The sequence below is a fragment of the Corylus avellana genome, chromosome ca3, assembly GCF_901000735.1.
Source record: "Corylus avellana chromosome ca3, CavTom2PMs-1.0".
Taxonomy (NCBI): domain Eukaryota; kingdom Viridiplantae; phylum Streptophyta; class Magnoliopsida; order Fagales; family Betulaceae; genus Corylus; species Corylus avellana.
In genome coordinates, this window is record NC_081543.1 from 12,488,508 (window position 1) to 12,631,094 (window position 142,587).

At 36.1% G+C, this 142,587-nt stretch overlaps 15 protein-coding genes and 1 pseudogene across 19 annotated transcripts in view; 6 read left to right on the plus strand and 10 right to left on the minus strand.

Annotated features, from left to right (window-relative positions):
* The first annotated feature begins 10,555 nt into the window (after positions 1-10,555).
* On the plus strand, positions 10,556-13,272 carry LOC132176357 (protein WHAT'S THIS FACTOR 9, mitochondrial). Its single transcript, XM_059588540.1, has 2 exons — positions 10,556-11,302; positions 11,630-13,272. Exon 2 carries the CDS (start codon positions 11,717-11,719, stop codon positions 12,962-12,964), a length of 1,248 nt encoding a protein of 415 aa, XP_059444523.1. The 5' UTR covers positions 10,556-11,302; positions 11,630-11,716; the 3' UTR covers positions 12,965-13,272.
* Positions 13,273-20,919: 7,647 nt separating this feature from the next.
* Positions 20,920-24,625, plus strand: LOC132176117 (uncharacterized membrane protein At4g09580). The gene is made up of 4 exons (XM_059588245.1): positions 20,920-21,372; positions 23,152-23,422; positions 23,507-23,677; positions 24,035-24,625. The coding sequence occupies exons 1-4, from the start codon at positions 21,167-21,169 to the stop codon at positions 24,158-24,160; spliced, it is 774 nt and encodes a 257-aa protein (XP_059444228.1). The 5' UTR covers positions 20,920-21,166; the 3' UTR covers positions 24,161-24,625.
* Positions 24,626-25,643: 1,018 nt separating this feature from the next.
* LOC132175727 (uncharacterized) lies at positions 25,644-29,500 on the minus strand. The gene is made up of 6 exons (XM_059587754.1): positions 28,495-29,500; positions 28,309-28,367; positions 27,785-27,854; positions 27,537-27,662; positions 27,310-27,438; positions 25,644-26,298 (listed from the first exon to the last, which is right to left on the minus strand). The coding sequence occupies exons 1-6, from the start codon at positions 29,413-29,415 to the stop codon at positions 25,807-25,809; spliced, it is 1,797 nt and encodes a 598-aa protein (XP_059443737.1). The 5' UTR covers positions 29,416-29,500; the 3' UTR covers positions 25,644-25,806.
* A 4,958-nt stretch (positions 29,501-34,458) lies between these two features.
* LOC132176671 (putative glucan endo-1,3-beta-glucosidase GVI) lies at positions 34,459-35,585 on the plus strand. Its single transcript, XM_059588942.1, has 2 exons — positions 34,459-34,528; positions 34,633-35,585. Exons 1-2 carry the CDS (start codon positions 34,459-34,461, stop codon positions 35,583-35,585), a joined length of 1,023 nt encoding a protein of 340 aa, XP_059444925.1.
* A 1,451-nt stretch (positions 35,586-37,036) lies between these two features.
* Positions 37,037-37,483, minus strand: LOC132174109 (RING-H2 finger protein ATL14-like). The gene has a single exon (XM_059585810.1). The coding sequence runs from the start codon at positions 37,481-37,483 to the stop codon at positions 37,037-37,039; it is 447 nt and encodes a 148-aa protein (XP_059441793.1).
* Positions 37,484-39,126: 1,643 nt separating this feature from the next.
* Positions 39,127-40,267, minus strand: LOC132174110 (putative glucan endo-1,3-beta-glucosidase GVI; annotated as a pseudogene).
* A 1,839-nt stretch (positions 40,268-42,106) lies between these two features.
* Positions 42,107-61,632, plus strand: LOC132176423 (phenylalanine ammonia-lyase-like). Its single transcript, XM_059588620.1, has 2 exons — positions 42,107-42,495; positions 61,346-61,632. Exons 1-2 carry the CDS (start codon positions 42,266-42,268, stop codon positions 61,503-61,505), a joined length of 390 nt encoding a protein of 129 aa, XP_059444603.1. The 5' UTR covers positions 42,107-42,265; the 3' UTR covers positions 61,506-61,632.
* Positions 61,633-67,822: 6,190 nt separating this feature from the next.
* On the minus strand, positions 67,823-70,252 carry LOC132174111 (uncharacterized). The gene has a single exon (XM_059585811.1). The coding sequence runs from the start codon at positions 70,250-70,252 to the stop codon at positions 67,823-67,825; it is 2,430 nt and encodes an 809-aa protein (XP_059441794.1).
* A 5,522-nt stretch (positions 70,253-75,774) lies between these two features.
* LOC132175404 (uncharacterized) lies at positions 75,775-77,430 on the minus strand. Its single transcript, XM_059587352.1, has 3 exons — positions 76,811-77,430; positions 76,529-76,701; positions 75,775-76,251 (listed from the first exon to the last, which is right to left on the minus strand). Exons 1-3 carry the CDS (start codon positions 77,351-77,353, stop codon positions 76,137-76,139), a joined length of 831 nt encoding a protein of 276 aa, XP_059443335.1. The 5' UTR covers positions 77,354-77,430; the 3' UTR covers positions 75,775-76,136.
* A 7,517-nt stretch (positions 77,431-84,947) lies between these two features.
* On the minus strand, positions 84,948-91,965 carry LOC132173361 (uncharacterized). Its single transcript, XM_059584834.1, has 4 exons — positions 91,292-91,965; positions 90,322-90,460; positions 85,420-85,505; positions 84,948-85,265 (listed from the first exon to the last, which is right to left on the minus strand). Exons 1-4 carry the CDS (start codon positions 91,553-91,555, stop codon positions 85,137-85,139), a joined length of 618 nt encoding a protein of 205 aa, XP_059440817.1. The 5' UTR covers positions 91,556-91,965; the 3' UTR covers positions 84,948-85,136.
* A 6,491-nt stretch (positions 91,966-98,456) lies between these two features.
* On the plus strand, positions 98,457-101,948 carry LOC132174999 (cinnamoyl-CoA reductase-like SNL6). Its single transcript, XM_059586787.1, has 5 exons — positions 98,457-98,699; positions 98,811-98,968; positions 99,648-99,839; positions 100,903-101,237; positions 101,532-101,948. The coding sequence occupies exons 1-5, from the start codon at positions 98,567-98,569 to the stop codon at positions 101,641-101,643; spliced, it is 930 nt and encodes a 309-aa protein (XP_059442770.1). The 5' UTR covers positions 98,457-98,566; the 3' UTR covers positions 101,644-101,948.
* A 3,643-nt stretch (positions 101,949-105,591) lies between these two features.
* LOC132176349 (zinc finger CCCH domain-containing protein 12) lies at positions 105,592-109,754 on the plus strand. Its single transcript, XM_059588529.1, has 2 exons — positions 105,592-107,026; positions 109,120-109,754. The coding sequence occupies exons 1-2, from the start codon at positions 106,210-106,212 to the stop codon at positions 109,395-109,397; spliced, it is 1,095 nt and encodes a 364-aa protein (XP_059444512.1). The 5' UTR covers positions 105,592-106,209; the 3' UTR covers positions 109,398-109,754.
* Positions 109,755-110,232: 478 nt separating this feature from the next.
* Positions 110,233-113,677, minus strand: LOC132174113 (ankyrin repeat-containing protein BDA1-like). The gene is made up of 3 exons (XM_059585812.1): positions 113,081-113,677; positions 112,401-112,787; positions 110,233-110,544 (listed from the first exon to the last, which is right to left on the minus strand). The coding sequence occupies exons 1-3, from the start codon at positions 113,675-113,677 to the stop codon at positions 110,233-110,235; spliced, it is 1,296 nt and encodes a 431-aa protein (XP_059441795.1).
* A 20,677-nt stretch (positions 113,678-134,354) lies between these two features.
* LOC132174114 (ankyrin repeat-containing protein BDA1-like) lies at positions 134,355-137,214 on the minus strand. Its single transcript, XM_059585813.1, has 2 exons — positions 137,172-137,214; positions 134,355-134,911 (listed from the first exon to the last, which is right to left on the minus strand). The coding sequence occupies exons 1-2, from the start codon at positions 137,212-137,214 to the stop codon at positions 134,355-134,357; spliced, it is 600 nt and encodes a 199-aa protein (XP_059441796.1).
* Positions 136,912-139,489, minus strand: LOC132176019 (ankyrin repeat-containing protein BDA1-like). Of its 5 annotated transcripts, XM_059588127.1 has the most exons (4): positions 138,807-139,489; positions 137,830-137,987; positions 137,511-137,690; positions 136,912-137,297 (listed from the first exon to the last, which is right to left on the minus strand). In XM_059588127.1, exons 1-3 carry the CDS (start codon positions 139,405-139,407, stop codon positions 137,544-137,546), a joined length of 906 nt encoding a protein of 301 aa, XP_059444110.1. In that variant the 5' UTR covers positions 139,408-139,489; the 3' UTR covers positions 136,912-137,297; positions 137,511-137,543. The 5 variants fall into 5 exon arrangements, with proteins under 5 accessions (XP_059444110.1, XP_059444109.1, XP_059444106.1 ...); XM_059588126.1 differs by having other exon boundaries at positions 136,912-137,690; XM_059588123.1 differs by having other exon boundaries at positions 136,912-137,754.
* A 1,529-nt stretch (positions 139,490-141,018) lies between these two features.
* Positions 141,019-142,587, minus strand: part of LOC132174115 (ankyrin repeat-containing protein BDA1-like) — a 5,159-nt gene continuing 3,590 nt past the window's right edge. The window contains exons 4-5 of the mRNA XM_059585814.1: positions 141,374-141,445; positions 141,019-141,312 (exon numbers count right to left, since the gene is read on the minus strand). Coding sequence (XP_059441797.1) covers positions 141,019-141,312; positions 141,374-141,445 — 366 coding nt within the window. The remainder of the gene's footprint in view (positions 141,313-141,373; positions 141,446-142,587) is intronic.

Below are 142,587 nucleotides of genomic sequence, written 5' to 3' on the forward strand. Positions count from 1 at the left end.
TGTTGACTCAAGAATGCACTAATGCTGTTTGAAGCTTTGGACTCTTGAGTCATGTCCCCATCACCTAGAAGGTTGCTTTTCTCTTATCCCTTTTTCAAAATTTTCCTATTCTGCTACAAGATTTTTCTGTTCTATGGTTACCATGGTTCCAAACATTATAACAAAAAATGTTTGGGTATTATATTTTTTTATAAATACTACTTGAACTCTCGCATCGGTTAATAAACGTGACAAGTACCATATAAACTATTATCTGACAATCTACATTCGAATGATTGACGTGATAATTAGACTGTCATGCCAATTTGTAATCAACTAATAACAAAAACTATAACACAGCGAGAAGCACTGTATAATTAAGAGTAATGCTACTCTTCATACTCATTTATTATATTCATTTTCTACCGGCTGATGTAACAAGTTTTAACTGGCTACAGAGAAATGACATAAATTTCTTCCAAATTGAGTTTGACGAATTTCATATAACCCAATATATAAAATTATCATGTCTAGTTTAACATGTGAGAAATATATAATTTCATATAACCCAATATATAATTTTTATTAAATGGTTAGGGTTGAAGAGTTTGACTTGTTTAATTAAATTGGTCGGGTTAAGGTTGACCTATATAGTCTAACTTATACCCATGTTTTGACACTACCCAAACCCGACCCGCGACATAATGAATGGCAATTTTTAAAATGACCCGCGAAACTCAACACGAAGCCAATACAAAATTAGAGGGTTATGGTTGAAGGGTTTTGCCTATTCAATTAAATAGGTCACGTAATGATTGACCTATATAATTTTAAAACCATATATTGATACGATCCAAACTCGATACGAGAACATAATTACCTTTTCATGAGACTAAGTATGTTAATCAATATAAAATAAATATAATAAATAATTGTGAGGAGTATCATTGCTTTATAATTAAAGGTTAGCACTCGCCGATATTGGAAGAGCAAATTTGACTTGTGTATGCATTACCGATTATTTGTTTATGAGTTTGACGTTGAAAGCAACCAAATTTACATGGCGTATCTAAAAAGAGTGTTGGACAGATCAAAGTGATAATTACGTTTGACCAAATCAGGGTTAATGTGACAATATAGACAAATGAAATGATCTCAACTTTTGTATTTACCAGTTCAGACAAATACCACTCACCCCTTTCTTCTTTCAAAAGGGATTTATCTGTTAGTGTCGGTATGGAACAATCCCAAGCAAGGATGGATTTTAGGGCTCTGTTTGGTAATAGCCTTATGACTTCATTTTTTTTTTTTTTTTTGTGCTTTTTAATGTAGTAAAAATTAATTAATGTGGATATAAAAAAAGTAAAAAAAAAAATTATTTAGTAGTGATTTTTTTTTTTAATAAGAGAACATCAAAGTTTATATATAGAGAGAGAAAGAGAAAGCTGTAATAATTTTTTTTTGTTTTTTTTGGTGAGAGGAGAGGGCCCCAAAGAGGTCGTGGCTGCTACCCATCCCTTCTTGACTTCTTCTGTGATCTAAAGATTAGATATTGTTGCTAAGGAAAAATAAAGATGAAAACAATCAAAGTAAACAATTCTCTCAAAAAACCAAAAACAAGAAGCAAGTAAATAATCCTAGAAAGTAGGACTAGTTATTGGTTAAGAGAAATGCTAAAGGCCAACTTTTTTGCCCAACAAAAGTCCAACTTTTACCCTTTATTTTTTTTCTAAAAAAAACAAAATGAAAAATGAAAAAAATGTCTGAAGCAACCCTATCTATTTTTTGCCTTTCTTTTATTTAGTATTTTTTTTAAAATGAAAAATAGTATTTTTCTTCATAATAATGACATTTTCTTGAAAAAAATGACATTATTATGAAAAAAATACCATTTTTCATTTTTTAAAAAATACCAAATATAAGAAAGACAAAAAATAGATAGGGTTGCTTCAAACATTTTTTCCATTTTTTATTTTATTTTATTTTTAAAAAATAAATAAGGCAAAAGTTGGACTTTTGTTGGGCAAAAAAGTTGGGTTCCTATCATTCCTCATTGGTTAAATCAGTGACGTTACGAGTATTTTCGCCACCAACTTGAAGAAGTCGATTAATTAACTAACTTCATATCGATAGAAATAAATGTTACTATTTCGATTAAGTCGGCTAACTCGGTGAAGTTGGTCAGTTAGTCGTGGCTTTTTATATTGGGCCAAAATGAATTGTTTTTTGAGCTATACAAGTGTTTATTGGACATGTTTTTTTGGCCAAAAAAGTGATGTCAAAACTAATAAGGGACAAAGGTGGTTAAGTCAGTCCAGTTAACCGGCGAAATAAAAATTCTATCGCCTAATGAATTGAACAAACATCGAAACTGATTTTTAATTTTGACTACTGATAGCCGAAAGTTAGTAAATATTCGATAGCGTCTCGTTGACGGTTACTAGGTGACAATCAGATATAAAAGAGTTTTCACCCCTAATAGAAAGTAGATATCACTGGAGAAGACAATAATCATATTGAAAATGAACAAATAAGAATGCATTCACTTAATATGAGTAGATGCAGACACTAAAAAAAAAAAAAAAAAGGGAAAAAAGAAAAATTCCTACCCTTAGAAGAATCACACAATTTTCACAACCACTCCATGGTTGTACAGAATGAGTGGGTATGTGGGGCCCAAGGGACCTTTTTGACAAGGAGACTTTTGTATTCTTGTGTTAGAGTTGTTAACCTTTTGCTGTGCTCCCCCTGCTGGCAAACGACCTCCACAAGGAACACATGCATTTTTATTTATTTTTTTAATATTATTACATAAAGGGAAAAGATGAAGGACCCCAAATTGACCTTTTGTTGTGACAATGAATATAAATCAACCAATAAAATTAATTTTATTTTCTTAGATAAACGTATCAAAAAAAAAAAAAAAAAACAGAATAAGATAGAAATATAATAGAAAAAAATGAAAAATGAGATTAACAAGAGTTTTTAAGCAAAGAATTTTGTTTTGTTTTCGTTTGCTAAAAATATATATATATATTGACGAACAATCTAAACACAAAATACTTCTAAAAACACAAGTAGTTTTCATTTTTATGTCATATTATAACATTTTTTCAAATTAAAAAAAAAAAAAAAAAAAAAAATCCTCCAAAGCACGATAACAAACAAAAACAAACTTATTTTCTTAATCTTAATTGCTTGAACTTAAAGCATGATCTTAAACAAAGTTTAGCCATGTACATTTCATCAGCACATATTTGGATGAATTAAACAACAATATCCCAATTGGCAATAGAAAAGTTCCCAATCTATTATTGTTGAGGGACAAAAGCTATTGCATTTTTAGACTAAATTTAATAGATTTAATGGTGGGTATATTATTACCGCATGGTAAATATGATGCAGCCTCATTGAAAGATTTTAAATGATATGAATGTATATAAATAAATATAATAACACAAAATTTTGGACCATAAAATAATTTATTTTCATTTAACTTGAAATTAATTTCAGGTACTCATAGTAGTTGATGAATTGTGAAGACTGGAGCAAACCAATTATGAGCTAGTTTTACCAAGTGTGGACAGCATTTGAATGGTTTAATTAGAAAGATCTTTTGAAATTTTAGGAATGATGAAATGTTAATACTACTTTATTTTATTTTTTTTCACAAAATATTTGTATCTTTATAAATCTTACACTTAATGTGGGTTAACCCTTAAACTTACTTGTTTTATTATTCAAAGGGTAAAAAGGGCCAAAAAGAAAATTACAAGGTTGGTCATTTTCAAGGGTTTGTTTAGAACTGCAATTTCAAAAAATGCCATTAAAAATATTAATTTTAAAATTTGCGATTTGAAAATGAGATTTTTAAATATGCAATTAAAGCCTTTAGCAAAATCTCAGTTTAGCTTTTAAAATTGTACCCTTTTTTATAAATTAAAAATTTTTTTTAAAAAAAACACACATATTTAGCTACGATTTGAAAACACAGATTTTATGAGTTCTCAAATCGTAATTTTTTTTAAAAACGTAATATCAAATAATCTATTTTATGTGATTTTGTGAGATATGTTACACATCATTCTCTCAATCATTTTTTTTTTGAAAATATAATGGATCCACTATTGATTTGTGGACTCATGTGGTTCTTACAAAAATTCAATAGTAAATTCACTCATTCATTATAGGGAGATGGTTGATAAAATAATTTTTATCATTTCTCACGATTTAGTTTAAAATTGAATTTTTTATCTATTAAATCGCAATCACAAACACCCGTTAAGGCAAACAATGGCTAAGAAATGACTAATAATGAAAATGCTACAAAAAATCCTATGGGTAGTGGTCAAAAAACGAGCTGATATGCTATAAAAAAAAAAATAATAATAATAATAACAACAATAATAATAACAAAGGCCTTTAATATATATATATATATATATGTGAGGGCCAGCTTGGCAATTAATATAGACTGAAATTGTGTCCAAGAACCAAAAAAATAGGTCAATTTTTATTAATGTATCTTGTCATCAGTCTCTATCTTGTCCTTAATATAATAAGTTAATAACATGAATGTCATTAGTCCTTTATTTTATTTTATTTTTAAAAATATAATAATAATTAGGAGTATGCAGTACTTTAAGAAACATTTCTGTGTGCCAGGGTACTGAAAAATATGTGTATCTAAAGTGTACTTTCCTTAGAGCCACCAAACCTGCTTTGCGTTAGAAAAAAGAAAGAAGAAATGCACCAATTAGGTGAGAGATTCATTGTTGATAATGTATTTTAGTATAAACAACTTGCCTATTTTTTTTATTAATTAAATAAAGTGGCCTTTTTTTAATTAATTATATATATATGTGTGTATATATATATATATATATAATGGGTGGTTGAGCACAAAGAGGACATTCAATGGGATAAACTCTTCCAAAGGGCATCATGAAAATGTGGAGAATAGAGAGCGGTTGCTACCTTGCTATGGCTAATTAAAATATCAACGAACATCATTAAATATTAATAATAATTCCAAATTAATTGAGGGTCATTCCAAATGACTGAAAAACTAGGGGGTTGCCCAAAGTGATTGCATATATTAAGGCATGAGTTTGAATGACGGAATGAATTAGTATAAATTATTTTGGTTTTTATTGATGTTTTGATGGAGTTGGGCTAGGCTATGACTCAGTCAGACTTAAAAGAACGCCTGCGATTTTTATTATCTAGGCTCCTCTAGTATGACTCTTACTAGGTAAGTGCTACTATGGTCACGCTCTAGTAGAATAGTAACAATTAGTCTCCCCCCGCTTGCCTTTTTGAATAGAAGAAAACAAATTAAAAAAAAAAAATTGAAAAGAGTATTGTTAGAATATTAGAGTGTTTTGCATTGCAATTTCAAAAGCTAAAAGTATGATTTTAAATCAAATTGCAAATGACGAAATCAATCATTTCTTATTATTGAAGTTTTTGTGATAGCGGATAATTTAATATGGTATTATAATCCTAATTCTATATTTTATCACCCATTTTCATAAGTGGTGGATTAAAATATTAATTATAAATGATTGAATTGATCATTTTCTATTTGCTTATTCCTTTCAAGATAAGTGATAAATTTAACAAATATTATATATTCATATTCTTGTTGATGACCAACCAGCCTCCAACGATGTAAAATTTAATTCTACTTTATCTTCATTTCTCATAGAAAACTTAGAATGGACTGTTGAAAAAACTACACAACACCTAGACCAAATCCTCCTAATAGGCTATAATCGCACGCCTAGTCTTAGGTTCTTTAATAAATTGTTTGCAAATATTTTTATTTTTAAAATATGTTTTTTTTTTTAAAAAAAAAAAAAATTAAAAGGGAAGAAGGTAAATAATCAAAGCAATATGCTTGCAACTCCATCAATATTATATATGGATGCTTGTAGTTGTAGGTACTCTCGGTTGCTTTCCCTTTAAATTGGATTAGAGGTATAATATTGGGGAACTTAGGGTTTAGGTTTAACTACTTTTGATATCAATCCCAGAATATGGAGTGGGAAAAGAATTACTAGTGAAGCAACCTACAAATGCTTGTTGATAAGGATTCATACAATTTATTCTCATTCCCACTATAATATTGGTAGGTTGCTGATCTGACATTATTATTATTATTATTTCTTTAATTTTTTTTTTATCAAATTGTAATTTTAAAAATTACATTAATTTTGAGAGGATACAAAGAATACTCGGTATTCCTTTTAATATTACTCCATTAGTAAACAACAAACGCCCCACCCCCCCCCCAAAAAAAAATTATACCAATCAAAGGAGAATGCCCCATATCAGTCCAATAAAATAGATGTGAGATGAAGATGTAATATTTAGTATTAAATCTAACTTCAGACTTAAAAGGTGATAATTAGAAATAAAACTATAATGTTTATACTTTATATGATACAAATTTTCTACACACCAGTTTGTATGAAAGTCTTACAAACTAACGTCTACAAGCAACATATATCTCTTAACATGTGAAAAACACATATTTTTAGTTTTTTAACATGGGAGCTAGTGTTGGATATTGACATGCAAGTAGAACCTAAATATCCCATATATTATGAATAGATGTTTCTTTTTGTTAAATATCATATAGTATTGTATATATAAACATTAGATAACCAAGTAGAGAAGGGTTGGAATGGACTTTAGATTTGATCCTATCCAAATCTTTTTTAAACCAACGGATATTCTAATATCTTGAAATGTGTCACAAAAGAAAAGGGTTGCTTTAAGGACCATAATTTGCTCAAAGTATTTTTCTTTCTCTCTTTTTCTTATTTTCAAAACAAAAATATTAACAAACAACCTAAAAAAAAAAATTAAAATTATTTTCACATTTATATCACATTATAATTTTTTTCAAAAAAAAAAAAACACTTCTTAAAAAGTACTAACAAATGATGAACTTGACCTAATTTTCCCCTTGACATGAGACCAAAAACTAGTTTGGAATGTACATGTGGCCCAATCGACTCCCGTAGAGCCCACATGCATGCAACCCCCACTGGCCTAGTACTAGCTTGTCCAAACACGACTTCGAGGGGCAAGCAAGCCTGCCAAAACCCAAACTTGCGTGAAGTGCACTTCTAGGACGGGAAATTCGGTATTAGGCAACCATTCTCTATGAAAAGTGACATGTACACCTGCATAAGAAAGGTAGCCCACTAAAGGAAAAATGCCCGAACAAACTTTTTCAAAAGGCAGGTTTGTTGAGCCTCTAATAAAGGTAAAGCTACCAAACCCCCAAAAGGAAGGCGAATCACAATTTCCAATATAATTGAAACCTAAAATCAATGACTGATTAACGACAATTGTCTTAATCAAGCACACAACCAAAGCAGGACCAAGCTTATGTAAGGTTAGAAGGAAACTAGGTGCAAGTATGCCCTAATCTCTATTTATCTATTTCATTCTTCTATCAAGTTAGTTTATTGACTTATGCATCAAAGATGGTGCCCTCACCACCAACAACACACCACTCTAACTAATAGGTTTTGGGTAGTCACTATAATAATATAGTTCTTGATATGGACACTTCTACAATTGATTTAGTGCATAATTTTGTTAAGATGGTGTTCATTTAGGATATGCTTCAATGCAACATAGATTTATTTGATAATAATAATGTCAATTAGCTCTTTTATTTTACAATATGTGCTTCGCTGCAATGAGGAAGAACCTAATTAGTATCAAAACCTCAAAAGTCCAACAAAAAGATTGTGGAAAAAATAGTACATATATTACCAAATGACGACAAAAATCCTTGTAGGAATTACTTTTTATTTTCATTCCTTTTTATTTTTAATTAAAAAAAAAAAAACCATTTTAAATTATCAGCCTGTTGTCGAACTTCCTTTATAAAGAGATAATTCAAGTAGGGGGTCCCTCCCTAGGGGGGTCCCTATACTAGGGGGAATCGTTGAATTCTAGTAGTATGCTTATTAGCTATTATTCCCCGATGCTTTTTAGTTCTTAGTTTTGGTGGAATATTCTAGTTAAGATGTTTTTGTGCCTTTTTGATCCGTTATATATATATATATATATATATATATATATAAAGAAAATAATTAGAATATATTTTGATTTTATGTCTATTTATGTTTATTGTATAAATCAATTTAAGTCTACAACTATAAATAGAGTTTTATGTATTGTAAATAATCAAGTTAATGGACATAATGTAGCCTTAAGGGCAATTCAGATAATTAGAGTGATGGACATTAGTGTCTGACACCGAACCACTTATAATTTATTGCCTATATTTTGGCTCTCTTACTTCCGTTTTATATTTTTCCACAAACTTCATATGGTATCAGAATTTTTTCATAATTACTTTATAAAAGCCTTTTCTTTAAGAGAAACCAAAATGAATTTCCCAAAACTGTTTCTCTCTTTTGAGTTTGGGATAAATGAAACCAATAAAAGTAGCATGTTTGTAAAGTTTTCCTTTTGTTCCTTGAAAGCAGTTTTTTTTTTTCTTTTTTCTTCCTTAAGAAAAACCTATGTTTATTAGATTGTTTTTTTGATTGGTAGCTGATATTTAAAAACATGTTCTTGTTAGATATGGTCATCAAAGCATGTTCCTTTCTAATTCCCAAGTGGGGGAACAAGGAATTTTCCCTATTCCCTAATCCCCAAACCTAGGCAACAAAAAGAAGAAATTTTAAAAGACAAAAAAGCATATTGAAAGTTGTCAGAGACAAGTGTCTATACAAATATACCTTTTCCTTTATCCTTACTACTTTAATAGAGGACATTTCACCACTAAGCACTTATTTAATCCCTTCATGCACAAAGTTGCAATATCAAAGGCCCATTATGTAACCTAGCCATTCAACCAACAAAAAATAAATTAGAAAAAGGGCTAAGACTTATGCATGGAGGTATCAAATAGCTAGTTAAGCTGTTGAAATTTTTTAATTCAACATTATCAATATTTTTGTATGTATCTTAGACTATCTAGAAAATCTAGAAAATAGTTGAAATATCTAGAAAATATCTAGAAAATATAGATTAGCTCTATCAACTACCAAGTGTGACATATGACCCCGTCAACTACCAGCAAAAAGAAAAAAAAAATTATATTAGCCAAACACGTTAAATTATACCAAAAAACATGACACGGAAGTTCCAATTTTTATGGAAAAGTATGAAAATAATCTGACCAAATTACCCTTAGGTGATTCAGGGCGGCTGAGTCACCCCCAAACACTTTTTTGTGGCCATCCCCCATTTATTACGTTTTAAAAATAAACCTGAGTATTACTGCTATGTTTTTGAGTGTAACTGCAACAAAATTTTTATCTATAATTTTTTTTTTTAAAAAAAAAATCATTTCTATCACCACAAGTAAACACAACCAAAGCATGTAACATTAATGCACACATTCAAATGAGCATCATAGTCTAGCTCCATCCTAAGTACATACTCATCCAAATGAGTCTTAATACAAACCATCAAAGTTTGACTCGAATTACGACTAGGTACATGTAGCCAAATATTGTTCATAAGCATTGTGTATTTCTAAATATAATATTATAAGTCATGTAAGCAAAATATTGCATGAAATAATATTTTTCAATATAAGAAGGCATAAAGTCATGTTAATGTGCTCAAGTCTTCCCTAGAAGACCCAGTTGTAGCGGGCGTTGCGCATAGCGAGCTATTACCTAGTTGATCAACCAAATCAGACTTTGGATGACTCACTCAACTAGTGATAGCCGTACCTTTTTAATCAATTATACGTTTCTACTCATTCTAAGACCATGTATTGCTCAAGTTAATAGACTAATGATGGATCAAATATAAAGACTCATTTTGATACACCTAAACTAGTGAGTAAGACCCATCAACATCATGATCATTCGAATTCCCTTCAACCAAAATAATGGAGGATATGATCATTAACTATTACAATATAAATTAAATGATTAAATTAATCTCTTTTTCAGTGTTTAAACTTTTAGGATAAAAAGTAATTTAAAATTTACCTCTTTCTAACTCCACATTCAATAATAATCACCATTAACAAATGACTTGATATTCAAATGATTTGGCAACATCATTGCATTAATGTTTGCAAGTTCAACAATCCGAGCAAATAAAAAACCAGGTATATAGCCTGAGGAATTTATGAGAATGCACATGCAATTAATCTGTTTTTGGTAATCACGTAATTCATACATATTTTGAACAAAATCATATTTGACAAAACCCAAAAAAAAAAAATCCATATATTCTGAGTGAAGAAGTTGATGGGGATCGGGCCGGTTCAAATGCAATTACAGTTGAAAATACCCAACTATTTATACATTAGAAATCAGCCCAAACATCTCTAACTAACACAATCCATTCAGTTGGGCAGTTGGGCCCAAAACTCACGTGATCCACGTGTCCAACAAAGCCCAAGAATCTATCTAATCAGCCCATGCCGTTTCATGAGAGTCCTGCTATACGGCAGACCGGATCCTTTTTTTTTTAAAAAAAAAAAAAATTAATTAACAAATTTTTTTTTTTGGAAAAAACGAGCTCCTCTCTCTCTCACTTTTTCTCTTGCCACATTTTCAGACGAAGCTTTCTCTCTCTCTTTTCTCTTCCATCTCCATCTCCACTCACCGACGGTAGGCCACCGGAGACCATGAACGTCGAGAATCGCTGACGTCCCACCTACATCTCCGGTGACGATCAACCACCGTCAAAATCCCCAAAATCCCCAAATCTCGAAATCCCCAACCCACCGTCAAAATCGATCTTACCTCTCCCCCATCGACGGCCGCCCACCACCGAGCGCCGGTGACGACCAACCACCCACACGCACAGGTTTTCTCTCTCTCTCTCTCCCCCTCTCTCTCATTCCCACACTGCTCGGCGTCGTGGTCTCCGGTGGCTGTCCGTCGGTGAGGGCAGGGGGCAGAGGTACACACTGCTCGGCGTTCGTAGTTTCCGATGCCGGCCGTCGGTGAAGGGAGAGAGAAGAGGAAAGAGTGAGAAAGAGGGAGAGATTTGATTGATAACCTAATTTTTATTTTTATTTTTTTAGTCTGGACGTGGCCTTGGGCAGACGTTGGGACTACCGGCGTCTGCCGTATGATTCTACTTGTTTCGATTCATTACGGCTCATTTCCTTATTTCATTTCACGCTTCCCTTTATTTGCCCTTACGGTCTTACCCTCTCTTTCTCTTCTAACGCCTCTTCCACAACGTCTCTTTCGCTCTTTTTTAAATTAATCTTGGCTCAAGGAAGTAATCTTAGGTCCGGATTGGGAAACAGGTAATTCCTGGTCATTTAGCCCACTTTTTTTTTTTTGATTTGCTTGGTTATGTTATTTTTGGTGTATAATATTTCGTAATTTAGTAGGATGATTTGTTCTTATTCATCTTTTCACCATCTTAATTTAGGCAATGCTGATTTGTTCTTATTCATCTTTTCACCATCTTAATTCAGGCAATATTTATTTGCTTGGTTATGTTGTTTTTGGTGTATATTATTTGATTTTAATTAGGCGTTGTATTGCCTGTCTGTTTCGGTTTGTTGCTGTGTTTGATTACTATATATATGGTTGAAGATTTATTGTATTCCATCTTGAATTGTTTTTAGGATTTCGTGTTGAGATTTTTGACTGACGGATTCCGGCACCCAACATTAACCAATCTATCTAAACCAGCAGCCTCTAAAGCCCTCTACATGTTCATCACCAACTCCACCTCCAAAACCCTCAAAAAGCTACTCTCTTCCTCTCAAAAATCAGTATTTTCCTTCCTATGCCAGCCTCAAAACCCTCCCTATACACACACCCAAAAATGCCACTATGTAGATGTGTACATGAAGTGGAAGAAAGACTCGTACTATGACTCTATAGAGCACATCCACAGGTCCATAGAACTCAAACCGATTGTTTCCTTGAAAAACTGCATAGCCCAAGACCCTAATGGTTGCATCCCAATCTCTGAAGTCTCGAAGAGGGGACTAGAGTTGGGTGTGCCCATGAAGGTTGCAAGGTTCTTGAGGCAATACCCAGCAATCTTTGAGGAATTTACGGGTCCCCAATATAACCTGCCTTGGTTTAGGCTGACCCCAGAAGCTGCTGAGATTGATAGAGAGGAGAAAAGGGTCTTTGAGGAACGCAGGGATGATTTGAAGGATAGGCTGAAGAGGTTGATTTTGATGAGTAAAGGGAAAGTTTTGCCTTTGAAAATTATTCAGGGAATGCAGTGGTATTTGGGTTTGCCTGAGGATTTTTTAAGATACTTAGAAGTGAATCATGATGAGTCTTTTACTCTTGTGGAGATTGAAGATGGGTTGAAAGGTTTGGTTGTTGAGGATGAGGAGAAGGTATTGTCCGTGGTGCAGAGAAATGCTATGAAAAGAGGGGCGTATTTCGGGGGGACAATGGAGGCAATTGAGTTTTCACTTTTCCCTTCAAAGGGTTTGAGGGTGAGGAGGAAGATTGAAGATTGGTTAAAGGAGTTTCAAAAGCTTCCTTATGTTTCACCCTATGAGGATTTTTCACATTTGGACCCAGATAGTGAGATAGCGGAGAAGCGGGTTGTGGGGTTTCTTCATGAGTTGCTTAGTCTCTTTGTTGACCATTCGGCAGAGAGGAAGAAGCTTCTATGCCTTAAGAAATATTTTGGGTTGCCTCAAAAAGTTCACAAGGCATTTGAGAGGCATCTCCATATGTTTTATTTGTCTTTGAGGAACAAGACTTGTACTGCAATACTTAAGGAGGCTTACAATGATAAGTCCGCTATAGAGAAGCATCCACTGCTGAAGGTGAGAAAAAAGTATATCAGGTTGATGAAGGAATCGGAGTTGATTTTGAAGAAAAGAAGATTCAGCAATTGGTTTGTCAATCGTGAGAATATGAAGTTGGATTTGGATTTGGATGCCGCGGATGAAGAGAGAAGAGAGATGCCAGATTGTTCTTTGTAAATGAATTTTTCCCTTAACATTTAAATTAGGTATTATATGGTCTAAGATAAAAAAGAGCTTCCGGAGTAGGACTATTGCAGACCCTAATTACAGGCTAATTAGCAGCAGATTGGCAATTCAAGGTGGCGCTTTTCAGCACGTCCTTGGTCCGGTCCTAGAGGTATTTCTTTGATTTGTAGCTTTTGTGTTTGGTTCTTCTAGTCAGGACTTACTATCAACTAATTATTCCCATCGATGTATATGATAAGTTTAGATTAACTTGTAAGACATGACCTTAGCAAATTCAATGGATATACAGTCTTTTGACATCTTGTGGCAAATTTTACTGTTAATTCTAGCTGCCATCCTGTTTCTTGATTAGAAGCATTTTGTTGTATTTCATGGTAGATTACCTTTGGCACATTTTCTTTATGAGTGATAAAAATGTTAGAAATTACATTTTTATCTTACAATTATTTTATCATGTTATGACGATGTTAATTCGTCTTTAGATTGGTCATTATTAAAAATAAAATTTAAAAAGTTGATTGGCACCAACAAGTCAACAAATAAAATAATAGCGAAATAAAAATGTGGTCCTTATTCGATCAGTCCTCCCGTAATGATATTGATTTGACAAGAAAAAATCATTTATTATATATGTTTAAGATCTATATTATCAAGCACAAAGCAAAGGCTCGATCGTGAAGACAGTTGTGTATTCCAATACATGCACAACTTGTGACCGTCCGTCCAGTGTATATGAAATCGATGCAAACGAGAGGCTCGCGAACCCTCCCACCAACCCTCGGATCAAAAATCATAACTTAATTGACGGTCTAAAACTTGAATGAAAGTTCCTTTAAGAACTGGTCCAAATCCCTCATCGGAGGATCAAGTTGTTTCTTCATTTCCGACTTACTTTCTCAGTTTGATGGCGCGCTTCATCGGATGTCTCGCTCTTCCCTCTTTTAATATGAACAGAAGGCCGAATGGTATTTTGGATCAAGGAATTAACCTCAACTTAAAAATGGATGGTTTCGGGAAAAAGGTATTTCTTATTTTACCTTGATTATTATCTATATAAAACAAATTATAAGAACTTAATATCCGAGAATTTGTTAAAACCTTTTATTTTATTTTTTTCTAAGCAATAGTCAAAGAATCCTCCAAAGTAAGTATTTAATGGAGTTTTCGAGTTTGGAAGTCATCCATAATAAGTTGGAAATTTTCAAACTAGTTTGACCTTTAAAAACTAATCACCATCTGTTATGCTAACTAAATTACAAAATTAGTTGGTCAAATTTATCTATCAGATACAGTGTCGGTGTGGAACAATCCAAAGGTTAAATGCCGTTGCTCTTTTCGGACATTTGGTAATCATTTGTGTTAGTTTGAATTGATGAAAGTTTAGAAACCATATAGTTTTTGTCAAACAATTAGAAACCAAAAAGTAAATAGTTATTTAGAAGTTTGATCTTTTTTCTATTTGGCCAAGTTATTACGTTAAAGCTTACTTAAAATAAACGACTTGAATGGGTGATGACTCAATTAGACATATAACCTTAAACATCCATCACTGGTTCCTTTCTTATGACAACGGCAGTGGACCAACACGCAATTATGGTAGCTTTGAACGGAATGCAAAGGCTGCGGTAAATTGTAATTGTATGTATATATATATATATATATATACATATAATCTTATAAATGGGTCGTATAATCTTATAAATGGGTCGAGTTATGATTGACATATACAGTCTTATACACATACCTCCATATGTGACATTTAAAGGTTGACAATTTTTGACATAATTCACAAAATTAGTGAGTTAGAATTTAGTTGTCTTAATTTAATGAATTGAGTTAAAGTTGAATAATATAGTTTTATATCCTTATGTCGACACGCGAACATGAATTATCATCCCGACTTTCTGCTATATATGTGAATATTTGTTGATTGATGAAATTTTATATACAATAATTTCCTTACAGCTTGTAAAGGATAATAACAAGAAGGTTGATTATACCCTACAGAAGCCTACACAGGAAGTTGATACAAAGTTTAAACTGAGATAAACTCAAAGTTTAAACTTAGATAAACTTGTTATCTTAGATAAGGCTTGCTATCTTAGATAAGGTTGTTACATTAGATTAGGTCTCTCATCTCTTCAATAATTGTAAATTCTTATCTTCTTAGATAAGTTGTAATATTTCAAATGTAAATTGTATACATTCTATAAATACAAACAATCAATGCTCAATTGAGTAAGGTAGAATATTCAAATATATTATTATTATAACATGGTATCAGAGCCAATTGTGACTCACGTTTCTCACATGGCTTCCTCTTCAATCAACTCCTCGATCCGCTGCCCTCCATAGCTTGCAAAACAAACTGCTTTCAACACAAATTGAAATCCGATAGCTATCGCCTCTGAAAAATACTGGTTGTCCTTCAATTGAAGGGAGTTGATGTGTATGGTTATGTGGATGGCGCCACCACCACCGTAGAAGTTCTCCACCACCTTTGCAGCCGGCACAATCACTATCATTTGAATTGCATTGGCAGCTTCAGGACCAATCGATCCTCGGAGTACATTCAAATGGGCAATGGTGATGGAGTACCCCTTGCACACATTGGGGACACCCACCTATCCTCATCCTTCATCTCTTTTCTTTTACATAATATCCTTCACCTGCCCTCCATAACCAAAAACCTTCTCCCAGTTCATAAACTTACTCTTGATACTAACTCTTACATTGAATTTCACCTTTGATATTTTCTTGTGAATGAAGAGGGGTCCGGAAAAATCCTCCTCTGCTGGCTGAATGAAAAGGGGATATATAAACTTCCCTCATCCGTGTGTCTTCGTCCACCGGCCCTACTGGGCTTCGATGATCAATTGGTCCTGAAGCTGCCAATGCGTATATGTTGAGTTGGCAGTGATAGTAATTGTACCAGCTGCAGAGGTGGTGGAGAACTTCTATGGAGCAGTTACGAAGCCATCCACATAACTTCAACTCCCTTCAATTGAGGGACAACCTGTGTTTTCCAGAGCCGATAGTTATTGGCTTTTAATTTGTGTTGAAAGCAGTTTTGCAACCTATGCGGGGCAGGGAAAGCCATGTGAGAGATGTGAGTCACTTTAATACCATGTAAGAATAGCAATATGTTTGAATATTCTGCCTTACTTAAATTGAGCATTGGCCGTTTGTATTTATAGAATGTATACAATTTATATTTGAAATAATGTAACAAAGATAACAAGCCTAATTAACACAGATGTTTAAGCCAAATCCAAAAAACTATCATCCACCTTGAAATTGTCGATACGTCCTTATCAACAATTATTAATTAATCAAAGATTCAAAATTGGGACCATATTATAATATCAAAGGCAATTGAGACTTGAGAGACAGCGATTAAAGGCAATTGCCGCAAGGACAAGTAATAACCAACGACTAATTCAATCCCTCTCTCTCTCTCTCTCTCTATAATAATAATAATAATAATCAATCTATAAAGTGCGCTCATAATCAGGAGCCTCTAATTTCGTAAAAGCAAGAACAAAGAGGAGTAATTAATGAAAATCCCTGATAATAATTTGTTATTTTTTTTAAAAAAATCTTTGACTAATTTTCTTATTCAATGGAAGCTAGCGGGGCTGTAAAAGGCTATTTTTCTTATCACATATTAATATATTATCAGGACAATGAAACCTATTTTTCTTATAAAATATTAGAATTCCATGTCATAATTTTGTGATTTATTTTTGTCATTAATTTACTTATTGTATGCTCATATGGCCTATAAATAAATTTCCATACTCTACAGTCTACAATAAAGTAAATTGAATAAAAGATGTAACTCTATGAGGTATTATTACCCTAAAGTAAAAGTAAATTTCTAAGCCGAATTATTTTTATTTTTTTGTTCCCTCTCTTCCTCTCTTCTCTAAATATCCTTCTATTATTTTATTTTAATTTATATTTTATCAGATCGTCTATTGGCTATTGAAAACTGTTTTCTAAAAAAAAAAAAAAAAATTTTTTAGAAATGCTAGGGGTCAATAGGTTTCCCATATTTGACCCATATTTTCATACAAATTCAATAGATCACCCGTTAAATTTGTGAGATTCACTATTGACTTATGTGGGATCCACATAAGTCCACAAATTTAATGGTTGATTTGTAAGATGAGATGAGCCAAATATGAGGAAAATATGACCTCTAGCATTTCTCAAAAAAATTAGCTATATATGTTTCATTTTGAGTTTTTTTTTTTCCAACTTTGTTGGCCTTGTATTAAAACTTCCTTTTAAATTGTTTTAGTCAGTAATTAAATCGTGTTATTAAGATTGATGTCAAGATATGGTTGGCCATGCAGAGTAGGGGGAGGAAGTCGTAACTCCCTCCTCTCCCCATTCCTCTTTTCCCCTCATTCTCTTGCCTTCATCGTAGATCAATTAGGAAGCGTGTGTTAATAGTCCTCGAGATGCGTTCTAGCAATAGACTAGTAGGTTGGCCGCCACCTCTCTTGGATTAGGTAGGTTAGGTGAGGGTGTATTTTTTTATTATTATTATTTTTTTTGTTATTGTATTTTCGGTGTTTTTAAATAAGATTGTCTTCTCTCTATATCTACTTTCAGTAGTAATCTATGGGGTGAGGTCTTAGCCGTTTTCACCCCGTCTTTTATTTATTTATTTATTTTTCTGTTCCTCATATCACTCGGTGAATGGTAATTTAACCTCTTTACCTGGATCAATATACTATAAAGCCTAAGAGGACATGAAGGTTGATTTCCTTTATATAGAATAATACAAGTCAATTTATTCAAGTGTCAACATCGGAGTTCACGTTTAGGGCCACATTCTTAAAAATATTTCTCTTTAGCCACACCACAAAAACATGGTTTACTTTTTTTTAATTTTAATGAAAAATTTACAAGTGGACCAAGTGGTTGACTATGACACGCATTATTAGGCATTAGCTGGAAAATGGTCTTCACTTTTTAAAATACTCGTCGTCACTTTTACGGCAAACTCCCTTTGGACCAATATCAACATCATGATGTATTGCCTCTATCACTATCAATTACTTCTTCAAATCACCGCTGACGTTAATTTCAAAAAAATATTCTCATAAAGTTGGACATATATTAATGGGTGAATTTGTTTGTTTGTTTGTTTTTTTTTTTTTTTTTTTCGCAATAAAAAATTATTCACCAAATACGTTACTTTTGGTCCCGTAATGTAATACTATTTCATTCAGGATGCCAACCATTAATTTTGAAGAAGTGCATGTGGTTTTTGCAGTCTAGGCCCTTCCTAGCAATTCTCAACTGATAGTGTTACCATAATCACGCTCGAGTTGAATAGTCACCATTGATCGTCCCTTCTGCATTTTTGCTCTGAAAAAAGAAGAAGAAAGAGTTGTCCAAATAATTTCGCTTTTTTTAGCAATGTTTTCTAAAGTTTTTTTTTTTTCAAAGACCGAAAATCTGTCATAATATAAGCTATACTATGCTAACAATAGGGACATTTTATAATGATTTTAAAATTCGGAAGTATTATGGATTTATGGTTATCTCAATTACAAGGCTAGCCTAGTGACATCCACATGATGTGCATAGCATAAGCATCAAATCGAGAGGAATATACTGGGAAGAAAAAAAAAAATTAATTATGAAATTAATTTTTATAAAAAAAAAAAATTAAATACTAATTTTTATTACTATATTATTTCAATTATATTTGGGTAAGAGTTTGATTCTGAACCAAATTCGTTGGATATGATTTTTCTCTAAACTCGTTAAAGAAAGTTTTTCCGACCCAATTTATAAAAACAGAAACAAAATTTAAATAAATTTTATTAAAAAAAATATGTACATCTCACTTACTATTTTTTTTAAAAAAGACACATTATTTTTATAAATTGGGTTGACTCCAATCGAGTTTGATAGAAATATTTATCAAGCTGTTTGCATTAAAAGAAAAAACAAAAAACAAAAAAACAAAAACTAAAAAGAAAACCAAAAAAAAAAAAGCACTGCAAAAAACGACAAAGGGCACTTTAGGTTTTTAGTATAATTGAACTAACAAATAAAACAAAATGCAGTTAATTGCGTGGGGAGTGGAGCACTGCTGTTGAGTAGGCTAAGCGCACATGCCGCTTTTAGCGTACGACAATGATTATTTCTCTATTGTCGCGCCTCTCACACTTGCACGTGTTTATCGTATCCTACGTGTCGCATAGTCAAATTCTTAAGCCAAAATTACCCTAACCTCCCGCACCGGCCAAACCAAAGTAGAGATAAATAAAAGAAATATTTTGTTTACTGCCCTAATAATAATAATAATCTAAATGCGCACTTTAATTTAACAAACATTTTAATATTAGAAAATTAGATCCCACCAAAATTGCCTAACTTTACTATTATGATAAGCTCGTATTAGTTATTTAATAATTCTTGTCATTGGTCTGATTTTTTACAAATAGTTTCATTAGAATGTGTTAGATAATAATTTTAATTTCAAAGTTGAAAAAAATATTTTAATGTGATTTAAAATCAAGAAGTGTTTTTTTAGTGCAATCCAAATTTAAAAAGTTTGTTTTGAAAAGTTTATGTTTTTGGATTTATTTATTAATAATTTTGAGAAAAATATATTTTTTAATTTTTAAAATAAAATACCAAACGAGACCTAGCTCCTTAAATGAGTCAATTAATCGTTTATCTATGTTTTTACTAGTTTTTATCTTTTTTAATGTTGGCAATCATCTTTTTCTCCTATATAACTATATTTTATCATAATATTTTTGTCATTTATACTTTTATAGTTATTCTTAAGAAATAACTATTTCTCTTGTGTATGTAATTAGTCATTTCCATTATTCTCAAGAATAAACTCCTACCGAACAAGAGAATAATTATTCCATTAGAGTCCATTTCACAAATCAAATCATTCTTTTACACTTTATAGTTATTTTACTAAAAGCCTGCACAATGACTAATAATATTTGTATGCCATCACTATCCCTCTACCTTTATTTTATTATTATTATTATTATTTTTTATTTTTTTAATATGTCCGCACAAGAGTGAGGAGAAAGATTCAAACTAGTGATTTTCGTTTCATTAGACGTAATTCCAGTCGATTAAACTACCTCTTGGAAACACTTTCATTTCATTAGATGTGATCTCAGCCGATTAAACTACATCTTGAAGACCTATCGCTCTGCCTTTTAATAGAGGATGTAGTTCGAAATTATAAAATATCAAATCAAGCAATAGTACGCATTGTAAAATTGAATAAGAGTTTGGTTAAAGTATGAAGAAAAGAATGTACCCCATAAGTCATATCTATTTAAATACAAAAGAAAAATTCATGAAATATTATAATTTATTTAAAAATTATAACTATTAAGATTTTTTTTTTTTGAATAAAACTATTAAGATTATTAAAAGTGAATCGTTGATATACTATTAATTAATTAAATTTGTACTTAAAACTTTTTTACTAATTATAAACCGTCACATAAATTTATTTAAAAATTTATAGTAAAAATTATAATACTTGTAATAATATCGTAAAATACAATATGATTTTCATGCAATGCCTTTCATGTTTGAGGATGTGTGAAGGGAGGGGAATTGAATGGAAGTTATATAGTCTGGTAAAACTTCCACCTAACCCATTGATACCGACTCTTCAATCTTCATAATTGAGAGAACAAGAAGAAAAAAAAAAAAAAAAAAAAGGAAAAAAAAACTTAACAAACTGAGAAAGAAAATCAGTATACTTTATTTTCTTTTTTTGTAGAAATTAGGCGATAATTATTTACATTAAAAATAATGATAAAAAGATTTATTATAATAAAATATTTTAAGAATTCTTATGATGATACGATAATAATTAAGAGAAGAAATTATGAAGATGAATAAGCTAAGGAAAAACGTACAAGTTCAAAAGAAATTTTCGGCGATGAGATTTCTTTTTGGTTTTAATCTCTCTAACAGAGCGGCGAATATTCTTTGTCCTTCTCTCTTTCACTCTCTCTCACCATAAGATAAAGAGAGAGAGAAAGGAAAGAAGAGGAGGAGGAAGAAGAAGCATTCAAACAACAATCTCAAGGGAAAGGAAGTGACCCAGAAGCAAGCAAAGCGATTGAGGGGTACCCATTTCCTCGCTCTCTCTCCAAAGGAAAGGAAAAGGAATTTATGGAGATGGGAAAGGGAGAGAAGAGCAGTGGGGAGGTGGAGGCTGTGGCATCGAAGTTTCCATTGAGCGTTTGGGAGGTGGCGGCGGCTTCCACCGTGGTGTTGGGCTTCGTGGTGGGTCTTCTCTGTGTGTACCTGACCATGCCAGCATCTGATTACAGCTTCCTTAAGCTCCCTCGTACCCTCGAAGATCTTCAAATCCTCCGGTAATTTTTCTTATTATCGTTTTTTCCCTTTCGTTTTTTATTTCCATTTTGGAGAAATTATAACTTTTTTGGGGGGAGTATTGTAATTTAATGATTGCATGAACCAAAATTGGTTCTATATGCAAGAAAATTTCCTTGGAGACATGGGATTGGGGTCTCGGAGAAAAAAAAAATTTGAATTTTCAAGGGATTTTATTTTCAGGAACTCGTTTTTATTGGGAGATTTGGTTTTGTGATTGAATCTGATCAAGGATCTAATTTTATGAGTTTATTATGATTTTTGGGGTCATAATGCATCACGATGGAGGTGGGGTATTGAGAATGTTAGCATTTCTGCTTGTGGGTCTGATTTGGGTTTTTTGCATGAATGAATGTTGGTCTATCACAGCTCTATTTCAGCAGAAACTGAGTAGAGAAGCATTGGTTTTAGATGTAAAGCATTTTTTTTTTTCCTTTTGCCAGATATAACTCAATTAAAAAGTTATGATTTTTTCCTAGATTTCTAAAGCATTGTAAATTTTTTCTTGATTAATTGAAAGTAGTAGAAAAAAAACTGGTTAATATGAAAAAGATAATGGGTTTGCTTTCTCACTTGGATTTGAGCAAGATTTTTTACATTTTCTTCAGTCTAGATCACGCTAGTAAACGTACTTGATTATCTGAATTGAAATTGTGGGTTGAATTGAAATTGGCTTGGAGAACTAGTCAACGTACTTGTTTATCTGATTCAGGTTATTGTAAGGTTAACACCTGTATAATGACTCTTCATTTTGGCTTATCATGGATTCCTTGGCTTGCCTCTACTCACTACCATCTAATTGGAATTAGAAATAGAAATAAAGTTCATATGGAAAGTATCCTAGTCTTCAAGTACGATCAGCAGCAGTTTGGTGGGTCAGCATGTTTGAGCTTAGTGCTGTAATTGTAGACTTGATGGTCTCCAGAAAGATTTTCTAGACAAAAATAGATTGGTTGTTGACTCGTTGTTCCTCCCCTCATATTGGTTTTTTTGTCCCCTTTATTTTCTTAAGCAACGTGTGGATGCAGAATACCAATTCATTTGCCAAAAAAAAAAAAAAGTTGTTCCTTATACCTACTAGGTTGTGCAGACAGATAAGTTACTTTCCTCTGCCTTGTGTGTTTAGGACGTTGAATTGGATTCTAGGGTAATTTGGATAGATATTTGATATTAGGTACCAAATGTTCTCCTAGATAGGACACTTGGTCAGCTTAATGTGGTACGGATGCCACTGAACGGAAGGAGGATGAGGGCAACTAAGTTGTGCATACATAAGTTTGTTGCCTGTGGTGAAATGAATGAGCATTTGACTGAAAAAGAGGTCAATTACCCAGTGCTGTTCCTTCCTAAGTGGGCTCTTAGGATGCTTGGATTTGGTCCTACCATATTTTACATGAACTGGCCACTCTCAAGATTCAATTGCACACACTTGCATTGAACAGCCTGAAACTTTACCATTACACCGCACAATGGCCCCTAGTATTTGACTGAATGTTAGAAAAATTATGGAAGTCAACCTACCTTTGGCACTTTGCTGGAGTTACAATCATCTTGTAGCTATTGACAGATGCGATCTGATATACATTGCTAGTACTTTATTTTTATGTTTCTTTTATGGATCTTAGCTTTGTTCTTGTTATCAGAAAACTTTCCCCTTGATTGGAGATGATATTTGTCCCCTGCTATTAGTGCTTGATTTATGCAGAGATTGTGGAATGCTACATTGATAATTCTTTTTGTTTCCCCTTCTTGTTCCATAGAGATCACCTAGAGAGTTACACAAGTGACTATACTGCACAAGTCCTGGTTGGGTACTGCATGGTTTATATTTTCATGCAGACATTTATGATTCCGGGGACTGTGTTCATGTCATTGCTGGCCGGAGCCCTTTTTGGAGTCTTCAAAGGTGTAGCTCTGGTTGTCTTCACTGCCACTGCTGGTGCTTCTTCATGCTATTTCTTATCAAAGATGATTGGCCGGCCTATTCTCTCCTGTCTTTGGCCTGACAAGCTAAAGTTCTTTCAAGCCCAGGTGAATCTCAATTCCCCTGGTAACTGCTTTGGCTCTATTAATTATCAGGTTGTAACAAGATTATTACTATTTTTTTACTTCCAGGTGGCTAAAAGAAAAAAGCGTCTGTTGAACTACATGCTTTTTCTAAGATTGACTCCGACATTGCCAAATACGTTTATCAATTTTGCTTCTCCAATTGTTGATGTGCCGTATCATACTTTTTTACTGGCAACCTTAGTCGGCCTCATACCTGCGGCTTTTGTCACTGTCAGGGTAATTTATCTTTTGAATATTGTAAAACCTTGAATGTTTGTGTTTAATACTGATCTAGGCAGCGAAAGTTTGTGGTCATAGCACCAACTGAATTTAGGGTTGCCTCATATGAGGTTTTGTGAACATCATTATCTTATTGTCTAGTTTGTTTTGGGGGAACCCAGTTGACTTCTATGCAAGAAGTCAGGGAGCCCAAGCCATCAAGTGAGATTTTCAGGTCTTGATTAGTTGAACAAGCTACACTACAAATAGTTTATTCTGTGTTCTTGGATTATTAGGCTCTAATATCACTCATGTAGGAATTTACGTTCTATTGGTAGTGCTTAAATATTACTGACTCTCTTGGTATATATGCAGGCTGGACTAACTCTTGGAGAGTTGCAATCCATAGGGGATCTCTATGACTTCCAATCAATTGCTACTCTATTCCTCATTGGAATTGTCTCTGTTACCCCCACCCTGGTGGGCAAGAGTACACCGTAGCAATCTACTGGCCAAATTGGCTTAACGTACAAGGGGGCCCTTGTTTTCCTGGCGGCCATTTGAGTTTCACTACATTTCTGTACAGAACAGCCTCAAATAAAAAACAATATATGGCTGCCTATCAGCTTGTGGATTTCATTGCCGATGCTGTAGCCACTGGAGATGATAATGTGGGGAAGTTGCAGGCTGAAATTGCTACGTTGTGTTATGTTTATTGTTGCGTTTCTGAGGCGAGGCGTGGCGGTTGGAAGTTAAATTCAGTTTCAATTTAAGTATCAAATCTGCAGATTTAGAGATGTATATTGTTGTTAGTGAAACATTGTGTAAAATGACAGCCTCTCTGTTGGGGTAGATTTATCATAGTTTTATGTTTTTCATCGATTGTTTCTGGGCGTCGTCTGCAAATGGGACATGTAGGTGATTTATTAGATACTTAGAAATGAATTGGTTGAAATTGGCAGATTACGACTTTGTTTGTGGCGCTGATTGGTTGCGCTTGATCCCATGTTTTGTGCTCAAGTCCTTGAAGAGAATTTGTTACCTTTTTTTTCAACTGGGGAAAGAAGATAATTTTATTTAAAATAGAGAAAATTACTTATTTAGTCCTTGGGTTGTAACTGTACCAAACCAACAGACCTAAAAGCGAGTTGAGTGGCTAATTCCATTAGATGTTCATGAATGAATAACAAACTTGGGTTGGTCGAAATATAATATCACATGCTAATTATATTTTTGGTGATTTACTAATTGGTTTCTTCGTTTCCTATATTTCTAATTTAGTTAGATTGTGGTCAACGTTATCCTCCCCTTTTGGTAATGTGTTCGTAAAGTATATTCTTCATTTCCGTAATGCACTTGTTAAAGTTTCATGGTCAATCTCATTCCTCTTCAGGCAATGTACTTGTTGTTGAGTGTACTATTCCTTCACGTTATACACTTATTAGGTGTCAATGTGTCATGTGACGTAGTATATTATCTTTAAACAACCCAATTCTATTTTTATTCAAGTGAAAAAATTAAACTAAATTAAATATTTGAATTAGAAAAGAGAGAGTATGACCTGGTATTGATGGATCAAGTAGAAAAAAAAAAAAAAAAAATGGCACCAATAACATAACAAAAACCAATTGCAAATCACATCAGAATCAACTAATCAAAGACAATAATTGTTTTCTTATACAGATATGTGAGTACGTCTATAAAGGAACAACTGGCAGCAAACAAGAGAAATGCTATTTTTTCTATTCTTTCAACTCTTATCTATAATAACAGATCTCTTAACAACATGTATGTTGTATTCCGGGAATTAGCTTTAATTTACCATTGAAGAAAAGTAGTCTGAATAGTTGAATTACTTTCGAAATCATTATCAAACATACCAATATATGATTTTAAATTGAAAAGAGGAAAAGTTTAAAAGGAATATGAACAAGGAAATACAAAGCATTAAAAAAAACAAAAAATTATTCCAATAGTTTTGTGATTCAAGCAACTTTTACTTTCCATTGCAATAAAAAGAATTTCCAAATAGTTAATTAATACACCCAAGCAGGGTGCAAGGATGACACCTAAAAAACAGGGAGTTGATACACCCATGTCTTAATCCTCTTCAACATACAACATCAACAGCATCTCTTTTCGTATTCCTACTTAAATTTCTTGGCCTTCTTGTTCCGCTGGAAGCTCTCGGGAGTTCGGCTATCTAGCTTGCGTTTCATCCCTGCTCCTCTTGAACCACCACCATCCTTGAGCACGTTTGCTTTTGCCTTTCTGGCAGCAACCGATGGTCTTTTCCCATGCCGTTCTTTTGGCTTCACCCCTTTCTGACTCTTAGAATTCAGACTGCCTGGCCTGATGAACTTTCTTTTCTCCTGATGAACTTTCTTTTGGACACCAGATTTGCTTGCACGCAAGCCCTGGTAGGACGACACGGGGGGAGGAGCCTTCATATTTGCCCTCTTACTGCTCTCTGGAGTCCTAGGATCCAGTGCCAGCCTCTTGGCAGGAGAATTGGCGGCCTGAGCAGATGATGGATTTGATCTCTTAGATGGGGTGGAACTTTTTGTTGCATGGAAGACCCTCAGCTCTCGATCCCGAAGCTTCAAGTTCCGTTTCTTAACAACCAAATTTGCAGCTTCCTACAAATACAACATGTAAATTGTGGTGTAATTACTTAATGGCTATACAATATTTTAAAAATAACAATGGAACTTTAGAAAATTTCATGAACATTCTAAATATTCAGTTACAGGTTCATCAGGTTTTCCTGCTTCTCAGTCTACATTTGCCCCTAAGTTAATCACAGTTCTTTTAACTATCTTTAACCTTTACAAAAAGCATTGCAGCCATCGTTCACAAGGAGATGAAGGCAAGCTCTCCTAGAACCCTTCTAGCAAAATCTGTATGCCTATGGAGTTTGGGAGAAGATTGGGGGAAGACTCTAGGAAACTAATCCCACCAATTAAATCTTGCCAGCTAAGAGAAAATCATGCAAGATATTGTAAAAAAAAACAGTCAAGATATTCCAACCAATTCTATCCCAAGCAATTCCCTTTACTGATAATACCCTACCTTTATCTCCAAATACGACTCCAATTGACATCACAAAACAAAGAAAATGAAGCATTTCAGATGGAAGTCTCAACCTCCAAAGATGTCCACAAACATTTAATGACACAACAAAGTTGCAAGCCTTTAGAAATACTTCCACAACTGAGTTGTTAAGAAGAATTCTGCCGAAAAAAAGACAAGTCCCTACGACCATCCCTTGCTGTGAATTATAGATCTCAACTCCAACTCTCATGGTATCCATGTTAAGGTGACATCCCGTGGTGAGTGGTAACATTAAATTATGTGTCAGACTGGATACACAATAGTAAACTTTGTATAATAGCATAAGAATACCAAAACAGAAGCAAACGCCAATAGCATTGAAATTAGAGAAGATCGCAAGCAGTTTTGAACTTTCTTCAACTCGCATAAACATTACTTCAGGAGTAACTCAATTTCAACTAAGTATGAAGGTACAAATTCCATAATTATTCTCGCTACAATGGTTTTAAGCATTTTACAAACTCATCAAGCATCCACAAATAGATAAAAGAATTTCAATGAAACTAACTGCTAAATATGAGATTAAAAGATCATACCCTTGTTTTAAACAAGACATAGGCAATACCCTTTCCGAGATGCATATGAGGATGTCTAATGACCCGAATGGCTTCAATGGAGGATCCCACATTGTCAATACCAGAAAACAACCGATAAAGTTCTTCATCCTGTAAAATAATGAAAAAGGAACATATGTCCAGACTTCAATAACAACACAAGTATAATTATGAGCACATACATACAAAAATCAATGTAAGTAAATTACCTTTACATCATATGGGAGGTTACCCACAAAAACAGTTCTCTTGTTATCATAAAGTGAATCATTCTCCCCTTTCAGCTTCTTACGAGGCGGGCATGCCCTATCAACACGGATGTGATTTCCTCCAACCTATCATCAGTTAAAGAAAACATCAACACCTAGTAACTTACACTAAAAAATTAAAATGGCATAAATATTAAATTTCACACAGAACATGATGCTGATTGCCAAGACTTGAGATAAGAACATACCACAGCCATGTTATGGGAGAGAGAAGCGTTAGTGGATTCCTCAGTTTTAAAAACAATGTAAGCATGGACACTGCAATAAGAAGCTTTGCCATAAGCAAAATGACAGATGAAGAAACAACAAAAAATTAAAAAGAACATATAATAGCATCAACAACAAATCATAGCAATCGTGTTTCAATTATCAATTAATCGATGTAAAGGAAAGACTACCTTCTTCAGCTTAAACATAAATTCTATGTAGAAGCTATCGATAAGGAAAAGCATATTGCCTCATTCATGTAAAGATAGAAAATTTATTTTCGACTGAAAAAGATGAAATTACCAAGATAAATAAAAAGAAACGAAAATTTCAATACAGTAAAGCAAAGTCAAAAAAAAATATATACAACCAACCAACCCAAAATCAATGGTCAACATAAAATGAGTACCAAAACGATAAAAAGCTTAAAATGAAAACATTCAAACAAGTTTAATCAGCCAAACTAGTAGAAAATCCAAACAACAATGAGATTCAAAATCCTCACCTGTCAGCAGTTTCATTGATTTGCTTTGTAATGATCGCTTCCTTTCTCGGCCTTTTAGTCTGCAAAACAAAAATCATTGGCATAAATCACATATCTGTTTAATATTACAACTTATTAAGGAAATAAAATATAGGGTTTCTAACATCCATTTCTCGAATTGTTTGAACACAATCATGGAACACTCACATCCAAGATGGGCACGGAGCGGATCCTCACAGACTCCACCTCCCCAAATTGTTTGAATTCCTTAACAAGAGCCTTCTTCTTCACCTTTAGCGGCAAGTTCCCAACAAACACAGTCCTCAAAAGCTTGCTCTCGTCGTCATAACCTTCAGGCGAAACCACCAAATCCTCCACATTATCCACTGTTTTCCTCTTCTCCCCCACAAGTTTCTTCTTCTCTCTCTCCTCTTCCTCCGCCGCCACGCCGTACTTCTTCGCCTCGTATTCTCTCTCAAGCTCATCTCTCTTCCTCTTCTTCTTCGCACCCAAAATAGTGTTCTCTCCGTCCGATTTGGGACCCAACTTAGAGCCGTTCCCTTCGTCTTTCTTCAATGCCCCATCGGACTCAGAACCCAAATTAGGTTCTCTATCATTTTCGTTCTCAAGATTAGGGTTTTGGGGTTTCTTCCCTTTGTCTTTCTTCGACGGCCCATTTGACCCAGAAGCCAAATTAGGGTTTCCACCCTTGTCGCCCTCAAACGCACCGTTAGATTCAGCTCCAAGATTCGGTTTTTGTGGTTTCTCTTCCTTTGCTTTCTTCGCCCTCAATGGTGCCTCCGAAGCTTCAGGGATCGTATACGAATCGAGACTAGGGTTAGGATTTTTCTCCTTGCCCCTATTCCTCTTCTTCTTCGGCTCACCGTCAAGATTAGAGTTTTCAAAGACGACGTCGTTGGGGCTTCTGAGAGACTCAGCCGGAGCAAACCCCAATGATTCTTGGGGCTTTCTCCGATAGGGGTTGCTTTCAGAGAAGATGGAAACGGCAGCGTTTCGGTCGTCCGTGGCGTCGCCGAATAGGGTATTGAAAATGCCCGACGAGGACGGAACGGCGTCGCTTTGGGGAGACTCCTTTGGTTCTTTGGCTTTAGGTTTCAGCTTTCCCATTGTTTCTTTAGGTTTTGGTTCGAAACCGATGCGAACAGAGACGTTGAATTGAATTTGAAGAGGGACGGTGTAAATTGAAATTATCAGGACCGGGCTGGTTTATACTTTATAACCTCAACGCTTTTCGTTTTCCTCTTTAATATTTTAGAATTTACAAATTACAATTTTCATCAAAATTGCAACAATAAGAAAAATTATCCTTATTTTTAACTAACATTATGGATTTAATTTTTTAGTTATTTTGATTTCTGAAACTTTTAGACCAACAAGTGAATTTAACTTTGATAATCAATTATTTTTGTATAATTTTTTCTTCACGATTACTATCTCGGACGAAAAACTATAGGATTTTGTTTTTTAGTTTATATGATAAAAACTTTGAAATACAGGAAAACTTTAATTACTCTCTCCTTCAATTACACCCACCTAATAATTTTCTTTTTTGTGCCCGCCAATAAGAAGCTGCCATCTTGAATTATTACATAAACCCAAATAATAACAAAAACACTAGATTATTTAGGTTTATTCAATTTTTTTTTTTTAAATTTTTTTTTAAGAATATGGGAAGGGCTGGGGGTGGCCCACGCGGCCACCTCCGGCAGATATGGGGTGGCCTGCGCAGCCACCCAGCCAATGTGGGTGGCTCGCCGGCCACCCCAAGTGGGCTAGGGGTGGCCGCGCGGTCACCTCCGCCAATTTGGGGTGGCTTGTCGGCCACTCCAAATGGGCTGGGGTGGTGGTGCAGCCACCACTGCCACCCCAGCCCTCTACACAATCTTTAAAAAGAAAAAAAAAAATAAAAAAATCATAATAATTTAGTGTTTTGATGCTTATTTTATTTGGTAAAATAATCTTACGTGGCCATTTTCTATTGGTGGGCACTTATAGAAGTCGCTCTTGTTAGATTAATAATAAAAATCATACCCAAAGTTTGGAAAGTTATCTAAAAGTTAATTTCATATTTCAAGAACTAAATTAATTTTTAGTTCAAGAGAGTGAGATTATAAAGAGCCGAAATAATTTTTTTAAAAAAAAACTTTAGAAAGTTTTATGAACTTTCACACGCTTTGAGGTGATTCTAAAGATAAAATTTTTTTAATTTTATTATTTGAACTTTTAATTTGATGCAATTTATTCATTTCATTAGGATTTAAAGTTAAATTATAACAAGGCTATCGAAAATTTCAACATACCCTTTGAACTTTTTTTATTTCCTGAATTATGTTTGGGTTGGACAATGCAAAATCCAATCCAATTTTTTCAATCCAAATCAATTCGCACACAAAAACTAAAGGCAGAATAGCCATCAAGCTTAATTAGAAAAGTCAAGAAAAACAATGTTCCTACGAGTGTCAAAAAGATGTTGTACACGTGTTCCATTAGTATATATCTATTTTTCTCAGGTAAAAAACATAAAAAGAAGTTGAGACAAATAAAAAAGTCAGGATATTGCTAGGAGCAAGGACCTGGGACGGCTCTAGCTCTGTCGTGATCGACCTCGTCTCAAAAAAAAAAAAAAAAAAAAAAAAGAGAGAGAGAGAGAGAGAAATTAAGAAAGAGAAATGAAATCTATATTAGGATTATCCTTTGAGCAATAATTTATAATGACTCGACCATCAAAATCTATCTCATCCAAACATGAATTGGTATGTTTGATGGTGGTTTTGAGAGTATTTTTAAGTTTTGGTTTGAAAAAAAAAATGTTTTTTTTTTTTTTTGAGTTCAAATTTGAAAAATGTTGTATTTGAATTGTTTGTTAATGATTTTATCAAAAAGTAAATTTTTTATTTTAAATTGACAAACGAAGGGTCATCTTGTTTTTTATTGATATAAACCGTTGTTAGTGATCCTCACCCTTGCTGGGCTAGCTAGGGACTGTCCGTCGGTGGCCTCCTTAAAGGAGGGACTAACCATCGGCAATGCCAATGGTAGTCCTCGGTAACCCAATTCACCGAGAAGTGAGCTTTGTTACGCCTTACGCAAATATATATTTTTTAATAAAATAAAAAAAAAGAGAAATAAATAGCCACTTTATTTAACCTTTCATTTGCACTTTTTTTTTTTTTTTTTTTTGACATGTTCATTTGCACTTATGCTTATCTTACCATTAAACAAGGACTCCATTTAAAAAAAAAAAAAAAACCATTAATGAGCAATGACATATATATTTAACATTGTTGACATGTAAGAATAAATTTGGAAAAACAAAAAAAATTCTTACGAAACAGGGATCTTCAAAGTGCAAACAACATTAGGAGGGAATTAAGTAAAAGCAACTAAATTACTAATTAATTCCCAACCAAAAAAATTCACAATCCATCTTTCAAACAAGATTATCTCCATGAACATTATGCGTTATTGCATGATTATCTTCTAGGGAACGACGGCAAACGGGGCAAGTAAGATTCCGGCGCTCCAGCCAAGCATCAATGCACGGCACATGGAACTCGTGGTTGCAGTGAGGAAACACTCGGCACCATTCCCCATCCTTGAATTCTTCCAAGCAAATCACACACTTGTCACCGCCGTATTCGTTGTCGCCGCCGTTGCTAATTTTCACCATAACAGCCGGCATAAGTTGATCAATTTGATGGGGCTTGATTCTTGGCCGAGCAAGACAATCAAATAATATAGTTAATATTAGGTATATGATCCTCTCTAGCAAACAGAAAAAAAACAACAGAAATAGAAAAAAAATGAGATCACGCCGCCAACCCCCGCCAACCCTCGTATTGGGAGTGGGAGGATCAAGAGAATATTGATGATCCATCGTTCCTAAAATTCTTGCCTCTTTTTAGTAGAAAAAAGTTTGTGGGCTCTTGTCTACGTACGTTGACCGAGTATATATAGTGGGTAAACTTTTGTTTGGAAAATACAAGTCAATTCGGATAGAAACTTTGTTTCTAGGTTAATTAGGACTGAACATCTCTTCAAACTAGGTTGTCCAAATTTGAGAGGGAAAGGGTTGGCGGGATTTGATCGAGTAGTGGTAGGAATACTTTTTATTTTTTATTTTTATTTCCAAATCAAAATTTAATAGTGATTTATTTCAAATTTAATAATGATAATTTCAAAAAGGTGAAAATACATTTAGCCCCTTAAACTATCACCCATTTACTTACACTTTTAAACTTTAAAAAGTTATATTATGGCCTTTCATATTACCACTACTTATCAAATTAGATATTTTTGCATTTTTCTTCCCAAAATATCATTAGATTTATTAAAAAATATCAATTTGAAAAAAAATTAAAATGATTTAAAAAAAAATTAAATAAAAACACCCAAAAAGGATGGCGTTTTCATATATATTAATTAACCCCCTTAATTTTTTTTTTTTTAAAAAAATTTATTTATTAATCAAAGGTATTTTGGGAAGAAAAATTAAAATGTACTGTCAAACAATTGACACACAATGAGGTAGTATATGAGGCCTCCTTTTCACTTTTTAAAGTTTGAAGACATAATTGCAAAATGAATAATAGTGTTAAGAGGGTTAAAATATATTTTTTCCTTTTAAAAGTTACAATCAACTTTGCAATAATAAAAATATAGTACTTACCATTACTCATGCGAGTCACATGCTAGAATCTAGATGGACTCCCACCCTAGACTAGTTAGAACAATGGACCCCGCAACCCACTCTAGGGTGTTATAATTTATGTGAAATTCTAATTTTAGAAAATTTCAATCCTTTTGTTTATGTTTAATGTCTTTCCTCAATTAGGACCGTAATAATTTTTAATTTTTATGTTTGGTTTCTAACTCACATTTTCATTAAAACATACTAATTAAGTTAAGAATGACAGCTCTCTTTATTCCTCAATATATAATTACATCGTTTTTCTTAAAATCAAGATCACGTAACTGATAAACTTTAGAGATGAGTTCAGACATTTCCAATTTGGAAAAGCTTTGCTTGTTTGGAGTCTATTTTGTTGTATTCGTTTTTTTTTTTTTTTTCCAAAAATTCTAAAAATAAAAAATAAAAAATAAAATATTTTGAAAATAATATTTGAATAGTTTGAAAAACTAGAAAACAAAATTCGGAAGTTTGGAAAGTTATTTAAGAGTTAATTTCATATTTCAAAAACTAAATTAATTTTTAATTCATGTTTGGATGAGATAGATTTTGATGGTCGAGTCATTAATTATTGCTCAAAGGATAATCCTAATATATATATATATATATTTCTCTTTCTTTCTTTTTTTTTTGTTGCCACGATGTCGACTAGGACTCTAGAGCCGTCGTCCCAGGTCCTGAGAAAAATAAATTCTTTATTTATTTTGTTGTCTTTGTTGTCTCAACTTCTTTTTATTTTTTTACCATAGCCTGAGAAAAATAAATATATACTAATGGAACACGTGTGCAACATATTTTTGACACTCGTAGGAACATTGTTTTTCTTGACTTTTCTAAGCTTGATGACTATTCTCTCTTTAGTTTTTGCATGTGTGAATCGTATATTTTTGCTGTGCCGAATCTTCCGATTGATTTGGATCGAAAAAAATTGGATTGGATTTTGCATTGTCCAACCCAAAGATAAATTCAGTAAATAAAAAAGTGGAGAGTATTTTAATATTTTTTTTATAGAATTCCTTAGGATTTAAGGTGGAGGGAATAGAAATTAAAAGTTATTAAAAAATTTTTAACTTTGAGGTATCATATCAAAACACGTAAAAATTGATGAAATATTGTGAAGTTTTTCTTATTTTTTATTATTATTTCGGCTGTTTATATATTCTCACTCTCTCAAACTCTGTAATGGGTGTTTTGGTGCATGTATTTTCTTGGTTTCTTTGTGTGTCTTGTATTACATGGGTTTAGTTAGCTTTAAAAAGTTGGATGAATTCTTTAATTCACCCAAGTTGGCCGGGTTTCTTTGTGTGTCTTGTATCATGAAAGGTGCTCATACGTACATATAATTATCAAATCACTTTCATACTATTTCCCCCCACTATATATACGTTTTTTTCGGAACAATATTTCATCGTCAGCTCCCAACAATCACTGTTTTGTTTAGAGCAAAAAGTAGCTGGAAAATGGGTCGACCTTTTTGCTGCATAACTGCCTTATATTTTCTGCTAATCTTCAATCTTACTATATCAACTGGTATATATATACATATATATTCGCTTTATTACATATATAGCTATAGAGTTGGAACAATTTTCCATATATGTTTGATCAATTAACGTTGTTTAATCTTGACACAGAAGCTGGAATTGTCGGAGTAAATTATGGGATGCAGGGGAACAACCTCCCGCCACCAATCCAGGTTGTTGCACTCCTGAAATCAAGGCGTATAACACGGCTTCGCCTTTTCCACCCCATTCATGACGCCCTTCAAGCTTTACAGAATTCAGGAATTGAAGTCATCCTTGGAACATTAAACCAGGATCTCCAAATGCTTGGGAGCGACCTTTCATTCGCCAAAAACTGGGTTAACACCAATGTGATTCCATATTCCAAAACGATTCGTTTTCGTTGCCTATCGGCCGGCAACGAAGTCATCCCCGGCGACTTGGCAGCCTATGTTTTTCCGGCCATGAAGAATCTAAAAGCAGCATTAGATGCCGCTGAAGTAGCCTATAATATCCCAGTAAGTACTTGCACGTCAACCGCGATTCTCGGGCTTTCATACCCTCCTTCAAAAGGGGAATTTTCGAAAGATGTGATTTCTGTGATGAGATCAATAGCAGGTTTCTTGGCAGCAAATGGAAGCCCTCTGCTTCTGAATGTGTATCCTTACTTTGCATACGTAAATAATCAGCAACAGATTCCGTTATCCTACGCGCTATTTGAGAGCACCAAAGTGGTGGTGAGAGATGGAGGGCTTAAGTATAGGAACCTCTTCGACGCTATGGCCGATGCTGTTTACTCGGCGCTGGAGAAGGTGGGCGGTGGCTCTGTTCCGATTGTTGTGTCGGAGACTGGATGGCCATCCAAAGACGAAAACGGCGGCGTTGCAACCATCGGTAATGCCAGAATGTATAATAAGAACCTGATTGCGCATGTATCAGGGGCTTCTGGTACACCAAAGAGGCCAGGGAATAGCACAGAGTCTTATATTTTTGCCATTTTTAACGAGAATCTCAAGCCTCCGGGGACTGAGCAGAACTTTGGGTTGTTCTACCCCAATATGACAGATGTGTACCCTATTTACTGATTTTACTCATTTGACAGTTGAAATGAATTCGTCTTACATTTTCCTTGTTTGAATTTGTCTTTTTTTGAAGATGAATCATATACTTTTTATACTCTCTAGAAGGGTAGAAGCTCTTGATATTCACACGTACTTTGTTCTTCATCTACAGCAATTTTTTTTTTCTTTTTCTAATCATTTGGTTGAAAGTGAGGGAGTATATGCCGCCCCTACAATCGTGATGTACTCGAAAATTGGCTGCGGCTTTCTTTGCGTGTCTTTTAGTTTTTATAGTGCCATGTGTCCTTTTAGTTTAAAGTCCAATTTTTCAGTGGGACGAAAGCCCACCGTTGGATCAACTGAGTAGTTGATCTCCATTACCATATGATGTGCTGGGCCTGCTGGCTCCTTGGCTTCCCTTGATTTACGTGAAAACAAACCATTAAAATCACACATCCAAATTATGTTTCAAAACAGATTCAGTGTTTTTTGAGAATGAAATCAACTCTACGGCCGTAGCCAACATGTTTTCTGAATTCTGTTTTATATTTTTCGAACTATCCAAATATACTTTCAAAAGCTATTTTAATTTTGAAAACATAAAATAATTACGAAAACAACAGAATAGGCTTACACCAAAAAATAAGTAATTGTGGATTCTTGAAGAAGCATTTTTGGCTTTTTAAATGATAAATGTCATTTTGTATTATCTCTTTCATCTAAAATCAATAATTGAATACGTAGGGCTGAATATTTGAAGAACTCTTTAAAAGTAAAACTATTTTGGAGTAGTCAAACTTAAAAAACTTCATCAACTATAAAAGAATTTGATTACAAATAAGACATGTATGTAACGAATAATACACTTATACGAAACAAACGATCCGTTTGTTTCTACCGCAGTAGCTTCAAAATCTTTGGGCAATTCTTTTATCGAGTTTCCTCTTATAATCTCAAAACTCTGGTGACTAAAGGCTTTTTGTAAAGAAAAACGATTTGCGTGGTTTAACCAAAAAAAAATCTAAGAGATGAGTTGCATGAATGCACGGGAAACAAAGAAACCTTTCTTAACACACTGCATTATGGCCTAAAGGTGTGTCCATGGACGTGTAATAAAAGATTTTGGCTTCGTCGATAAACTGTTAATTGTTAATTTTACCTTTGATAATAAAGTAATAGAGAGACCTATTTTAAACCTAGACAAAACCTAAAACCTTTATTGGACTAAATTCAAATCAAATAAAAACTTAACGACTAAATATAATTTTGCCTTGGAAGTATTATGAAAACTCCTAAGCACAAAACTTGTCTAAACTTAATTCAAATTACATCAAAGTGTTTTAGGCACCAAATTAGCAAACCTAGAATCCAACACATCTTTTACCATATTATCAAGCAACATGGATATTCTTCGATCTCCTACTTTAAACAAGATCACAGAGAAAAAACACATAAAAGTTTACAAAATCAACCGATCATTCAAAGAAGATCATCCCCAGTATAACATTAGCCAATATTGCATGATCATCTTCTAGGGAATTACGGCAAAGTGGGCAACTAAGATTTGGGCACTCCAGCCAAGCATCAATGCACGGCACATGAAACTTGTGGTTGCAGTGAGGAAAGAATCGGCACCATTCCTTATCCTTGAATTCTTCCAAGCAAATCACACAGTTGCGGCCGCCACCATATTCATGGTCGTCACTGCTGCTAATTTGCACCATAACAGGCGGCATAAATTGATCTATTTCATGGTTGTTGACTCTTGGCCCAGCAACAGGAAGGAAGAATGCTTTTAATATTGGGAGTACGAAAGTGTCAAGAAAGTAGGAAAGTAACAGTATAAATATAAAACAACCGATTGCTACATGAAGCTCCAAACTATCTTCGTTATAATTAGGATCAATATATAGAGGATCCATCGTTCCTATGATTCTTGGCTCTTTTTACTAGAAAAAGCTTATGGGTTCTCTTGTCTATGGTGATTATATAGCGGCTAAACCTTTTTTTTTTGGAAGAGGAATATATATAAGTTAAAAAAAAAAAAAAGAAGGTGTATTCTCTGTGAATCTGGATTTCCTTGTCTGCCCAGGAATGGAAGTCGGTCATAAAAGCTGTCACAGGAATTGGACTCGCGGAACCGTACCAGTAGCATGAAAGTGAATTCCTTGGGTCCCAGGTTACCGAGTCCGACAAGTAACTAGCATGTTTTGCTTTCGTGTTTTTGTTTTTTCTGAGCAAATTGAAAAATACACATAAAGAATGAAAATAAGAGTACATTGGGATAGTGCTATCCCTCCTGCCCAACCCTATTGGAATGTTTCTTTAGGATGAATATCCCTTTAAATTAGGCTGGCCAAATTTTAAAAAATGAGATTGTAAGGATAGAGATTTTTAGTAATTTTGCTATCTGAATTGTTTGTAATTGAGACAACAAATGTGAGAGAACCCCTATAAAACTCACATATCTGAATAAGTGATGCTGCACGACTTAGTGAGCTGCAACGAGTAACAACAAGAAAAGAACGGATAAATAATTCTAGATCTTTAGTTTATCAAAGATCTAAGAATTCTTCGTAAAACTATAAAGTCTATTTATGATTTGAAGGAAATAAAGGAATAAACTCAACCCTGAGTATTCTTATGGATAAAAAACTGATTCATAATTAAACAACTTCTTTTCTAGAAGCTATAAACATATATTTATAGACCCCCAAAACCTAATAAAACACAAAATAAAGACTCCTAAAACCCAAAACCTAATAAAACACTAATTAAAGTCGGTTATTAAAAACCTACGGCTATGCGTTCAAATGGGACATAATACCGTTTGAACGGGGCTTGACTTAAAACATAGAAAATGCGAAAATAACATAGGGCCGTTTGAACGGGGTTCGAATGGGACATCGAACGAGACTTCGAACGGACCCTTCTACCATCTTCATCTGATCTGCATCAGTAAGTCTTGGGCTACCACTTGCTTAGACAGACGGACTTCATAAGGACGCTTTCACATTTATTGTCTAAATTCCTAGAAATCGAAGTAGCAAATTGTTTGACATTCGACTCCAGGTCGTGGGATCCGCCTACTACATAGACTTGCACCCTAGAATGTCTAGGGCAGTGAGCCCTGCAACGTACTCTCTTAAACTTTCAGAATTTCAATGAAATTTGGGTAGTCTAATTTTAGGGAATTCAATCCTTTTGTTTATATCTACGTCATTATTCATTAAAACGGACCTAGCTTCTTTGTGGTAGTGTAAACTACTATATATCTGCTGTAATTTTGTTGAATTGCTAAGATTTTACCGATGGTTGTTTTTTTTTTTTTTTTCATGGCTCATAGATTTTACTAAGGGATTTTCTAACCCAAAAATTAACCACGTTTAACACAAATCTCACACAAGGCTTTGATCGCAGAAGTCTAGTTTTATCCTTGGTGCTTCATTCGGTAAGCTTTTATATTCCAATTTAACAGCCTCTCTAGGTGCAGATGCATTAGAAAAATAAGGAAAGATCATGATTCTGGATGAGACTAAATCAACGCCCTGAATAAGGCCGATAATCACTTAAAATCAATAGGGTACACCTCTGTCATATTGGGGTAGAACAACCCAAAGTTCTGCTCGATCAGTCCCCGGAGGCTTGAGATTCTCATTGAAAATGGCAAAAATATAAGCGTCAGTGCTATTCCCGGGCCTCTTTGGTGTACCAGAAGCCCCTGATACATGCGCAATCAGGTTCTTATTATACATTCTGGCATTACCGATGGTTGCAACGCCGCCGCTTTCGTCTTTGGATGGCCATCCAGTCTCCGACACAACAATCGGAACAGAGCCACCGCCCACCTTCTCCAGCGCCGAGTAAACAGCATCAGTCATAGCGTCGAAGAGGTTCCTATACTTGAGCCCTCCATCTCTCACCACCACTTTGGTGCTCTTAAATAGCGCGTAAGATAAGGGAATCTGTTGCTGATTATTTATGTACGCAAAGTAAGGATACACATTCACAAGCAGAGGGCTTCCATTTGCTGCCAAGAAACCTGCTATTGATCTCATCACTGAAATCACATCTTTCGAGAATTCCCCTTTTGAAGGCGGGTATGAAAGCCCGAGAATCGCGGTTGACGCACAAGTACTTACTGGGATATTATAGGCTGCTTCAGCGGCATCTAATGCTGCTTTTAGATTCTTCATGGCCGGAAAAACATAAGCTGCTAAGTATCAGGGGATGACTTCCTTGCCGGCCGATATGCAACGAAAACGAATCGTTTTGGAATATGGAATCACATTGGTGTTAACCCAGTTTTTGGCGAATGAAAGGTCGCTCCCAAGCATTTGGAGATCCTGGTTTAGTGTTCCAAGGATGACCTCAATTCCTGAATTCTGTAAAGCTTGAAGGGCGTCATGATCGGGGAAGAAAAGGCGAAGCCGTGTTATACTCCTTGATTTCAGGAGTGCAACAACCTGGATTGGTGGCGGGAGGTTGTTCCCCTGCATCCCATAATTTACTCCGACAATTCCTGCATCTGTGTCAATACTAAACAACGTTAATGGATCAAACATATATGGAAAATTGTTCCAACTCTCTCTCTATATATATATAGCTATATATGTAATAAATCGAATATACATACCAGTTGATATAGTAAGATTGAAGATTAGCAGAAAATATAAGGCAGTAATGCAACAAAAAGGTCGACCCATTTCCAACTACTTTTTGCTCTAAACAAAACAGTAATGATTGGAAGCTGATGATGAAAAATTGTTCCAAGAAAGAAGTATATCTTCTGGGTGAAATAGTGTGAAAGTGATTTGATATATATATATGAGCACCGTTAATGGTACGAAGACGATGACAAGGAAAATGACTTTGGAAATGGTGGGTCTTGGTTGTCAAGGAAAAGATAAAATAATCGTTTATAATGAAATAGTGCCTATTTGCAGGAATTACCCAATTATTTTTAGGGAAAATGCCTTAGAGATCCCTGAAGTATTATTTTATATTGAATTGCTCCCTAAGATTTAAACTTCACTTCTTAATATTAAATACATATGTTTAATATGGAATAGGCCTTTTTTTCTTTCTTCATACAAACAAACATGCATAGACATTTCTCTCCTTTCTCGCAACTCTTGACGCCAATTCTTCGTAACACAGAATATGTGGTTCAAAGCCCAATATGTTGCAAGGAGAGGAGAGTAGTTAGTACATTGTGGTTCCCACAGAATCGGCCCTTCTGTGGGAACCCATAATTTTCAAGCTGCCGTTAGACCTGACGCCGTCAAGTTTATCCTCAGTTCCTCACCCTCTCCCTCCTAACGTGTGCGGTGCGGTGCCGTGCCGTCAAACCCTCCCAAAACCAAACTATTCCTATCGGAGATCTTTTTTTCCTAGTCTGCTCTATCTTTTAATTGTTTTCAGGAAGCTTGCGGATAACGAAGGCTTCAAGTGTGCCATGGGCCATGGGCCATGGACCATGCCACTGACCATATTCTGGACGCTCCGAAACGAAGACAACGTACTTTACATCGTTGAGATCATCAACGTTGGCACCTAAAATTTTAGAGGTAGCATACAATTCAAATTAGTGAAAAGTGGGGGCCTTTTCCTTTTTTTTACCTAATTTAAAAGGGGAGTCCTAGGGAGCAAAACAAATAAACTTAAATTTTTTTTCAAATTAACGTGACAGATTGTGGACGGTAGACAAAGAAGAGAGAATTGTATTTTTTTTAATTTAAAAACTCTTGTCATGTCAGTTTGAAAATTTTTCTGGATTCATTTGTTTAGTTTCCGATCACTCCCCAATTTAAAAACAGTATTCTATTTTATACTTTGGCACTTAAAATCACAAAAGCAATTTTCACATTAAAAACTATATGCCTATATGTATGCTTTTTTGAAAAAAACATATATTTATATATATATATATACTCAGAACTGACGCTGATCTCTTATATATCATATATTTTGTTTAAAAGGTATATCAAGTGACGTCTCTGGTGAGTCTGGTGTCATCAGTTATCTTGTTTACCAAGCTTTAATTCCTAATTCCCTAAAAGGTTTTAAGGATAAAAATTAATTACTTTAAAGGATAAAAACTGTTTTAAAATAGTTTTTATCCTTCATCGTACACAAGAATATAATTACATCTTCCATTTTGTTTTCATCTAATTAATAATTTATTTCTTGGTTTTCAAATAAAACCATATAATTTCCCTTCATTTCTCAGGCCACGTGATATCCAACGGCCACGTACAATTAATTTCCAACTAACACATGCATCGGTCAATAAATATGAACTGACCGACCTTCTATATAAAGAACCAAATTTAATTTTGGCTGAACCATCCAAATCCAAATGAATATTTTCATTTCGCAAGTGCTCAGGAGATGTATTATTGCCTGAATTCATCGCTAAAACACAGCTGTACGCCTGTACACACGTGCCATTAAACAGCTGTATTTTTCATTTTTCATTTTCCTCTCATTTCTTTCAATTCAAATTCTCTCATTATATATATATATATATATATATGGGGTACAATTATTCTCTCTACATTTCTCTCTCTCTAGCTCTCCTTCTTTGAATTTCCTCTCCGGCTCTCTAAACCCTAGAGGAGGAGTGTTTCTTCAGATCTCTTGTAGACTGTGGTGTGGTGGTAGATCGGTGAGTGTATCTGCATTACAATTGCAAGCCAAGTATGGCGGAAGATCTGACTAAACTACGGGTGAATTTTTCGTTGTCCGAAGAAGAAAGTGTGGAGGTGGAGATCCAAGATCATGCGCTAGCTCGAAGGGAGGCGAGCTTGTTCAGGATCGGAGAGAAGTGCCAGTATTTTGGCACCGACAGCTATGGTGTCACCACTGGTTCTGGTTCCTCCTCACATAGGAGGACCAAGGGGGGAGGAGCACTTCAGAAGGAACTTATTAGGTATATAATTACTTGCTATACAAGTAATTTATCTATTTTTAGGTTAATTAATCTTGATTATCAACTTAAGACTTCCATGATTGCAGTTGGTTTCTCTGTTAATTAGCTGCTTATCTACCTTTTTCTTTTTCACTTTTCACTACTGGCCGGGTGCATGACTTTAATTTTCGCACTAAGTACAATTTATTTCCCAGAAGTAAAGCTAGGAACATTAAGAAACAAATGACTTATTAATTTATTCCGAAAGGATTAATATTTCTGTCAGACCTATTCAAATATTACCATGATAGTTTCAATCTATTTCAGAGGATATAAATTTTTCTGTCTTTCAATTTCTTAAACAAAAATTAGTTTATCAATTTTTAATTTTTATTATTTCGTTAAAATGATTACTATGGATATATGTAGGTCGTCGGCTATTAAGAAATGATTTCATTTCTTTAGGATGATGAAGGGATTTTCATTAAAATACCTACTTTGTCCTGTTAATTGACATGATCAACTTTATTTTTTCTTTTTCCCTGAGCTGACATGCTTAACTCATTAAACAAGCGTTATATATTTTAGACATATTTTCTTGGTTATTTTTTTTATTTTTTATTTTTTATTTTTTTTCTTCTCTGGTCAAATTTTTACCTGATTCAGAAGTTTTTATCTGCATTTTTACCTTGATAGTCATTCCTAACTTTCGACCCACATAATAAACACTAATAGCAAAATAAGTGCTAAACCTTAACTTGGGCCATAAAATATTTTTTTAATTAATTATTACTTGAATAGTATAATTAAAGATAGACTTAGGCCTTTCGATGATTATTACTTGAATAGTATGATTAGAAGTGAACTTGGTTAGATTAGTGTATTATGAATAACCCCAAACTTAATCAATGGGCCAATTAATGAGCTAGTGGTCAAATGAAATAAATATAAAAGAAGGTACAAGATGGATCAATTGATAGTTATAGTAAAATAAGCAAATAGAGGATAATCCTAGACTAATAAAAGAATAAACAAAGGGATTAAAAAATAAGTAGGTAAATAAATAAATAGTAATGACTATTGGAATGTTGACATAAAGACCCAATCAATGTTAAGAAAGAATCGGCTGTGAACTCCGCCTCATGAAGTGGATGTCACTAGTTCGAATCCTCTCTCCCCCTTCCCTTGTGTGAACATGTCAAAAAAATAAATAAAAAATGTTAAGAAAGAATCTATTGGAATTGTGTATTAATCTCAAATTAGTCTTAAGAGTAGCATCATGCTTAGGATCTAACCGTATCTCAAATGGCAATTAAACATGTTACAATATGAAGTTATAATCTAACCTAATTAAATTATTAAAATAACCTTTTAAGTCATTAAGAATCTATAATGTACTTACTCGAGTATCTATCTAATTGAGGGTAAAGTATTAAATGAAATGGTTAAAGATGTGAATGTCATAGGATTGTGATATGTCTCAAAATAACCTTACGGCATTAGAAGGCAATAAATGTAACTTAGTAAGGTTATAGAAATACATAAATAAGCTTCGGAGTCTACTAGGAGAGATGATGATTAAGTGATTAATGTTGGAAATGGATTAAGTATCTTAGAGCATTTCCAATGGAGGAGCCAAATTTTTATGCAAAATGGCTTCTCAAAACTCATTTTATCTAGTTTAGCTAATGAATTTTTAAAGGCCACCTACATCAGATTAGCTATATTTTTATCTATATCATTTAAATATTATTTTTTTTACTCTTTATTGATTTTATCTTTCTTTCTTTTCTTTTTTCTTTTTTTTTTTTTTTCAATGGTAATTCGTTTAGCACAATAATTTTTCAACGATTATTATTTCTCAAATAATCATTTTTGTAACTATAATATTTTTGAAACGGTTGTATTTTATAATAATTATATTTTTCAACGGTTATATTTTTCAAATGTCGTATTTGCCAACGTTAAGTTTGAAAACCATATTCTCATAGTAATGTCAATCATATTTATGAAATATCTTTTTATTAAAAATTGTGAAAGAATATTCTCATAATAATTCATTGAAAAGTGGGAAAAAGAGAAAATATGTGAGAAAAACACTAAAAAAATAAAATGACTCTCTTGAAAAGTGCTGCTACATGTAGCTTTTTTTTTTTTTTTTTTTTGGCTAATCCAATCAAATATCTATTTTGCATTTTTTTTGGCTAATTCAATGTGGGATGTTTTTTACAAATCTGATTAACCATTTTAGATAAAAGCACCATTTAGCTTCTCTATTGAGAATGCTTAAATTTAGGCTAATAAGCATTTTAGGCATATAAGGACCAAGTGTACTTAGTTAACCATAAGAGATGAAACAATAGGTGGGGAATTTAAATATTGAGTGATCCGTTGGTTGCAGAAATGTACCTTACAGTGGAATCAGTGCAGCGATATCATAATTGTGACAAACATACATTTAATTAATTAAATATCTCTCAAAATAACAAGGTTTTTTGCCTAACCCACCGAGGGTGAGGCCCACGTCGATCCGAAGGTCATAGAAAATCAGAAAATGTGTTTAGGGTTTTATGTATTGTATATATACCTTCTTAAATCAAATTAATACAAGGTATAAAATACACTACTAGCTATTGATTAAGTCCAATATATATATTTGTAAATACACACACACACACACACACACATATATATATATATATATACACATATTTTTGTATATATACCAACTTATAATCCTTGTACACCACCGACTCACACTCCTTTAAAAACATCATTGTATCTCACCATATCTTGATAACCCTCCTCTATGTCTCTCTCTCATTTTGACTATTAGCCCCATTTGTGCACTGAACAATGAATCCTAAGCACTTACGTCGTTGGGTTTCGGATAATACTGTTCTAAATGTTAAATTACCAGTTATTCCAAAAGCTTAAGCTTATAAGAAGAGATAAATTTAATCATGTAATTATTACTTTAATATTCTCCTTTACATGTGGACTCAAACATGTGGAATATTTAATTTAAATGGAGGATGAATTGACGGAGTCAAGGTTTGATCTCAGGACATTTGACTCTGATACCATGTTAAATTACCAGTTATCTCAAAATCTTAAGCTTATAGAAAGATGTAAATTTAATCACTTAATCATTATTTTAACACTAAATAGTAGAACTGAATCCTCACCATCAGACAATATTCCTAACCACCGTCGGCATTGGGCTTTGGACAATATTCCTAAGCAAGTTTGCAATGAATCCATACAAGATGGGACATACATCGTTGAAGTCAAGCATGATAGCAAGATGGTGTTGCCGAGCGTGGAGCTGGAGATTGTTGAAGTCACACGTGACAAGAAGATGGTGTTGCCTAGCGTGGAACCGGAGAAGGTGATTAATGTAGATGACGAAGGATAGAGGGGTTAGGAGAGGGTGTCGGTGTCAACGCCGACGTCAATCTGGCAGAGCTTGTCGAGCAAGCTTCAACACTTCTCCCAGGAGCTTTGAGCTGAACTAGTGTGGCTAGATCTTGTGGAGCCACGACCATGTGTCGCCTATTCTGTCGACCTCAGTAGTGGCTCAGAACAACGCCAGAGTGGAGAACAGCTACGCCTTGGAGCTAGAGGCCCATGCTCAGCAGCCGAAATTGGCTTAGATTGATCGGAATCGGTTCAGTGCTCATAAAGCCATACATGGTCCAAAATTTATAAGTACCAAAATTGATAATATTGTCGATGCATGGAACTGAGTCCAAAGCAATTTCAATGTTCTCGCCAAAGACGGCTTTCTTTACCGCGCTGATTTTGCGCGATGCATAGGTACATTCTTCATCGTGATCGAGAAATATTTTTTGTCGATTATGATTTTTGCTGTTTTTTTATTTCAGAAATGGAAAATTCCAAGGAGTTTGGTGTGGAGATCTTCAATGCCCGGAGTCGGATACGAAGGCTCAAGGTTGAGCTGTGAATTGAAATTCAAGTCGATGGGCTTGACTTGCTTTTCCTTTTACACTTGTCAACCTTGAGCCTTCGTCTCTGACTTAGGGCATTGAAGATCTCTAAAGTCTAAACCAAACTCCTTGGAATCTTTCATTTCTATAAAAAAACACAAAAATCGTAAATGTCAAAAAATACTTCTCGATCCCGATGAAGAATGTACCTATGCACCCCGCAAAGTCAGCGCGGTAGAGAAAGCCATCTTTGGCGAGGACATTTAAGTTGCTTTGGACTCGATTCCATGTATCGACGGCATCATCGGTTTTAGTACTTATAAATTTGAGACCACGTAGGGCTTTATGAGCACTGGACCGATTTTGATCAATCTGAGGCAGTTTTCGTCGCCGAGCACGAGCCTTCAGCGCCAAGGTGTAGCTATTCTCGTCTTCGGCGTTGTTCTGAGCCACTACCAAGGTCGACGAACTAGGCGATGCGTGGCCATGGCTCCACGAGAACCGCCACACCGGAGCGGCCCGGAGCTCCAAGAGAAGCTCTGGAGCTTGCTCGATGAGCTCTGCCTGATTGACGCCGGCGCTGACATTGACACCCTCTCCTGACCTCTGTCTCCTTTGCCATCTACATTAATCACCTTCTCCAACAGGACCATCTTGTTGTAACGCGTGACTTCAACGATCTTTGGCTCTACGCTCGACAGCACCATCTTACGCCGTTGGGCTTCGGATAGAACATTAGAACTAATTCCTTGCCATTAGACAATATTCCTAACCACCATTGGGGTTGCGCTTTGGACAATATTCCTAAGCAAGCTTCCAGTGAATTCATACTTGATGGGACGGAGATTGTTGAAGTCAAGCGTGATAACAGGATCATGTTGTTGAGCGTGGAGCCGGAAATCGTTGAAGCACACGTGACAAGAAGCTGGTGTTGCCGAGCGTGGAGCCGGAGAAGGTGATTAATGTAGATGACGAAGGATAGAGAGGCTAGGAGAGGGTGTCGGTGTCGGTGTCGGCGTCGGCGTCAATCAGGCAAAGCTCGTCGAGCAAGCTCCAGCACTTCTCTAGGGAGCTTCGGGCCGAACTGGTGTGATAGTTCTCGTGGAGCCACGACCATGTGTCACCTACTTTGTCGACCTCGGTAGTGGCTCAAAACAACACTAGAGTGGAGAACATCTACGCCTTGGAGCTGGAGGCTCGTGCTCAGCGGCAGAAATTGGCTCGGATTGATTAGAATCGATTTGGTGCTCATAAAGCCAAACATGGTCCAAAATTTATAAGTAGCAAAATTGATAATGTCCTCGATGCATGGAACCGAGTCCAAAGAACCTTCAATGTCCTGGCCAAAGACGGCTTTCTCTACTGCGCTGATTTTGCGCAATGCATAGGTACATTCTTCGATGTGATCGAGAAATATTTTTTGTCGATTATGATTTTTGTTGTTTTTTTTCACAGAAATGGAAAATTCCAAGGAGTTTGGTCTAGTGATCTTCGATGCCTAAAGCCAAAGATGAAGGCTCAAGGTTGACCTGTGAATTGAAATTCAAGTTGATGGGCTCGACTTGCTTTTCCTTTCACACTTGTCAACCTTGAGCATTCATCTCCGGCTCTGGTCATCGAAGATCTCCAAACCAAACTCATTGGAATCTTTCATTTCTGTAAACAAACACAAAAATCGTAAATGTCAAAAAATACTTATCAATCCCAATGAAGAATTTACCTTTGCATCGTGCAAAAACAACGCGGTAGAGAAAGCTGTCTTTGGCAAGGACATTCAAGTTGCTTTGGACTTGATTCCATGCATCGATGGCATCATTGGTTTTAGTACTTGTAAATTTGAGACCACGTAGGGCTTTTTGAGCACTGGATCGATTCCAATCAATCTGAGCCAGTTTTTGCCACCGAGCACGAGCCTCCAGCGCCAAGGCGTAGCTATTCTCATATCCGGCGCTGTTCTGAGCCACTGCCGAGGTCGATGGACTAGGTGATGCGTGGCCATGGCTCCACGAGAGCCGCCACACCAATGAGGCTTAGAGCTCCTAGGAGAAGTGTCGGAGCTTGCTCGATGAGCTTTGCCTGATGGACGTCAGTGCTGACATTGACACCGTTTCCTAACCTCTATATCCTTCGCCATCTACATTAATCACCTTCTCCGGCTCCACGCTCGGCAGCACCATCTTGTTGTCACGTGTGACTTCAAATGATCTTTGCCTCCACGCTCGATAGCACCATCTTGCTATCACTCTTGTCTCAGTCCTGCAATGTTTGCATTGTGAAGTAGTGGCAATTTCCATGGGACTTCTGAAAGGACACTTGTCACGCGTCGCTATAATGCCCAAGATTTTTGTGCTGATACCATACTAAATTATCATGTAATTCGAAAATTTAAATATATAGGAAATGATAAATTAATTAATATAATAACAATAATGAGTGATTTATCTCTCTTAAATTTGATTAATCCCTCTGGTTGCAGCTGATTTTAGATGTAAAAGTGGAGATGGTTTACCGAGTTTTGATTTTATGTGGTACTTAATTTCAGTTTTCCAAATTTTTTGATGATTGGTATGCCGTGATCTCTTATTTGTATTTTAGAACAAAAACTTGTATCTCACTGTTTTAGATGTACATATGTTCCATCCATGCCTTGGTTTTGTTTTGGTTCAAGCTTATGCGTTTAAATTCATTGGTTATATATATCTGCAATTTGTTGGAGTTCTTGATAGTTTTGTTTTGTTGCTTCAAGTTCATCATTTTGTCCTTATCTGCTGCTATCAAGATTGCTAGCTAGGGAAGTTGACCCAATAGGTATACTTAATTTCTGTACAAATAAGGAATAGAAATCTTCAAATAGAAAAAATAAGGAATACTTAATTTATTGTTTTTGTTTTGAAAAACAGAAAAATTAAAATAAAATAAAAATGTTAACAAAAACCAATCCTTTAGCAAATTGAAGAAAAACAAAATATGTTGTTTTGCCCTAGAAGTTTTTTTCTAGTTTTTGCTCACTTGGAATGGCACCACAGTTCTAGCCTGCCAGTCTAGAGAGTTGCTTTGAACAGCACACTCATGTACATCCCACGATTGCTACTTTGGGCTTCATATAGGCAATAGTTAAAGAGTACTCTTACTTTTCACGTTCATTTATCTAACTTATTCAATACTGATTTTTGTAACGCATTTTAAATAGCTTCTAATTATGTCAACCACTTAAAAAAATATAAAAGTGTTAACTACTTAAAATACGCAGCATCAACCGGTGTAAAATGAGTGTAGCTGTGGCCAAGGCAACCTATTTTAATAAGCCCAACAGATGGTGAAATATGCTGTCCAATTGACTCTGACAAATCTATTTATATCACTCTCCGAACTACAAATCTATTTATTTCGAATCAATTTAATTAGAGAATATGATATAAATGACCTCATATATGCCTATACCCATGTCATATTAATTTATGCATGTAATCTCAATTACAATCTTATTATAAGTCTTGACCTGAATCATTATTAGACTGATTTTCCATCTAATTAATACATTGCACTGTCCTATTAATTTTGATCTTCTCATGCCTCGTGTAGTCATCAACAAGTGAATGGTTTGAATAATTAGGAGATGTCTTAACCCCCTCAAACTACCACTCCAAACTATTAATTACGACAATTTACCCCTCAAACTACCAAAACAATGACAATGTACCCCCCAATGCTAGCAAAATGATGAAATTAACCCTATAAAATTTTGAATAAGACAAAAATACCCTTAAAATTTTGAATTTTTTTTTTTTTTTTTTTTTTTGTATTTTTATTTTTATTTTAGTAAAGGTAATTTCGTCATTTTTTTTAAATTAGGGGTACATTGTCATTGTTTTGGTGATTTGGAGGGTAAATTGTCGCAATTGAAAGTTTGGGGGGTAGATTGTCATTGAAGTGATAATTTGAGTGGGTTTAAGTGGACTTTACCCTATAAAGTATATATTGAGTGGTTTCACGTGGCAGCTTATGTGGCATCTTCAGGCTAATGTCAGCCCTGCCACGTGGCCCAGAAGGGGAAAAGCTAGAGCCAATGTGAGCTAAGTATGGTGACATCAAGATGACGTCACCTGCCATGTGGCACCCTTGTTGTTTTCCCTGGATGGCCGGATGGGGGGTCTTCCTTGGATCTCATTGGGCAATTTCCATGGGACTTCCAAAGGGACACTTGTCACCCATTTGATCTCTCTTGAAACCCTATACGAAGGTGGACAGAAATTAGCTATAAAATGATTTGTAGCTAATTCATACAAACCGCTTTAATAAGATGACATGTGTTTTTAAAGCACTTACTTTCATGTTAATGATATTAAAAAAAAAAAAAAAAGTTTCTCACATGCTTTATGGACACATGTCACTTTATTAGAGTGATTTGTATGAATTAGCTACAAACCAGTTTATAGTTAATTTGTGTCTTATGAGCCAACAAGCCCATGTAATTGACATACCAACCCATTGATCCAAGCTCACCAAATTATCGGCACAAAGATTTTCTTTCTGATCACTTCCACGCCATCGGCAATTTTCATAACCACCTCGTAAGCCTTCGATTTCAAGCGCAAGGCACAATGAGAAGTGGAGGAATGAGGAATAAGCCACTCCAACGACCATCATCATAACGGAATTAAAGGTAAGCAGTTGAGAACAAACCATTATAAAAAGAATCCAAAATCAGATGAGGACTTTTGTTTCCTCCCAAAACTTTGCCCTATATCAACCCATTAAAAAAAAAAAAAAAAAAAAAAATACATATAGACTTAAGCATCAGAGTTAGCCCTTGTCGGCTCACGGCTACAAACTCTTTTACATACTTCTCTCCTTTTTCAGGTGCTTTCAATTGATATTTTGACACATGAAAAACTGTTGTAACATAATCCGATGTATATATTATATATTACTAGCACATAATCCACGCTATGTGCAGGATTGTTCATTATAATTTAATTTCAAAAACTTAAACGCATCTCATCTTACTTTTCATTATAAGTTTAAATAGGTGTGTGCAAAAATCTTTTTTTTTTTTTTTTTTGACATGTCTACACAAGAGGGGGGAGGGGGATTCGAATTAGTGACAATCGCTTCATTATGCGTGATCTTAGCCGATTGAACTATCTTTTGGGGACATGCCTATTTTAATGAAAATATATACTAAATGTTATACATTAGTACATTACTGAACATGTACTTTTTCTTTTTTGAAGTGTACCAAAAATTGTACTTAATGAAAAGTTTAAAAGAAAAAAAAAATAGCAAGAAAAAAACTTGAATTCTAATTATCAAATTATTTAAAGAAAGTTAGTAGGAAACTCTGATATTGTTGATGTGATGCTTATTATATTTCAATACAAATAAAACCCATAAAGTTCTAATCATCTCAGAAAAATAGAGAGTGAAATAAACAAAATTTTACAAATCATATATATCATTCCTTCTTTTTTTTTTTAAAAAAAATAGTAATCATTTTCTCATTAAAACAAATCAACCAAAGGAATAGTATGCTCTATCGTTATAATGTTTGAGATACAATCAAAATAAAATCTTCATTCAATAAACAAAATCTTCTCTTTTCTTTTTAATACAAAATAAAACACATATTTCACTAAATATTTAATGCAATCAAATTGATCTTTTCTACACTTTCAAAAAATGCTAGAAAATCGGACGTAGACCTTAGAGGAGAAGGAATAAGTTTTTCAAGTCCTTCTGGACTGTGGAAGAAATCTCTTAAAGTTTTCTCAATCAGTTGCACACGAATCATGGAGGAAGATCTAACAAAACTGTGGCAGAATTTCTCGCTTATGGAGGATGAGGATGAAGAGATAGAGATACCGCAGCAGGCGGACTCTAGAACGGTGGATCGTGGACAAGCATGTTTGGTTGGTAAGCTACTGGTGGATCGAACGATTAGCAAGGAGCAGATCAGGTCGACTCTTGTAAAATGGTGGAAGCCGACAGGGATGATAACTTTCAAGGTGCTGGGAGACAATGTTTTTTTGATTGACTTTGAACATTTCTGGGATAAAACCAGAGTGTTAGAAGGTCGACCATGGATCTTCGAAGGAAATCTATTTTCGGTGGAGGAGTTTGACGGGCTTACACAACTTGAAAATATTGAATTCGAAAAGGCTTCTTTTTGGATTCGTATTTTCAAACTACCTTTGGCGTGTATGAACCAGCAGGTAGGTTACCAAATTGGCTCGTCGGTGGGAGAGGTTGAGGAGGTTGAAACGGATGAGGAGGGCATTGGTTGGGGTGTTTATCTCCGAGTAAGGGTTCGGATGGATCTCACGAAACCAATAGCAAGGGGTAGGAAATTGAAATTGCAGGGAGAAACGATATGGGTGGCATTTCAGTATGAGCGGCTGCCATGGATCTGCTTCCATTGTGGCCTAATCCGTCATGGCGACAAGGGTTGTGTGGGGACTCATGGATCTCGAAACCTAGGACAAAAACCCCAGTTTGGGCCTTGGTTGAGAATGATGGGAAGGGGTAGAGGAGCGGCAATTCATAATCCGGGGGCTCTGTTCATAAGCACAGGTCACCCTCTGCGGAAAGGTGGACACACAAGGCGAGCAGTTCCACTAGTGATCATCGGAGTACGGAGGAGGGAGGAACGGAAGAGATGAAGGGCGTTTCCGGCACGGAGGCGGAGGCTGGAATGGCAAGTCCGTTAATTCCGGAATCTCCTTCCCTTGAAGAAACGGCTGCTGGAAATTCGGGAGGAAACATGGGAGTTACGAACAAAGATTCTCAAGGAATTTATTATGGCACAAATCAAGCTGAGGGGATGGAAACGTTTGGGGAAAGGGAGTCTCCTATGGAAAGTAATTATATGGGAAACAAAATAACGGGCGAGGTGATCATGGGAGCATGCAAATAAGGTTCAAAGGTTTCACTTGAAATGGAAAGGGGTGGGGAGGAAGGTTTAGAACAGAAGTCATGCTCCACGTCAGGGTGGGATGTTTGTGGAAAGTGTGGCTTTACCTGGGCCGAATCCTATTCATCCTCATGTGGGGATAGGGGGAACTAGACAAAGCCCAATGAAGGAAAAAATGAAGCTCTTTGAGGTCAAGGTCCAAAATGCAACTGAAGGTGGGGACCTGGTAAGTACTCAGAAAGCAAATATAGGAACCACATGGAAAAGAAGAGAAAGGGCTGGTTTATTCCCTGAGCAAGTCAGTCAAATAGTAAAAGGAAAACGAAATATGAAAGGTAGGGGGGATGCACAAGATGGTTCTAAGGCAAATGGCCCGCGGAAAAAAGCCTCTACGAGGGGTCTTTCTTCTTCATCAACACTGGAACGGAAGTCGGATAAAGCTCTAAGGAGATCGGGATTGGCGGGGGCTGCTTCACAGCCCCGCTGACCGTCATGAAAATTCTCAGCTGGAACTGCCGAGGGCTTGGGAACCCCCGAATAGTTCGTGAACTTCGCCGTTTGGTGAAAGAAAAGAAGCCCAATATGGTTTTCTTAATGGAAACTAAGATGAATAATAAGAAGTTGGAGCCAATCCGAATAAAGCTAGGCTTCCAGAATGTTTTTAGGGTGGAGAGTATGGGCAAGAGCGGTGGTTTAGCTCTTATGTGGCAGGGAGAAGCTGATATTGCAATACAAAATTATAGTCGGCGTCATATAAACGCCATTGTCTCTTTGGGTGGAAGGACTCCGTGGCAGTGGACAGGCTTCTATGGCCATCCCGAAGTCAATAAAAGAGAGGAGGCATGGAGCCTTTTAAGGGTCCTACGTGACTTGAAATCGGAGACATGGATGTTGATGGGGGACTTTAATGAAATCATGGACTCGTCAGAGAAGCAGGGAGGTAGCAGTAGACTGAGGGGGCAGATGGAGGCATTTCAAATAGCCCTCACTGATTGTGCACTCTCTGACTTGGGCTTTCATAGCCCCAAATTCACTTGGAGCAACTGTAAAGAAGATTCAACTTTCATACTTGAGAGATTGGACAGAGGGGTAGCAAATAAGGAGTGGTGCTTACGCTTCCCCAATGCCCATATTTCTGTTGAAGCAGTGGCTCGCTCAGATCATAACTCTCTTCTACTATCTACTCAGTGGAAAGGGAGGAGACGTGTCCAGAAAAGGGGGTTCATTTATGATGCTACGTGGGGTAAGGAGTGGGCTTGCAAGGATATTATTAAAAGGGTATGGAGGAAGAAAGGGTTGGTAGGAGACACTTGGCAGAACTGTCGTGCAAAACTGGTGGAGTGTCAACATGAACTTGCGAGTTGGAAGAAGGACCATGTGGGTACTGTGGAAAGGGACATTGCTGTCAAAGCAAAGCAATTAAAAATTCTCCAAGAAAAGGCAGCTGAAAGTGACGTGCACCATATGCAGAAAATCAAAGAGGATATGTCCTCTTTGCTGGACCAAGAAGAAATAATATGGCGGCAGCGATCAAAGGCGATTTGGCTGAAAGAAGGAGACCGTAACACACGTTTTTTCCATGCGAGTGCGAAGCAGCGTCGCCACCAAAACCAGCTAGACAGTATTAAAGATGAGGAGGGACGGTTTTGGGAATCTCAGGAGGATATAGAGGTAGCATTTACAGCTTACTATACTAAGTTATTCACGTCTGAAGGGGTAGAAAACATGCATGGGTGCTTACGGGCACTTTCCAGACGTGTCTCAGACGAAATGAACAGTGCACTATTGGCTGAATTTACTACAGAAGAGGTTTGTAAAGCAATCCATCAAATGTCACCTTTGAAAAGCCTAGGCCCGGATGGATTCACAAGAAGTTTTTTTCAACAAAATTGGGCAACTGTGGGAGTTGAGGTGTGTAATTTTGTTCTTGCTATTTTAAATTATGGAATAATGGATGCAGATTGAAATTTCACTTATATTGCTCTTATTCCAAAGCTCAACAATCCCGTGTGTGTTAACGAATTCCGCCCTATAAGCCTGTGTAATGTCATGTACAAGATTGTTTCTAAGGTGTTAGCAAATAGGTTGAAGATTGTCCTCCTAGATATAATATCTCCAACCCAAAGTGGTTTTATTCCGAGCCGCTTAATTACGGACAACATCTTAGTAGCCTATGAAACATTACATACGATGCAAACTCGTATGTGGGGAAAAGAGGGTTATATGGCGGTTAAATTGGATATGAGCAAAGCCTATGACCGAGTAGAGTGGGCTTTTTTGGAAAGTGTCATGCTTAGACTAGGCTTTGCAGAAAAATGGGTAGAACTCATCATAATGTGTGTTAGGTCTACAAATTATGCTATCCTAGTGAATGGTAGTCCGACGGGACGTTTTTTTCCTCCTAGAGGTATTAGGCAAGGGGACCCTATATCTCCTTATATTTTCCTCTTGTGTGCCGAGGCGCTTAGCTCTCTCCTTGATCGAGCTGACAGGAAAGGATATCTTAGAGGTGTGCCAACCTCAAAAAAAGGTCCCCGGATTAACCACTTGTTTTTTGCAGATGACAGTTTGCTATTCTGTAGGGTAGATCTGAACCACTGGCATCAATTAACAAAAATTTTGGGCATCTATGAAAAAGCCTTTGGGCAAAAACTGAATAGAGCGAAGACATCGATATTTTTTAGCAGAAATACTGAGATGGCTGTGAAGACAAAAATTATGGAAGCCTCGGGCCTACCAATCTCCCAACGCTATGATACGTATCTCGGGCTCCCCACAATTGTTGGTAAATCCCGCACTAAGGCATTTGAAGGCATTAAAGATAGAGTTTGGAAGAGATTACAAGACTGGAAATTGAATTTTCTCTCTCAAGCTGGGAAAGAAATTTTATTAAAAGCGGTTATCCAAGCTATCCCCACTTATAGTATGAGCGTTTTCCGCCTTTCTAAAAATTTGTGCAAGGAGATTAATTCTCTTATGCAAAAGTTTTGGTGGGGGCACAAGGAAAATAATAAACGCATCCATTGGATGAGTTGGGAGAAAAATGGGGCTATCTAAGGTTGCGGGTGGTATGGGCTTTAGGGATTTGGTTTGTTTCAACAAAAACCTGCTTGCAAAACAATATTGGTGACTTTGGAAGCATCCGAAGAGTTTAACAGCAAAAATCTTGAAAGCAAAGTATTTTTCAAGTAGTTCAATTTTTGAAAGTCGGCTGGGGTCAAAACCATCGTATGCCTGGCGAAGTATCCAGAGTGCAGGAGATTTGATAAAAAAAAATGGCATGATTTGGAGGATTGGGAATGGGGCTAGTGTTAAAATATGGGGGGACAAGTGGTTGCCGTTGCCTCACACATATATGGTCCATTCGCCGCCCGTTGAGTTCTTGGCAGATGCAAAGGCGAATCAACTTATTGATCAAAATACTCACTGGTGGGACATTTCTTTATTGAACTCTCTATTTAGTTAAGAGGAGGTTAGGGCTATACTATCTCTACCAGTGAGCCTCACTGACCAAGTGGACCAATTAATTTGGAGAGGAACAGAGAAAGGGGACTTTACAGTCCGGAGTGCATACCACCTTGCTGTAGAGATGGAGAACAACAAGAAAGTGGAGGTCTCCTCAAGGAAACAAATTAGCGATTTGTGGCAGACTCTTTGGAAACTGAAGCTCCCTAATGCAGAAAAATCGTTCATGTGGCGTGCATGCCATAACCTACTCTCTACAAAAGAAAATCTTCTAAAGCGGAGAGTGGTTGATGAGCCTTCATGCCCAATCTGCAGGACTGCAGAAGAAACAGTTTATCATATTTTATGGTCTTGTCCCTCCGCTATGGATGTTTGGGGAGTGAGTAGCAGAATTTTCCAGAAGACGGTGGTGGAGGGCCCGGATTTTTTCAAGGTAGCAGAGATATTCCTACAGAAGGGTACAGATGAGGAAAAAATATTGTTTGTGCGACTAGCCCGGAAAATCTGGTTTCGCCGGAATAGCTTTGTATTTCATGGCTTATTTACTCACCCAAATGACTTATTAAAGGAGACCCATAACTCCATTAATGCATTTCAGAAAGCAAATGGGGATGCTTGCACAGGGGAACAAATAAGAGCATGACAGGTTGCTGAAAAGTGGCAAGCTCCAGCGGTGGGTTGGCACAAGGCCAACTGGGATGTAGCACGAGACACTAAGAAAGGACAGCTGGGAGTGGGCATTGTGATACGGGATCAGGTTGGAAGGGTAGTTGCCGCCAAATGTATCCCCATACAGGGCCAATTGGAACCCAACGCAATTGAGGCCTTGGCAGCGTGTCGTGCGGTTCGATTCAGCAAAGAAATTGGAGTTTCCCATCTCATCTTGGAGGGAGATGCCATGAATGTGGTTACAGTCATAAATGCAAAGGAAGTTTCAATGCTCAAACATGGTCAACTCATAGAGGATTTGAAACAGACTTTATGGCTTTTTTCTAACTGGGAATGTCGTCATGTTAGTCGAAAGCTCAACAAAGCTGCTCATGGCTTGGCCCAAGAGGCTTGTAAATAGTTCATTGGAAAGACTTGGAATAATTCTATTCCGGGAATTATCTGTGATATTGTTTTGATGGAACAAAATGTTTCCGTATGATTTTTTCATGATTAATGAGAATTTATGATATTTCTTCAAAAAAAAAAAAAAAAAGCTAAAAAATCCGAGTAAATCACAAAAATAAAAAAAAATCCAATAAAATATTTAAATGAATTAAAACATAAAATCTTGGGAAAAATATAAAAAAGCCCCCAAACTACCAGCCGTTTTCGATTTAGCTTCCTGTGGGTCAGCCATAGATTCCATTCTTAACGGTGTGGAAGAGCTGGAGAGCACAGTTGGTGGAGAGGGGTTGTTGAATTTTTCAAGTTACAATGTAAATAGTAGCTGTGAGAATTTATTAGGTTTGTGTAAATGTAGGAAAAGTAGTGTAGCTTTGAGCAATTTTAGTTTTGAGAGGGACATAGACAAGTTGTTTCTTCCTTCAATTTCAAGTTTTTAAAGTTCATAAACAAATCATCTCTCTCTCTCTCTCTCTCTCTCTCGCACACGCACCGACACAGATACGCACAAGTTTTTAAAGTTCATAAACAAATCAGCCCGATTAGGCAGACGGCACCATGCGGGGGGCTGCGTGAAGGAGAGGATCGGAGCTGCGTGAAGGAGACGATGAAGATTGAAAGAATATATACAACTATTACCCTAAGCAAAAACGGAGCCGTTTTGCTCCTGCTTAAAAAAAAAAAAAAGGGCATTTTCGTAACTTACCCTAATAAAACGGCGTCGTTTTGCAGTTTCCGTCCAGACTAACGGAGTGGCCAAAATGCAAAAGTTTGGTAGTTTGGGGGGCTACTTTATCACTTTTGGAACATCATGGGGCTAAATCGAAAACGGCTGGTAGTTTAGGGGGCTTTTTTATATTTTTCCCTAAAATCTTATTGGTGTGATACATATTATATTTCAATACAAAGAAACTTTCTAGAGAAACAAACATAAAAATAATCAATTTACTGTCGTGAAAAATTTATACATAGATGCACAGATAAATCCAAGTAAACAAAATTTTCAATTAAATAGAAACCCTAGACGGAGTCAAATACAATGTAAAAATAAACAAAATCTTTTTATTTTATGAGTACCTAATAAAACAAGATATTGCACTCAACATTTAATGCCATCAGATAAATCTTCTCAGGTTCAATGTTTAATTATCTCTTTAATGTTTTGAAAGAGTCTCTTCCTTTTTTGCACAGTCTCTTCCTTTTTTGCACAAAAATCAAATAAACACACTATAATCTTCCATTAGCCCACCAAAAATCAAACCAATTTATTATCTTAATTCAGAAGTTGCAATTTTCATCAAAGAACAAACTGAAAAAAATAAAAATAAAAATAAACAACCTACAAATACAGTTAATACTCAATTATAATTGTTTGGAGATGGTTGTGTTATTCTTATTCAGGGTTCGTTTGCAGTTTTAATAAATATGATTTTAAAAATTGATTTTTAAAAAAATTGCGTTTTCGAAAGGTTAAGAATAAGAATTAATTCGGGATTGAATTTTTAGGTTATTATTGTTGAAGAGTGGAGAGAGAGAGAGAGAGAGAGAGAGAGAGAAGTTAATTCTTGATTAAAAAACATACACATGGAAGATTGAGAACGGGAATTACTTCAGGTTGATTTTTTTAGGTCGTTATATTTGAAGAGTTGAGAGAGACACGGGAAGAAAGAAAGATAAAAGGAAAAAAAAAATGAAGAAGTTAAATCGGTGAGAGAGAGAAAGAGAGAAAAAAAAAATCCGAAATAATTGGGAGAGCTTTATTTTGTAGGCCTTTTTATTTTGTAGATAATCTATTATTAATCAAATTGTTTTTCAATGGCTTATTATTTAGAAAATAATAATAATAATAATTTTTATTTTAAAAATTATCTATTATTACATGCACAAAGTATATGTAGAAAAAAAACTCGTCTTCTCTAACCTTTTCTAAATTTGAATTAAAAATATTAAAGTGACTAAAAATATTAATACATAATAATTTGATTTGTATTATTCGTTTCCTTACTTGATTTGAACATTAATAATACTTAATATTGTGCATTAAATGTTTGAATTTAATGAAATCACATATAAGGAAAATTATTGAAATATAATTAAATGCCTTTGATTAAGATAATTTAATAACCGGTTTACTATTGAAAAATTAGTTCACTCTTAAAAAATCGGTTCAAAAATTATGCCTTAAAATCCGGTTTATCCTTAAAAACAAAATAAAATAGGTCACGCCACATGTTGCAATATTAAGGCACTTCTGAGAGTGATTCGACATATATATAACGCCATATATATGCTACTCTTTCTCTCCTATATATATATGATTCCTTGGACAATGTTATCGGGAGAGGGAGCTAATTTCTACACTGAATACATTTCAGTCTACTCTTATGGACTCTAGCTAATTGAGCACAAAAATGAAAAAAAAAAAGAAAAAAAAAAAAAAGAAAGAAAAAGTTGGTTCGAATCAAAATCTTGTCAATGATTACAATTAGTATCAATTCGTGTAGCTAAAGCGGTGCCTCTCCACTCTTAATCTGAGGGCTTAGAGAAGAAAGACTACTCTTACTGCATAGTTTACTTTAGTTACTTTTGGATTAAAAACAAAAGCCTCTCTCTCTCATTGGACAAGCTTGAGAATTGGATATCCAAATTACAAATTTAATTAATTGCCGGCCTAGAACTCTAATTACAATAGAATATGTATATGCCAAAGTGCTCCAAATACAATTGCCAAGATGCATGAAGACAAAGCCATGTGGCTGCTTAATTTCAGTATTAACATAAATTGAATGTGAATTGCCTTGCTGCCACTTGCACCAATTTCGAAACACCAAGTAATTTTCCATATTCAATGACAACTACCTCATTTTCAATTCTTATTGTTAATTAGCTGACTAGCCTCCCCAGAAGTAGTATTTAGTGTCGAGTTTAGCACAAAGTATTTAGTATACCCTAAGAGTCAAGAGGAAGAGAGGAAGAGTTCCCAAGGTTTGTTTCTTGTTTCTTCAGAAATTTCTAATCTTAATTTTCTGTACTAGATCTTCTTGAGCCAATGGAGTTTCTAATATGAGAAATGCTAAACACACTCTCACACTTCCAAGTATATTTATACTCTCCGACGTGTTAATGAAAATCATCATCATATCCAAAATTTAGTAGTGATTTATCCTAAATCTAGTGGTGATTTCCACCGCCAAGTCAGGAATTATACACTTGAGCGTGTGTACCGTTTCCCTGCTAACATTGTACTACATAGCAACCTAGCAGCGACATATGTTGATCCTTGATCCCGGAGGCATACATGTTAGTTTAATAAAGAACATTTTTACACACATACATAAATACATACATACATGCATTTTCTTATTTAATGCAGTATTTGAGTTTATGGGTGTGTTTGAACTATCTATAAACCTTACTTTTCTCTTACTTACAGAGTCTTCCCAGTATGGAAGAGAAGAAAGACAGTAAACAAAAATTACAAAATCATCAACAAGAGCAGACTGAAGAAGAAAAGCCTGATAAACAAGTGGAAGCTGATCAAGCAGAAAAAGACATTCCTGTGCTTGAGAAGAACCAGTTATCCGAGGATATAGAGAAAGAAAGGCATGAAAATAAGGTAGAAATAAGTGTTGGGGGATCTAAATTATGTGGAAAAGATGGAGAGAGGCAAACAGATTCATCAAAGAAATCAAAAGAAGGTTCAAAAAGAAACGCCAAGGAAAAGCACACGGTCCCCCAACCATTTTCTTTTGCAACTGATAAAAGGATGTCTAAGGAAAGACGAAGTTCAATGGATTTTTCTGCAGCAAATGAGGAAAGAATGTCAAAAGAAAAACGGGGTTCAATTGATTTCAAGGCCCCACAGCCCAAACTATCCAAATCTTTCGGTATAAATCACAAGTAAGTCCATAATAATTTGTAATTGATCATCCACACACACACATATATATATAATTGGACGAAAGAATTGATATTGCAAATTTTTAAGATATGATATTAATAAATTTACACTTTTTAAAAATTAAGGTTATGATTGTAAAAATAACGAAAGATTAGTGGTACTAAGTGACGTTTTTCTTAAATTTTATTCAACATTTATTTTTCTTTAACTTAACAGTAAGAGTTAATCCTTAGCTGAACGGGAGAAACCACTCTAAAATGACGGTATAGAAATTCTACCATTGCTGATAACAACAAATATTTCAAGCTTAGCACTTTACACAACTTCCAAACGTGATAAAGGGGTCAGGAGTGAGTTCCACAACAATTTTTTTTTTTTTTTTTTTTTTTGTGAAAAATCGTTTTCTGAGACTTCGAAACTTTTGTGACACGTGCCAATTATTTGCTTTTGATTTTACATATTATGCAATATATATATAGATTTTGAGGATGTTAGAATTTATTGGAAGCATTAATAGAGAAATACTAAATACTATAATTTATCTAACAAGGCTAACACTCTTAAATGCCTCCGTAATAAGGGATGAATAATTAACGAAGCTATAGATTTTGATATTATTTGATAGAATAATTCGAGAAATCCTGAGCCTTCTATTTTTAGCTTAGTTTGAGCAACCCTAAACTTCCCAAAATAACTGATAGTGTTGAATATTAAAATTCTCGTATATTTTATTGATTACTCCTAAGTTTATATAGACTATTACATGGCAAAAATAGAAATACACACGAATAAAAAATATAATTCTAATGGGAGACAAATCTCATATTTCTTACTAGAGATATTGTTTTATGAACAAGTCTCATTATTTTCCTAATAAGAATAATAATACATCATTATCTTATTTAATAATTATTATAATATGTTAGAACAGTTTTCTTCACGATGAATGCGCGTTCTTTGAGATCTGCAATTCGACGATGTGTGCTCTCCAAATGGCTGCAAAAGAATGAGAAAGCGTCAAAGAGTCCGACGGCGTATATGCCGTGGACACTCCGATGCCAAAATTAGAACCCAAAAAATATTATGCTTTGATGCACAATAATTTAGTACGCTTGATAATTTCTGATCTGAGAGAGAACGTGTCTTGTACCTTGTGTAGGAGCCAATTTATAGGCTTGAAGGTTGAAGCTGATTTGAATTGGTTTAAGAGTTTGAAGTTGAGATAATCCCAAACGATTATCTTATAAAGATAATCTTTTACGTAGAGATAATGTTGAGCTTTATCTTGGAATTATAATCGTGAATAACAATCTTGTAGAGATAAATAAGATTTCTTTATGATAATATAATCCTAATTGGAAAATATTATATAGTGATTAATTAAATAGCCCTTGCTATTTAATTAATATTTTATGGGCCTATTCTTGGCCGTTGGGCCCAAAATTTGATAGGCTTGTAGTGTGAATTTATTCTTAACAGTTACCCCCCAATTCCCTCAGTCAAAGTACTTGGATGATGGGAATTTAGCCAAAGCCTTCTGGTGGCTTGTTGTTTGACCTTGTCCAAGACTCATGTCTCCTTAATGAATGTGTTTTGAGCTTGTTAGTTGGAGCTTTTCAGCTCGGTTTTTGGCATCGTTTGAGTTTTCGGAAATACCCCCCAGTTCTATCCCTTGCTGGGGGTTACGCTCGTCATAGTTTCGAGACACCCGGGGATCATATCTGGGTCCCTCTCCGAGTCATCGAGATAATCCAAACCTGCATATAATTTGTAAATCTTTCAACTAACTTTGTTTCCCGTTTGTCTTGGGTGATTCCTTGTTTTTGTCCGAGGTTTTCTCCTTATCGTTATTTTAGAGGGTTGTCTCCCTATTCATTGTTTTTGCCAAAGGTTTTCTCCTTGTCCTTGTTTTAAAGGGTTGTCTCCCTATTCATTGTTTTTGCCAAAGGTTTTCTCCTTGTCCTTGTTTTAAAGGGTTGTCTCCCTATTCATTGTTTTTTACCCAAGGTTTTCTCCTTGTCTTCAGATATGAATCTCCTTGTTTTTGCCCAGGGTTTCCTCCCTGTCCTGTCTACCAAAAAGTAATTGTCAAAGGGTGGTCCTCGGGAGACCGAGGACCCTCCGATGCTTAAGTCAGTATTGATCAAATAATAATAAAAGCATAAACAAACCAAACCATGGGCATACTACTGGCAATACTTCTTCAAGTGCTCTGAATCTTTCTATTTCTGTCCCAGGTTTCCTTGCCTTCAGATATGAATCTCTTTGTTTTTACCCAGGGTTTTCTCCCTATCCTGTCTACCAAAAAGTAACTTGTCAAAGGGTGGTCCTCGGGAGACCGAGGACCCTCCGATGCTTAAGTCAGTATTGATCTTAAATCAAATAATAATAAAAGCATAAACAAACCAAACCATGGGCATACTACTGGCAATACTTCTTCAAGTGCTCTGAGTCTTTCTATTTCTGTCCCAGGTTTCCTTGCCTTCAGATATGAATCTCTTTGTTTTCACCCAGGGTTTTCTCCCTATCCTGTCTACCAAAAAGTAATTGTCAAAGGGTGGTCCTCGGGAGACCGAGGACCCTCCGATGCTTAAGTCAGCATCACTCTTTATTCAAATAAAATTCGATAGTGAAAGACAATCAAATGATAAAAGCATAAATAAATCAAACCCTAGGAGTACTACTGATAGTACTCCCTCAAATGTTCTGTGTTCCATTGCAGTATTAAAAGACAATCAAATAATAAGAGCATAAATAAATCGAACCCTGGGTGTACTACTGATAGTACTTTTTCAAATGTTCTGCGTTCCACGGCCTAGGTAGTGGCTTTCCATCTGTCCTCTGGAGGTGGTATGCTCCTTGTCGGTGACACTTGACAACCTGGTAAGGCCCCTCCCATGTTGGACCCAGCTTCCCTTCAGTGGGATCTCGTGTGGCGATGGTTACCTTTCGAAGAACCCAATCTCCGACTTTGAAGCCCCGATGCTTAACCCGTTTGTTGAAGTACTTAGCTGCTTTATGCTGATATGCAGCCATGGTGATCTGAGCTCTGTCCCGCTTTTCTTGTAACAAGTCCAGATGCAGCTTCATTCCTTCTTCATTCAGCCCCGGGTTATAATGCTCCACTCGATAGCTAAGAGATCCTACCTCCACGGGAATCACAGCTTCAGTTCCGTACGTCAGGGCAAAGGGTGTTTCCCCTGTAGGAGTTCGGGTGGTGGTTCTGTAAGACCATAATACCTCCGGAAGAAATTCTACCCAAGCTCCCTTACTATCTTCAAGCTTCTTCTTTAGAGTTTTCATCAAGGTCTTGTTGGTTGCTTCTACCAATCCATTTGCCTGGGGATGTCCCGGTGAAGAGTAGTAATTCTTTATATGAAGTTTTTCACACCACTTTCGGAATGGTTCACAGTCGAATTGCTTACCGTTGTCTGTTACAAAGGCGTGAGGAATTCCGTACCTACACACTACTGATCTCCACAGAAAATTCTGGATGTTTCCAGTTGTGATGGCTGCCAGTGCTTCCACTTCTGCCCATTTGGTGAAGTAATCTACTGCGACTACTATGAACTTGCATCCTCCTTTTCCCGTGGGTAATGGACCTACCAAGTCGACTCCCCATTGTGCAAAAGGCCATGGTGACGAGATTGGACTTAGCTCTTCAGGGGGATTCTTCATGATTTTAGCAAACCTCTGACACTTGTCACAATGTTTCACGATGTCACTAGAATCCTTGTTCATTCCGGGCCAATAGTATCCGGCTCTAATAGCTTTGTGAGCCAGCATTCGGCTTCCTCCGTGGCTGCCACATACCCCTTCGTGAATCTCCCGCATCACATAATCTGCCTCTGCCTTAGTAATACACTTTAAGAGAGGCAATGTGTACCCCCGCCTATAGAGAGTCCCATCAATCCAGGTGTATCGAGCGGACCTCATCCGGATTTGTCGTGCCTTCTGTCTGTCATCTGGGAGCCCTCCATCTCTCAAGTATCGGATAATATCAATAGCCCATTCCGGGGCTTCGTCTCCTTGTTCAACTTGTAGGATCTTCGTAGTTGATAATATGGAAGGTTCGGTGAGGACTTGTACTTTTTGCTTCGAGACTTTTGCTTCTTCGTCTGTTGCGGACCCGAGTCTTGCTAAGAAATCGGCCCGGCTGTTGTCTTCTCGAGGGATCCTAGTCAACACTACCAGATCAAATAAGACTTGTAGTTCTTGCACCTTGGCGAGATACTTCTTCATTTTTACCCCCCGAGCCTCGTATTCTCCTTGAATATGCCCGATTACCACTTGGGAGTCACTCTTTACCTCCAGACTCTTGGCCCCCATGTCCCGGGCTAAGCTCATTCCGGCTATGACTGCTTCGTACTCCGCTTCGTTGTTGGTCGTAATGAAGTCCAACCGGATTGAGAACTCTAGGGCTTCTCCTCCTGGGTCTATCAGCACGATCCCGGCTCCGCCTCTTTTTTGGGTGGAAGACCCGTCTACATATGCTATCCATGTTTCTCCCTTGGGTAGCTGATCTGGTTCTGGGAAATTACAGAATTCTACGAGAAAGTCGGCTAGTGCCTGCCCTTTGATTGCTGTCCTTGGATGAAACTCTACATCAAACTCTCCCAATTCTATGGCCCAATTCACCAATCTTCCTGAAACGTCTGGTTTCTGCATCACCTTCTTTAATGGGTACTCTGTCAAGACTCTGACGGTATGAGCTTGGAAGTACGGCCTTAGTCTCCGGGCTGACGTTATTAACGCGAATGCCAGTTTTTCTATCCTGGGATATCTTTCTTCTGCTCCGTGTAAGGCTCGGCTAGTGAAATACACTGGCTTCTGGGTGCCCTGGTCTTTCCGGACCAAAGCTGAACTCACGGCAGTGGGCGATACTGCCAAGTAGAGGTAGAGTACCTCTCCTTCACTGGCTCGGCTGAGTAAGGGAGGATTCCCTAAATATTGTTTTAGCTGATTGAAGGCTTCTTCGCATTCCTCATCCCATACAAACGCTTTCCGGAGAACCTTGAAGAAGGGCAAGCATTTGTCTGTTGACCGGGAAATAAATCGATTTAAGGCGGCAACCCTACCAGTGAGCTGCTGTAATTGCTTTGTGCTTCGTGGTGCTTGCATATCTATCACTGCCTTTATCTTTTCCGGGTTGGCTTCAATTCCACGCCTCGATACTACAAACCCTAAGAACTTACCCGAGGACACTCCGAAAGCACATTTAGCAGGGTTTAGCTTCATACCATAGAGCCTTAGAGCCTGGAATGCCTCGGCTAGGTCTTGGATGTGGTTTGTGGCTAGGGTGCTCTTCACTAGCATGTCGTCTACGTAGACTTCCATATTCCGCCCAATCTGACCTTGAAACATCTGGTTGACCAACCTCTGATAGGTTGCCCCTGCGTTTTTCAATCCAAATGGCATCACTTCGTAGCAATAGGTTCCCCGGTCTGTCACAAAGGATGTTTTTTCTTGGTCCGGCTCATACATGCGTATCTGGTTATACCCGGAAAAAGCATCCATGAAGCTAAGTAATTCATGCCCTGATGTCGAATCAACCAACAAATCAATCCGTGGTAAAGGAAAGCTGTCTTTTGGACAAGCTTTGTTGAGATCTGAGAAGTCCACACACATCCTCCATTTACCGTTAGACTTTTTCACTAGTACTACGTTGGATAGCCACTTTGGGTATTGCACAGTTCTGATGAATCCTGCCCTAATTAACTTCTCCACCTCTTCTGCTGCAGCCTTACTTCTTTCGGGTGCACAACCCCTTCTTTTCTGAATCACCGGCGTGTGATTTGGGCTCACATTCAACTGGTGAACTATTACTGCAGGGTCTATTCCGGGCATATCTTCGTGGCTCCAGGCGAATACGTCTTCATTCTTTCGGAGGAAGGTCACCAATTCTTCTTTCAGCTCCTGGGTCAACTGCGACCCGACCCTGACACTCCTCTCGGAGTTACCGATCGAATGTTCCTCCAAATCTTCAACCGGTTCCCCGCCCTGTAACTGCTATTTCTCACCACTGCTACACCCGGTTCCGAGAGTAGCCTTCCCGGGGACGTCTTTCATAGTCACGTTATAACACTGGCGGGCTGCTCGCTGGTCTCCTTTGACTTCTCCGACCCCGTGATCAGTAGGAAATTTCATCTTTAAATGAGGAGTTGATGTTATTGCCCTGAGCTCATTGAGTGCTGCTCTGCCGATGATGGCGTTGTATGCCGAAGGCCGGTCAATCAATAAGAATTTTACTATTATCGTCGCCTGATTAGGGATAGTGCCGGCTGTCACCGGAAGGTCGATCGTACCAACTGGTTGAATCTGCTCACCTGCGAATCCTACCAATGGGAATTTCGCTGTTCCGACCTTTTCTTGGCCTATGTTGAGCTGTTTGAAAGCTGGCCAGTACAAGATGTCAGCTGAACTTCCGTTATCTACCAAAATTCTGTGCATATTATGGTTGGCCACAGCTAAAGTAACTACCAGAGCATCCGTATGAGGGAAAGATATCCCTTCATAGTCCTCGTCTGAGAATCCGATCATTAAAGACTCTTTTTTCTGAACTTTCATTGGCCTTTCGACCGCCCATACCTCTTGACTTCCTGCTTGTCGCGCATAAGCCTTCCTTGCACGATTAGACTCTCCTCCCCCGGAAAATCCTCCAGCAATTGTTCGGATCTCTCCTATTATGATCTGGTTTTCCGGCCCTCCATGTTGTCGGCTACGACTCCTCTCTCTTTGATTGCGCTCTTGTGGGCTGTCCCCTCGTGGGTGATTCTCCCTGCCTCTCTCAGCTTGGCGCGGGCGGCCTCGAGGACGGTGTTCCCGGTCACGATTGTTGTAAGGCCGGTTGCCCCGGTTATTCCTTGGTTGATCCCTGTGATCCCCTAGGAATTGAACCAGCTTACCGTTTTTGATGAGCTTCTCAATCAATAGCCTCAGCGCTATGCATCCTTCGGTGTAGTGACCCCTAGCTTCATGAAAATCGCAGTATCGATCTTTGTTCTTCTCGGGAGGACTACCCGGTATCTTTGGTGGCCGTACAAACTCCGGATCCTTCTTGACCTCCATTAATACTTCTGAAATTCCCGCATTGAGAGGTGTGAAACCATAGTCTCGGAATTTCTTTTTTGGGAGCTTAAGTTCTTCTACTGTCTTCCGGGTTTCTTTCTTCCTTTCTTCTTTCCTCTTGACTTCAATTCTCTGTTCCGGGTTTCTTGTGCTATCAATCGCTTCTAGGACATCAGCTTCATTAATGAACTCTTCTACCTTGCTCATTAGTTCTTGGAGATTACTCGGCGGTCTTCGCGCCATCTTCTTCATTACCGGTTCTTTAGTTAAGAGCCCGTGATAGATTGCCGAATATACGAGGTCGTCTGAAGGTTCTTCAATTTCTGTCTTCTCCAGGTTGAACCGCGTTATGAACTGCTTCAAGGTTTCATCATTGCGCTGTTTCAGAGTCAGCAGATAGGACGGGGGTTTCTTCCGGGTCCGTGAAGTCATAAACTGAGTTAAAAATACCCGGCCTAGGTCTTCAAACTTGTCAATTGAGCCCGGGGATAGCTTCCTGAACCAGTTCCGAGCACTTCCTGACAAAGTGAGGGGAAAGGCCCGACAAGCCACTTCATCTGGGATGCCAAGGAGGCGCACATGTGATCGAAAATCTTCTAAGTGTTCGACTGGGTCTCCGACACCCTTATAACTCATCATAGAAGGGGCTTTGAATTTTTCAGGTAACCGATATCCTTCCACACGTGGAGAAAAGGGGGAACCAGTTCCTTGCAACATCTTCTCCACAAAGATGTCCTTCCCTTTATTCTTTCGTTCCATCTCCAAGTTAGCGATTTTTTTCTCAAACTCTGCCATCCTTCGGCTGAGTTCGTCATCCCTATCCTGGGTACTGCCGATTTTGCCATCATCCATTCGGTTTTCCTCCTTCCTGTTCGCATACTGTTCAAAATTGTCCTCTTGGTGTCCTCCTCCGGGCTGGTTGTGAGTGTTAGCTCGACTGTTGTGCTCTTCTTCATCTCGCCTACCACGAGTTTCCTCGCGACGAGATTGCTCGGACATCCGTGAGAGGAGTTCTGCGTTCAGCCGAGTTAGGGCTTCGATTTGTGCTGCCATCGCCGCAAAACGTTCAGGATCTCCCATTTCCGGTTGACGGGGAGGTTTGTTGTGTTGAGCCATTCCCTGATGAACCATGGGATCAATAGGGTTGACGTGGTTAACCGGTCCCTGATGAACTATGGGATCAACAGGGTTGACATGATTAATCGGCCCCTGATGAGCCATAGGATCAACAGGGTTGACGTGATTAACCGGCCCCTGATGAACTATGGGATCATCAGGGTTGACGTGGTTAACCGGTTTCGGATTCGGTTGTACCGAGGAACCAACTTGATTAGTTAATCCCGCTTGTGACTTTCTCTGCCGGATTGCCATACTTCCAGATCGTGTTACGGCCACCATGATGAAAAATTTTATCTAGAATAGGGTATCCCCAAAATTCAATAATTGGAAATAAGAATTATCCTATTCTTATAATCAATTAAAGCCAAAAAGTCTATTCCTAAACCAAAATAATCTATCTTTGAACTAGAATAAGAGTATAAACTTAAACCAAAATAAGAATATAAACTTAAGCTAGAGTATCCTATTCTCGAATTTGAATAAGAATATAAACCTAAACCAGAATAAGAATATAAACTTAAACTAGAATATGCTATCCCTGAATTAGAATAAGAATATAAACTTAAACCGGAATAAGAATATAAACTTAAACTAGCATATTCTATTCCTGAATTAGAGTAAGGATATAAACTTAAATCAGAATAGCCTATTCCTAAACCATAATAGGAATATAAACTGAATAAGGATAACCTGTTGCCAAACGCTCTTTCTCTTCTCCAAATTCACCCAACGTGCAGCAGATAAAAATCAGTGGCAAATCGAGGTTCCCAAAATCGGAGATGCAATCTGGGGTGGCACTTCGATCTCCGGCAGTCTGGGCCGTGAAGCAGCTCCGGCTGGGGTGAATCGGCAAACGGCAATCACGCTGGTGGAGGTTCCGGCAGTGCTGCAGTCCAGAGATCGGCGATGCTGCGGATCTCCGGTCACAGTGGGTCGGCGGTCACGGACGTGGCGTTGCAGGTCTAGGCTCCGGCAGTCCGGTTTGGAGGATCAACGGCGCTGCAGGTTTGGTCGCGGGGCAGCAATGCTGTAATCGGCGAACGGAGCTACTGCAGATTCGGCGAACGGCGGTCGCGGGTTCTGCAGGGCCGGCGAGGGCGCTGGCTGATCGGAGGCGCTGATTCCCGGAAGGCAGTGGATCTCCGGTTCCGATTGTTCAGCGGGATTCTGGCAGACACGAACCTGAACAGCAGCAAACAGCAACGTCTTGTGTCGTGGGTCTCTGGTAATGTCCAGTTATGCGGATCCGGCGAAGAGCGGTGGTGGGCGAAGACCGGCGATGTGTTGGGTCTCAGGTGAGAGTGGGTCACGCCGATGAACAGTAGCTGCAACAGTGAGATGTATGAAACTCCCGCGCACCGTGAAAAATATATTTTTTTATGAAAAACAAAATAGTCGTTTCCCACAGACGGCGCCAAACTGTTAGAACAGTTTTCTTCACGATGAATGCGCGTTCTTTGAGATCTGCAATTCGACGATGTGTGCTCTCCAAATGGCTGCAAAAGAATGAGAAAGCGTCAAAGAGTCCGACGGCGTATATGCCGTGGACACTCCGATGCCAAAATTAGAACCCAAAAAATATTATGCTTTGATGCACAATAATTTAGTACGCTTGATAATTTCTGATCTGAGAGAGAACGTGTCTTGTACCTTGTGTAGGAGCCAATTTATAGGCTTGAAGGTTGAAGCTGATTTGAATTGGTTTAAGAGTTTGAAGTTGAGATAATCCCAAACGATTATCTTATAAAGATAATCTTTTACGTAGAGATAATGTTGAGCTTTATCTTGGAATTATAATCGTGAATAACAATCTTGTAGAGATAAATAAGATTTCTTTATGATAATATAATCCTAATTGGAAAATATTATATAGTGATTAATTAAATAGCCCTTGCTATTTAATTAATATTTTATGGGCCTATTCTTGGCCGTTGGGCCCAAAATTTGATAGGCTTGTAGTGTGAATTTATTCTTAACATAATATATAAATAATTATTATATATATTCACCGGGTTATGGACCCGTAACACACACCACCTCAATCAATCTTGGAATTATTTTTTGTTAAATAAAAAGAAGTTTCAATTGTTTATTTGAAATGTCATGTCAATATTATTGGATAATTGTTATATAAAAATATAATATCGAGGACGATTAACAACCTAATTTTTTTTAAAAAAATTTAATATTTATAAAAGTGATATACATGCATGTTTCCTCATTGCCTTTCCAAATGATAGGAGGGTAAACTAAGGAAATGATACACGTGAAGGAGGTCGAAAGCAAGTATTTACAATTCAATACCATTAAATTAAGGTATGCCATGTACTCTTTCTTTTAACTTTTTTTTTTTTTTAGCGATACCAAAATATTAAGATCATCATCTATATATATATATACAGAAACAGAAGAAAGGAGAGGAATTGGAGATCAATAAACTTCGAAAGACTTCCACCCGTAAAACAGCACCATTGCAAAGCTTCTACGATCAGAAAGATCCTCCATCAAAGCCTGGATTAAAGAAGGTAACATTTATATGTCGATAAGTTTAGAAACGAGGAAAGTCAAACCGTACTATTTGATAAGGCCGAAATCCGCTCAGCTACTTCCACGTACACTTCTCTTGCAAAAGCTCACACGATAGAGGTTTAGAGGCATGTTGGAGGAGCTGACAAGAGATACCTCCAATGCCTAAGTCAATAAAACTCCTAAAAATGCTCTTCGGGGTTCAGAAGCCCTATGAATTTTGGATATATCAGAGTGCATGTGTTGGTGAGAGGTTTACCTTCAAGCCATCTTATACCTATACAGGCTATACTTACCTTTCTGAGTGGAGTGGTTTCAGTATACCCTCCTGTCATGTGTCATCTTGTGGCAAGATTGCTTGTAACAGTTATTCAAGTGGTGGCTTATCGGCTCGATGAGGATGGGTGTCCCTGCCTCCTTCTCTTACTACGGGTCAGACAGCATTCAGTGCCTTTAACTTGCCTATATGAGGGGGGTGATGGGTGCATTTAATGTGGAAAAGGAACCTCTCCATTTCACGGAATAGGATTCTTTCTAGTCCATTTTAGACTGTAGAATATCCAATTTATGGCTACAATTTTTTTTTTTAGAAATTATAGAGCCACAAATGAGACATCTGTCCTACTAACAAAAAATAATAAAAAAATGAGGGGTGGTTGGCCGCCCCATTAGGGGTTGGGGTGGCCGAAGCCACCCCATGGCCCTTGAGAGTGGCCGGACCACCCCCAAAAGCCAAATCTTAAAATTAAATTAAATTAAATTAAATTAAATTAAAAAATTAAAAAAAAAAAAATCATTTGGCTCTTGGGGGTGATTGGACCACCGTGGCCGGCCCACCCCCTGGCCCAACAGGAGTGGTCCGGTGGGCCACCCTCAAGTGCCAAACAAAAAAATAAAAAAATTTTGTTTGGCCCCGAACCACCCTCAAGGACCGAACGAATCTTTTTTTGTTTTTTAGATTTGGCCCTTGGAAGTGGTTGGACCACCTCCAAGGGCCATGGGGCGGCTTCGGCCACCCCAGCCCCCAACTAGGGTGGTCCGGCCACCCCCAATGGGGTGGTCAACCACCCCTTATTATTTTATTTTATATTTTTTTTAATATGAAATAGTATTTTATTATTATTTTTTGTTAGTGGGACAGGTGTCTCATTTGTAGTTCTAGAATTTCTTAGCAAATTCTAGCCATGAACGGGATATTCTCCCTATTCCCCATTTCACTTATGATCTATTTACATTTAGTGTATTTAGGAGGGTAATATTGTCCATTTGTTTTTTGGGCAAAATGTTTTGGACAAGTATGCCCTCTTAATTGCACTAATTGGATACTCTCTATTTCACTTGAAATGGAAAGGATCCGTTTCCATTTAATGTTGTCCTGATGATGGAGGAAGTGAGACGCACATTACTGTTAGAGTAATTCTAAAAGGCCAACTTGTGTCCTACTAAGAATGATGTGGCTATTAAAATCACATTTGATAAAAATCCAATAATGATCAATCACAAGTCCAATGGTGATTTTAATAGCCACATCATTCTTAGTAGAATACAAGTAGGCCTTCTAGCATTACTCCTAATGTTATCGTGGACTTCTAGAAATCTTGTTGATTTGACAGTCACTTTCCTCCCATTCCTAATGGGGGAAGAATTGTGCTCTACCTGGCTTTGTTGGATGCAGCCGTTGAGATGGGTTCAAAAGCTTATTTGGGTTTGGGCCAGATGCCCTCTAAAATGGGCCTCTTCTCCAGCCCAGTGGGTTTGATTTGGTCCATCAAAATTAGTATTAGAGAAAAAGGAAAAATAAAATAAAAAAGAAAGAAAACATTAATATTGCCATTTTGGAGCTTATCCCTAATACAGTGAGATTTTTGAACACCAAGCTAACACATGTTTAACGAAAACGAAGAAAATTAAGATATAAGTTAAAAATAAAAAAATGAATTAGACTTTTAACCAGATTTGTTTGGCATTTTATACAAGAAATGAATCTCATTATTGAATGATTGTGATTATAATAGCTAACCGGCCAGTAATCTGCAGATCCCTGTCACATGTTCAAAATCTCCTTTGCTTGACCAACGAAGCATGTTAACTGGTTCCCAGAGCAACAAAATAGAAGACAAGGGAAAGTCGGCTTCCAAGACGATGAGTAGCATAACCAAAATACTGATTGGTACTCGCAAGATTTCGGGTGCATGAAGACGATAATAACCTTTAACCATATATATATATATATATATATATATATATATATATATATACTGATTGGTACTCGCAAGATTTTGAATCCCGCAAAAGAGAAGGTGAAAGTTGATGTTTCGGGTGCATGAAGACGATAATAACCTTTAACCATATATATATATGCCTATGAATCCTCTATTTACATGTAATTCTTACCAGTTACCAATATATATGTTATTTGTGCTTGGCTTGCAAATTAATAAAATGTGACTACCATGATCAAAATCTGTAATTACTTGACTTCTTTTCTTTCATCTTTTACGTCAAATATATATATGACGGGAAAAATTTATCAGCCAAGAGTATTTTCAAGCTGCTTTTTTCATCACAAATTGGAGGAATCAGAGTTTATATAATACCATGTATCACATCTGGGCAATGCAATTATTACCACACACTTGAAGGAATTCTTAGCTCCTTGTCATGGAAGCTTCATTATGAAAATTAGGGCAGGACATGGGAACATGGAATTGACAAATCTCGACGACCATCTCTTCTCATATCTATACGGACATATTGATGTGCAATGTTTCCTCTTTAGAGGACGGCAGAAGGAAGGGATAGCTTTCAGAGGGGGAGAACTCTCTCTCTAGGAAACCAGACATGTATAAATTCTTGTTGAGTATAGTGTTAAGCAAGTCCATTAAAGTATATTAGTTATAATTAGATGGTAAACTCTGATACAAAATGTTCAAGTAATGAGGCCCCAAGTTTAATAAAAGCTTTCTTTGGCTCTTAATCCATGCAAAACAACTTAAACACGGACCTAGAAGGACATAGAATGAATTTTTTATATTTCTCGCTTGCCTTTTATGTCATACAATGGTGCACTTAGACATAAAGTACACACATAATTCATGGATTGTTAATCATCTATATGGTCTTATATTCATGCATTAACCCACAAACGCAACACGAATTTAATATAAAATTAAAAAATTAAAGTTGAAAAATTTGACTCATGTGTGGGTCGTGTCCCATTCATCATATTAAAAGTCAGTCACTGAACATAAAGCCAGCCAGCCAACAAACAAGTTGTAGAATTGAAGTGGGCAAGATTGCATAATGTATACACATTTATATGTACATTACAGAAGATAATATAAAGTAATGAGTTAGATCTCATCTACAATACCAAACAAAAAGAACACATTCACCCTCTCTCTTTTTCTTATCCTCTTGAGCCCTTCCCCTAGTAGCTTCCAGCTGGGTCCATACCTCATATATTCCACATAATTTATTCAAGCTCTTTTATTCTATACGTTATCGAGGTTAGTACTTAGTAGTTGTTGTAGAGCATATTATTTATTTATTACACAAAATGAACTACAGCAAAGTTCTTCAAAAGAGCTTTTCTCCAAAGAGCTTCCTCCTAAAATGCCGCCACTAGAGCCGGTGACGCTCCAGCTAGTACTGTGCTCTCTTCACTCCCATCCTCGTCCTCCTCCACTTCCCACATAAAGTTGGCATACGACCCCATCACCATGCTACAGATTTAAATAATAAATCAAACTTCCATCTTATATCTTAAAAAAAAATTAAAAAATTAAAAAATTGTGATAATTAAAAATAAATAAAGAATATGCTTACATTCTTATAACACGACACAGTTCTATTAACATCTTTAATTTTTAATGATATACCAATTTAATTATTGTTTTAACAATTTTTATTACCATCAAAATGTTAATTAAAAAATCAATTCTAGGTCATAAATTGAAGAACAAATACGATAAGTGTATTTTAGGAGGGGAAAAAAAATACCAGTCATCAGGGGAGGCATTAACGGCCTGATCGAAGTAAGACTTGGCTCTCTCTCCATCTCTGTGTGACTCCCAGATTAGCTTTCCGTACGAAGACAACAATTGTCCGTTTCCTGGACTCGCTAATATCGCTCTTCCATAATACTCTTCTGCTCTCGCTAAATCCTTCTCCACCTATCAATTCCACATTTATAGTCAATAAACTCACCATGATCAGATTTATGTTATAATATTATTTTATTGTTTGTGTGAAATTGTAGCACAAGATCTTTCCAACTACTACCTCGTGCAAGAATTTGCCGTAGTTTCCAAGCAAGAGCGGATCGCCAGGGTTTGATTTCAGCATTTCTAGATAGTACACGCCGATCTTGCTCCGATCGTCGCCGTTTCCGGCTCCGTGATCGCCTTCGACGCCTGGTTTCCTTCCTCCGCCGGAGATTCCCAGGTCCTCCAGAGGAATCCCGCTCTCCGGCCATATTCCCACGCCCTTTGATAACGATACGAATCCGTCATCTTCGCTTTCCGAGACGAACTCCTCTTCTGGTATTCTTGCAGGAAACGACAGGGATCCGGCTCCGCTCAGTTTGGAGCCCCCAGTTACGTCGCCTTCCGATAACACTCTGCGGATCCGCTTCCCTGAAGAAGAGTCTCTCCCGCGATTGGTGTCCAAATGCAGGGAGATCCTCGGGGAACCGAGGGAGCTCCTCTCGCCGGAGAAGACGCCGGATACGGAGTCGTGCCGGGAGAGGGAGACTCGAGGCGAACCAGAAACTGTCGGATGGGCCTGAACCGGGACCGAACCGGTTCTCAGAAGAACAACTCTCATGGCTGATCGGTATGAGTATGAGATTTTCGTTTCGCTTTTGATTTAGTTGTCAGGGAAAGCTTTCTAATGGCGGGTGAGTTGGGGTTTGATATATATATACGTGATTGTTCACCGTTGGATTTGCTGACGGGTTGACTTGTGGGCCAAAGAAGATGATGCCACGTTGTGAGAGTGCACGTGATGGTGGCTGACGAGTAGGCACGCCCGGTGGGGTCGGCGCTGGCTACTTTTTTGGGGGAGAGAGAAAGGCGTAGACTGACTGAGAGAAGTAGAAAAAAATCGAAGAGTCACGAGCAGAGCGTGATCATGAGCTGATCACACCATGACGCGTGGATTTCACTGGTTAGACGTATACTACTATTTTTCGCAAGCTATTTTTCATTTCAAATAATTCTCTATAATCTTTTAAATGAATTAAATTATTAAAATTTTCTCACATTTCACTTCTAAAATAGACTAAAATAATTATGACAAAATATTTTAAATATTAAGATGATAAATACTGAATAGAAAAAAATAATAAAAAATTTAGCCATTTTATTTAAAAATTTAAGAAATTGTGAATTAGACAATGATCTAGGAATTGTGGAAGATCTTGATTCTTTGTCTCTTACATTGTTATTGTCTAGATTATAGACACATGATGCTTTTTCAAATTTTGAGGAAAACAAAAAACTTTTTAAAGGTTAGAGACAAATTTCCTAGTTAATAGGAAATTCATACAAATCAACATTTAAAAGTGACATATATCATTTAAACTATTAATCATACAGGTAAGAAACTTGCCACTTGTAAGCAATATAAAACACTACTAAGATTAGTAAGTCAAAGTGATTGTTTTGATTATTAGTTCTAAATTAATTCGTAAGATCTACAAAGTTTATATTCTACGGATTCCAAACAAGAACAAAACAAACAATTAGTGTAATTAGACAATTTCTTCTCTTATTTATTTACTCTAAAATTAAAAAGATTAGAAAGAGTCCATTTATTTTCTGCTTATTTTTTATTGGAAACAGTTGAGGTTATATGTATATATATGATTAGAGATTTAGAGGCTTTGTAATATAAAACCCACGTTCCCAAAACCAGGGCCGGGGCCGCAATGGTAATCTTGCGGTGCATGTGGTTTTCGCGTTTCAGTGTTCCAAGTGGGAGTACATGGTACTCTTCTGTCTTGTTCTGTCAAATCCCTCACTTTGCTAATCAACTGTATCACAGAAACAAGACAATTTTGTCTCCATCCCCCCTGATTTTTTTATTTTATTTATTTTTAGATAAGATGAGGTCCATCCCCTCATACTCATTCTCTCATTTATGTAGAAAAACAAAAAATGTGGGCCCACGGCCCATATTGAGGTCCACCTACCACTGGCCTCTGTAAAAGTTGTCTCTTTTGTTTTTCAATAGTCACTTTCAAAAAAAAAAAATAATAATAATAATAATAATTTCTCTTTTCTCATAAAATTACGCGCATTTCGTAAACGCTTTTTAATATTCAAAATCTTTTATTTTGGTGTATTAAATTTTAATTTCCTTCTATTTTTTTTTCTTTCATTACATACTGCAGTTAAATTAAACGGTGTAATGAGTAATTTCAGTAAAGACATTTTAGTAATTTCACACTTTTTCGTTAGGATTTTTTGTTAAATCCTAACAAAAGAAAAAAAAAAAATGGAAGAAAATCAAAGTTCGATACACTAAAGTGAGAGACTTTGAATATTGTGAATATTTACAAAGGACGTGTTACTTCATGGTTCACTTACCCCAAAAAAATATCATATATTCATTCACTCGTCTAATTTTTTTCTTCTCTATTTTATTAATGCATTAAAAAATAAAAGAATTAACAAATAAATCCAAACACAAAAACACTAAAATATATATATATATATATATATATATATATGTTATATCATAACACCTTTTCAACTTAAAAAAAAAAAAAAAAGATTTATTCTCTTAAAAAATTTATCAAATGATTCTCATTTAATTTAAAAAATAAACTGTCATTTTAAAAAGGAAAAAAAAAAAAATTGATTAGTCATTTTATATAGAAATTCAAAATACATTACAATAATAAGCCATTGTAAATGGGTGAAGTCAAGTGTAGAGAAACAGCAAGGTCTCCTAAGATTGAGGTCCATCTCCTCCCTTTTGCTTCTTTGTTTCCCACAGTACAGTATCACACTTTGCTAACTTGGGTCGTGGGCTACCTGCCCCACGTGAACCGACTCGAGGACTATTCAATGCAGTCCACGTCGAATTCTGGCCCATGTGATTTCACGTGTGAATTTCTTACTTCACGCCATGTGGCATAAGTTCTTCGAATGACACGTGGGTGATGAAGTGCCTCCGAAGTCCGAAGTCCGAACATGCCTATTAATTGGTGTGTTTCCGCTTTAAATTAAAAAATAAAAAATAAAAAACTACTTGAAAATATGTTATATCAATTTTTTTTTTTTAGAAACATATCATACTCATTCATTGATAAAAGTTGTGAGCCTAAAACTCTTATAAACAGAGCAATAAGCTCTGAAGTAAATCATAGCCGAAGTTAAAGATACAGTCATCAACAACAGACCAAATCAACCAAAACACAGCATCCGCTAACCTATGACTAAATATCAGGTTGAAAACTCAGATCTGCATCAAACAGACACCATCTAATGCATAGGTAGCGCTTATTCCTCGGCCTTGAGAGCAAAACCCCTAAGCCGATACTTATTCCTCGGCCTTGAGAACAAAACTCCCATGCCGATACTTATTCCTCAACCTTAAGAGCAAAACCCCCATGCCGATACTTATTCCTCAACCTTAAGAGCAAAACCCACAAGCCGATACTCATCCTCCTCGACTCGAAAGCCAGGATAAATTTCACATCCACAACCCAAAGGTTTGGACCAGTAATATCGGGCAGCAACCGGGTGCAACAAAGCAGGAGGAGAAAGCCTTATTACAAGCATAAATAAAACCATATAGGGAAATAAAAGGGAACAATAAAACTAATGCAGGAAAAGAAATTACAACAAATAAAACCAAATACAAGGGAACTCAAAGGAAATACAAAACAGAAAAACAACAAAACAGAAAAATAAATGCAAAAATACTCAAAGCGGGTCACGGCAGTCGGAGGAGACCGATCGCGAGCTGGTCGGAAACCGCCGCGGAAGGTGGCACAAAAAGCTTGGCGCGGGAGGGGCACGTGAAAAGACCTGACAGCGAGCGGTGAGCAGCGAAGCGAGCGTGGAGGAGATCGGCGGCACACACAAACAAACAGGGAGGAGGAGAGTTTGAGTGAAAACCTCCAAAAGCAGTACCCACCGAGAGAGAACACAAGCACAACAGAACAGAAAACACCAATGACAGAAACAAACCTAAAACAAAAATCGGGAAGCAAGGAAGGGAGGAGGGATGCCCGCCTGCATCCCTCCTCCCCTGAGGCGGCGGCGCTCTGGAGGGAGGCTTAGGGTTTCACAAGGCTTAGGGTTTCTCAAGAGGGTAATTTCACTATTATATCAATTAATATAAAATAAGTATAAAAAATAACTTTATTATACACGGAATACGCTAAACATATTCTTTTACCACTTAAAATAAATGCTTTTTTTTTGACCTTCCAGCTTGTTTTATATAATTAGTAATATAAAAACCATTTGTCATTATTAGGATTTCTCGCCCATTTATATAGTTTAGACCGATCAATCTACATTGGATATAGAACTTTTAGGGGGAAAACAATCTCCCAGAGTGGGCTCCATTCTTTCTTATACTTATTTACAATATGTCATTAATCATTGAGGGACATGTAACAATTTTGGTTGGATCTTTAAATAAAATGAGAAAAGAAGAAGGAGAATAGGTCTTCTCTGGATGGGTTTTCTCTACATACACGTCTCTCTCTCTCTCTCTCTCTCTCTCTCATTTCTCGCATATCTCATTCAACACACTAGGTCATGGATGCCTTATCTAAAAATAAATATGCTAATTTAAGCACTAAAGAGTCTTCGACCTCAGCTGAAGACCCTCTGACCTTATTTTTGTTTTGCAGGAACCTCACTACTATACAGGGGATTCTCCTCAGCTTAGCGATCAAGAAAATTGTTGGGTATCAAATTTTATGACCTAAAAACGCACCAATTGAATTCAAGTTACTCAACACACATTTAGACCATATTTGGATTACGTTGTAAAGTTTTTAATATATAAAAGAATTGTGCAAAGTAAAAATTGGTTCATTTGGTAAAAAAATTATTTTGACTTTTTTTTTTTTTTTTTTCTAAAAATGAACAAAATGCAATTTAAAATGAAGCTTTTTTTTTAAAAAAAAAAGTTCTTTGTAAATATAAAAATTCTATTTTCCAACAAAATTGTACTCTTATACAATAATAATAATAACAATATCTTTCATAATTGAAATTCACACGATCTTTTATATTCTTAATCCTAACAAAATACCACACTTTCTATTCAACTAACAACAAAATACCACTCAAAAGCTCCATGGCCGAGAAGACACTCAAGCACGGGTTTCCATTGACAGAGACTCTCCACCTCCACGGCTATGAGTCTCCACCATGGTTGAGGAGACCCACGGTTGTGGGCCTTTGCCCATAAAGACCCATGAATAAGTAATATTATATTTACTATGGGCCTTTGCCCATAGTAAACTTTGCGTCTATCACTTCTCCCAAAAAAAAAAAGAAAGAAAGAACATGGAAAGCATCCACTTTATCATCTTTCTTTTTTGGTAATTTATGCTGGGGCTAATGTGACAAAGAGGCCACCCACCATGCAAAACAAGCACAGAGCTGCAGAGCACCAGGTTTAAAGAAATCTATCAACACTCATGAAAAAATAATAATAATAATCTTTCCACGATATATTTTTTTATGTTTACATCATGATTAAATTTTTTCTGTCTCATTATGATGATTTGTTTCTTTGTTTCTTTTTGATTGATGAGATAGAAGAAGCAAACAACAGAAACATACCAAACAGTCGAGGTAAATTACAGACCAAACAAACTACAACTAGGAAATAAAAAATATTTTTTTATGTAATACATCATGATTAAATTTTTTTCTGTGTCTCATTATGATGATTTGTTTTTTTCTTCTTGATTGATGAGATAGAAGCAAACAACAGAAACATACCAAGCAGTCGAGGTAAATTACAGACCAAACAAACTACAACTAGGAAATAAAAATTAAAAAAAAAAAAAAAAACTAACAACTAAGAAAACGAAGACTAGGAAGTAGACCAACAGGCTAGAATATCCCTTAAAAAAAATGACAAAGGAGGGTTTTTCGCTCTGTTGAGAAAGAAAATTTAAGTGTGAGAGCTGAATACTGAGAAAGTTAACAAGTAGAACTGGTTATAACGACCCATTAAATAATATTGTGAACACAGATGTTCATACTGATATCTATGTTAATGGCTGGTTAACTAGTAAAGGAGCCGAGAAGACCAAGAATGTTTGAAATAATGGGGGCATCCTCCAATCCGAATAGATAGCTATGCTGCAGCCTGCAGGCTGAGGATAAAGGAGTCCCTTTCAAGGACAAAATTTTGGTTATTTAAATCAAGGGCAGATTATACTGCAAAGCTCTCTATATGATGAGTCTGGATGGCAAAGCTATCTCTTATTTAAATGGAAAAATTATTCTTAAAATAACTCTTCTTGTAGTCTCTAAAAGAAAATACAAGAAAATTTGATTTGACTTTATAAACTATAATCCAAGATATTTTTCTTAAAGATCTCATCTTCTTTCATCAAATAGTTATCTTATCTTCAGAAAATCAGCAAAAGTTATTCTTAGTGACAAAAAAATCTCGGCAGATATCAACTCTCATGATACAAATTTGTCGTTATCAAGAAATAAACAAAGTTTATAAACATAGAAATGTCCATGTCAAAGCATGCCTATTTCAATAATTGGGATCACCAACTACCATTATTTTTTACTTACCACACCTTAATCCTTGTCACTTCACAGTCACCATCAGCATGACTTTAATATAGCGGGATGGATAACTAGTTCTCTTGGGACATTATAACACATTATAACACATACTCCGGTAGATTTTGCCTCCACAAAAATGGAAGGCTAAATGCTTTGTCTCACCTATAAACCATCGTCGAACCCTTTAAGGGCGGAGCCGAAATTTTTTATAAGAAAAGGTCAAAATATGAATGAGAGATCAAATCAAATTTTAATGCGAGTCAAACCTAATTTTTTAGGCCAATATATATATACACACACAAATGGGAGAGGCGAATGAGTTTTTTTAGTTCTGTCCCTAACCCTTGCTTGGAGATTGACATTTTGGGAGAAATGAAACGATGGGAATCGACCATTCCCTTGCTTGGAAGTTTTTTTTTTTTTTACAACCCCTTTAAGGCAGGGTCACTTTGTGTACACATCCCTGTTGTGTAAACTTCGAACTCGTGCAAAGCGCTCATTCCACACAGATCAGGTAATACTCCGGCTTTGCCAAAAGACTGGCTCCAATGAATTCTTTGCACCCAAAGGGATTCAAACCTTAAACTTAATGAAAATACCACTAAGACCAAGGTCCTTACTACTTTAGCCAATCCCTTGAGGATAAACCCTTGTTTGGAAGTTCTTTTATGGAAAAGGAAAGGATTAGGTTTGTGGCCGAAATAAAGCTTAGATCCCATCGGTTTTTTGCTCCCTAATGCATTCTTAGGTTTAAGCTCTTTAACAATTTAGATCTCAGTTATTGCAATCTATTGGATGGAGCAATCCCCAATGATCTTAGCTGCTTATATTTAAACCTAAGCGGGTAACCAATTCCTGATGGGAGCCATGATATTAGAAAGAACACTCCAAATTCATAAAAATAATCTAAAACTGTATTTTTCTTCTTTCAAGGACACAATTAAACCATTAGTCAACATTTTCTTTGCCTGTTTCTATCCTTTTTAAGCATGTTTCTACGTTAATTCCCATTTCCTAGTAAAGAGAAGTTAACAATTCTTCCTTATTCGCCATTTGGATCTTCTAAATATAAGGGAAGACGAGATTTTATATTCAACAAAATTTTCTTCACAACAAGACAACATTACTTGAAAAAAGTTGATTGTTTACGACATAACCTCACATAAGGCAAATATGCAGCAACCTCTTCAAACCTCAGGATCGGGCTTCAGTAACCCAGAATCATAACCCACCCATATTCAGCCCTACTCTATCCTTTTTCTTCTTCTTCTTTATTTATTTTTAGTAACGGGTTTCATACAACTGGTCACAGTTTCGACTTACATATTTTCATGTTTCCTAATCAATGCTAGAGTTCATCAAATGCAAAGATTCACTAGAAATTAGAATAGACTGAACTTAGCACTACATAAGGCTTGGCCTACTCTTCACCTGTTCTCTTTTTTCTATTCCCATTTTTTTTTTATTTTTTTTTTTAAGCAAATTCACCTACCAAAGAGAGACAAAATACAAAGGCATAGGGGCATATACCAGAAATCAAAATAATAGAGAAACTGCCTATACATTCAACTACAAGCTCAAGGAAGGAGGAATGAAAGAAGACAACACACCAGAAATAGACTCAGGGAGATGCCAAGATCAATGCAACCATATATTTTGCTGATTTCTCTGCACAGCTTGAATACCCTTGCAAATAAAGTGCTACATACCCAGACAATGTGTAAGTGACCTGTTCAACAATATTATCAAAATATCTTTATAAATGAGATCGAACACACTACACAAGAGAAGAAAAGCCCAATCCCTTAAGACCAAATCTATTGATTCTTCTTTAGTTTGGAAGCAGAAGATGATGATCTATGATCTTGATTGGAAGTTCTAATTATAAAAAGAAGTGTCTCTACAAGCATGCCACCAACCAATCCAAGAATGCCTCCAGCAGCATTCTGCCAAAAAAGATTTAGGGCAGACATGATTTCAGTACTGTGCTAGGAAAAAAGAAGATAATGCTTGAAGTAATAACTTATTATAAAAGATTGAAGGAGGACTAATAGCTAACAGAGCCAGAGATATTGTAAAAGATGGTCATTCAGAAGGTACCATGGCAGGACTGTGGTTAAATAACGCTCTGAATGCAGCATATCCAACCAAATAGCTGGTAAACATCATAACCACAACATGTAAACCTGTACAAGTTTATAAGAGACCATCCAAATGAACTTGTGATTTTTACAATAGAAAATATCTTAAAATTCATAGCTATATAAAAAATACAAACCAAAACTAAACAAGGAATAATGATCTTAAATAGGTTAAGTAAGATAGCTTTTATTTGGTTTTGTTAGATTTTTTGTTTACAACTCAAATTAGAAATTACAATTTTTTGTACTGAAGAAAGAGAGAAAAAAAGATCATAATTTCAAATTAGAAACTCTTAAGATTTGTTTTATTTCCTTTTGTCTAATAACTTCAAGTAAACTTAGGATTATGATTTTGTAGCCTATATAAAGCTTGTATTGAACCTTATTTCATGAGAGATAATTGAGTTTAATATCAAGTGATTTTTAATATTAAAAAAACAAAGGAAAGATTTGTTTCTTTGTTCTTATTCCTTCTGCATTCACATATTCTATGTTAGTTGGTATCAAAGTCTTAATATTTCTTGACTTGATGGTTAACCCATGCAGTGATGGCAACCTCCCTATCAACGACGCTCAATACAGAGAGGCTCCTACAAGGGGCAAAATCAAGGATTTCCAACCTGATACTCAGCTAGCATTGCATAATATCCAAGCAACTCTTGCTAGATTAATCGAGAATCCAAAAGAGGAGGAGAAAAATGGATAATCAATTTTTTTCGTCCATTGATGAGGAAGAGAAAAATTGGTTAGAAAGAGACTTTGAGGAACAGAAGGTTTGGGAGGTGGTAAAAGGTTTGGAGGGTGACAAGACACCGGAACCGGATGGTTTCACCATGGCATTCTTCCAATCTTGTTGGGCTGTGGTGAAACATGATGTTATGGCGGTTTTTTCTGAATTCCATCAAAGATGTCAGTTGGTGAAGAGTATGAATGTGACGTTTGTGTCCTTGGTTCCAAAGAAGGTGGCTGCGATAGAGGTGAAGGATTTTCAACCAATTAGTTTGGTGGGAGCGGTGTATAAAATTTTATCAAAGGTCTTGGCCACTAGAATGAAAACTGTTTTGGGAAAAATAATCTCTAACTCTCAAAATGCTTTTATTGGGGGGCGACAAATTTTAGATTCTGTGCTCATACTAATGAATGCTTGGATGGTCGGATGAGGTCAGGGGTGCCTGGTGTTATTTGTAAATTGGACTTGGAAAAGGCTTATGACCATGTTAACTGGGACTTTTTGTTGTACTTACTAAAAAGATGTGGGTTTGGAGAAAGATGGAGGGGCTGGATAGAGTAGTGTATTTTGACGGTCAGATTCTCCATTTTGGTAAATGGAATGCCAGAGGATTTCTTTAATAGCTCACGGGGGATTCGGCAAGGGGGCCCGATGTTGCCATTACTATTTGTGTTGGTTATGGAGGCATTGAGCAGGATGGTGAATGCAACAATAGAGCAAGGTTTATTGTCAAGATTCACTGTGGGGGAAAGGGCCTTTTCAGATTTAGTGGTTTCTCATTCTTTATTTGCTGATGATACTTTGATTTTCTGTGAAGCATCTCCTGAGCAAATCCAGTACGTATGCCTTATTCTCTTGTGCTTTGAGGCAGTTTCGGGGCTGAGAGTTAATCTTGGTAAATCAGAACTTGTTGCTATAGGGGAGGTGGACAACATTGGGGTTCTGGCTAATATTCTTGGGTGTAGTGTTGCGGCGTTGCCTATGAAGTATTTGGGTTTGCCACTAGGGGCGAAGCACAAGGATACATCTATGTGGAATGGTGTACTTGAACAAATGGAACGTCGTATGGCAGGATGGAAGAAAGTGTATCTATCAAAGGGAGGTCGCTTAACTCTTATAAAGAGTACGTTGTCTAATCTCCCAACTTATTTTTTATTGTTGTTTCTTGTTCCTATGAGTGTGGTCAAAAGGATTGAGAAACTTCAAAGAGATTTCCTGTGGGGAGGAATGGGAGATGAACAAAAATTGCATCTTGTGAATTGGAACCAAGTATGCCGTCCCCTGCGGGCCGGCGGTCTTGGCATTCGGAATATACATAAGTTTAATCAGGCTCTCTTGGGGAAAGGGTTATGGAGATATGCGACAGAGAGTGAGGCGCTTTGGTACAAAATAAAGCCAAGTATGAAGATCAGGATGGAGGGTTGTGTTCGAAGGAGGTGTCGGGTTCTTATGGTGTGGGTTTGTGGAAGCATATTAGAAGAGGTTGGGATACTTTTGCAAAAGGTGTGCGGTTTGAGGTGGGGATGGGGTCGAAAGTTCGCTTTTTGCATGATATTTGGTGTGATGATCAACCGTTGAAGCATGCTTTCCCTTCCTTGTTTGGTATTGCGAGGTATAAGGACGGGTGGGTGGAGGATAATTTTAGTTGGAGGAATGGGAGGGTTGAGTGGAATGTCCTTTTTGTGCGCTGCGCCCAAGATTGGGAATTAGATGGGGTCTCATCTTTCTTTGAATTGCTGTACTCTTGTAAGGTTTCTTATGGTAATGCGGGCCATATTCGATGGTCCTTATCTAAAAAGGGTACATTTGAGGTGAAATCGTTCTATAAGGCCTTGTCCATTCCAGATTGTGGGGGGTTTCCATGAAAGAGTATTTGGCGCTCTAAAGTGCCTTTGAGAGTGGCATTTTTTGGGTGGACTGCGGCTCTCGATAAAATTCTGACACATGACAATTTGTGAAAGCGGAGAATTGTGGTAGTGGAATGGTGTTGTATGTGTAAGAAGAATGCGGAGTCTGTAGATCATTTGTTGATTCATTGTGAAGTGGCTACTCAGTTATGGAACTATGTTTTTACTTTGTTCGGTATTGAGTGGGTCATGCCGCAACGGTTCATTGACTTGTTGTCTTGTTGGAATCAGGTGGAGGGTAGGGGTATTTCTAAAAAGTCATTTGGAGGATGGTTCCTTTATGTATCACGTGGTGTGTTTGGCGGGAGAGGAATGCTCGAACATTTGAGGATAAGGAGTGTTCAGTGGATGGGATGAGAAAGAATATGATCTCTATGCTACACTTGTGGGTGTTGGCTCATCATCGCAGTGTGGTCCCGACTTTAGATGAGTTCTTGAATATGTGCTCTTTGTATATTCCATAGGGGTTTCTATTGTATATATCTTTTGCATTAGGGTTGCGCCCCTTTATGCTTTTTTCAATAATATTCTCATTACTTATCAAAAAAAAAAAAAGAATCCAGATGAGAACCGCGAAAACAACAGTATTTGTAATGATGATAAGACTTGCGTTCAACTTGTTTGTAATCATATTCATATGCCTCCAAATAGGTAGCCATCCTATGAAGAGAATTCTAGTGTTGATGAAGATTTTGCCAAAGGCATCGTCCAAAGATTTGGTGGAAACAATTATCAAGGTCATCATGATTGAGAATCTAGATATTATCAATGAAGATTGGCTTACCAAACTTTAATAGTCATCTTCATGTCAAAGATTTCCTAGATTTGCTGAACGAGGTTGAGATATTTTTTGAATTTATGAAGTTTTCTGAGGATAAAAAGGTGAATGTGGTTGCACACAAATTGAAAGGAAGAGCTTCTACTTGGTGGGAGCAAACATAGATTTCAAGGATATGACAAAGGAATGCAAGTATAAGATCATAGACAAAGACAAAGCATCTAATGAAGAGATAATTTTTAGGCGTGGATTATGAGCAATATTTTATTAAGAATCAAAACTATATGCAAAGAGAAGATCTTGAAGCTGAGTCGCAATAGTTCTCCTTCGCCACCGTGAATATTGCACTCGGAAAAAAAAATTGAAGAGTTACCCTGATAATAATTTGGAAGCACTTGCCCTTCAAGCCAATACATATATTATTGAAAATGAAGATTTCATGGTGGTAAATGTTCTGTCATGTACTCAGGAAAGCATTCAAAATTAGGACGCATATCAAGTGTTTGATAAAGGTCCTTCTTTCAACAATAGTGTGCAACCAGTATTGTAGATGAGGATACCCCACTGGTGCTTAATAAAAGTCCACTGATGTAGATTCAGTTTGTATTAAGTTTTTGTGTATTCATCTTAATAATTTTGTAGGTAAAGATGTTCTGTGAACTGGTTTGTCATCATTTGATATATTATATCTTCAATACAATGAAGGAAGCTAGGATTAAGTTTGACAAGACTTCATTCAAAAGGAATTGATTTAGAAAAAAAAAAAAAATTGAATGATTACGAAGAGGTGATTGAGTCAAATCAAGGAGGTCAGATCTATGACATATAAGAATGGCAATATTGAATTTGCTTTCAGAACAGAATGTGCAGAATTATTGGCCATATCCAAGATTTTATATAAGTGGATTCAAACAAATAATTAATTTGTGCTTTTGCCCTGACATCATAGAAAGTAAAGTTGAAAACACTTTTTTGAGATTGTAATAGATCGTGCAGGATTGAGCTTTTTCTGTTTTTCATTGGTAAGTAAACATATCACTAGTTCTGCTCCTATTCCCTTCAAATACGTTGTCCCAAACAATATACAAAGATTTTTCCAACAATTAGTATATGTTCTAGCATTTGGTGTCTATATATAATACTGGCTAAGAGGGCAGACTGCATTATCACATTTTTACAAAAACAAAAAAGGTTACCATAAAATGTCTAACTTAATTCATCTATTCCTATATGGTAAAGGAGACCGAGTTAAAAAATAAAAAATAAAAAATATTACCCAAATTTGCCAATATAACATCAGGACTTCAAGAAAACTTAGTATTTAGAGTTTAAAATTCAATCCAATTTAAAACTCAATGTTTTTCTCCATTCAAATCTCCCGTTGAGTATATATACACTGTTCACCAGCGCAATGTTAATCCACAAGAAAAGGAAAAGAAAACTCACCAAAGCCTAGTTGATCCTTGTAAGAAGAGAAAGGCTCAGTGTCATCCTTCTTCGGTGTAATATCCTTAACAAGCTCTTGATACGCATTCCTCTCCGCCAATTCCTCAAGCTTTCTCAGCCTTGCCTTCAATTCTTCACTCTAAAATTCAAAACAAAACCTGAATCAGATAAACAAAAAAAAAAAAATGACACACAAAATTACATTATATTATTTTTCTTTCAAAAAAATGTGTGAAAAGAAGCGAGACCAAAGGTCTTTTCAATTTCAAAATTTTCATGTAAAAACTTTCTAGAGTGAACTAAATAATAATACCGGACCATATTGAACTAAGACCATATGCATATTGTTTTCTTTTTCTCATTTTTGTCAGCAACCAAACTCCTAACTCATTTTTTTTTTTTTTTTTTGTAAGTAAACGCAATTCATTATAACGCACCAAAAGGGGAAACCAAGTACACGAAGTTTACAAGAAAACCCGCTAGCTAGTAGAAGAAAAATATCAAGAAAAACATTTTTTTTGATAAGTAAAAAGATAAATTTCACTTAACCTCCCCAAACTACCATATTACGGACAATCTAAAAAATATCAAGAAAAACATGAAAGCTAGAAATGTTGAAGTCCAAGGCAGCTGTCCAGTGATAGAGAGCCTCAAAGAAAAAAAATTCTTAAGTTCCTCCACTGTCCGTTCACGGTCTTAAAGCTCCATCATTTCTCTCCCTCCAACTCATACTTTGAACAAATATGGAAACAAGCAGAAGAACTCATTCAACAATTCTTTTTCTTTCTCAGTTTTCTCAGCAACCAAGCAGACAATCATGCTTAGAAAATATGTAAACTATAACAAAAACCAAAATTCGAAATCCTACAACTTTTATCTTTTTTTCTCGTGTAATACCGTTTAAAGCCAGATAGCACGAGAATTTCCGAGCAGCCAAACAAGCTTAATCGAATATCAGTTAGACAGTTACCTTCTCTCTAGGTTTGGGGCTGGTGAAGACGAACTCGGACCCGGAGAAGAGCTGGATCAAGGCGGGTCGGGTGGAGGGCCGGGACGCGAACCAGAGAGCTCGGAGTGACTTGTACGGCACATTACATTGCGAGGAGAGATCCGACGCGATCTGTCGGAGCTCCGGCGAGAGGTGCGGATCTTCGGATGCCGTGGACAGAAATAACCGGATGCCTTCGGTGGAAGATATCACGAGCCCGGGCGGGCTTGCCGGCTCGGTCTTCATTGGCCAGATTATCTATCCACTGCCTATATCGGTTTTTTTTTTCCCCTTTATTCGCTTACAAAATAAGGTTTGCTACCAAAATTGAGTCGGCTCGAGGAATAGAATAGGAGCGGTTATTTGGGTTCGTGGTAGACAGCAAGGGGAGAAGCGGAGGTTCGATTTTTGGGAAAAAACTTTCTTGGAAAAACCTACTGTGCGGTCGGGCTGCAAAACCACACTTCTGCAGTCCCCAATCTGCCACCTAAGCTAAGTCCACAAACTTAACTTATAACCAAATACACCGGATGAAAAAAAGGAAAGAAAGAAAGAAAGAAAAGAGAGAAAGAAGGAGAAAGAAGAAATGACGTTGTTTGGCAGAGAAAGAAGAAATGGCGTTGGGTCTTCTGAAACGGTGCTCGGACTATCTGGGTCACCCTCTCTAGCACCGAGAGTCACCATCTCCAACACTGAGAGTCTTCTTCTCTGGCCTTTAAGGTGATAAAATCCTTAAAGGGTTAACCTTCTCCCTCTAAGATTTAGTATTGAATTCAAAAATAAGTTTTGAGGCTAAGTTTCGCGAAAAAATTGGCTAAAGATGGTTGGATTTGGCCGGCGATGAAGAAGGGTTTGAGGCGAGACCCACGACGTGGCTCTGGCACAACGTTGTGGGTCTCGCCAGACCCACGCCGTGGTTCTCGCCAGCCTGGGTCTCGAGGGTTTGGCATCGCCGCCGGCTACGATTCTTTTTTTTTTTTTTTATCTTTATCTTTATCTTTCTCATTTTCATTTTTTGCATTTTTCTTAAATAGATGATGTGTCACAAGAAGATTGGATGCTGCAAAACACCACTTTTAAGGTCTGACCGCATAGTAGGGACTCTGAACTTTCTTATTAACCTTTTGTGAACTTTCAAAAAACTTCAATTTAATGCATTAAATTATACAAAATTTATAATCTCACCCTTCTATTTTAAAATTTTTGGCAAGATTTATTAGAATTGTGTAATTAAAATAATTAAAAGTTTAATATCCTTAATTGAGAGTTTTTAAATTTTGAAATGTGGTATCAAAATGAGTCAAAGTTCATAAAATTTTTGTAAATTTCCCATAAAATTATAGATGAAAATGGCATATCGAAATGATATTCATCAATTAGTATCATAATTTGTTCACTTTTGAGAAGACTAGTTTGTTGGAGGATTGTCTTTTTGTTTTGCCAAAGAGATTTACAGAAGACATGAATACTCAACTCTTGAGGGATTTTATTGAGGATGAGATAAGTGGAGCTTTGAATTAAATGCAACCCCTAAAAGCACTTAGGCCAGATTGTTTTGCAGCATGTTTCTAAAATGAAAATTAGTAACATTTGGAGAAAAGGTATCGAATTATGTCCTTAGTTTTCCAAACTGAGGTCAATTAAATTATATAATAAAGTTCAATTATATTGCCTGGCCTTATACAGTTATACCAAAAGTTCAAAATCTCTCGAGTTACTGAATTTCGGTCTATTAGCTTGTGCGACATGTTGTATAAGATTATTTCAAATCACCTTGTGCCCATAATTAGAGTGCCTCATTCCTAGGAAGCTAATTACTAACAATATTCTCACAACATATAAATCTTATTAAAATTGATTTCCAAGCAATTTCGACTTATAGTATGAGCGTATTCCTTTTAGCAAGATTGTTGTGCAAGGAAATAAAGTCAATGATGCAAAATTTTAGTAGGGACATCAAGATAAAGAATCCAAGATCTATTGGAAGAGTTAGGAAAAAATAGGGTATTCAAAGGCATAAGAAATGACGAGTTTTAAGGATATAGTGTGTTTCAACAAAGCACATCTAGTTAAGCATCATTAGAAATTGTTTTAACAAAAAGATAAACATACGAAGAAAAAGATACATAGATAGTTGTGTCATAAAACATTTCTAATTTTAGCTCAAACACCTATCAAAATGGAACCCGTCGTGTTTGCATATCCCGAAAATCATCTATGATTGAATCTGTATTAAATGTCCCAGCAATTTCTTTTTCGATGTACAACATCAGAGAATCCGTCAGAAACTCATCTTCAATTTTGTTGTGAAGCCTAGTTTTGATGATATTCATGGTTGAAAATGCTCATTTTGTAATTGCAATAGAAACGAGAAGAGTAAGTAGAAGCACAACAACTCGAAAAACAAGTTGGTAGATAGTTGATTTTCCGGTTCTAACCAACCATTGGCATAATTTGGAAATATTTAATAATCCTTGGAAACTTGAATCTTGAACTATATTATGCTCATAATGGTGAAGTTCTATTTTCAACTGTTTTTTTTTTCAAGATTGGTAAAGTCTTGCGAATAAAACTTATTTACCAACCGACAAATATCATCAATTCTAAAAGACTCACTTGAGGATCAAGTGCTAAGCCGAGAATAAGCAACTCCATTGCATGCTCACTAAACCGGCGATTTAATTTTTGCAATTGATAATTTATTGCAGCACAAAAAATATTCACACGATAATGATGCTCACTTGTAAAGTCAGCTTGTTGATTGCGAGCTCGACCTCTTCTTTCAACATAATGGGCATTCATATCTAGAACATCTATGTTGCGTTTATTGCAAAACAACTTCACTTTGGTAAGTAAAACTCTCCATTTATCATCTCTATATTGTTGGATACACCTTTTAAACAAGATGCATGGTACTTAAAATGTTTTGAGATTTGGATTGTAATGCTTGACATAGATGATCGGTGATCTGCATAGTTTCTTTCATGAGATATAAGATAAATACAAATTCAAATGAAGTCATTACCTGATGAACTGAATCAGCTTCTGCTCATTGGGAAGAGGAAGTTCCCACATCAATGATTTTGACAATAACTTCACAAGTTAGACTATAAATTTTGATCAAGTTAGAAGCTGATCTTAAGAGAAAACTCCAACGCGTATATTCAAGTCGTTGTAGGATACTAATTTGATTAAGTTCTCTTCCACTCTCAATCTCATCAATTGCAATTATGTAAGCATTTTCAGCAGTTTGGGCAACCCGCAATTATTCATACCGATTGCATGAGGCACAAACAAAATTGACAACAACATTCAATTTGGTAAAAAATTGATGAGTAGAAATGACTTCTTTTGGTGCCGTCACTAATGCCAATTGCAAACAATGTGTTAAACAATGAATATAGTAGGCATATGGACAATTATTTGAAACCAAAGCTTACAACCCATTCCCCCCCCCCCCCCCCCTCGAATATTATTTGCGCCATCATATCCCTGCCCTCGAATATTTTGAATGTCTAGTTGATGTGTAGACAATACATAATATATACATTTTTTAAGGTTAATGCCCCAGTATTAGAGACATGAACAAGTCCTAAAAAGCGTTATCGCACAAAGCCATTCTTATCAACAAATCTTAAAACTATAGCCATTTGCTCCTTCATTGACTCATCACGAGCTTCATCAACAATTACGCAAAACTTTGCATCACCAATTTCATTACGAATTACTTCATTCACTTTGGTTAAAAAAACATGTAAAATTTGTTTTTGTACCGTTGGTGATGTGTAAGTGGCATTTTTTGGAGCTTTAGCGATTACTTCAGCAAGCTGTGCATTATATGAAATCGTCTAACCTAATATCTCAATAAAATTTCCATGATTTGTAGAACTCACACTTTCATCCCGACCTCTAAAAGCAACACCTTGAAATGCAAGCATTCAAACAACATCAATTGAGGCTTTCAACTGCAGTCGATTGTTTACAATTTGTTCAAAAGTGAGCTTTTCAAACACATTTTGTATATGCTGAGATTGGTTCTTCAAATCTTTATATGACTTCTCAGCAACTCTGTGAAATGAAGTGGGATCTTTTCCTATATGATTGAGAAAAGCACAATCTTTTCAATTTTTAACTTTCTTCCAATCCTTGAATCCATCTATTGTGAATACACGTTGTGTAAAATGCCTAGATGGCTTATTAAAGAGAAAACAGGGTAGACAAAAGGTTGCATTTTTCTCACGTGAATATTCAAGCCATGAAGGAAATAGATTGTACCACGAAGGTTGAAAGCTACAAAGATGACTTTTTTTTCCAGATTTAGGGTAATTTGAGACCGGAGGTCGGTACGGACCAGTATTAATGTAAGTTCTTAGAATTTCATATCGATGATTAACATCATATTCCCATATCTGACGATGCAATCCAGGATCAAACTCTAATGAACTAATATTAAATTCATTGCCATCAACTCTCCGAAGTCTTTTAGAAGAATTTTTAGAAATTGGAATATCAGAAGCTGGCGATGATGTATCACCAATGTTGACATTTGAAGTTTGTGCATTTTTTCGTTTGAAAAAGTCAAGTATCGTATTTGACTTTTCCATCATCTACAAACAAAATCGGGAGAAAGCATAAAATTTCAAAAACAACTTCTACAAAAATGCTTTAGAAAGAAAGCTATTCGAGGAACAATTAACCTCATCAAGCAAATATACGCATGCGTTACATTATTACATTTACATACATACATAAAGAAAATAACAAACAAAAAAAAAATCAGAAAAATTTCCAAATTTCATACTTAAGTCAACTAACCCAAAGTCTCACAATTTACAAATCCTCACAATTTCTTGTTTCTAAATTATAATCCCACGATTATATAACGAAATTTACAAGAAAATTGCAAGAATTTTACCTCCCACAATAGTGCCCTCTCTCTAAATTCGAAACTCTCTCTCTCTCTCTCTCAAGTTTTCAATCTTTGCATCTCACTCTTTCACTGGCGATCTCTCTTTCTGACTCTCTCAAATTCGCGTTGTGTGTGAAGCGGTGAAGGAAAGGGGTTAAGGGGACTAGGGGAGGAAGTGAGAAGAGAAGGGGTATACCATGCTGAGTGGTTCAAGAATCTTCTGTATGGGGTCGTCGTCATCATCCTCGCCGTCTCAAGCCTCCCCTCCTCCGTCTTTGCTCATAATAGTCCTTGTACACAACCTTTTGGATCTGATCTACCATGTCCGGCTGCTTATGCACTGCTTCATGGAGCAGGTTTATAATCTAATCCTTGCTGAGTGGTTCAAGAATCTTCTGTATGGGGTCGTCATCATCATCCTCGCCGTCTCAAGCTCTCCCCGAAGTCGAAGGCCACCCCTAGATCTACTCCCAATACCCCCAAAGGATGGTTGTCCAACCCTTTCATTTTTTCAATTTTTTTTAATTTTTTTTTTTAAAAAAAGTTTTTTCAGTTATATATATAAGGGAAAAATATATTATAAATCTCTAAGTCAACGTGCCAAAATTAAAAACTCCTAAGATTTTTTTTTTTTTTTAATTTTTACAATTTACTCCTTGGGTCAATTGAAACTACAATAAACTTCCTACCGTCACAATTTTTTAACAGCTATTAGGGTCACTCAAAACACACCGTTTTACCTGATTAAAATATTAGTTTCTTATTAATTTAATTAAAAAAATTAAATCTAAAAATAAATTAAAAAATTAAAAAAATTGAAGGGTGGCGAGGGGCCACCCCTCCTCCCATGGGGTGGCTCCCGACCATCGCATTGGGGGTTTTGTGTGGCCCACCAGCCACCTCTCCACCCATGGGGTGGCTCAGCCCACCTCCCGGGTGGCTCACCAACCCATGGGGTGGTTCTCCCGGCAAGCCACCCCAAACCACCAAGGGGTGGCTCGAGCCACCCCATGGGTGGGTTACGGCCACCCTATAGGGGTTGGGTTGTGGCCGCTGCCACCCTTCAATTTTATTTATTTATTTATTTAAATTTGTAGATTTAATTTTTTTAATTAAATTAATAAAAAATTAATATTTTAATAAGGTAAAACAATGCGTTTTGAGTAGCCATAATGGTTGTTAAAAAATTTTGACGGTAGATAGTTTATTGTAGTTTCGATTGACCCAGGAAGTAAATTGTCAAAAAAAAAAACCTAGAGAGTTTTTAATTTTGGTGCGTTAACTTAGAGACTTATAATATATTTTTCCTAAATTAAGAGTGGCACATGTCGCCTTTTTATTAGCGTTGATGTGGCACTTAACGGAATCTGTTAAATGTTTTAATGGAATTTGACTTGAATGACTAAATTATATTTTTTTAGCATACCCTAGGAACCTTTGAATTCATTTTGATATGATAGGTTGTAATTTAGGCCGGCCACATAGAATCATTTTGCATTTATCCCATATTTTTTTGTGCAATTCTCCCAAAGGTGTTTCCAACAGGCCTGCCATAAGCTCGGAATCTTTTCTTGATTTTCTTTTCTTTTTCATATAATCTAGAAAAAAAAAAGAGAAAAGAAAAATAATAAAGAAACACTGTTTAAAATAGAAAAAAATAAATAAAAATACTAGACATACACTTGTTTACAATTTTGACACGTAGAAGAACCTAATATATTTTTCATTTAAAAAAGTTAAAAACGTTCTATATTTCTAATTTTTTTTTTTTTTTTTTTAATTCAAGTTCTATATTTATAAGTTATAAATATAGAACTTGTTGTTCATATAGATCTTTATATTAACAAACAAGTTCTATATTTATAAGTTGTTTGTTATTATAAAGACATGCTATACATTCTCTTCTGATTCTTATCTCATTTTTTTTTTTCACTTTAAATAACTATTGAAATTGTAGAGTTCATGCGTGTAGATCGACCCAATATATTCGATGATAATTTTGAAACGTGAAAGGATTAGAGAAAAAACAGGAAAGAAAATTCTTAAGAGTAAGAAAAAAAAAAAAACTAAAATAAATATTGGCCTCTTGTAAGTAGGTGCGCTAAATTCTAATGTGTGGCTGTGCAGCCTGTGCAGCTAGGAAACACGTTCCCACCAAACTCCTTTTTATTTATTGTTGCATCTTGCGAACCATCTACTCTCCACGCTCTTTGAATGCTAGCCACCCTTCTTTACTTATGTACAGATTCACCAATCTCTCTCTCTACAAAGCTCTGTATTTTGGGCAAACACTTTAAAGCCCGAAGTTTTCTCTCTTTTCTCTGTCACACAAACACACAAACATATTAATGGCACCGGCTTCTTTCCATCACACCTCAAACGCAGTATGCGTTATGGACGCCTCCGGCCGCCTAGGCTCCACCATGGTCCTCCGCCTCCTCCAAAGAGGCTATACCGTCCACGCCGCTGTTCAACACCATGGTTGCTTCTTCTTCTTCTTCTTCTGCTTCTGCCACTGCTTCTGCCTTGTCGTGTTCTTGTTTTGTTTAATTTTTTTTCTTATATATACTTTTCATTTTGGATGATCTTCAGATGAATTGCAATTTAGTGGGCTTTCTTGTGATCATAGCAAGAAGCTAAAGATTTTCCGTTCAGATCCCTTCGACTATCAGAGCATAATCCATGCTTTGAAAGGCTGCTCTGGCTTGTTTTACACCTTTGAACCACCACAAGACCAACCCACCTATGATGTAAGTTCTTTCTCTTTCTTCAACTTACTCTTTTCACGGATTGCATATGAACTATTTTGTATCTATCTAAGATTCACATCAGATTGAGAAATGACAGTTTCCAAACACGTAAAATCGTAATCCACCATTGGAGATTCAAGCGTGAGCTTTAAATGGGGACTTTTGTGCCACCCTTCGTTTACGTCAAGTAATTTATAGTGCAGTTGCATGATTAATGTCTGTCATTTTCCAGCTTGTCTTTTTGCTGCGTTGCCAATGCAATTCCAATTTGCTCTTCACCTCTCTCTCTCTCTCTCTCTCTCTCTCTCTAGACCTTCATGACCGTTTGTTGGTGACGAAGAAAGATGTAACATTCAAGACCCACCACGTGATAACCTGACCATATGGCATATAGCGTGAAGGCTAGCAAGTAGCAGCCACTTTAATAATTTTGTTGTACAGCTAAAATTTGAACCATAATTATTAAAAATCTGACCAGATTGGATAAACCAAAAGCTCTGGTAAATTTTGAATTTAAAAAACTGTTACTTTATTTATATATTAGTGTGTATTTATATTGGTTGACTTTTATATATAAATTATTTCCGTACAATATTATGCGTAATTTAATATATAATTTTATTTTTGTTATTATTATATGGTATTAATATTAGATTTCGAATATTATTTTTGTGTGTAGGAATTTATGTTGGAAGTGGAGGTAAGGGCTGCACACAACGTTCTAGAAGCTTGTGCACAAACGGAGACAATTGACAAGGTGGTTTTCACGTCTTCGGTCACCGCCGTTGTTTGGAGAGACGATCGGAAGTCGATAGAATCGGACTTGGATGAGAGACATTGGAGTGACGTTAACTTTTGTCGTAAATTTAAGGTACTAATTAATTTTTCTCATACACAATTGATCGCCAGTTTTCAAAAAAAATTGAGAAAAAGGGTAAAATAAATTATTCTAAATTTACTTTTTTTTAAATTTTTTTTTTAAAGTCTACTTATATCCCTCAAATTATCACTGCAATGACAATTTACCCCTCAAATTATTAATTACAATAATTTACCCTCCAAATTATCAAAACAATGAAAATGTATCTCCAATGCTAACAGAATGACAAAATTACCCTTATAAAATTTTCAATAAGATAAAAATACTCTTGAAATTTTGAAAAAAAAAAAAAAAAAATCAAATTTTAGTATTTTTGTTTTTATTTTAGTTGGGGTAATTTCATCATTTTATTAAAATTGTGGATATATTGTCATTGTTTGGGTAGTTTAAAGGGTAAATTATCGTAATTGATAGTTTTGAAATAGATTGTCAGTGAGATTAGGGCTAAGCGTCGGTCGGTAATGTCGGTTTCGGTAGAAAATTTTTATTTTCGTCTTTCGAACCGACAATATCGGTAAAGTCGGTTATTTTACCGATTTATTCCGTCAAATTTTATTTTATTACGTATTTCGAACCTAATGGCGGTCGGTAAAGTCGGTGTCGGTCGGAAGTCGATAAAGTCGGTCGGTAAAGTCGGTTTGGTTAAAAAACTTCTTCCGCCTACCGAACCGAAAAATTCGGAATAAAAAAAATCATGCCGTCTATTGTCTGTCATCTAGTCGGTAATGGTCGGTGTCGGTCGAAAGTCGGTTGGAAGTCAGTTAATCGGTAATTTGCTCAGCCCTAAATGAGATGGTAGTTTAAGGAGGTTAAATAGACTTTACTTTTTTTTTTTTTAATTAAATAAGTATAGGTTACGTAATTTCTCTTCTCTCCTCTTTAGACTTAAACATTTTAGGAGGTTAAGTGTACTTTACTTTTTTTTTTTTTTTTTTTTATTTTCCATGAATTAAATAAGTAAAGGTTACCTAATTTCTCTTCTCTCCTCTTTAGACTTTGAACGTTTATTCTGATTTCCACATTAATTGTTTGACTCCAAAAATGGGGAGGACAGTTATGGTATGCTCTATCAAAGACACTGGCGGAAAAGACAGCATGGGCCTTGACAATGGACAGGGAAGTCAACATGGTCTCCATCAATGCAGGCCTGCTGATGGGTCCCGATGTGTCGATCAGTAACCCGTATCTCAAAGGAGCGGCTGAGATGTACGAAGATGGGGTGTTCGTGACCGTCGATCTTAAATTTTTGGTGGACGCCCACATCTGTGTCTTTGAAGACGTCTCATCCTACGGACGTTATTTGTGCTTCAACCATGTCGTTAATCGGCATGAAGATGCTCTCATGCTAGCACAAATGTTGACTCCTTCTGCCCCGATATCACCTCAAAGGTAAGTAAATTATGCTATTTATATAATCAATTATTATTCTATATTGATAATATTTAATAATTTTTTTATTTTATTTTTTTATTTTATAAAAATACAATTAAACGTTTAATATAATTATGATTCGGTCTTTATAAACGTCTTTTTTTTTTTTTTAATGAAAATGAAAAAAATTTCATGTGTTTAAAAACGCGTCTTTTACATGTAAAATCATGGGAACAAATGAGTATATATATATATATATATATATATATATATAAATTGCTATAAATTCTCATGCTTTATATTTCTCTACAGCTTTGAGCAGGATATGAGGATCATCCAACAGAGGATAAGCAACAAGAAATTGAACCAATTGATGGTGGATTTTGAGTGTGAATCCCAGGTGGCGGATGCACCACCAGCGTGAGATGATGGTGATTAAGGCATACCCTTCATAAGCTGTCTTTCTCACCCAAATTGAAACAAACATTTGATACAATTGCCCTTTCTTTTTTCTTTTATAAATTTGGATTATGATTCCTCTATTTAGTTATTCTAAGATCACTTACAGTAGCTTATTTATTTTAGAATTATATGTAAAATGGCTATTCAAAAGCCTAAAAAATGTATTCATCAAATTCTCTAAATAGAATACATTTTGTATTTGAGTTACGATGCTTCTTCAAATGTGAGGAAGTATTTGGTAATACATAATTATTTTATACTTTTCTCTCTCTTTTTTTCTGTTCTGTTTTTTTTTTTCTTGTTTCTCTATTAGTTTTTCTCGGATGGTAAAAATTGAAAGTTAAAATAAAAAGTAAGATCCAAGTATTTTAAAAGAGTGTGTAACTATAAAAATTAAAAAACTGTTGGCCGATTGTATATGTCAAATCCTAGTCACTAGTTGAGTATGCTCCACTCCACCAATGGGGCCTCGGTCTTTTCCCTGTTGGACGTATAGCGTAAATCACTCATTATGAAGGGATTATATGCGGTGTTAGGCTTATATGCTTTTCTCTCTCTTCCTCGATAAATAAATAATTTTTTTAAGGAAAAAGAAAAAAAAAATAAAAATATTAAAAAACTAAAAAAATAAAAGAAAAAGAAAAATCAAAGGGAGGCTGGACCACCCTCAAAATTGGCCAAGTAGCCACCCCCATGGGCGGTCTGGCGGTAGACGAACTACGCCATGGCCAAGGGAGTAGTTCGGCCACTCCCAAATGGCCAAAAGAAAAAAAAATATGCAAAAGATTTGAGTTTTAGAGGTGGCTGAACTATTCCTAAGGGCCTAGGGGTGATTTCGGCCACCCCTTACAACCAATATGGAGGTGGCCTTGACCATAGGGGTGGTTTCAGCCACCTCCAAAAACCATTTGGGGGTGGCCAAAGGCTTTGGATGTGACTCGGCTATCCCCATTTGGTTTGGGGGTGGTTTCGACCACTCCTTACGGTCGGTATGGTGGCCGAGACCACCCCCATATATATATATATATATATATATATATATTTTGCTTTTGACCTTTTGGGGGTGGCCGGACCACCACCTTAGCCATGGGGTGGTTCGTCCACCCCCCAGACCGGCCATGGGCTGGCTCCAACTATCCCTTTGATTTTTCTTTGATTTTTTTAGTAGTTTTAATTTTTTAATTTTTGATTTTTTAATATTTAATGAATTTTATATTATTTCTTTAAAAATATTATTTTTTTTATCACCCAAAACGGGATAGTTTTGGACTACCGCACCATGCGGTAGTTTTGAACTACCGCATGTAAGCCTCGCCCATTATGAATATGTTATAGTATCTTTTAATGAGATTTTCATATTTGAAAATTTTAACTATTTATTTTATTTAACGGTTAAAATAAATATAAAAGTTTGTATGTTATCATGATAATTAATTTTAAAATTTTTGTATTTATTTAGAGATGATATGAATGACTTAAATTTTAGAATATAAAAATTTCATATTTTAAAAAATATAAGGCAATCTCAATCCGTCGATATTGGTATTGATTGCTTGATGGAACTAGATAGCCGACTAGTGTAGCTGGCCAAAAATTTCTTTGTCCATTAATTGCTTCTTGAACCCTACAATTGATCATTGCAGACGGGTGAGGGGTTTCAGCTATGGCAAATTACTCCCTTCAAATTAGAGGTCTACTCAAATGTGTGAATGCATTGACAACACTTACTTTTAGCGTGACCATGGCATGTTATTCAAAAAATTTAAATAATATAGCATTATTTACATGGTTAAATACAATAATATTAAATTATGACTATATAAATTGATTTTTTTTTTTTTAATATTTTCAAGTTAAATGGTGAGGATCCTTGTTGGGTAAGGTAGGAATCACTTAAATAGACAATGAACATCAAACAAGAGCAAATGGGGCATATGCATGGGCTTTTAAAAACATCAAAGACCAAATTCAGAGGGATTGGGCCAAATAAAGGGTCAAATTCCTCTTTCAATTAAGAGCATTAGTAGTAGATACCTTATAACCCATTCTCTTTTCTATGTTTAGAGAAAAATTTTAAAAAATCACAAAAATTCACCCACATCAGTTTTCCTAAATTTAATCAACACCTTTGGGTAGGTACAGTGTTTCCGGTTTCCCAATGTGTAGGAAACCAAAAGTGATTATATATACATTATTTTGATATAAACATTTATCTTTCATCTTTCCTCTTTTATCTTTTTGTCTTTCATTGGAGATTGTGTTGAAATTTTGTGAAACATGTGAGAGTAGGTAGAGAATTTGTACTTTGTAAAGAAATAATATTTTAATGGTATAGGAAAATGTAAGGGAAGTTATTATGAACTATGTTTTGATAGGAAGATAAAAAGTAGTTTTATTCTCTAAACTTAGAAAAAATCAAAGCGAAGCTACTGCTAATACTCTAAGAAATGAAATTCTCTTAAAATTAGTGATACAATTAATCCCCACTTATAGTATGCGTGTTTTGCAACTACTCAAGACTATGCGTAAAGAAATTACTTAAAATCTAGAGGGAACACAAGGAGAACAAATCAAAGATTTACTGGATGAACTGAAAAAATTTGGATTTCTCTATGCTTTAGGGTGGTTTGGGATCATATACTTCAATATTTATTTATTTTTTAATTTTTTTAATAATTGAATAAGAAAATGGTAACAAGAAATAGTAATTTCTACTCTTGATCTGAAAGGATATTAATACTACTTATTCAAGAGGAGGCATCTACTATTAGTTAATTTACTGTCAACAAAAGGACTAACGAAAGTGAATTTATAAAAGAGAAGGATTGTTCATGATCCTCTATGCCCCATCTGCAAAATGGAAGAGGGGTTTGTTAGACACATGCTATGGAATTGCCCATCAATCAGAGATGTTTGGGGTGCTTGCAACAGAAAGTTCTAGAAAATCTCATGTGAAGGTTCAGAATTTTTACAAGTAATGGATGAAGTTACCCTTGCAATAGAAGAGTGTGAACTCATGGCGTCTGTGGCAAGGAATATCTGTAATGCCTAAGAAATAAAATAAGGATATTTGATTTAGAAAAAAATAAAATAAAAATAAATACGTCATTAAACATGTTAAGTGCTAAGTACAGCTTGACCCATTAAGTCTCAGGTCAATTGATAAATAAATTAATTTAGAAAACTTTGAAATAATTAGAGTAAAGAGTCCCATTTAGATGACGTAAAAGGCCTTGTTTGAATGTACATCGGGTAAACATAAAGAAATGAGTCATGTTCGAACAAGACACATCTCAATAAAAATGCGATGTTGAAATTTGAATTTCTTAGTTATTAAAGAAAGCTCGTCTGAACGAGCTACGCAACTTATTAAACTATAACACTTTCTTTGACTTATTTGGGAGTTCGACGGATTATCTAATAGCTGCCCGGCCATTGGAACTAAGATATCGAAGCTACGTTTGTTCAAATTATCATCGAGGAATACCGGAACCACCACATAATGAGTTAGCATGCACTAACCACATAAACAGTTTGTAAAAATAGAAAATGTTTTCAGAAACAGTTTGCAAAACACCTGTTTAACGAAAAAAAAAAACATAAAATAATTTTCTATTTTAATTATCGAACAAAACAGAAACCGATTTTAGCCGATAGTTTCTTTTCTCTTCCGATCTCCTTCAAACGGTCCACTCTGGCAACCAACCAAAGCCTAGAATCTATTTGGTCCGGGCCCCAACCAGTAGAGGCTACACGGCCCATTTGCTTGCCAGTGCAGTCGGCCCATCTTCTTTGAAATGATATTTTTGTACAAAAAAGAGAGCAACGGACCAATGCAATTCTGACAACCTCATTTAAAACGCCCAAGTCAACAATACACTAAAAATAAAGGCCAGAGAAGAAGACAAAGATAATATAAGAACAGTGAAATTAAATGGACCCCCATGTCCACGGACAAACTTCTCTCAACTTCATCCATGAACAATGATCATCATTGATGTGTGAAGCTTGGGAAAAATCTTTCTTCCTTCTTTTTGGGGCACTTTCTTTAATTTCTCGGTTCTCACTCCCTCAACCAAATCTATCTCTAAATCTCAAAAATCTTTCTCTTCTATTTATGAAGCCCACCATCCATGTTTCCACTGCTACATTCCTAAATAATCTGCCTTCTAGGTCCCTGAGTTTTTTTTTTCATATCCTGATGCTGTAGATCTAATCCCACTTCCATTTTGGTAACTCTCTCTTCATTGTTGCTGTTTGAAAGAGTTTTGACTTTTGATACCATTTTTCCTTTTCTGTGACAAATCTTATGCCTAAAACAATCTGTGTAATTTAGTGCTAGATGTGTTGAATAGCGAAGACCCATTTCTCAAATCATTGAAATTCAGCTACTATACCGTCAATTCCACTCAAATTTTGGCAATTCGCTTTGTGGGTTGTCATCTATCTATCTCTATGTGCCATTTCTGACTTCTGTCAGCACTTTAGGGTTTCAAAAAGGAAAAAACCGTACCTTCCTCCGTTGCAAATGGATTTCTCCGGCGGCAACGTGGTACAAATAATCACCGGAAGTGGCCCGGACAGCTGGTCCGGTGGCGACCACGCGATGTGGGCCACGGAGGAGGATTACCGAGCGTGGAGCAACAACAACAGCAACGGAGACGACACGCCGTCGACGAACTCGAACTACGATCAGAGGCAGTCCCAGAGTCGCTCCGGAAGCGAGCCACCCAGCAAGAAGTCTAGGAATTCCCAGGACGTGACGTCGTCGAATCGGTCCAAAGCCATCGGAAAAATGTTCTTCAAGACCAAGCTTTGTTGCAAGTTCCGCGCAGGCACGTGCCCGTACATAACAAACTGTAACTTCGCTCACAGCATTGAAGAGCTCCGCCGGCCGCCACCGAACTGGCAGGAGATCGTGGCAGCGCACGAGGATGAGAGGACGGAGCCGAGGGAGGAGTATCAGATTCCGTCGTTGGGGTCTTCTGGTTATGTGGGGGAGACCCAGAGGTCGTATAAGGGAAGGCATTGCAAGAAGTTTTACACGGAGGAGGGGTGTCCTTATGGGGACAACTGCACGTTTCTTCACGACGAGCAATCTAAGAATAGGGAGAGTGTGGCGATCAGCTTGGGCCCTGGTGGGTACGGTGGTGGTGGTGGTGGTGGTGGTGGAGGTAGTGGTGGAAGTGGCGGTGGCAGTGTCAGTGCTGGGGGTGCCGGGGGGAGTGTGGGCGGGGCGCAGAATGTGAAGCCGTCTAATTGGAAAACTAGGATTTGCAACAAGTGGGAGTTGACGGGGTATTGCCCTTTTGGGAGTAAATGCCATTTTGCGCATGGTGCGGCAGGTATGAGTGGTTTTGCTCTTTTCCATTCTTGTTAAGATTTTGTTTGTAGTTTGTTGTTTGATAGCTAGAGCACTTCTTTCTTGCTATTGAGCGATGTAGAAAGAGTGTAGTTAGAAACGTTTGCTTCAGTTTAAGAAAGAAAAGGAAAATGTAATTGTTCCATCTTCTAGGAAAATTGAATATAACCCTGTGATTGATTACAGGGTCTGCTGTAATCATATGGACTTCCGGATATGTCAGTTCCCAAATGATAATAGTTGTCTTGACCGGAAAATGCTTCAAGTGTAGGGAACTTTTACCTAAATTTTTGTTTCTTGAGACTTTTAACTTGATTTTTGTTCTTCCTAATCTGATACACGTTTGAACACAACCCTTTCAATTGCTTTTGATTTGTACTGCGTAACTTATGCGTATGTCTATAGCAGCTATAGATAATTTTATAATTTGGATTGTAGGAGTGTCTAACTTTTGCTGCTCTGTTCATATGTGTGCATTCTTTTTTCCACGCTCAAGTATCAACGACAAATGCCTATTGATTTTTTCCCACTACCTAAAACATTGGGCACAGCAAACATTTTTTTATGGCACAATTGTTTGCAGATGTATCACATTGTCTTTCATAGTGGGTCTTGGCAGGCCCAAATCCTGTATGAAGGTTGAAATTCTAAAATCATGTTTGTGTCCACAAATCTATGGTGCTATTCAACATCTAATATCTCCTTTCAAGCTGCATTAAACTTTAATTACTTTACTTGAGCAATCTTTCCTTCAACTCTCTCTCTCTCTCTCTCTCTCTCTCTCTCTCACTTTTTGAGAGGTCTGAAAGCTAGACAGATCCAAAAGATCCATCCCCGAATCCACCTTATCCCTCCTGGCTTAGCCACCTAAGTTAAGGTCTAGGGGGACTCTTAAGGATGTTTTCTTCAATAGATCATGCGATAACTTCCTAGGTAGTAAGTAAATTTACTTGTAATATTCAACTCTTGTAGTCAGTTATTATTCAAGCTAGCTATCATGTAAGGAGGGCCTCTCTCTCTCTCTCCCCCTTCTAAGGCACTTGCTAATGATCTGTTTTTTATTTTGTCCCTTCTCTCCAAAAAGTAGGGAAAAACAAGACAAAATAAGAAAAGGAGGGAAATTTCTTTGGTACATTTTGAACAAGTATTCAGAGCCAACGGCCACCAGAGTATTCAAAGTTGCAAAATCGGGCATGACGATTGCAAGATTTGTGTCTCCTATTTTGGACTAAGGAGTTAATACAATAATTAGATAGCTAGTAAAAAATTGATTTCAAGTTCCAAGTTGAGTCAAGCGAAAACAGAAACAGTAAGTTAAAGAGAAAATTGTGCTTTCACTGGCATCAGATGCTTTGGCCTATCAATTATAAATCCTTTGGTGGTGAAGAAGATTAGGTTTTTGCAAGATTTCCAAGTAATTTTCCTCCTTTTTAGAGATGCGAGAGAAAGTGACAACAGATGGTTAGATGAAACGGATGAACTAAGTCACATGACACAAAAACATGCGTCTTGTTTTAGATAATGCAACCTAACAATTTGGAGGAAGTCCCTCTAGAAGTTTGTCATTTTAAAGCCAATTGTGGCCTCCAAGCAAGATGTTATGTAAATTCTCAAGCTCTTCGAGGCAAATTCCTCTTTCTCTTATTTCACTTTGTTGTTATATCAAAGGCTTGTGATTGTCTAACCAAATCACATAATTCACCACCCACCACCCAAGCCTCTTTGCGGAAACATGAGAGACATTATTAGGTGTGTTTGTTAGGTTTATGCGTTATATTGGGCAAGTGAAGTACTTGACCTTCTGCGTTTATATATGAGAAATTGCTCTCATGTTGGCACCTATCAACTGTTTGGCTTGGAATGTTATTCCATTGAATAGTAATATATCTAATTTATAGTCGAGATAATTATTTCTTCAACTAAAGTTGGTGCTGCATGTATTTAGCTTGATTTCATATTTGAAAGAACTAAAAGAGAAACATAAGAGTCAACACATTTTTTCCTTTGTATATTATGATGGGACAGGGAAAGATTTGTTCATTCCTTGACCTTGGAAATTTATGTTTCTTACCACAGAATTACACCGATATGGTGGTGGGCTTATGGAGGGGGAAACTAGAGATTCTTCTTCTGCTCCTCCTGACTCAAAGCTGGGAGGAGTACCTTCAAAAACTCCGGCAGATATTCTGGTAGCACCAATCACTTCAGTTCCTCATTCTGATGTTTATCATATTGGAGTTCCATCGCAACGGTCATCTATTGTAATTCAGAGGCCAGGGAGAACTCATCAGAAATGGAAGGGTCCAGACAAAATCAGTAGGATATATGGTGACTGGATTGATGACATTGAATAGAAATTGGAATTCCTTGCCTGCAATTCTTGAAGATGGTCAGTAAGAAATCATTCTTGACCATGGAGTACTTTAATCTCCCTAGGGAGGACACGATGACACGATGGCAACATGTAGCTTCAGCTTTTGGGTTAAAGAACTCTTGTACCTTTGCTTCAAGTTTCAGTAGAAGCCTTGTCTTTGGGAGCCTGAGCCCCATCATTTCATTTTTCAGGTTTGGAAAATTGAAGCTTGTATTACTTTTGTAGGTTTTTACCTTATATACTTTCTAGATGGCCCTTTTCATCCTTAAGAAATGACACTGATCTTTGTACCGCATTGTTACATTTACAAGTTGAGTTCTTAGCCTCGGTTATATCCTGTCTCTCTGTCTTGCTGTTTCTCTCTCTCTCTCTCTCAACACACAGATTGTTTTTGGTTGGAGAATTTATGTTGCTTTAATTAGGAAGTGTGGAGTCTGCACCTGCCTTAATCGTCTGCCCAAAGCAACATATGAACGGTAGAGATGGGCAACCATAAAAGATTATTTTGTGCTCCTGCTACGTGTACCGTTGAATGTAAGAGCATCTACTTCTAAATTAACTTTTTAGCTAAATCTAGCTATTTTTGTGCTCCAGCAAACCTTGTAAAATATAAGGTTTTCCGACATGTGCTACGGTGAACTTTCATATTATTTGAAAGTTTACTGTAGCACTTGTTAGTCTTTGTTTTTTCATTTTTTTTTTCTTTCTCCCTTCTTTCCTCTCTTTCTCTCTCTCTCCCTCCCTCAACGCTTGTTCGTTCTCTTCCCCATTTCTGAGCTTCCTGGCGAGAAAAATGGTGGGCAAGAAAAGGAAGCTTACTTTGCAGCAGGAGCACTACCCTGTTCATTTGCAGCAGGAACCTGAGACTTCTTCTCCTGAAGTGGCGTTGGAGGTTGAGGAACAGAGGCAGCCTCTTTCATGTTTGGTGTTGCAGACAGACATGAGTTTTGGGTACTGGGCTTCCCACCATTCCCACCTCCAGGAGAGAACAAATCAGCCTCAGATCCATTACTGAGAGAGAACCCATTTTTCAGACCCATCAATGGCATCAGAGAAACCCCTCTTAACCCCAGAGACAAGGTTCTATAGAGGGCTTGGAGAATACCCATTATTCTTATCTTCCAGTTCTTTGCCAAAAAGAGAGATCACAGGTCCTGAATTTATCGCTGGGGATTCAGATCCAGGAAAATGGGTTTGATAGTTTCAAGTTTCAACAGAGGAGGGAGAGACAGAGACACTGAGAGAGAAGAGTGGGGGATGAACACTCTGAGCTTCTCAAGGTGTACTTCCACCAAAGAATGATTAATAGAAAAAAAAAAAAAAAAAGTGGGTCAAGGATGATTTCTAGAAAATGAAAAAACAGAAAAGAACAAAAAAAAAAAAAAAAAAAAAAACAAGGGAGAGAGATGATTACAGTGATTTTGGTGGAATGGCCGATGATTACAGATTTTGGTGTTGCTCTGGTTTTGGAGAGAGAGAGGAGAGAGAGGGGGAAGAAAAGGTAAGGATAAAAAACAATAAAAATATGATTAAAAAAAATAATATTTAAATAAAATAGATAGTAAAATAGAAAGTTTCATTGAGTGGCTAAAATTGCCATCGACTGCTAGAGATGCTCTAAGTGAGCCTCAACTGTGGGTTTTTCCTCAACTGTGGGTTTTTCTTAAGGAATTATTAGCTATTACTTTCAAATAGGCTGGATAGGAACTACTCGCCCAACCACATGGACGGCTTATATATAGAAAATGTCAAAATGAGGAAAGACAAACAAGGTGGTGGGAAAATCAACGCTTTCCTAAATAAACAAAAAATTTTATTTATGATCTTCTACTTCACTTGTGCTTCTAAGTAAAGTTCAATTAACTGCCAATCTCATGCTTTATCCATCGTGACATTTTCTTCAGAATAGGTCATCTACGTTTAGGATATTTAGCTCGGTCAGATGGTTTTGATCAATCTACATTGTGTGGGTTTTTTTTTTTTTGGCTTTTATTATTGTTTTTTCAATGCCTGCAAGACTTAATCTAGAAGGTTAATTTTTAATGAAGAGTCTAGATTGAAGGAATATTTGCAAGGAATCTCAATCTAAACTAAGTAGTAATATTTTGCTAAAAAGAAACAAAGTAGGGAAAATTATACTTATCCCCTTAATCTACTACACTTATTCCTCCAATCTTTCAAATTTGATTAATGTACCTTGCTCATTGACTATTAGGGTTGCAATCTCCCCCTGCCGCCCTCAAAATGAAAAACATACTTTTTATTTTATTTTTTTTAAATGTAAGGAAAAAATGTGGGTCATTTGGTGATTTTATTTTGAATTTTTACTATTTATATATATTTTTTGGATTTATTTATTTTTTATTATTATTATTTTTATTTATTTATATATATTTTTTTATTATGGCGGGTATTGTTATCATTTTAACTCGCAAAAAATAGAACATATATTGCAACCCAAATAGTAGATCAATAGGATACATTAACTAAATTGAAAGAGTAAGGGAAGCATTACAAATTGAAAGAATATGCGTCATTTCTCCAACAAAGAACAAATTAATGATACTTCTTCTTCTTCTTCTTCTTCTTCTTCTCCTCCACCAGATGTGTACTGATTTTAGGGCATCCATCCTACGTAAAAGGTGGGCCAAGGAGTTTTTTCAACATCTAAAAAAGCTGTAAAAACTCTTTGATGTTTCCAAGTGACGAAGAAATAGAAGGCAATGTTAGACAGAAGAAAGAAAGAGAAAAACAAAAAATAAGGAAGACTTGGAAGCGGAGCTGTGATTGCTATAGAGGTGCCATAGGAGAGAAAGAGGAGTGAAAGGGCTATGACCAGCAGGGAACTAGGAAGACCATCAGGGAGGACTAAGACCATTAAGAGTATTGGAATATAAACGGTTAGAGTATTAACAGCCACAAGTAGATGGAAAAAGTGTCTGGCCATGGTTACTGTCCCCACCCGGTGTGGGATTTGACTGACTTTGCTGGTGGCGGCTGCGATATTGAACTGATTATCTTGCCAAACTCCTCCAGGGGGGCTGAGTACAGCTTGGTAGGCAATTGTTACAAGCAGTACTGCAACCACCAACAACATATTGCGAAAGTCGTTTGAAAATTGCATTCTCTCACGAAAGAACCATATGAATAACTTCTCATTAATTGAGACAGGAGATCTTAAGTAATCTTCCCAAGAGGCAATCGTAGGAAGAGATGAAGCAAGTTTTGCTCCGGCACGGCATAGCATATTCCTCATCTCTTGGTTTTCCTCTTGTGTTTGCCTAGCCACCGCGATGTCCAGAGCAGTAAAACCCTCTAGATTCTTGATGTTTACAAGGAGTCCTCCACAATCCAATAACCACCTTACTACCTGTACAACTTAGAGGGGTGCACAATTATTGATCCCATCACTGTAAAATATTATATACTATTCAAACCCCCACGCCAACCAAAAAGAAAGAAAAATTAGAAGGGACAAAAATAGAAGCAAATGCCACAAATTAAAGAAAGAAAGAACGTAGCCGCTACCAAATGCTTAATAAAATGAGTTGAAGATAATTTTTAACATGTTCTTGAGATTGAATCCCCTATATATTATACCAATTAACTCTAGTTTAATTACTTGTTGATCAGTAGAAAATTAACATAGTGGAAAGAACTTGCCTGAGGTGCATTTTCGGATGCTGCAATGTGCAACACAGTGTTTCCTTCTGCATCCTTCCAATTCACAATCCTCTTCTCCCAGAATGCCGCATTTTTAAACCAGGCCCGCTGAAGCCATCCAACCAGGAGTTCAAAAGCATCTAACTTCTTGTTTCTCAATGCAATATGCAGAGCAGTCTCGCTTTGACTTGTCACGTCTTCAATAGTCTTGGGGGCGAATCTTAGAAATTCAGCCAACATATGCAGGTTTCCTGATTGAGCTGCATAATGTAAAGGATTCATACCACCCCTTCCTTTTGTACAAATAAGGTCCTTATGAACAGCAAGTAGCTCGTGCATCAATTGGGTGCGACTTTTATCCAAAGCAAGGAGCAATGGGGTGAAGCCATCTGGGTTAAGCTTCCTAGTAAATGATGGCTTTAACATTATCATCTCCATCGCAAACTGGGTTTGTCCTGCCGCTGCAGCTACGTGTAAAGGGGTCTGAACGAATGGAATCTCATCCATCTTGTCCAAAACTCTCGCGTCCATTGCAATCAACGAGTACAAGGTGTCAATGTTTCCTTGCTCGGCAGCATTCCTCAAAACCTGATCCATTCTTAGCGCGCGGTATGAAAGTTGTGTGTTATATGATAGTTGCTTTTTCTAAGGAGTCCATCTAATCTGGGTTCTGAACAAGCGGAGCTATCTAAATACTGTGAATTCGCATAAATCAATCAAAAAGGATCTAATTTATGTAAAGAAAAAGATAAAGAAAAGAAAAAAACAAAGAAGAAGAAAAATAAAACTTTAAACAAAGAATTCAACAAAGCATGCACTGCAATTATAATGTAGTAGAGTGGGCTAGGGGTGTGCAAACGGTTATAATTGGTGGTTATTGACTATAACCGCTAAACGCAACCGCCTTGTGCGATTATCAATTTTTAATAACCGCTAACCGCAACCGTCTAGGCGGTTAGCGGTTATCGGTTATTCAATCTAATAACCAGCGGTTTTATAACTTTTTTTTTTTTTTTATATGGGCTTTTGGGCTTTTTAAATGTTTTGAGCTTTTAATTGACCTATTTTTTAAGCTTATTTTAAGGATTTAAGGTCAAAATGTTCCAAAAAAGATGGAAAAAAAAGACAAATCACGTTGTTAACAAAGACAAGGCAACCATTAGTCTCCAAGTGTCCTTCATAGTGAGAGTAAAGGGGCATTTGAAAAGTGTGATGCACATCTTGGGTTGCTAGAAGAAATACTTGATTTAGAGAATATCAATGAGCCAATCAAATTTACCGCACTGAAGTTTAGGAATTATTTCATTTCTAAGCAAAGGCACTTAATTGTGTGTGTATATATATATATATATATATATATATATATATATATCTTGCTTTTTAGAAGCATAAATTGTAAGAAAACCTCTGAAATCCTATACAATAGAATCATATATATATATATATATATATATATATATATACTGTTGGGGAGAGAGAGGTTTAGGGAGTGCGCACTAATAGCTCATTTATTGTATATTTTATTACTATAAAATATTTAATATATATTTTAATATTATTATTATATATAAAAGTAAGCAGTTAGCGGTTATTAACCGCCATGCCCTACTTCTAAAATTGTTAACCGCAACCGTCTTAGGCAGTTAGCGGTTATAATCGGTTAGTGGTTGGCGGGTCGATTATAACCGCACTGTTTGCACACTCGTAAGGTGGGCAATTCGGGGTCAGATTTGGTTGGATTGTGTAATGATAGCTGTTAGTTGTGTACATCGGGGCACCGAATAGACCATATAGAAGAAAACTATGATCAAAAAGTATATTACATGACCATATGTATGTATTCACTCTTACATTTAAATATTGTTTTTTAAGAATTTATTTGTTCTCGTGAGGAGAAAGATTGTCAAACTTGTGAGGAGAGACAATATCCAAGTACTTTTAGTGTTTTTCAGATTTGGGAAGTGAAAGAGCTACCTAGTATGTATTCCCAAATTTTCGATCAAAATAAGGAGTTGGTTGGAGGGTAAAAAAATGCATTATAACATTCTGACTCACTAAACTAGGAATTTCCCCAAAATAGGAAGATGGATAAGAATGCTACTCCATTCCTTTTCCTAAATCTAGGAAAAATCCCCAAAACCACTTAATTGCTGTAGATTCTCATTTCGTTCCCTAAACTAAGGGAAAGCTATCGTGCTACCCAATATTTAGGGAAGATATTTTTAAAATAATATTTAAATGATATATGTAAATGATAAAGGACGCTATGGTAGAATGTTTTTAAATATAAAGCAAAAAGTAATTTGGTTTCCTAAATTTATGAAAAATATAAGAGAAGCTGCTAAGATTTAAAAATAAAAGTAGCAAAAAGTAGCTTGATACCATATGAGGATTTAAAAATAAAATATAAATCGAGAAATAGCGGAAGTAATAGAAATCACACCCTCAAGATGAGATAATTTTAAGGTGGTTCGGTGTTAAACATTTACATCTATCAATAGAAGTTACGTTAAGACTTACATTATGCTTTTATTTTGAATGATCTTTACAATTCAGATGGCACTTATTTATAGGAAAAATGTAGTAGATGAAGACAATATAAATAAGATAATCAAATCACTAAAATTTGATTATAATCACACTTTTGGAAAATAACCTCAAGTTGAGTTCTTAGCATCGGTTATGTTCTCGCTCTGTCTTGTTGTTTCTCTCTCTATCTCTCTCAACACACATTGATTTTGGTGGGAGAATTTATGTTGCTTTAATTAGGAAGTGTGGAGTACTCTTCACCTGAATAGAGCAAGCATTTTTCCAGCGTTCACTCATCCTTGTGTGTATATATATATTGTCCTCAAGATGGAGACCTGATGCAACGTGACGTCGTAGGTGCAAAGACAAACAACACGAATGGATAAATATTGCTTAGATCTTGAGTCTATCAAGGGTTGAAAGAAAATAATGAAGAAACGCAACTTTGAGCTTTCTTATTGAGAAAAACTAAATAATAATTAAAAGCTACGTTATGGAGGTTATAAGCATGTTGTAACGATCTGATCTCATATATGCGGAAAAACTGTAATTATCAATACAAAAGTATACTGTTAAAATACTTTTCTTTATACAAAAATACCCAAAGCTATGTCGTACAAGGCATTTATACAGATCTATCCGACAGTCTAAACTCTAGACAAAACTTAACCAACTTGGAATCTCTGTACATCTCAATATGAATCTCTAATCACAACTGCATAATTACCTTGATTTTCCATTCCTGCAAGCACTACAAAAAACTGTGAAGTAGTGAGTCAATTGATTTCCGATAATATAAATCATTGTTGAATCATATATAGCAAAATGCTAGACAAGTTATAAAACCACAAAAATCCGTATTATTGGATATCAATATCATACTCAGTAAGTAAGAATACTTACAGTGGATTACATGAATGGATCATCAAAGGTAATTACTTGAAACCCGTTCTGCTGCAGTTGGTCCATACCCATAACAATCCCTTCACTGACTTTCTCTCTCTCTCTCTCTCTCTCTCGCCTAAACTCTCTTTCTTCCTCTTCAGCTCTCTGTCTTAAATTTCCCATCTCACTCTCGGTTTCTCTTGTGTTCTTTCTTTCTTGTAGCGCTTGGTCTCGCCCTTTCTCTCTCTGTTCTGAGTAAACACTCTTAGAAAGAATAAAGACCGAGTAAAAAGCGGAAGAAGGAAGAATATATGCAAGAGATGGGAGAGGAGATGAGTGGTGAAAATTGTGAAGGAGAAGAGTTCTATTTATAGGAGAAAATCAAATACTATTTCACCAACCCTATACTATTCCACCAACCCTATACTATTCCACCAACCCTATACTATTTCACCAACCCTATACTATTCCACCAACCCTATACTATTCTACCAACCCTATACTATTTCACCAACCCTATACTATTCTACCTTCTTATTCTACCATCCTTATACCTACCATTTACTATCCTATTATATCACCAATTATTACAATCATACTCCAAATTATACCAATCAATCATCAATTATCATATCTCTTAAATCTCCCAATAAAATAATCAATATAAAATCATCATCATGATATAATAACCTCAAATCAATATTCATTCCAATAATATTCATAAGATCTAATAAGTTCCTCAAGAATAAATATTATTACCTAATATCATCAATAAATATCTCAACCTCAAAGTAAATGCCATTACCTAATATGAATATTAATATAATCATAGCATCAATTTAATATCTCTAAAATAAGACTTTAAAAATCTGGGGTGCTACAATCTTCCCTCCTTATTAGAATTTCGTCCTCGAAATTAAAGCCCATAAATTACCACCTATCTTCAAATTGAGCAACCCAAATTAAAAACAAATCATACTTGAACCATAACTTACTCAAGTTACTATAAAATTTTTTTTTTTTTTTTAAATTCAATCTGTTCATAAATAAATATCATAACATATTCCATACCCAGGCGATGTGAGACTCTACAAGCACTCTTCTTGGGCACCAGTGTCACCGTTGGCAATCCTCAGGGAATTTCTTCATTCTCGGCCCTTAACTTTTGGCCCTTATACATTTCATTGTGTCTTAACTGACACCATTATAATATAACCCACTTTTGGCATCACCAACGTGTGTCCACTAGCGACCCTCATAGGCTTGTGCAAACTCCCACCATCTCAGGCTGGGTAATGTTTTGATACCATTTGTAACATCCCAATATTTCTAGCCCAGTTTCACCTAGTAACTAGGCAATGTGAGACTTAGCACCCATGACTATCTCTATAAACTACCCACTCAATGTGGGCTTCTTCTCATCTTCCCAATATGGGACCGGGGTGTTACAAACTCCCCCTCTTAAAATGTCATGCAGTGCTTCAATACCACATGACCTGGCGTTACTAGGTGGCTCTGATACCATTTTTGTAACAATCTGATCTCATATAGCGGAAAAACTGTAATTATCAATACAAAAAAAATACTGTTAAAATACTTTTCTTTATACAAAAATACCCAAAGCTATGTCGTACAAGGCATTTATACAAATCTATCCGACAGTCTAAACTCTAGACAAAACTTAACCAACTTGGAATCTCTGTACATCTCAATATGAATCTCTAATCACAACTGCATAATTACCTTGATTTTCCATTCCTGCAAACACTACAAAAAACTGTGAAGTAGTGAGTCAATTGATTTCCGATAATATAAATCATTGTTGAATCATATATAGCAAAATGCTAGACAAGTTATAAAACCACAAAAATCCGTATTATTGGATATCAATATCATACTCAGTAAGTAAGAATACTTACAGTGGATTACATGAATGGATCATCAAAGGTAATTACTTGAAACCCGTTCTGCTGCAGTTGGTCCATACCCATAACAATCCCTTCACTGACTTTCTCTCTCTCTCTCTCTCTCTCTCGCCTAAACTCTCTTTCTTCCTCTTCAGCTCTCTGTCTTAAATTTCCATCTCACTCTCGGTTTCTCTTGTGTTCTTTCTTTCTTGTAGCGCTTGGTCTCGCCCTTTCTCTCTCTGTTCTGAGTAAACACTCTTAGAAAGAAGAAAGACCGAGTAAAAAGCGGAAGAAGGAAGAATATATGCAAGAGATGGGAGAGGAGATGAGTGGTGAAAATTGTGAAGGAGAAGAGTTCTATTTATAGGAGAAAATCAAACACTATTCTACCTTCAATTTACAATTATACCCTCATTTTACTATTTCACCAACCCTATACTATTCCACCAACCCTATACTATTCCACCAACCCTATACTATTCTACCAACTCTATACTATTTCATCAACCCTATACTATTCTACTTTCTTATTCTACCATTCTTATACCTACCATTTACTATCCTATTATATCACCAATTATTACAATCATACTCCAAATTATACCAATCAATCATCAATTATCATATCTCTTAAATCTCCCAATAAAATAATCAATATAAAATCATCATCATGATATAATAACCTCAAATCAATATTCATTCCAATAATATTCATAAGATCTAATAAGTTCCTCAAGAATAAATATTATTACCTAATATCATCAATAAATATCTCAACCTCAAGGTAAATGCCATTACCTAATATGAATATTAATATAATCATAGCATCAATTTAATATCTCTAAAATAAGACTTTAAAAATCTGGGTTGCTACACATGTATTTATAGCCCCAAACTCCTAACCCTAGTAGTAAGAAGAGATTAACTTGGTTTAGACTTCTACGCTGGCTGTCCGAATGGAACACACCTCCGTCTGATTGATCACTAAATAACTGAAATTAAAGTACGTAAAAAACATTGGCTGGCTGGACGAGGTACAGGCTTGTCCAGACGGAACTAGGTTAAAACCACTAAACCCTAGTTTTCTGGCACAACGCGTTCAGACGGCTTATAGATGAGACTTCAGACGAAGCTCTCTATAATTTGTGTAACATCCCCAGTCCGTTAAGACTGAGTTTGCCACTTTTCTTCTTTTTCAACAAAAATTCTTGCAAAGATCTATAAGGTCTATCAGAGTACTTGATTTAAAAGATACAATAAATGCGTAAAACATTTTTTTTCAAGAGATTTTATTACAAGCGAAATTAGAAAACATTAGATTTTAGTTGCGGAATATCATATCATTACAATAACTTATATGAAAAGACTTTGAAAATTAATAATTATTCCCACCCAATTCCGGCCTCCTATTCCAGCATCCTTTCTACCTGAAAACAAGAAATAAAACTGAATGAGCCCAAAGGGGGCCCAGCAAGTAAAATCCACAACCATAAATAGTTTTACTCCTTGTTCTCAGTTTTGAAAATCATTTTCGCAAATAAATATAATTCTAGCCATATTAATATCTGTATGTACGGTTGCATCTCCCGTAACATATACATACTATTACATCTAGTAATAGATCATCGTTGTAAATCATCTTTATAAATCATCATCATAATGCATCATTATAAATAATCTCTGTAAATCATCATAGCATATCATCGTTGAAAATATAGTATCATTTTCTCAGAATAAGGCCCATGTACACTATTACCCCTGTGCACGAGGGTTGCGGGTCCTTGTGACCATGGCACTGAACTGTGGCCACAGCCATGCCCGACCGTCAATTAACTCTTTCTTGGTGCACTCAACGGCCTAGTTGATGGAATACCACCTTCTGGCATAGCCTCCTTCAGTGGTTTCGCCTCCATCCGAGTATCGGTACCGAACTCTCATCTTATCTTATCTTGGGGCCAAAAATACTCTCCTCCATACATGTGTCCTCATTTCATAAACATTTATCTCATCTCTTGTACTTTTCTTTGTACTTCTTTTGATGCATCTTAGGGCAACATGTAGGAGGGTTTATCATCTTTTTTCTTTCTTATAATCATCATCATTTCTCAACTTTCTTTTCTCAAAATGGAAACCTTTTCAAATATAAACTTGTTGTACTTAGAAAGCGCTTAAATAAATAGAAACTTTCTAGATAATTCTTTTAGAAATCCTTCATGCATGCAACATAACTTCATAATACGTAAATAAAATAATCATTTACAATTAAATAAAGAATGAATAAATAGCATGACATGAAGTAATTTTAGAAGGGGTAGTGAATTTACTTACCTCTAGACTGAAGCTAAAAGTGGTATGAAGGAATCCAGTTGCTCCAATATGACTAACAACACTAGTATATCTTTTGAAACTAATTTCTAAAGTCCGCTATCTCTTGTGTTCTTTCTTTCTTGTAGCGCTTGGTCTCGCCCTTTCTCTCTCTGTTCTGAGTAAACACTCTTAGAAAGAAGAAAGACCGAATAAAAAGCGGAAGAAGGAAGAATATATGCAAGAGATGGGAGAGGAGATGAGTGGTGAAAATTGTGAAGGAGAAGAGCTCTATTTATAGGAGAAAATCAAATACTATTTCACCAACCCTATACTATTCCACCAACCCTATACTATTCCACCAACCCTATACTATTTCACCAACCCTATACTATTCCACCAACCCTATACTATTTCACCAACCCTATACTATTCTACCAACCCTATACTATTCTACCTATACTATTCTACCTTTTTATTCTACCATCCTTATACCTACCATTTACTATCCTATTATTTCACCAATTACCATTCTCTAATTACCACTCTCATAAATTTCCCAAGAATTAAAATCCTTAGCTACAATGGATATTAAAATAACATCATTATCAAAATAATCTATTTAAATTGCTTTGAATTTTTGTAACGATCTCATCTCATATGCGGAAAAACTGTAATTATCAATACAAAAAAAATACTCTTAAAATACTTTTCTTTATACAAAAATACCCAAAGCTATGTCGTACAAGGCATTTATACAAATCTATCCGACAGTCTAAACTCTAGACAAAACTTAACCAACTTGGAATCTCTGTACATCTAAATATGAATCTCTAATCACAACTGCATAATTACCTTGATTTTCCATTCCTGCAAGCACTACAAAAACTGTGAAGTAGTGAGTCAATTGATTTCCGATAATATAAATCATTGTTGAATCATATATAGTAAAATGCTAAACAAGTTATAAAACCACAAAAATCCGTATTATTGGATATCAATATCATACTCAGTAAGTAAGAATACTTACAGTGGATTACATGAATCGATCATCAAAGGTAATTACTTGAAACCCGTTCTGCTGCAGTTGGTCCATACCCATAACAATCCCTTCACTGACTTTCTCTCTCTCTCTCTCGCCTAAACTCTCTTTCTTCCTCTTCAGCTCTCTGTCTTAAATTTCCCATCTCACTCTCGGTTTCTCTTGTGTTCTTTCTTTCTTGTAGCGCTTGGTCTCGCCCTTTCTCTCTCTGTTCTCAGTAAACACTCTTAGAAAGAAGAAAGACCGAGTAAAAAGCGGAAGAAGGAAGAATATATGCAAGAGATGGGAGAGGAGATGAGTGGTGAAAATTCTGAAGGAGAAGAGCTCTATTTATAGGAGAAAATCAAATACTATTCCACCAACCCTACACTATTCCACCAACCCTTTACTATTTCACCAACCCTATACTATTCCACCAACCCTACACTATTCCACCAACCCTTTACTATTCTACCTTCAATTTACAATTATACCCTCATTCTATCTTCAATTTACAATTATACCCTCATTTTACTATTTCACCAACCCTATACTATTCCACCAACCCTATACTATTCCACCAACCCTATACTATTCTACCAACCCTATACTATTTCACCAACCCTATACTATTCTACCTTCTTATTCTACCATCCTTATACCTACCATTTACTATCCTATTATATCACCAATTATTACAATCATACTCCAAATTATACCAATCAATCATCAATTATCATATCTCTTAAATCTCCCAATAAAATAATCAATATAAAATCATCATCATGATATAATAACTTCAAATCAATATTCATTCCAATAATATTCATAAGATCTAATAAGTTCCTCAAGAATAAATATTATTACCTAATATCATCAATAAATATCTCAACCTCAAAGTAAATGCCATTACCTAATATGAATATTAATAGCATCAAATTAATATCTCTAAAATAAGACTTTAAAAATCTGGGGTGCTACAATTTGTGTGACTAATCTCATACCGACAGCTGCAGACGAAGTTACATATGAAGCTTTTAGGAAGTCACTTCAGTCTTCTCGTCCGGATGGTTTTAGACGAAGTTGCAGACGAAGCTCTCCGGAATTCAGCTCGATGCCTCGGGAATCACTATGGTGACTTGCTGGGAGTGTCCCGTTTCTCTGGAATTCAGCTTGATGCCTCAGGAATTACTATGGTTACTTGCTGGGAGTGTCTCGTTCCTCTTTATGAAACCTTTAGCTTTCTGGTCTATATCAAGACTGGAGAGTATCTTTTGTACATGTTATTTGTTTTATATTGTCTTTTTTCTCCTTAAAAGAATATAATGCTATGTATTTTTTGGTGTTCAGTGCGACGTAAAATAATAGTCAATGAAAAATATTTTTCGTTTGACCGAAAATTCTTCTTTAATTTTTGAAAAATGGTTTCCATTTTTTAAAATTGTAAACCATTTTCTGAGTTTGAGCATCTCATTCTCAAATCGACAAACCTCACCAAGACCCACCCAGGACCTACTTGGGACCACGTCGGGACTTGACTGGGACCTCGCCGAGACTTGATCAGGATTCGCCGGGACCTGGCGTTGGAAAATATTTTCGGCGGAAAACATTTTCCTAGAGAATGATTTTCTAGAAAACATTTTTCTGTATTTGGCATATACGGGAAATCAGGCGGGGTCCCGGTCGAGTCCTTTTCGGGACTTGACTTTGGAAAATGTTTTCAGCGAAAAATATTTTTAGTATTTGCCGTGTACGCAAAATCAAATCAAACTCTAAATTACGAAAATGTCCCTGTCGAGTCCCAGGCAAGTCCCAGCGGGTCCTATTAAGGTCTATGCGTGGTCTCGGTCGGGTCCGGGCAAGTCACAGTGGGTCCCGATGGGACTCGTTTATGACATATCTAAAACTTGGTTGGTACATTTTCGTAATTTAGAGTTTAATATGATTTAATGAAAATATATATATAAAAAAAAAATTGTGATTTTCTGTACAAGCCAAACACAGTAAAATATTTTCCAGAAAATCATTTTTCATTAAAATATCAATGAAAATCATTTTACATAGAAACTAACGGAGCCTAAGTATCATGCATTTGCTCCAGTCTCCCTGCACCCTTTTAATTTCTTTCGCAGTTGCTCAAGAGTCACCCAGCAGATTGAATGTGGATGCTAGTATTAAGAAGATTCTATGAGAAGCATAGGATTATGAGGGGTGTGAATAGTAGAAATTATGCTCTTGTAAATAACTAGTAGGAAAGTTGTTTGTATTTCTGTTGGCTTAATTCGGTTCTAAAATGCAAAGGCTACTGTCCACGGGCTCAAACACTGATATAGAATGCTCAGAATCCAATAGCCACCATTCATAATGTGGATTCATGCTTCATGAACGTCCATGCAAAGTTTTAGATCAATCAGAACACAAACACTCATTGATCGAAGCTGTTGATCAAGGACCGACAGAAGTTCCAGTAACTCTCATTTGCAGTGGGTGTCCATACAAGCTGCTAGGCTGTCCAAACACCAATTCCAGCAAGCCTATTTTTACTTGCTCGCAAGGCCCTGTCCGGACAGGCACTAACCCTGTTCAGACACCCCATACCTGTAACAGTTTTAAATGATTTCAAATTGTGTCCTAGGTCTAGGGATTGTGAGGCTATTATAAATACACCTCTATAGAAAGAGAGAGGTACCAATTTTCCCCCCAAAAGAGTTCGTCAGAGGTTGTACTCAGAGAGATCATATGTGGTGAGCATTAAATTGAATATCTTAGAGTTTGAGTTATTTTTTTGATAAATCTACAGTTGAGAAGTTTATCGGAAGGGTCCAGTAAAGGAGAATTACGTTGAACAAGATTGTGAGTAAGAAGACGAGTTGTTGGCTTGTTGATTTTATAGAGGCAAGGTCTTGCAAAGGGTTGTAAGTGGTCCTAGTATCTGTAATCTCTGGATAATTTTTTGATACTGATTTCCTGGGTTTGGCTGCTCCGGAGAGGTTTTACTTTTAGATTGGTTTCTAAAAGGTTTCCTCTTCGTAACCAAAATATTTGTATCTGCCTCTTTATTATTTTATATATTTTGGTGATTTAATTGTTTATTGCTTCATAGTATTAATTATGCATAAATTGTGATAAAAAAGTTTTTGGAGTCAGCATAGCGTTTTTCAATTGGTATCAGAGCGGGTTTACTCTGTTTGGATTAAATTCCTGAGTGAGATCTTTTGACTCATTGTTTGTTATGAATACTTCTCAAGGGGAATATGAACTTATAAACTTGTTCAACAATTTGTTGGAAAAATTCACGTTTTTGAGACATAAATGCACAAATTGTTTGGAGGGTTTTCAAGATCTTGAACATGTGCAAGAATCTTTAGTAACTAAATTTTCTCAATCACATGTCTTAATTGATTCCTTAAGATCTGAAAATCATGTTCTAGATTCTAAAGTTGATTTGTTAGAGAATAAATTAAAAGAGTCAGAAACTCAATTGGAAAAATTCTCTAGCAATTCCCTTGGGAAAATAATGCATACTCAGAATTCTGATGGTGATAATTCTGGGATTTCTATGACTGTTGATAATGTTGGTAGCTCTACTTCACATGCTTCTAAATCTGACAGAAATACCTTGTTTGTTAAGCTTGTGAATGTTAAAGAAGTCAATGCTAATATAGTCTGCTTGGATAAGGACAAAACTTCTTGTTTGAATAATTGTGTGAAGCGAAAATCCTAAACTTCTTCTAAGAAACAAACCCAAACTAAGTTTGTTCCTACCTGCCACCATTGTGGGATTATTGGTCATATCAGACCAAACTGTTTTCAGTTTAAATCCTAAAGACTTTGGAAAAACTCGGCTTCTCCTAAGAAAGAAAAATATGATATAGAGTCGTGTTTACCTAGATCAAAGTTTAAATATTTCCCTCCTCATAAAAGACAACCTTCTCAAAGGTTTGTTCCCACCTGTCATCATTGAGGCAAAGTTCGTCATATTCGACCAAATTGTTTTAAATTGAAACCTCATGTGCATATAAATGAAAATTTCTATTCTAGGAAAGATAGTGAGAGTTTGGTCATAATGACGAGAGAAGTGCTATCTAGGTTAGATAAGTTTGAGCAAAGTCATAAATCTAGATCTAAGATTTCTCAAGTGTGGGTTAGGAATGATGATACCATTCACCTCTTGAAGGGGAGTGGTAGTGATTTCACCTTATGATAGGTGAGTTACCCACATGCCTAGGATTGGTTGTCATGCCTTCTTATGAATATCCTAGAGCATGTTATTTTCTTTTTATTTATTTTTGTATTTTTAGTTTTTCTTTTTGCATTGATTTTTTTTAGCATGCATTTCATTTTGGAAAAATTTCAAACAGACAAAAATATTTTTCTTTGGTTTTACTGTCTCTCTTTTGTCTTATGCACCTAGATAGTCCATTAATTTCTCATGTTGCTTTCATGGATTTAATTCATTGCATCTTGGAATGTTCTTAATATGCATAAGATGAAAATCTATTTTTCAATAGACTTGTTTTTGTGGTTACCTAAAGCCTGAGCTTATGTGGTACGTTTTGCCTATGCTTAATCTCTTGTGCATATTTAAGCTTAATTTGAGGTTATTTCTTAATTTTAAATGTGATGTCTGTTAGGTAACTACATGAAGTTTGTTTTTGACTAGTCATATCTTTCAAATTAACCATATGCTAGTTGAACTTAGGGCTTAAAAATTTCTGCTTTCTCATTTGTGATAAACACCATAAGTTTAAAGACACTTTCTCATAGAGAAAAAGATACAAAATAGTGAAACAAATATAATCAAAATATCATATTCCAAAAGGAATTTATTTCACTGTGACAAACTTGTACAAATTGTTTTACAAAGAGAAATGTATAGGATGAGAGTGGCTAAGCCCTAGTATGATAATGTTTGACTTTTGATTTGATATACTTGTTAAAAACTCATGTGGTGAATGTAACATCCCCAGCCCGTTAAGGCTGAGTTTGCCACTTTTCTTCTTTTACAACAAAAGTTTTTGCAAAGATCTATAAGGTCTATCAGAGTACTTGATTTTAAAGGATACGAAAAATGTATAAAACATTATTCAAGAGATTTTATTAAAAGCGAAATTAGAAAACATTAAACTTTAGTTGCGGAATATCATATCATTACAATAACTTATATGAAAAGACTTTGAAAATTAATAATTATTCCCACCCCATTCCGGCCTCCTATTCCAGCATCCTTTCTACCTGAAAACAAGAAATAAACCTGAATGAGCCCAAAGGGGGCCCAGCAAGTAAAATCCACAACCATAAATAGTTTTACTCCTTGTTCTCAGTTTTGAAAATCATTTTCGCAAATAAATATAATTCTAGCCATAATAATATCTGTATGTACGGTTGCATCTCCCGTAACATATACATACTATTATATCTAGTAATAGATCATCGTTGTAAATCATCTTTATAAATCATCATCATAATGCATCATTATAAATAATCTTTGTAAATCATCATAGCATATCATCGTTGAAAATATAGTATCATTTTCTCATAATAGGCCCATGTACACTATTACCCCTGTGCACGAGGGTTGCGGGTCCTTGTGACCATGGCACTGAACTGTGGCCACAGCCATGCCCGACCGTCAATTAACTCTTTCTTGGTGCACTCAACGGTCTAGTTGATGGAATACCACCTTCTCGCATAGCCTCCTTCAGTGGTTTCGCCTCCATCCGAGTATCGGTACCGAACTCTCATCTTATCTTATCTTGGGGCCAAAAATACTCTCCTCCATACATATGCCCTCATTTCATAAACATTTATCTCATCTCTTGTACTTTTCTTTGTACTTCTTTTGATGCATCTTAGGGCAACATGTAGGAGGGTTTATCATCTTTTTTTTCTTTCTTATAATCATCATCATTTCTCAACTTTCTTTTCTTAAAATGGAAACTTTTCCAAATATAAACTTGTTGTGCTTAAAAAGCATTTAAAGAAATATAAACTTTCTAAATAATTCTTTTAGAAATCCTTCATGCATGCAACATATCTCCATGACAGGTAAATAAAATAATCATTTACAGCTTGATACAAGAATATATAAATAGCATGACATGAAGTAATTTTAGAAGGGGTAGTGAATTTACTTACCTCTAGACTGAAGCTAGAAGTGGTATGAAGGAATCTAGTTGCTCCAATATGACTAACAACACTAGTATAACTTTTGAAACTAATTTCTAAAGTCCGCTATCTCTTGTGTTCTTTCTTTCTTGTAGCGCTTGGTCTCGCCCTTTCTCTCTCTATTCTGAGTAAACACTCTTAGAAAGAAGAAAGACCGAGTAAAAAGCGGAAGAAGGAAGAATATATGCAAGAGATGGGAGAGGAGATGAGTGGTGAAAATTCTGAAGGAGAAGAGCTCTATTTATAGGAGAAAATCAAACACTATTCTACCGTCAATTTACAATTATACCCTCATTTTATTATTTCACCAACCCTATACTATTTCACCAACCCTATACTATTCTACCTTCAATTTACAATTATACCCTCATTCTATCTTCAATTTACAATTATACCCTCATTCTATCTTCAATTTACAATTATACCCTCATTTTACTATTTCACCAACCCTATACTATTTCACCAACCCTATACTATTTCACCAACCCTATACTATTCTACCTACCCTATACTATTCTACCTTCTTATTCTACCATCCTTATACCTACCATTTACTATCCTATTATTTCACCAATTACCATTCTCTAATTACCACTCTCATAAATTTCTCAAGAATTAAAATCCTTAGCTACAATGGATATTAAAATAACATCATTATCAAAATAATCTATTTAAATAGCTTTGAAAATTCTGGGACACTACAGTGAATCTTTCTCCTCATTTTGTAAGTTATTATTTTTCTCTTTGAATGGCGTACTCACACACTACACAAGCATGGGTTGAATGAAACATTTTTCTTTGCTTGGGTTAAGCAATATGAGTTTCTTACCATTTCTAGTTTCATGTATATTTTGCATATTTAGAGCATGTTTGGGATATTCATTGTGAAATACATGAGTTGTTGATGTGTGTATCATGTGTGTTCATTTGACTTTTAAGGGGGAGAAACCTTTTTTTTTTTTTTTTTTTTTTTTCCAGTTTCTTGTTGATCAATGAGTCATACATTAAGGGGGAGTTTTTGTTGATGTGCCTCCATGATCCGCATTAAAATTCATGCATTTTTAGGTTATATGTGATCATGAGTTTTTCTTATGTTATTCCTATTCCACATAGGCCTTGATGTATCTTGTACAGTGTTTCAGGAAACATGAAAACCTTTTGTCATTCTGTGACAAAAAGGGGGAGTAAAGATGGAGAGATGATGGGATGTCTCGGCATATTGGTTTTGTCACCGAATTGGCAAAGGAGGAGTTTGTTAGTATTTTTGTTGGCTTAATTCAGTTCCAAAATGCAAAGGCTACTGTTCACGGGCTCAAACACGGATATAGAATGCTCAGAATCCAATCTTCACCGTTCACAATGAGAATTCATGTGTCATGAACGCCTCTGCAAAGTTTCAGCTCAATTGGACCACAAACACTCATCGATCGAAGCTGTTGATCAAGGATCGACGGAAGTTCTAGTAACTCTCATTTGCAGTGGGTGTCCAGACAGGCTGCTAGGTTGTTCGGACACCAATTCCAGCAAGCCTGTTTTTGCTTGCTCGCAAGGCCTTGTCCGGACACCCTATACCTGTAACAGTTTTAAATGATTTAAAACTGTGTAATAGGTTTAGGGATTGTGGTGCTATTATAAATACACCTCTATAGAAAGAGAGAGGTACCAATTTTCACCCCAGAGAGTTCGTTAGAGGCTGTACTAAGAGAGATCATATGTGGTGAGCGTTAAATTGAATCTCTTAGAGTTTGAGTTATTCCTTTGATAAATCTACGGTTGAGAACTCTATCGGAAGGGTCCGGTAAAGGAGAATCACGTTGAAGAAGATTGTGAGTAAGGAGACGAGTTATAGGATTGTCGATCTTATAGAGCTAAGGTCTTGCAAAGGGTTATAAGTGTTCCTAGTGTCTGTAATTTTTGGATAATCTTTTGATAGTGATTTCCTAGGTTTGACTGTCATGGAGAGGTTTTACTTTTAGATCGGTTTCTAAAATGTTTCATCTTCGTAACCAAAATATCTGTGTCTGCCTCTTTATTACTTTATATATTTTGGTGATTGAATTGTTTATTACTTCATAGTATTAATTTTGCATAACTTGTGATAAACAAGTTTTTGGAGTCAGCATAGCGTTTTTCAAAATCCATAATATTTTGATCAATTTAATAACTTTTCACTTTATCCATGTGTCCTACACCTGCCTTATTCGTCTGCCCAAAGCAATAGAAGAACGGTGGAGATGGGCTAGAAGATAAACACTTAAAATTTCCGAATAACATTTTTCTAAATGAAATTAAAATATTTAGAAAACATTACAAGTTGGGCAATAAATTGAAAGAAAAGTGTAGTTTCTCCAAATAAATAAATAAAAATGAAATGATACTCCAAGAGTGGATGATAAAGATACGTAGATAAATCATCATAAATACATTCCAGTCTTCCAAATGTGTACTGCTCAAAGCTTGGTCTAATTTTTTTCACATCAATTCTTCTTTCTTGAACGAATTAACCAACTGCTTAGCTCTGCAACGATGAGTACTCCCATGCATAGTAACAGGTGGGCCAATCACTTTTTCCAACATCATAAAAAGCCCTGAAAAGTCTTTTAGGCTTCCAAGTTATGAAGAAATACAAGGTAATGTTAGACAGAAGAAAGAAAGGGAAAAACAAAAAATAATGAAGCCAATAAATTGGAAGCAGAGTTGTGATTGATATAGAGATGCCATAGGATAGAAAGAGGAGTCCAAAGGATACGATGAGCAGGAAAGTAGGAAGCCCAAGAGGGAGAAGACCATTAAGAGTAGTGGTATATAAGAGACAAACCAAGCTAGCTCAGGAAGCAGTCCATCAGTAAACAAATCTTATAAGAAGCTGCATGTAATACCCATGCCACCACGAAAGTCTCAAGACGCTCTCTGCTAGGGTTTCATCTCTAGCAAAGAGCGCCGTCGGAGGGTGAGAACCCCTGTTCTCCCCCTCCCCCCTCCTCCCCCTCATCCTCTTCTCCCCCCACCTTATAGCTAGCCTATTTACTTGATGTCTCTTGCTCTTTGGGCGTTTTTTTCCTCTCCCTCCCTTTCCACCCATTTTCTAATTTTAGGGTTTTTTGGAGGCCGATCTTCCGCCCTTCTCCATGTCGCGCCTGTTGCTGGGTCGGGTTTGGCTCCGGTTCGTGTCCTGCCCGATCGACCGTCTGTCGCCTGGTCCGCCACCTTGCTACTCGGATCTGCCAGTGCCCATCACATCTTTTGCATTGGATCCGTCTCTCCGGATGTGGTTTGATTTCGGTTCTCTCTGGCTGTTTTTTATTTCGTTTCTGGTTGTTTTATTTCCTTTCCTTTATATCTGTCTTTTGCCGTATATTTTGGTGTGTCGTTTTTGTTGCCTTACTTGTTTGTCACACTTTGTGGGTGATGCTCTTGGGGGATTCACTCAAACTCCCCTCCCCCAATTTGTTTTATGTGCAACGCCAATCTCCTCCGCGCCCGCTCTGTCGCCCACCGTCCGTTGTCGGGTCTTTCCTCGTGTCCCCTTGTGATGAGCACCAATGCCACCTTCCGCGTCGGTTTTCGGCCAGCACACGATTGGCTTCCTTTCGGCTGCCGTTTCCCGCTTAGTGTGATTCTCCGGTTTTTCCCTGTTATGTTGGTTTCCATTTGTTGTTTGCCCGATTTTTTCTATTATGTTTGTATTTCTGTTTTACTTCCTTTATTTTTCTGTACGCTTTTATTTCCTGTTTTTGCTTGTAATAAGGCTCTTTCCCCTCTTGATCTGCATAAGTGATGCCCTTTGGGTTATTTGCTATAGTCCAGACCTTTGGATTGTGGATGTGAACATTATCCTGGCTTTCGGGTCGAGGAGGAAGAGTTTCGGTTAGGGGTTTGTCTACCCTCAGTTCTGAGGAATAAGCACCACCTATGCATTAGTTTGAGTCTATTTAGCACATATCTGTTTTTTAATATGTAGATTAGTCATGGGTTAGTGGATTGGTTTTGGGTCTGGAGTGGTTGCTTGTAAGAGCTTTATACTCATGATGATTTTTATGAATGAGACTGATATGGATTCTCTTTAAAAAAAAAAAAAAAAAAAAACTGGTATATAACACGTTAAAGTATTAATAGTGACGAGTAGATGGAAAAAGTGTCTGGCCATTATTACAAGTAGTACGGCAACTACCAACATCATATTGTGCGTGTTGTTTGACATTAGCATTCTCTCACGAAGGTACCGAATGAATAACTTATCCTTAATTGGGATATGATGAGATCTGAAGTAATCTACCCAATTAGATTCAACATCCTTAGGAAGAGATTACACTACAAAAAACCTTCTGATTAATAACGACACATTAGTAACGTGTCAATAGGCTTCACACATTACTAACAGTTAGTAACGTGTGCGGCGTGTTACTAATTTGGACATTACTAAATTCCTATTAGTAACGTGTCAAATTGACACGTTACTGAAGTTCAAAAAATTAGTAAAAAAAAAAAAAACAATCCCAGAAATACTGATCAGAGTAATTAGTGTTCAAGAAATGGCAAAGAACTTTACCTTCAGCGTGATCATAAATAAATAAATTTATAATCTAAACCAATCAGTAAGGAAGAATACAAAAAGGTAGAAAACCAAACCCAAATACAAAATCAAAAACGCAATTTTTTTTTTTTTTTTTTTTTTTCACAATGGCGTACATGAGCAAAAAATGGCTAAATAGTATGGAGCCTTACGGAGTAAAACAAGTTGAAGCGGCATCAAGAAGATTGCGCTGGTGCGAGGTTGGGCAGGAATGGTGGTAGTTAGTAAATACCTCACTGTGTGGAGTTAGAGATCGAGTACCAAAAATCAGAAATTTGCAACACCAAACAACCAGAAAAATCGATACGTTTAAAAGCTACGACAAATGACAGAAAAATCAACTAGAAAAATCAGAAAAATTACCCATTAGAGTATACGATGTCCCTTCCCCAAGTGGATTCAACCTGAAAAATCAAACCAAACCAACCAGAATATCAGACCCAGAAAAATTTCAAACACCCAAACCCAGCATAAAAAATTCAAACACTCAAACCCAAACCCAGCAGAAAAATTTCTCTTCTCTTTTTCATTTTTTTTCTTTTTCTTATTCCCATATGAGAGAAGAGGGAGCTGCCATGGGGGTATACTAGGCATGAGAGCAAAAGAGAGAAAAAGAGAACAAGAAAGAAGAAAGAAAAAGTGCGGTCGAGAGGAAGAAAAAAGAGGGAAGTTAAAGAAAAAGAGAAAAAGAGGGAAGTAGCTGGCGCATGTTTCCGATGCCCATTGGTAACGTGTCAAAGTTGACACGTCACCATTTAGTAACGTGTCAAATTTGACACGTTACTAAAGTTTTCGAATTTTTATTTTTTGATTTTTATTTTTTCAGTTTTCAAATTAGTATGTCAAATTTGACACGTTACCATTTAATAACGTGTCAGTTTGACACGTTACCAGTTAGTAATGTGTGAAATTTAACACGCTACCAAATAGTGACGTGGGTAAACTAAAGTGTCACAAACTGATACGTTACTAAATGGTGACGTGACAAGAAATAATGAGCAGTACACACATTACTAATACTGCATTTTTTTTGTAGTGAGATGAAGCAATTTTTGCTCCGGCACGGCATAGCCTATTCCTGATCTCTTGGTTTTCCACTTGTGTTTGCCCTTTCACGATGTCCAGAGCAGTAAAGCCCTCTGAATTCTTGGTCTTTACAAGGAGTCCCCTCTATAATTCAATAACCACTTCACCACCTGTACAACTTAGAGGTGCACAATTATTGATCCGATCATGGTACTGTTAAATAGTTACACTATTCAACTCACTCTCCAACCTAAAAATAAATAAATAATAAAAAAATGTTTAGAAAAAGGACAAAAATAAAGACAAATGTTACAAATAAAAGAAAGATGAAAAAGTTTATGTAATTCCTATTAAACTATTACTTAATTGATAATGTTTTACTAAATTTTTAATTACGATAATATCTTCCTAAATGACTAAAAAATTGATAATTTCCTCCTAAGGCAAAAAAAAAAAAATGATCTTAAATTATTTTTAATAAGACAAAAATACTCTAATAAATTCAACAACAAAAAAAAGCTTCTTGAAAAAAAATGAAATTCTTTAAAATTTTCACACCCTGATTTTTTATTTTCAAAAATTTGTTTTAGCTTTTATTTATTATTTATTATTATTTTATTTTATTAAAGGTATTTTTATTATTTATGAAACATTGTTAATTTTTTTTAGTAATTTGTAGAAAATATTATGATAGAGAGACATTACTTACAGAACGAGGATAGCACGCGGACCTTTTCCGAGAAAGAAAGAAAGAAAGAAAGAATATAGAATGTCTCAACCAAATGCTCAGTAAAATGAGTTAAATCCTTGGTGCTACTCTGAATATTTCAAGATAGGCCTCTAATTTATACAAAATCGATTTTACTTCTTTGAGTAGAAAACATAGTTGAAAGAACTTGCCTGGAGTTGATTTTTGGATGCTGCAATGTGCAACACAGTGTTACTGTCCAAATCCGGCCAATTCAGCACCCCCGCCTTCCAGAATCTCGCATTTTTAAACCAGGCCCGCCGAAGCCATCCAACCAGGAGCTGAAAAGCATGAAACATGTCGTTTTTAAGTGCAACATGCAGAGCAGTCTCGTTTTGACTTGTCACATCTTCAATAGATTTGTGGCAGATTCTTAGAAATTCAGCCAACAAAAGGAGGTTTCCTTTTTGGGCTGCATAGTGTAAAGGATTCACACCCCCTCTTCCTTGTGCGCAGACAAGGTCCTTATGAACATGAAGTAGCTTGCGCACCAATAGGGTGTTTTTATTATGCATTGCAAGAAGCAAGGAGGTGAGGCCATTTGGGTTAAGCTTCCTAGCAAATGATGGCTTTAACATCATAATCTTCGTTGCAAACTCGGTCTGTCCTGCAGCTGCAGCTACGTGTAAAGGAGTCTCAACAATTGAAATCTCATCGATCTTGTTCAAAACTTCCGAGTCGATTACAATCAACGATTACAAGGCATCAATGTTTCCTTGCTCAGAAGCATTCCTCAGATTCTGATCCATTCTTAGCACTAAGATACTTGTTTTTCTGAAGAATTCCCTCTCATCTGGGTTCTGAACAAGTGGAGATATCTTCTTTTTTTTTTTTTTTTTTTGTCCAGGGAATCAAACTTCTTTTTACCTTCTATTCGAATACACTCTATAATAACTTCATTTATAGTTCCTTATAACATTAAAATATTAGTTGTTTTACTTTTATTTTGTTTTTATATTAATTTATTTTGTATAGAAAAGTGTGAGGAGGAGAGTGAATGCCATTTTATGATTATAAATTATAATAAACCATGTGAATTGTTATAGTTTCAACTGTAGCAATCTTAATGTGTAGAAAAAATATAAGAAAGTTGCTGTATGTGAGTTTTTGTAATTTTTTTTGAGATTTTTCCTATGTGTAGGGAAGAGAAACAGCTTTAGGATAGCTATGGGAATGCTCCTCGTTATCCAAGGAGTAGACTTGAGGAAGTAGACCAAAACTGTAACAGATTTGATTAATGTGAAAAAAAAAATGTAAGAATATTTTGTATAAAAAAAAGAAAAAATTTGTTTTATACTAATTTTTTTATTTTAATAATAATAAAAAGTGATTAATGTGATATAAAAAGTAAGAATGTTAGGATTGATTTTAAAAAGAATTTTTTAAAATTTTGAGTCCGATCTGGTCCATTCCTTTGCCAAACACACCAAAGTGGGTCCTCCAACTATCACAGACTCTTGTTCTTTGAACTTTCGCGGATTTTCATATCGTGTAATTTCAAAATTTCAGTTGATGAAAATGTAATCTTCAAAAATTTAATTAATTAAAATTTGGTAAAATTCCTGGTTTCGTCTTTAAAAACATACATTTTACTTGAAATTTGAAAGTGTGTATTTTTACATGTTTTTAAACCAGCATTTTTTTTTAAAACTCACTCCCGAGCGAAATACTTTTCATGATTTTATTTTTTTTATAAAATAAAAAACCTTTTGACCTACAAAATGTAAGGTCGACCGACAAAAGAAATAACATAAGTTTTCAGAAATATCTCTATGTGCCCAAGATACTTATTTAAATAAAACATTATTCGTGAGGATGATTCCTAATGCTCCCTCAAGACTGACATCCTGACCACCTAGCTCATGCTGCTCATAACTTGCAAATGAATCATGAGGTTAAATTCATTTTCTTTAAATATATTTTTCTTTGAAATCACAGTAAATTTATTAGGGTAATGTGCAGAAGGGTTTTTATTTTATAACCTACTTTATCTTAAATCTTTCCTTAATACAAAAAAATTTCTTTAAATAGAACACTTCTCATTTTGGAAACTTTCTAAAAATTGAAGTTCTACCAAAAAAAAGAAAAGAAAGAACGAGTGATTTGAAAAACTTCCATTTGCATAAAACAACAAAAAACTTTACTTTAAATTATGTGCGGAACAAAAATTGAGAATGGGTAAGCAATTTATCTTAGGGTGCAAATGCGAGCAAATATTAACTACATGCATCTGCTATTCACAACTATCCGCTATTTGCATATGCGGATGCAGTTAATATATATATATATATATATATATATATATATGTTACGATGCAAGAAGCTAAATAGTGTATGAGATGACAATTTTATGACAAAATGATTAGCAAGTATGATCTTAATAGTGGTCAATTGAGCAATTTAAAGTCTATATATATGGGCATTCATAAACTAATGTATATTGTTCGTAATCTCTTGTTTTTATCTCATGAGAAACACGTTGTTTGAGTGTTTGTTTTATTATTAGTGCTTCGATTATTTAATAATAAAAAAAAACTAAAATGCCTCTTTGTATTTACTAGCTAGAAATAAGAATTATAACTTCAAGGCCCATAAAGTAACAAGCGTCACAATTTAATACATCAAACTATGAATCTGTGGCAAAAATGCCACTTCATTAGAGATTGCCGTCAGTTTGAATGGAAAAGAGGTCATTTGCAAGGCACAATTGTAACCATTTTAACAAAAAAATTCCCAACATATCATTTGAAAAACAAATTGAGCGGTAGATTGAGAGAATAAATATCGTTTTCCTAACCAAAGAATAAATGATACTTTTAGAGTTGACAATGATATCTAGATGAATCATCATAAACACATTCCAGATGTGCAGCTTGGCCTAATTGTTTACACCAATTCTTATTTCTTGAACGAATTATTCAACTGCTTACCTCTGCAAGTCGCAGTCTGGGCGATTAGGATGAGCACCACCATCCTAAGAAAAGGTGGGCCGGCCAAGCACTTTTTCAACATCTAAAAAAGCCGTAAAAACTCTTCCATGTGCTTCCAAGTGACGACTACATACAAGGCAATGTTAGACACAAGAGAGAAAGAGAAAAACAAAAAATAATGAAGCCAATAACTTGGAAGTGGAGCTGTGATTGATATAGAAGTGCCATAGGACAGAAAGAGGAGTCCAAAGGATATGATGAGCAGGAAACTAGGAAGACCAGGAGGGAGGACTAAGATAATCAAGAGTAGTGGTATATAAAATGGTAAAGTATTTATACCCAAGAGTAGATGGAAAAAGTGCCTGGCCATGGTTACTGTTCCCACCTGGTGTGGGACGACTTGACTAGCTCCATTTCTAGCGCCGGTTGCGGCTGTGATATTCGACTGAGTATTGGCTCCAGGGATGTAGTTATCTTGCCAAAATCCTCCTGGAGGGCTGAGTACTGCTTGGTAGGCGACTGTTACAAGCAAAACAGCAACCACCAGCAGCATATTGCGCATGTCGTTTGACATTAGCATTCTCTGACGAAAGAAGCATATGTATAACTTCTCATTAATTGGGATAGGATATCTTAAGTAATCTGCAAAAGATGCAACCTTGGGAAGTGATGAAGCACTTAGAGCTCCTGCACGGCATAGCATCTTCCTCATCTCTTGGTTGTCCACTTGTGTTTGCTCTTCCACGATGTCTAGAGCAGTAAAACCCTCTAAATTCTTGAGGTTTACAAGGACTCTACAATCCAATAACCACCTCACTGCCTGTAAAAGTTAGAGGTGCACAATTATTAATCCCATCACTGTAAAATAGTCTATACACTATTGAGACAACTATCGTCAGTTCAGCTACCAAGGAATGACAAGGATGCAGTTGAAGGAGATAATGCCAAGCAAACACAAAATTCGAATATCAGATGACAATTCAAACTCTTGTAAATTGGTTGTAATCTTTACGTGTATTATGGATAGCATGTAAAAATATCTGATTATAAATGACCCAAAAACAGAGAGACCAACTTTGTTCCTCTGTTCTTCTTCCCCACTGCTTCTCTTTATGATTTTTTCAAACACCTTCGCTACAGTTTTCTTCCTTCCCTTTCTACTATCACCAACCATTACGTCCAACTCTCATGGCTTCTACATCTGCTTCCTCCAAGTTCCACTGCCACCCAATCTTCCTTCTCTGTTTTAGCTCCTCGATCTCTCACGGTTATTCACCATCACTTTGTGTTTGCTTGGCATTATCTCCTTCAACTGCATCCATATATATTATCCTTGGTAGCAGAACTAACGATAGTTGTATCAATATACAATATTAAACCCCCAACCCAACAAAGAAAAAGAAAAAAGAAAAAATCCCAAATGCTAAAAACAAAAAAAAGGGAAAAAAAATTAAAGAAAGAAAGAACGTAGAATGTGGCTACCAAATGCTTAATAAAATGAGTTGAAGATAATTTGTAGCATGTTCTTGAGTTGAGTCTTTACTGCTACTTGTTTGCATAATTCAAGACAGACCTCTATTAATTATTATAGCAACTCTATTTTATTTATTTAGTAGAGACCACAGCGGAAAAAACTTGCCTGGGGTTCATTTTTGGATGCTGCAATGTGCAACACAGAGTTACCATCCAAATCCAGCCAATTCAGCATCCTCTTCTCCCAGAATGCAGCATTTTTAAACACGGCCCGCCGAAGCCATCCAACCAGGAGCTGAAAAGCATCTAACATGTCGTTTTTCAGTGCAATGTGCATAGCAGTCTCGCTTAAACTTGTCACATCTTCAATAGACTTAGGGCAGACTCTTAGAAATTCAGTCAACAGATGGAGGTTTCCTGTTTGAGCTGCATAATGTAAAGGATTCATACCACCCCTTCCTTGTGCACAAACAAGGTCCGTATGAACAGCAAGCAGCTCGCGCACCAATTGGGTTTGGTTATTATGCATAGCAAGGAGCACAGGGGTGAACCCATTTGGGCTAAGCTTCCTAGCAAATGATGGCTTTAACATCATCATCTCCATGGCAAACTGGGTCTGTCCTGCTGCTGCAGCTATGTGTAAAGGGGTCTCAACAAATGGAATCTCATCGATCTTGTCCAAAACTTTCGGATCAATTGCAATCAACGAGTATAAGGCGTCAATGTTTCCTTGCTCAGAAGCATCTCTCAGATTGTGATCCATTTTTAGCACTAAGATACTTGTTTTTCCGAAGAATCCCTCTGCTCTGGGTTCTGAACAAGCGGAGTAAAATAATTTGATTCCCACGGATGACCAAATAGCTGGCAGAATCAGTCACGGGATGAGTTATTTATTTATTTATTTATTTTTGTGGTTGTGGACGAGTCGAGCCTACAATGAAACCTGTCAGCCAATGTCTCACAAAAATGACACTTTTTATAGACAAGAACGTTTGTCTTAGGCTTCATGGTGGCGCTCGGGAAGACAGCCGCAAATCTAGGGAGATGGATCCTCCAAATTTCAAATTCAAATGTAACAGAGGGGAGTGCGTTGGACTGTTGGAGGGGTAAAGTTGTTAAAGATAAAATAAAATAACATTTTTGTGTCTCTTTTTTATAACTAATTGAATCTTTTTATTTTATTTAAAATGGACATGATCCGTTTCTCAAATTTAGTGCCTGAAATACTCTGAGAGAACATAAGGTTACTTCTATGCAATTGGAGATTATTATGCTTGAGCAATGATCAGAAAATGAACTAAGAATCTAATTTTAAGAATGTTGGATAGGATAAAAGAAAGTTTTTTGGTATAGAGTTTTCCTTCCAACTTGGTTGGAAAAACTTTCTCTAATTTAATTTATAAAAAAAAAATATTTGTCTATTAAACATTTGAAAAATGCTTTTTTTTTTTTTTAATAGTGCTAAAATAAATTTTACTATAAAATTATGTGCACCATGCGAGAAAAACTGTGTCTATTTTCAAAATTAAAAAACCATTTTTAATATTATTTTTAGTGGTGGCGGCCATGGCCCCACCAACTCTCTCTTTATTTCGCCTCTGCATATGATGATTACGATCCATGCATGCGTTGTTTAGGAGCCAGCTAGGGTACTGTGGTTATAGTTATACATAAAAATACCCTTTTGCCACTATAGTTATAGTTATAGTTTAGCTTGAGTTAGGATCCCAAAAGGATTGCACGACCCATACATATGACCATTATGACGCATAAACATATATATAGTATACTCATGGCATAAGCCATAAGGGGATGTTTTTTACAGAAAATCATTCATTGTTTATTGTTATGTTACTAAAATTTCTACAGCAGCTGTTTCATTATTGTCAGTGATAATTTAAAAGCTCGATGACTATACAGTAATTGTTTAGGCCTATCTATTTACTGAGAGTTGTCGACTCACCCTATATTCCATAATTTTCACCCTACAAAATTACAAATTGCGTTGAGAAAAGAGCCGAGGGTCAGGGCAATTGGAGGAATGAGGCTGTTGCTGGATTACTTCGAGTAGGGATCTAACTTGCATGCGGTAATGAAAGCTACTGGAGTACCGTTTTTTACTAAATGGTACTGTTTTTTACTGTTAATAATTAAGTTTAAAAAATTAAAAATAAAAAATTCATTAAAACTTAAAAATTATAAAAAATAATAATTAAAAAGCTAAAAATATTAAAAAATTAAGAAAAAAGAAAGAAAAAATAAAAATGGGTTTCATTGTTTCATCATCTCCTCCGGGGCAGCATGTCGAAATCCTCCTCCATTTTCCCACACGTAGACCTTAAGAATGGGGCCCTTGTTCAGCAGATCCAGGTCGTCATTCATCATCTCCTCCGGGGGCGGCATGTCGAAATCCTCCTCCATTTTTCAGAAATCCCAACGAGTGAGTAGCAACAATATCTTCAGGGCTTCCCACACAAGGGTGGCGGCCAGGAATTGGCCTAACCCCACGAAGAATAGGGATTGGTGAGGCCACTTCGAGCCGCTCAACATGAATAAACTGACCCAATTGAATCTTATCACTAAGAATGAGATCATCATGTTCATCAGTGAGAGATACATAGGTGGCATGAGAGGAATCTGAAACCTTGGTTTGGGAATAACTCACCACCTGCAAGCGCTGGAACAATGCTCATAACTTGCAATAGAAATGACCTGTGCTCACCAGCAACCTTTATGTCTGTGTTCATGTGCTGCAGAAGCTTGAGAAGGACACCAAGAACAAGATTGGGCATGTTTTGGACCTTCAATTTGCATTACACTGAAAACCCAGATGGAGAAATATTCAAGACTTCAAATGTGAACACAAAAATCTTGCAGAAAGGGTCACAAATATAGAGGCTTTTTTTTTTTTTTTTTTTTTTTTTTTTTCTTGTGACATTCTCGGAAAGCATGGGACAGTTTTATAAGGAAGATTTTCAGTCAGAAAGGGTCCCATTCTCAAGGTCTGGGCGTGGAAAAATGGAGGATTTCGACATGCCGCCGCCGGAGGAGATGATGATCGACGATCTGGAACAATGAAAGCCCATTTTTCTTTCTTCTTATTTTTCTTTTTATTTTTTAATATTTTTAGCTTTTTAATTATTATTATTTTTTATAATTTTTAAGTTTTAATGAATTTTTTATTATTAATTTTTTAAACCTAATTTTTAACCTTGGAAAATAGTATAGTTTAGTGGAAAACGGTTTTCCACTGCAACATGTGTGCGGTAGTTTTCACTACAGCATGCAAGCCAGATCCCAAGTTAAGATATATAAAATAAGTGCCAATTTTTTGCTTTCTTTTATCTGATTTTTTTTTCCAAATTTTTATTAGAGATATTTTTGTCATATTTTGCATAAAATAAGACAAAATTTGCAACTCAATGGTAGTTTGTGAGGACATTGCGAAAATTTAAAGTTTAGAATGACATTATAAATTGCCTAATAGTTGATAACCCGATAGAAATGATATATTTTTTTCCAAAATTTTATTTGTGAGTTTGTACTAAACATTTGAAAAATATATATTTTTTTTTAATAGTGCTAAAATAAATTTTACTATAAAATTATGTGCACCATGCGAGAAAAACTGTGTCTATTTTAAAAAATTAAAAAACCTTTTTTAATATTATTTTTAGAGGTAATATTATTTTTAGAGGTGGGGGCCAACTACCCCTTTATTTCGTCTCTGCATATGATGATTACGTTCCATGCATGCTTTGGTTCAGGAGCCAGCTAGGATACAGGGGTTATAGTTATACATAAAAATACCCTTTTGCCACTATAATATAGTTTACCTCGAGTTAGGATCCCAAAAGGATTGCACGACCCATTCATATGACGCATATATATATATATATATATAAGAATAATGATGGCACGCGCGGCGCCCACGCATCGCCAG

Bases quoted from the DNA above. Each gene is read 5' to 3' on its own strand.
- LOC132176671 (XM_059588942.1), top strand. From the start codon at position 34,459: ATGGGTCGACCTTTTTGCTGCATAACTGCCTTATATTTTCTGCTAATC. The intron at 34,529-34,632 runs GTATATATATAC...ATCTTGACACAG, and splicing joins CAATCTTACTATATCAACTG to AAGCTGGAATTGTCGGAGTA.
- LOC132174111 (XM_059585811.1), bottom strand. From the start codon at position 70,252: ATGGCAATCCGGCAGAGAAAGTCACAAGCGGGATTAACTAATCAAGTT.
- LOC132176019 (XM_059588122.1), bottom strand. From the start codon at position 139,407: ATGGATCACAATCTGAGAGATGCTTCTGAGCAAGGAAACATTGACGCC. The intron at 137,988-138,806 runs GTTTTTTCCGCT...TTTTACAGGCAG, and splicing joins CAAAAATGAACCCCAGGCAA to TGAGGTGGTTATTGGATTGT.
- LOC132176117 (XM_059588245.1), top strand. From the start codon at position 21,167: ATGGAGATGGGAAAGGGAGAGAAGAGCAGTGGGGAGGTGGAGGCTGTG. The intron at 21,373-23,151 runs GTAATTTTTCTT...CTTGTTCCATAG, and splicing joins GAAGATCTTCAAATCCTCCG to AGATCACCTAGAGAGTTACA. The intron at 23,423-23,506 runs GTGAATCTCAAT...TTTTACTTCCAG, and splicing joins TAAAGTTCTTTCAAGCCCAG to GTGGCTAAAAGAAAAAAGCG.
- LOC132174999 (XM_059586787.1), top strand. From the start codon at position 98,567: ATGGCACCGGCTTCTTTCCATCACACCTCAAACGCAGTATGCGTTATG. The intron at 98,700-98,810 runs GTTGCTTCTTCT...GATGATCTTCAG, and splicing joins CGCCGCTGTTCAACACCATG to ATGAATTGCAATTTAGTGGG. The intron at 99,840-100,902 runs GTACTAATTAAT...TGGGGAGGACAG, and splicing joins ACTTTTGTCGTAAATTTAAG to TTATGGTATGCTCTATCAAA.
- LOC132174113 (XM_059585812.1), bottom strand. From the start codon at position 113,677: ATGGATCAGGTTTTGAGGAATGCTGCCGAGCAAGGAAACATTGACACC. The intron at 112,788-113,080 runs GCAAGTTCTTTC...TAAGTTGTACAG, and splicing joins CATCCGAAAATGCACCTCAG to GTAGTAAGGTGGTTATTGGA. The intron at 110,545-112,400 runs GTCAGTCAAATC...TTTTTGGCAAAG, and splicing joins TCGCAGCCGCCACCAGCAAA to AACTGGAAGATAAGAATAAT.
- LOC132175404 (XM_059587352.1), bottom strand. From the start codon at position 77,353: ATGAGAGTTGTTCTTCTGAGAACCGGTTCGGTCCCGGTTCAGGCCCAT. The intron at 76,702-76,810 runs GTAGTAGTTGGA...TGGAATTGATAG, and splicing joins ACGGCAAATTCTTGCACGAG to GTGGAGAAGGATTTAGCGAG. The intron at 76,252-76,528 runs GTATTTTTTTTC...TTAAATCTGTAG, and splicing joins AATGCCTCCCCTGATGACTG to CATGGTGATGGGGTCGTATG.
- LOC132176423 (XM_059588620.1), top strand. From the start codon at position 42,266: ATGGCGGAAGATCTGACTAAACTACGGGTGAATTTTTCGTTGTCCGAA. The intron at 42,496-61,345 runs GTATATAATTAC...TCTTACTTACAG, and splicing joins CTTCAGAAGGAACTTATTAG to AGTCTTCCCAGTATGGAAGA.
- LOC132173361 (XM_059584834.1), bottom strand. From the start codon at position 91,555: ATGAAGACCGAGCCGGCAAGCCCGCCCGGGCTCGTGATATCTTCCACC. The intron at 85,506-90,321 runs GTGAGTTTTCTT...AAACTTGTACAG, and splicing joins CAAGGATCAACTAGGCTTTG to GTTTACATGTTGTGGTTATG. The intron at 85,266-85,419 runs GTACCTTCTGAA...CTTTTTTGGCAG, and splicing joins TTAACCACAGTCCTGCCATG to AATGCTGCTGGAGGCATTCT.
- LOC132176357 (XM_059588540.1), top strand. From the start codon at position 11,717: ATGTTCATCACCAACTCCACCTCCAAAACCCTCAAAAAGCTACTCTCT.
- LOC132176349 (XM_059588529.1), top strand. From the start codon at position 106,210: ATGGATTTCTCCGGCGGCAACGTGGTACAAATAATCACCGGAAGTGGC. The intron at 107,027-109,119 runs GTATGAGTGGTT...TTCTTACCACAG, and splicing joins TTTTGCGCATGGTGCGGCAG to AATTACACCGATATGGTGGT.
- LOC132174114 (XM_059585813.1), bottom strand. From the start codon at position 137,214: ATGGTGGTGCTCATCCTAATCGCCCAGACTGCGACTTGCAGAG. The intron at 134,912-137,171 runs GTAAGCAGTTGA...TCGACTCGGAAG, and splicing joins CCAGACTGCGACTTGCAGAG to TTTTGAACAAGATCGATGAG.
- LOC132174109 (XM_059585810.1), bottom strand. From the start codon at position 37,483: ATGGATCCTCTATATATTGATCCTAATTATAACGAAGATAGTTTGGAG.
- LOC132175727 (XM_059587754.1), bottom strand. From the start codon at position 29,415: ATGGGAAAGCTGAAACCTAAAGCCAAAGAACCAAAGGAGTCTCCCCAA. The intron at 28,368-28,494 runs GTGAGTGTTCCA...TTTGTTTTGCAG, and splicing joins GCTCCGTGCCCATCTTGGAT to ACTAAAAGGCCGAGAAAGGA. The intron at 27,439-27,536 runs GTAATTTACTTA...ATTATTTTACAG, and splicing joins ACCTCCCATATGATGTAAAG to GATGAAGAACTTTATCGGTT.